The sequence below is a fragment of the Mauremys mutica genome, chromosome 8 (assembly GCF_020497125.1).
Source record: "Mauremys mutica isolate MM-2020 ecotype Southern chromosome 8, ASM2049712v1, whole genome shotgun sequence".
NCBI classification, from domain to species: Eukaryota; Metazoa; Chordata; order Testudines; family Geoemydidae; genus Mauremys; species Mauremys mutica.
The window spans coordinates 89,605,183-89,727,078 of NC_059079.1; the positions used below are offsets into that span (position 1 = coordinate 89,605,183).

Here is a 121,896-nt window from a genome sequence, read left to right on the forward strand (position 1 = left end):
CTCATTGCCTGCACTACCAGGCAGCAGGCACTGTGATGGACACGGTAAAGTGCATTGACAGCCCATTTCCAGTCAAAGTCATACTGCATCAGACTCAAAGCAGAGAAGGTTGGCAGCAGGTAAAGCCAACTCTGCCCAGCAGCCTCAAATGAGCTCACCGCTTTAGCCATCATTGTTCTAGAGCTTGGCTTCTCAGCCTGGGGTCGCGGCCTCCAAGGGGGTTGTGAACAAGTGGCAAGGGGTTGCATTAACGTTCCTCTCCTGCCCATATTGTAAATAACAGGGGACCGGGTAGGTTCTGGCTAGATGGGACAGGATCCCAGTAAGGAAAAAGATAGGAAACACCATCTGAGATAAATGGTCCCAAGTACGTCAGTAACACGGCTGAAAGCTGTTTGGGGCTCTTCCAAAGACACTCAAGTACGACGGCAATGATAGATAGATAGATAGATGATAGGGTATATGGGGATAGTAGAGGAGGTGTATGGGGATAGAGAGAGAGAGGGAGAGAGATGCCTCTAGTACTAATTCTTTATGATTTTTTACGCTCTCTACCCCCATTTTCCTAGCCCTGACTGTTGGTGAACTGCTTTGATCCATTCCTTCTACCCGTGGCTTTCTGCGTCTATCCACCACATAGAAAGCTCCTCCAGCTTGCAGGCCGTTCTCCTCCCCCTCCCTCCCCTCTGGCTCCTGTACCCACCCCCCACCCACACGCAGCCCCCCAGCCATCTTTCACTGACGGGCTGGCTCCGACTGAAACACAAATAAACTCTGCCATTAAACAAACCCTATAATTAGAAACCAGGTTTCCTAAATGAAGTGAAAAATGTAACGTTACCCTCTGTTTGTTCGCTGGATGCTCCAGTCTTGTTCCATGACCCAGAGGGGTCATGCCCCGTGGTTTCTAAGAAGCCTTAATAAGGTAATGTTTAGGAGGTTACTATCTTTACAACTCTTGTCTTATTACAACTCGGTAAGAAAAACATTTGGGGCAAAGCACGCTTCCAAGGAGAGGGTTTGTTTTTTTACTGCTTCACTGAGATGCTGTGGAAGGACCCTTCTTTGAAGAGGGTTCCGTTTCAGTATCTCCACAAAGATGATCCCTGGCTGCCCTGTCTCCACTCCATAACCTGTGTCCCCCTGGCTGCCCGTGAAGGCCTGGGTGGTCCCATTTGGCTCTGGACATCAAGGCCAGCAGTGAGCTGATTCAAAGTAGATTCTTGTACAATTTCCTCCTCCCTCATCTCCAGGACGAAGAGTCCTCTCCACTAGGAATAGGACTGAGCCCCCCTCCCCCCGCCTTTCCACAGAGGCATTGCCATTTAAACTGGGAAATGGGGCCTGGCTGACGTGGCTGATCATATGAGTTGCCAACCCTCCAGGATTGTCCTGGAGTCTCCAGGAATTAAAGATTAAACTTTAATTAAAGACAACATCATGTGACGAAACCTCCAGGAATTCAGCCAACCACAAGTTGGCAACCCAACTGATTATAGCTATACCCATGGAGGTCTATCTGAGGAGTGGATCTATGACAATCCCTCATTTCTCCTGTATTTTATACATCCATCAATTGAGAGCACAGTGTCCCAGCTCTCAGGCATGTGCCTTGCAACATCTGTGCTCTGGCCCTTGGCACATTATGCTGCTGTATAAATGGGATATGTCCTGGCTCCCTTCAAAGCAGCATGCTACATCCAATAGCACCCAACTACCTGATGGAAACATCACTCTCTTCCACATGGGGTTATGTTACAAGGGAGCTTACAACACCCCCAGCCCCACTATCCCAGGTAGGAAGGCTGCCTGCACTAACCAGCAACTGGGAATGGGCCAACATGCACAGCAAGTCCACCTACCAGACAGGGATCCCCCTGATTGGCTAAGTGGGATCTAGTAGAATGGACTGTAGCGCTCAGGGGATTGGTCAGGCATTAGGGAGGGTTTCACCTCTAGGTCACCAGCCTATCTCTCTCCCAGCCTGGGAGTGATGGGAAGTCCTTAACAATCCAGTGTCCCTATGAGAAACGGGTTGGTGGGTCTTGCTCCAGTCTCTAGTGGGAAAAGTGCTCATCTCACACAAACGGCCATCCCAGTTAGCATTCTGGCTGCAGTCAGAACAGGGAGGCCAAGGGCTGAATGGGCCGAGCCATGTGCTCACCTCTAGAGTGTGACGGCTTCCTGGCTGAGGTGTGCTGCCAAGGAAGGATGGGGAAAGCTGGCCTTGCCGCACCTCTTCTGTGGCTCAGCAGAGGACTCCAGTCTCCAGAGTTGTCAGCCCGGCACCCTGCCCCGGCACTACAGTCAATAACAATGTAAAACAAAAGAGAAGGCCCTCTGCTCCCAGCACACGCTGGTGAGTTAGCAGACACAAGTCAGATGGCAGGCCTTTGTTCAAGGCGCCCAGGCAAGCTCCTCTAGGAGAGGATAAGCAGGCGTAGGACAAGGTGCGTGTGTGCTCTGAACTTTGCTGTACTTCAGACAAAGAGCACAGACACTGATAACAAAACTCCCTCTCCAGTAACTCCAAGTTAATGTACAAACACACTGCATTTACAGCCTTTTAATCTGCGACATGACATCAGACAGAGACTGTTCAGAGATACGCCGGGGTTTCTCAACCCATATATTATTAAATGCAACAGAAGGCAGAACCTGGCTTCCTTGTTCCTCAATTGCATGTGCTGTCTAGATTAAACTTGTGGAGCCTGGAATGATTAATGTGCATGCCAGGGTCAGCACTGCTCTGAAGGGTCACGCTCAGAACATGCCTGGGGTAGGTTTTCAGCCCACTTTGCTCTCTGCAGCTCTAATCATGGGGTTTGCAAATAAATGTTCCTGTTTCTCTATGGCCCAGGGGATAGGGAGTGGGGTGTGAGGCCTTTCACCTTGAGGTCTCTTCAAATCCAGTCCACGCTGGTAAGTGACCAAAAGTTGTCACTGGAGGGTAGCTATTCAGTAGCTGCTCTATGGGGGTGTGAGAGTCTCAGGCCATTTCACAGACCACGGTTAACACCTTTGGTAGGGTGATCAGATGCCCTCATTTTATAGGACTTTTTCCCATCCCGATTTTTCACATTTGCTGTCTGGTCACCCTCACCCTTGCTGACTGTCTCAGTGGAAGGCTGGGACCTGACAGGGTGCCAGCGAGGTAACCTCTGGGGTGAGAGAGGCTTTCAATCTCCATGGCCTCATCTCTCCTTGGCCTCTCTGGTGAGAATGATATCAAAGCTGCTAGCTGTGGCGGTCACCTCCTCTCCACTGGGACTAGGACTGAGCCCCCCCACCTCTATCCACAGAGGCATCACCATCGCCATTTGAACTAGCTTTGAACCAGTGACTCTAGCTGTGACAGCTTCTTTGTGCTATTACCAAGCCCTTAGGCCATCAGCCATCACCCTGCCATGCCTGTCAGGAGGTAAAACATTTACTGCTGCCCAGGAAAGCGCTGCCCAGCTGCTTGAGTAGGTGAGCCTCACACACAGCTCTCTACAAGGAGGGAAGCCTGACCTGGGGACATCTAGCCACCAAAGAGAGTTGTAAATGCTTGGGGGTAGGGGACTGCTTAGCCGCCCACACCCCTCAAATGGGCAAGCAGAATTGTAGCCTTGATCTTTTCTGCCCTGGGAAATGATTTACTTGGGCTTCTGCCCACAAGCAAAAATCCCCCAAGAAACCCCCTCAAACCCTAAAATGATGCCTTTTATCACCAACTCTGAAGGAACTGATGGCCTGGAAGAGATTCCAGCTCCTTCTGGCCCTGTCTCTGCCAAGTGGGAGATCAGGCTGTATGGATCAGCTGGCAGCAGGTGCCGAAATGGCAGTGTGTAAATGAACGCATACGGGACTCTTAGGACACGGCTGGCAGTCAGGAGAGAACGTGCTGTGCCTGGAGGGGAGTGAGGGGGAAATATCCCCAATGCAAAATGGCTGCTGCTTGAAGTGGCTAGTGTGCTCCTGCAGAGACTGCAGGGATGGGCCCCGGAAGACCAGGAATGATCAAAGCTGGCCCAGGCACGTTCTAAGAGGGCAGCTGTGAAACAGTGCCATCTAATGCTTTGACGTGGTTGGGCACAGATTAACTCAGGACCATTAGCTGTGAAGTGCTTGCCAAGGGGTTGTGTGATTTGTTTGGCAGGAGAAGGCTTAAAGAAGAGTTTAACAATCCATCTCCAAAATCCCCATGGGACAACTTAATGGTTTGAAGTGAGAGCCAGGTACTGGCTCAGAAGTAAATGTTAGGATGTCTGCAGGCCATAAAACCCTCCAGCAGCTGGAGCCTTGGCTGGTGTTGCTCAGGGCGCTGCTCCATTCCTCTAGGCAGACACAGGACCAATTAGGGAATGGTTTGGAGTCTTAATTTAGAATGGCATCCTGGCTGGCTGCATGGACAGCGCCACTGGCGGGTAGTGGAGACACGGGCAGCAGCCAGGTCTAGATGGGAGCACAATAGAAGGGGGCTGTAGGGAGAAGTGGGCGAAAGTATCTGTCCACCCTGTACCTGTCTGTCAGGAGCAGCAGCCAGTGTGGGAGCTGCAAGGCAGAGTGACACTAAGGGAAGTGTAGGAGGGCCATGGGTGCTAGTGACCAAGAGTCACTACCATTTGGTAGCTGTTTGTGGCCACCATGTAATGAGCTGGGGGGGGTGTCTCACTTCTGCCTTGATGACAGGTGCCAGCGTCCAATAACCCTGTCGAGCTGGTGCTAACTGGCCTCCATTTGGCAATCTCAGCAAAGACCCATGATACCAAATGAGCCCTTGAAACTGAACTGCACGCTGCCAGTCTTCCTATAGCAGGAGGGTGGGAAACTTGCACTCCTGCTGCCCAGGCTGTGCCTCTTCTGGCGGTGCATCTGGTCTGGTGATCTCGAGATGGGGAGGTTTGATGTGCACACGCTGGCCAGAGACATCAAAGACTGCAGAACATAATCAAGCTTAGCTGCTGTGCATTCCCAGACAGGGCACATGTGTGTGTGTGACTGCATTGCGTAATTGCTCTGGGCACATGTATGTATGTGTGGCTGCTATGGACACGCATGTGTGTGTGTGGCTGCATTTTGTGGCTGTTCTGGACACGTGTATGTGTGTGTGGCTATGGACACACACACGTGTGTGTGTGGTTGCTACGGGCATGTGTGTGTGTGTGTGCGTGGCTGCTACAGACACACGTGTGTGGTGCAGCGCACAGGTGTACAGTACAAATGCATGCTGCACACAGCCAGAGCTGCCAAGCTGCCATGCATACGGCTGCATGGCTGTATTGCTAGGAGTCCCTGGCTGCAGAGCGACCCAGCCAATGTGCCTTGCGCTGTTTGGCTTGTTTTAATTTAGCTGACTGTGCTTCGGTCTCTCTGTGAAGCAGCGGGAAGGGCTGCACCTCAGCCATTCTCCTGGCCCCGCTCACTTTCTTTCCCAAGAACAGACAGGCACGTTGCCTCCTTCCCTTCTGTCCTCGGACACTTCTGTAAGGGGAAAATGGCTCTGCAGCCTGGACTGCACCTACCTCGTTCAGCCCCCACCCCCAGCCCTAGGCCTGACACGGTGGCAGCAGCAGTGTAGCTGGGGCCTCTGCGTGGGTCTCTCGGGAAGATCAAAAGCCAGGCAGAGCACTCAGGGCCCTGCTGCCCTCCTGCATTTCCACAGCTGCAGCTGATTATTGCTGGGAATCCTGTAACCCGTTACTCCTGGAACATCAAACTTGGGCTTTGAAAGGAAACAAAAAACAGAGGTGGAAAGGCCTGCAGCCCTCCCTGCCCCCATCCAGAGAGAGCGCGGCAGGGAATTGAAGCGCAAAGCCCCAAGCGGCCTGGGTGAAGCTGATTCAAGGGGGTCTAACAGAAACCCCAGGCACCTCAGATGGGCAGGTTCCCATGGCCCTGGCCTTTGGGAAGGAACTGGAGCTTCCTCAGGGAAAATAGTCTGATGGTGCCAGAGCTTTGATAGTCTCTTTGCCACTTTCCTCAATTCGTGCTCTCTGTGCAATCAGCCTGAGCTGGAAGGGCTGCCAGGCCAGAGATCACCCTTAAAGCACCCAGAATCACTTGCCCTGATCATGTCTCCCTCGGGGAGGCTGGATCTCAGATGGACTCAGGTCAGAGGCCCTCTCTCTCTGGGCCCAATGTCTGTCTGTGCTGGGTTCAGGGGGTCATTTCCTCAGGCTCTTTCTTCCTCCTCCAGTTAGCTGTCATGGCCCCCTCGTGGGAAGCTCTTGTAGGTCCAGGAGCAGCAGCAGCAATCCCAGCTTCGCCTTTCCCTGTGGGTCTATCTACACTGAGGCTGGGAGCGAGCCGCCCAGCCTGGGGAAGACAGACTTGCACCTGCGAGACTCCAGTTACCGTGCCAAAAATAGCAGTGTAGACGTCAGTGCAGTGATGGAGGCTTGAGCTAGCCACCTGAACTCAGACCCACCCGATCCCTGGGTCCCAGCTCGAGTGGCTAGTCAGACCCTCAGTCACCTCCACACTGCTATTTTTAGCCCGCTAGCTCGAGCCCTGCTAGTGCAAGTCAGTCTACGTGGGCTTGGACGTTTGCTCCAAGCTGCAGTGTAGACATAGACCATGTGGCCTGGGAGCTAGGCTTCTCTTCTGTAGCCATCTTGGCCACCTCCACGTTGGCTTTGAGCTTGAGGGCTTCCTCTAGGACTGTCCTTCCAATGAGCTTTCCAGGCTTCGGCCCTAGCCACATGAACTACAGACTGGTCTTGGGCCAGTAGGGCCCACCCGTGGGTGTATCAGTCCGACCATGCCTGGGTGCTGAGGCAAAGGACACATCGGTCAGGTGACATGTGGGTTGCCCCAATTGCAGGCACCCAACCCTAGCAATGGGAAGGGTATGAAACCCATGATCCTAAGCCCAGGTGGACAGCCTTTCCTTGGCAGCTGCTCACAGCCGGGGGGAGGGAGGGCTGTGAGGAGGAGGAAGGAAGCTGCTAGGGTGAGCTAGGAACAGGAGTCCAAGCAGGTTTTTTTCCACCAGGTGCTCGGTATCAAAACGCACCAAGAGGAGGAAACAAAGAGGCAGAACAACGCGAGTGCAGTGGGAAACCTGCGCATCTGGAACTCGTAACAGGCGACGTGCTGTAAACTCTGCCCTGGTGATAAATGCACTGGAGCAGTGGCGGCAGGATGTGCTGGAAGCCCTGGCGCCATTGGCCTTGCTCTGCTGACATGCTGTTTATTGACAACGGAGATCATTTTTCTTCCTTGGGTTCTGAAAGCCTCCTCCCCTGGGCCTGTGTGACTGCATTGCCGGGCGTGCGCTGGAATGGGTCAGGGTTGAGATCTGAGGGGATTGGAGGAAGCTTGAAGCAGAACAGAGATGGTGCATTTCGCCTTGCCCCATAGGATGGCTCTCAACTTGGCTGTTACCTAGTGTCTTTTGTTCAAGGATCTCAAGGCAATTTAAAAAACATTCATAAGCATGAGATCAAACCTCACATCTCTCCTGTGAAATAAGCCAAAGTTCCAGATAGGCAGAAGCAGTAACATCCCAACTGCGTAGAAGCAAATTAGACCACAGGGAGGTTTAGTAATTAGGCCAAGATCATAGAGCAAGTTAGTGGCAGAGCCAGAACGGGAACCCAGGAGTCCTGGAACCCAAGCCCCCTGTGCTAGTTGCTAGGCACGCTATCTCCTTAAAAGGGCATCACACACTCAGCGACTACAGTCTGTTTAAAGCTCTGCTACTCGAAGTTTGTGCATTAACTAAACAGCAACAACATTAAGGCCAAAGATAAAGCGATACTCAAATCCAATGGAAATCACATGGGAAAAGCCTTCCTGTTGTGGGTGGGAACCACTGGGGAATGCAGCTGTAGGCAACGGGACTTGAACCCCTACCCCGTTGCACTGACGAATGCCATGGGGAGGGCATAGAGAGGGCACTGACCTCGACCAAGTGCCAGTAACAAATTCCTGGCTCCCCCTCCAGACGGGACATGTCTCTGTGTTTATGTAACTCAAGGAGTCGGCAGAATTAAGCACTTTGCCTTTTTCCCTTTTTTGAGAACAGGGAGTTTAATTCCCACCAAACAATGTTCTTGTCCAACAAGCTTAAAATAAGCTCTTTTGGCCAGGGCTTCTCGCGGGTGCTAGCACGCCAAGCAGCAGTTTGTGCAAATATGGACTTGAGCAAAGAGCCCCAAGGCTAGGCCAGCTAGTACCTGCTGGGGGAGGATGCTCAGGCAATGACTGGGACAGCTGAACAGTCTCTGCAATGCCCCAGGTCTTCTCCCTCCCCACCCAGCCGGCTGCTCCTTTCATGGAGTGGGATTCGCTCCGGTGGATGCTGCTGTTAGATGAAACATATGTGGGTCTGAGGGATGGAAAATGTTATTCATGGAGCAGATGCGGGGGCCTCTCAGCTCCTGCCATGCAGACCCCTTGGCTTCAACTGCCTTGCACTGGTATAGGTGAGAGCAGGGCTAGGCACCTTGTCTGTTAGCCCTCTCGCATTTCTCTTCTTGTGCACTGGCAGGTTTGCTCCTTCCCCCCATTTAGTCCTTTAACCTGCAATTACAAGTTCAAAGCCCAGAGGGCACTGACTGAGCCTTCCGTTTGCCAAAACAGAGGAGACAATTGCAGTTTGCTGTCGGAGGGGCTCAAAGAACACAGGGTCCTGTCTCCTTGCTGCGGGCACGAATGATCCCGGCACACGTCTCCCAAGGGTGGGGGGAGAGGGTGCTCCCCGATTGCCTGGCTAAAGCTGGTGCACTGGCTGATCCCCTCATCCCCAAAGCATGAGTAAGAACATAAGAGCGGCCATACTGGGTCAGACCAAAGGTCCATCTAGCCCAGTATCCTGTCTTCCGACAGTGGCCAGTGCCAGGTGCCCCAGAGGGAATGAACAGAACAGGTCATCATCAAGTGACCCATCCCCTGTCGCCCATTCCCAGCTTCTGGCAAACAGAGGCTAGGGACACCACGTGTGTTTCTGCGCACTGAGTGCATAGCACTTTGGGCTCCTTTGGCGTGAATGGCCCGTTCAGATTGGGAGGTGGCTGGATTCAGCTCCTCTCTTTCCCACGACCCCCTGCCAAACGACCACCCCACAAGTCTCTCCAGCCAATCTATGTCCAGCTGCTCTCTGAATTCCTGTTCTCCTGAGACTTCACACCTGCAGCTTACATGCTTTTCTCAGGAATACCCTGGCCAGTTCCTTCCCGATCAGCCATCACAATGGTACCTTGCCTTCCTACCAGGGGTGCTGGAACAATTCGTATAGTGGGGGTGCTGGGAGCCATTGAACCAAACTGTAAACCCTGTATATGATGAAAACCACTTCAAGCCCAGGGGTGCGGCAGCACCCCCAGCACCCGTACTTCCAGCACCTATGGGTCCTATCCTACTCCCACTGACTGAGATTTAATGTTGGAGTTTTAAACTGGCACGTGTAACTATGGTCTCTGCATGCAGAGCTGCATTAACTGCCCATGGAGTCTCAGTTGGTGCATGTGTGCTACAGACACTGTGCACATAACTGCACATGCAAATTACGCCCATACAGTTCTGAAAATCTGGGCCTTCCTCACTAATACTAATCATCCTGCTGCCTGGTGGGCACTGGCCGGTCTCACCACCGCCATCTGCCTCCTCCTGGGTTGGCCATGGCTCTACGCCTTCACCCCCACTGCACCGGCTATGGCCCCATAAAGGTACCTCTGGTCTGCAGAGGTGTCAGCACTTTCGCCTTTGGGTGAACCCCCCAGCTAGAACAGAGAGTCCCCAAAGGCCAAAGCCACCATGCCACCCACTATTGGTGGAGTCATCAGAGGCAGAGTTTCCCTTTCCTAGCAGGGTCAAGGCTTCTGCTACCCTGTGAGGCTGAGCAGAGGAGGCCGGGCCCAGCTCAGGAGACAGGCCTGAGAGGAGATTTGGATCTGCATGTCCCCAGGATGTTCAGACCTAGGGGGGGGCTGATTTGGGCCCCTCCCTAGCCTTGAGGGATGGTGAGTTTTACCTTTCCATTGTCACATATCCTCTCAGGCTAGGCTGTCCTCAGAACTCCCTAGCTAGCAAGGGGCAGGGGAAAAGGCCAGGGTGTTTTGTGTATGAGCTGGAGTGGAAACCCTAGTGCCCTGGGCAAAGTCCACCTACCACATTTACATCCCACCTCCCTAAAATCCTCACCTGCAGTTTCAAGTTATTCCTCACTTCCCCTCCTCAAAATGGCCATTACTGATGGAAAATGGCTGCTGCATCCCACCCTAGGGAACGGCTGCATGGTAGAGGGGGCGAGTGATTCCTGTGGACACCATTTGTAAAGTGCTTTGGGATCCTTCAGGAGAGAAATCACAATGTGTGTGTGAAATTATTAGCTTGTTAATCACAGACCTGAAACAAACCCTTTCTACAGAACTAGAACCCAGATGTGGATCTCACCCTGGACTGTCATTAAATTAAGCGACAAATAGCACAGGCAATATGCAAATTGGGTTACAGGATGGGAGACGCACACTTGACTTTCTTTCTTCACCTCTCCTCTTTCTTCATTAAAATTCTTGAGGTTGGTTCTGTTTTCAGAAGGGTCATTTTAGCTGATTTTCATGGGGACCCCTAGTTTATATGATTTCCAAGGGAACCTCAAAGGCAGCATCAGCTTTTCCACAGGCTGGGGTAGGGCACTTGGAAAGTCAATAGGAATGGGTGGAAACTAGGAAACCACAGTAGTGGGTGATGATGGGGACAAGTTTATGTAAAACAAGAGCTTTGGCCGGGATCTTACTCCCCAGCTTTGGGGCACACACTGATCTCTAACTATTGGGCAGAAGGAAACTTTCCAGGGGGGTTTATTACCCCATAACCGCCCTCTCTAGGTTTGTTTCTCTGAGGCAGCTGGTGCTGGCTGCTCTTGGAGACAGGATACTGGGCTAGATGGACCTCAGGTCTGACCCAGTCTGGCAGTTCCTAGCACGACTGGGAGCGACGGAGTGTGCGGCAGGACGAGGGCGGCTAAGCACGGCCTGCGAGAGTAACTGCCAGGAGCCTGGTGGCACCTCCAGAACGCTGAGTGGGCAGCAGGCAATGGCAGGTCTCAGCAGAACTTTGCAAAGCTGAATTCTCCCCAGCCATGGCCTCTTTGCTCTGGTCGTAGGGCTGTGGGGCAGTGGCGCCGCATGGCAGAAGTGGGTTCCCTCCTAGAACGCAGTGGTGGAGCAGCCCTGTGAGTCCATCCAGCCCATCTCCTTGCTGGGGCTTGGCTCAGCCCTGCTGCACCCTCACCCATGCCTTTTAAACATCATCCTGGGGTTTCCACCACTTTTCCCTGCAGACTCTGGGCCAAATTTGGTCCTGGGATAAGCAATCATGACTCCACCTGAGTTTCACCTGCTTACAGCAGGCCTCCACTTGGCCCATTCCTCCACAGTGCTGTTCTCGCTCGCTCGGGTGCAGACAGCAGCAGCCAGCCCATCCCAGCAGTGCCAAAGACAAAGCCCTGGCTGGAGAGCGGTCCCTCCCGCAGAGCTAGGCTTTGGCCGTGGCCAGGCAAAATGGCCCCTTTTCTTCTTTAAGGAGAGTGGGAGAAACCACCAGCCCAGCTTATCAAATTTGGCCATGTCTGAAAAGCCCTCATTTCCTTTTCACCAAAAAAGATCAAAACCGGGTAATTGGCTCCCAGTGCAGATGCCTCTGAGCCTCTCTCATGTGTAAACAGCATTTCCAAGTGTTGATACAATCCAGACTGCTGCCGCTGCAAAAGCATCCCAAGCATTCCCAAGGCGCAGATGACTGCAGAATGGCTGCAGGCTCTGGGACTGCTGTAGGAACACGCCCTGGGCAGTGGGGCGAGGAGCCTGTGCCCCAATGTGATCCCAAGGTGCCAGCGGTGGGCCCCTCCTGGACTCTGGTGGGGACCATTCAAACACCTCCTCCTCAAGCGGTCTGGGACAGGGATGGTGGCAGGAGGTCTGGGATCATAGAGGCTAGTCTAGGGGCTAGTCCCACAAGCAGCCGAGTGTTAAGAGACAGGACGCACCTGAAGCCATATCCCTGAGCGTGCTACAGCCCCGGGGACCGTTTCCTCGATGACCTTCCTGCAGCATCCCCTATTGGTAGATACCTAGTGCTAACACCTGATTGACACGTCACCAGCTGATGACCAGGAACAGCTGCCAGCCTTTGAGCTAGATAAGGGTTTGAGCCCCGGATTTCGCAGTGCTCCAGATTGAGGGGTGTTTGGGTTCAGGCATCTGTCTCAGCCCATTAGAGGCAAAGGGACCCGCTACGAAGTCTGGCTCTGATTTGAGTTCAGACTCTAGCATTCGGGGGCATTTGATATGGGACCCAGCTCTGTATTAACAGTCCCCTCTGCTCTTGTGCCTTGCAATAAGACAGGACTATGCAGCAGTGCCCTGGCTGGCTCTAGCCCTCCTGGGTATGGCGAAAGCTTGAACACGTGACCCGAGTGCAGCTCAGGAACTGGAAGGCAAAGAAGAAGAAGGACGTGTTGTTTTGATAAAATCTCCTGACTCCTTGAATGCTTGGGGCTGGCCATGCCGGGCGAGTCCCTTGTACCCCAAAGGCTGCAGCCTGTGTTTTGGGAGCAGGCTGTCAGGGTTCCAGCCCTGCAGTTGCCACAAGGTTTGAAGCAGTCCAGGTCTGCAGCAAAGTGACGGGGGGCCCAGTTCTGCCCAGGTCCACTTGGAGCTGGGAAAGTGCTGGGGTGAAAGGTGCTTGAGGCACGTCAGCTCTTGCTTATCATTAGGGGTGTGGGTGAGAAGCAAAGGAGGGAGAAGGGAAACCCCAAGGGACAGAGAAGAAGCCCACCTCTGCGCTCCAGCATCCACGCTAGTCTGAGGGAGAGGGCTGGGGAGGATCGCCAGCGGGTGTCAAGCCATTTGGCTTTAGGACAACACCATCGTGTGGCAAAACCCAGACATGACAACTGCACTCAGCAGTAGCTCTGCTGGAAACCAGATCCAGGCTCGTAGGGGGGAAAGAGAACCTGCCCCACCCCAGGGTACAGATTCAGACCCTAATTCCTGGCCTGGTGGTAGGGACTCCTGGCCACGCTGCTCCACACGACAGAGCACAGTGCATAGACTGATACAATTGTCATGAACACACAACCAACCAAGCCAGTTCCTCCTGAAAAGGGCTCTGAAGCCTTCTCCCTGGGTCACGCAGCCAAGGGGGTGATCCAGCTCCCTGTGGTTAGCATTATACATTTATCTATCATCATCCAGCGTTAAACTCACCGAGGAAGATACAGGGCAGCTTTCCTTACTCCCTGGCCTGAGACCACCCGGGAACCTCACTTCTGCCTTGCTTGTCCCCCTGCAAACAGACCGGCACGACTCTGGAGGGCTCCAGCCCTTATGCACCATGAGTGTGTGTGTTTGTGTGCTGCCACAGCCGGGACGGTCCAGAGCACCGCATCGGTGCTGCTTACCGGCAGCTCCAAAGCCAGCCCCTCTGCCGGGTGCACAGGCAGGCTTCTGCTGTGCCCTACAAACACCTGCATTTCTTTGGGCGCATCCACTCCATTGTCTGCAAAGCCCTGGGGGAAGGGCGGAGAGGGTTTCAGAGAAGCCACTGATATGTGTGGTGGAAATGAACAATAACATCACCTAGACGCTTCTCTGCCTCAAGTGACCTGAGCTGGCAAGGCTGGAAGGCCTGGAGCCAGCTCTCTGCACTGCTCATCAGTCAGGCCAGGGGGCACCGTACCCCTAGGCAGGAACACTGAGGCTGCTCTGGGACCTCGGCTCATCAGAGGAAGAAAGCAGCTGGCCGGCCAAGCTCCCGAGCCATGTCATGCACCAGGAGCCATCTCTCCAGGCCTATCTCTTTAGGGCATATACTGTGCCATTAGCAGGGTAGCTTCCTATGCACCAGGGACTGAGCTGTGACCTCCCCAATATCTCACACAGGCCCCTGAACAGCTTCTCATCAGCTGAATCCAAACCCTTGGCCTAGAGAGGAGCCTCCACATCCTGGGAAGGGGGGGCCATGACTGCAGTGTCCAGAGCCAGGACTAGAACTCAGGGCACCTGCTCCCAGCCTTGTGTTCCTACCACTGCCCTACGCAGCCTGCACAAAGCACACCACAGCCTGTCTGCATGGCACATCTACCCTTTCCAGGGGACTTTGCCTTCAGCCTGCCCCGGTGCTGGGTAGCAGGTATTTAAGCAAGCACAGCCCGTAAGCTCACGCTGTCAGCAAAGTGCACGTGGGCCATGGGGAGCCCACGTTCTGCCTGCAGCACCAGACAACACCAGCCATTGTCCCTCTGTCAACAGCCGTGCTGGCACCTGGGGGAAGCTCATTGTGCTGCCAGACCCACCCCCCGGCACTGCAGAGATTAGGGGCTGGTGCTTTCCTTTTTAAATCGCCTGGTTCATCCTGTTCCCGTCACACTGCGGCGAGGAGTCTCCGAGTCGCCCTCTGCCATGGACTGGGCTCCATCCCTGGTAGGTGTCTGGGCTGCTTTCACTAAACTTGGTGCTTTTTATTTATGCTCTGTTTATGAAGGGCTGGTGGGGTTTGTTTGCTTTGGAAACAGGCGCTCTGCCTGGATGAGTTATTGCTCCCCACGCCTGGGATAGCTGGGACAAAACAGCCACAGAGCCTGTGGGCTGCAGAGATTCCAGTGCAAAGAGGCCAGCGTGATAGCTCCTGCCTGGAGAACGACTTGCATTCAGAGAGCTCCTTTCAGCCCCAAGGATCCCAAGCACTCTGCAAGCTAAGATACATGTAGGAACCATGGCACCCAGCAATGAAATGCAGCCACCTCTGGGGTGGGGCATGGCAGCTGTTTATCTGGGCACAATGTCACACCCCACGGGTTTAGGACAGGGAGTGAAGAAGACTCCTGTGTCCAGTTGCAACTGGGGACTATATGTAGAAATGGTGGCTTTGTTTGCTGTTGGGAAGCTTGCCCTGCCCTTTAAGGATGGAGCAGGCTCCTGCAGGGAGAAGTGTGAGAGACATTGCCAGAGAGCCCTGCACTGTGACTGGGCCGGAGACAGGAAGGGAGGGAGCAGAGGTGAATGGCCAAAGGGCAAAGCACTGGCTCACAACAGGCAGAGGAGAGACAACTCAGGTCATGTACTGTGCCAGGAGAATGGCATCTTTATAGGACACAGGGCAGGTACCTCAGTAGCCCAGTTCCTGGGGGCTCAGGTACCCTGGCACCCCCTTGACACCACGAGGAACAACCACGGAATGGAGTGCTAGGGAGACAGACACACAAGGGGTCATGGGGGAGGAAATCCAGGAGGGTTTGGCTAATGATTACACTATTCAGTATTTCTGCTCTAACACACCTTAACCATCTACAAGCCCTACACACATGCAGATTCCCTACAGCAATGCAGCCACCTCTGGGGTGGGGTGGGGGTGGGGGTGGGGGGGCTGACAAATAGTCCACCCAACAAAGCACAGCAGTAAGCTGGGGAGGGGAAGTGCATTTTAGTCAAGGGGCAGGGGGAACAGAAATATCTTTTCCTAGCATGGCTAGAACACCCATACACAACAAACTGGGGCTGGGGAGCTAGCACTGAAGACATAGGAAGCTGCGCACGGCTCACTTGAACTACCTGCGAGAGATGAGGGCTCAGGCAGCCTCCCCTGGGGGTGGGGGTGCTCTCCCTATCAGGGTTTGCACTAGTGACTCCAGAGGGTTGGCGTATCCCAGGCTAAGCCTCCACTCAGAACACCGCAGCGGCACAGCGCTTCAGCATAGACGTGTACTGCAGCAATGGGAGGGGTTCTCCCGGCACGGCAGCAAATCCACCTCCCCCGCAGGGGGTAGCTATCCGTCAATCTAGCACTGGCTACACCGGGACTTAGATTGGTTCAACTACATCGCTCGGGGTGTGGATCCTTCACGCTCTTGAGTCATCTAGCTGAGTTGATCTAATGTTCTGCTGTAGCCCCTGCAGGTACAACACCCAGAATCCCCCTCCCCACTTTTCATGACGACAAGTGGCCCGCTAGAGGTGGCATCAGGGTGGGAATTGCAGATGTGCACCACACATCCCTGTGTCACTACCAGTCTTTAGCATGGCAGGCGTTCACCACTGACTTGCCATGGGGAATTTACCCTTTTGCATTTCACCAGGGAAGCTAGACTGGCTGCTGTCTCTCCGTAATCATTTCCTCCTCCAGGTCTCTGCCATGCCAGCCCTGCAAACGGTGGCTAAGGAAACAAACAGACCAAAGCTCTGTTTGCATTGGCCTTAGGGGAAAAACAGAGAGAAACCCTTTCTATCCCATTAGTAAACCAACCCAACATGGGGGCTAGTCCCCTCCCCCCGGCCTGTTCAGCTCACTAGGGAGTTTATCCTGACTTTCTGCAAACGGCCTCTCCCCTCCATCATTTCAACACTCAGGGCACTTGCAACAAGCAGCTATTCAGCCAGCCTAGCTTTGGAACTGCCATCATGGTGCTCTCCCCACTAGCACGCTGGAAACGCTGCCAGCTGCTGGTAATCAGGAGCAAGGCTGAGCCAGTCAGCTGCCCCATGTACCCAGCCAGCACAGGGAGCACCTGAGGCTGCCACCTTACAGGATGTGCCTTCAGGAAATGCCACCCCAGGAGCTTAGATCATTGCTGGAATCCCCGCCTGCGAGCCGGTTACAAAGGAGAACCTGTCTCATTTGCCCCCTTTACTGAAGCACAGAGAGGTTAAGGTCTCACCCGGGGTCACCCAACAAGGCCGTGGCACTCAGGAACGGAACACAGGAGTCCTGCTGCCCTGGCCTGTTTTTACCACTGGACCCCATACTGCCTCCCTGCACTGATGTCCCTCTGGGACATTCCAGCCCTGGTAGGGTTGGCGATTCCTACGATAGAATATTGTTCCCTTTGAACATAACCGCTCTGGGCCCCGGCCCCAGCCCAGTATGGGCTGGGTGGAAGTATTCCCAGTGCTGGCCCGTGCCTGGAGAGTCACGCCCTGTCCTGGCTTCCTTCTCAGCTTCTCTTCTGCGCTCTCTCCGTCTCCTTCGCGTGGGCTGCTACCACCAAACCCAAGGACCAAAGCAAGGGAGCAAAAGGAAAGAGGAAAGGAGTGGCTAGGGATGAGGTGCAGCTGCCGGAGGCCCAGACACCTGGCCCCGACCCCGTGCTGAAGAGGAGCTCCATGATCTCAGCAGCAGACAGCTCCTACACCCTGCTGGAGGATTACGAACAGAGCATCCAGGAGATGGTGAGCCAGCTGCGGAACAGCTCGGAGCCAGCCAACAGCAAGTGTCAGGTCAACCTGAGGCTCTGGAGGTCCAATAAGAGGAGTCTGTCTCCGTGGGCCTACAGGTGAGACTGCAGGGCAAAGCGCCCCTGGGGACTGGCACTCCCAGGGCAGGGCTCTCACCAGCACCACAAAGGAACAGGGCAGGGCTCTGCTGTGAAGGGAACCCAATGGGCACTAACCAAGTGGGGAACCCCTATGGATGCTGTTCCATTGGGCAGCAATTGCACTGGGTCAGTGATCTGCATCCCTGAGTCCATTGCCCCCCCATTCCTCCATGTGTGGGCATTGCAACATGGGTGCCCACTGATTCATGCATGGGCATCCCCCCATGTACAGGCAGAGCCCGGTGCAGGCTCATTTCTCCATGTGTGTGTTACTGCGGCACGTATTCCCCCTTCCCTGTGTGCAGGCACTGCCCCCTCACACACATACACTCATCCAAGGCGCCTCCGTGTGCAACTGGCCTGCACTCCTGCCCCTGTCCCCACTTTCCCCTACAGGCTCTGTAAGCCTCATGCTCTCCCTCTTCTCTAGTATAAACCACGATGCAACGCGGATCCCAGCAGACATCCCAGAGGCGCAGTGCCTCTGCACCGGCTGCATCAACCCCTTCACCATGCAGGAGGACCGCACCATCGTCAGCATCCCTATCTACAGCAAGCTGCCTGTCCGCCGGCTCCTGTGCCACCCCCCTGAGGGCTCAGGAGCCAAGACCCGCAGGAAGAAGAAGAGGTGCCACAAGGAGTACAAGATGGTCATGGAGACCATTGCCGTGGGCTGCACCTGCATCTTCTGAGGACAAGAGAGTCCTCTCACCCTCACTCCATGCTGGCAGCACCAAACCCCCGGCCTCTGTGTATGGACACCAGCTCTCGTCTGACCAGCCTCCTCCTCTGGATCCATTTGGCAAGGGCCCCAGCCAGTGCCCACCAAGCCTCTCCCGCACGGAGGGGTGGTCAAGGCACAAGCACAGTGTATGGGGTGGTGGGGAATCTGAAGCAAGGAGGCAGCTGCTTAGATTAGAGATGGTTTGCTCCTTTGCACCCACATATCCCTAGCTGGCCTCCAGCATGAGCAACTGCTGCAGGGCCCTGCTCTTTGGGGTACCCCGTGTGCCGTGCCAGCTCTGCAGCTTGCAGCAGGGCCCTGGAAGGAAAGCCATTCCGCAACCCCCTCGCCCCAAGCTAGCTCCTCAAGCAGGAGAATGGGGGTGGGGGCAGGGGGAAGATAGGGATGTTTGCCATGCAGGGCTCCACTTCTGGAAGGCTTGGGAGCTGTGAATGGCAACTGCCACTCCCATGCCCCTCAAGACAGCACTTCAGCCCCATTGGCTGCCGCCTGTCACCTGCTCCCCTTGCTCAGCAGCCGCTCAGTTCTGGGCTCGCATCCGCACACTTGCATTGCTGCACAGCCATTCGGGCTAACTGGCCCACTGAGCCCAAAGGGCCGCCCCGTCTCACGACCAGGCATGACCGGAAGGGAGGCAACATCTCATGGGCAGGTCCCAAACCACCTCAGGCAGAGGCCAGGAGAGGCAGCTGCTCCTGGCCTGATTTCCCCCTATAGCTCCCAGCAGTGCCAGCACGGGAGATCCAGTCTGTGGCCAGGCTAGCCCTGCACCCGCCCCAGGTCTGTGCGGGGGGTGGGGGTGGTGTTGTATTTGATGGTGAGCACAATGCGCCCTGACCCCAGCTCGCTGCAGCTGATTCCACGACTCTGAGCTGGCCAGGTGTTGGTCAGAGCACAAGCCAGGGCTGCTGTGGGCCACTGCCAGCAGCTGATCACTGGGGAGGAGGCACATCTGCTGAACCTAAGCCCCCAGCAGCAGATACTGCCTCTGAAATTCCAGGCTCCCTGGTCCCTGCCACCCCTCTTGGGCTGCACCCAGCTGAAGAACGTGCCTTATCTCAGTGCCACCGGGACGGGGCCTGGCCCCACTGGAACACCCGATAGCAGGGTCCGGGTTGGAGCAGGAAGCCTGGCTGGGTTCCAAGGGCTTAAGGGCTTCTGCTGCCTTCCAAGGGCAGTGTGCACTAACGAGTGGGAAGCCCACCATAGAAATCACCCCTTGGGGAGGGGCAGCACCCCCTGGAGAAAGCTGCCATGTCCAGCCATGCATGGAGCATACTAGCCCCCAGGAGCAGGGCAGGAGAGGTTGAGGGTGGGGTCAGAAGACAGCTGGGAGTGGAAGGGGGGCACAGCATTGGCCTCTCACCCCAGGTAAGCCTGGTTCAGGTACAGAGCCAGGCAGCACAGGCAAGGGGCTGGTTCCTGGCTGGTCTTTGGGCACTAGATCAGGACTGCCCCTCGGCACAGTGGGGGTGTCAATCCCTCCTCCCCAGGCTTATCAGAGCCCATCTCCCCTTTGCCAGCCTCTCCAATGCCCTCTGCGGCATCGACAGAACAATGGCACCAGGCCCTGCTACTGCCCCCTCACAGAGCACAGGGTCTCCTGCAGCTACCCCTGCTGCTCAGGGAGGGATACTGAAAAACAGACAAAATCTGGCTGGCCCTGGTTCAAGTGGCAGCGTCTGCAGGATGAGCCTGAGCTGGGCTAACCTTCAGCAGCGCCACAGCCTTTCACAGAGGCTGACCAAGTCAGCCTCACAACCAGTATTGCGGTACCCATTGTACACACAGGAAAACTGAGGCAAAGAGGTGGGACGGCTTGGCCAATGCCCTGGGCCAGGCAGTCCTGGTACAGAGCACTAGCTCCGTTTCTACCAAGGAAAGTATTTCTCCCCCAAGGAAGAGGTGACGGCCACCACCTCATCCCCACCTCAGTCACTATCCCCCCCGAGCCAGCCCAGCTCCTCTGGGTACAGCAAGCAAGCCACCAACCCAAACAGCCTGGGAGCTTTAATGGGGAAGGTCAGAAGAGAGGCAGGACCCCTCATGCCTTGGCTCTGCTGGAGCTGTGGTTGGCAGGTTACCTGCTCTGCTCTGCAGTTCAGAGACAGCGCTGGAGACTGACAATAGAGCGCATCCCTCACCATAATCTGCTGGCACCGCTCCTCAGCCAAACCAACCTGGCTCCTTGCGATTTACTTCTCCTCCGGCACACCAGCCCCAGCACACAGGCCACCCTCCCACAGTGGGGCTGGCCATTCCTCAAGGAGCCAGAAGGGGGTGCTAATGCTTTTCTTCTAGTCCCAAAAAACTGAACTCTTCTCCCCGCCAAACTATTCCTCAGCCACCCTCCATTGGGGATGCTGCTGGCCAGTTTCCATCTCTGTTACCACAGGGCCTATCCAGCCAGCCAGCAGAGCAGTCTCAACTCATCGGGGCCACAGGGCCGCCGTGGGCTGGTGGGTGAGACTATGGAGGCCACATGGCTCTGGGCAAGGAGAGCTTTCACTCAGCTCACAAGCAGCTCTCAGCCAGGGGGCGCCGCACATCTAACTTTCTAGGCGGCATCGCCAGCCTTTCCCCTCACTCGGGGTCACAACGCCACGCACTGAGGTCTGACCCAGACATTCCTGTCCGACAGAGCGGCATCCCGGCCAATTCAGTGCGTGTTGTGACGGGGCATACGGGGTCTTCAATGCTGAAACTGAGAAATACTGCCCTGAACACTGGGTGGCTATTAAGGGACATGCTTTTAAAAGGTTTTCTAGCCTGTGCACAGTTGGACAGCAGATCAAAGAATTGATTTACTTCAAGCAGAATCCCCTTTATTAGAATCAATGTATTAATGGCCCCAGTTCCCTCTAGATTACGCTGTTAGGTCTTTTTTTAAGATTCAGGGGACATGATTCAAGAAAGGTTGAAAACCCGTCTTAAACTGAGCATCAATCCCTCTGCCCCAGGGAACCTGAGTGTGCGTTCAGTCTGTCCCCAACGCATGGGCTTGGAGAGGCTAGCAAGGCCCAAAGGGGTCTGGGTTAGCGCTGGGAAAGGGGTTTGTAGGTCATGCTTGTAGAGAGGAGGTGAGCGGGCCTTGTGGCTGCTGCAGCGTCAGCCCCTCTAGCTGGCAGCTCCCCCCAGCCCCTGCCCTGCCAGCATTTAGAGGGGAGCTGATGGGCTTGGTTAACAAAGCAAGAGCAGCTCTGGGTGAGAAGCTGAGAGGGACCCACTAGTCATACGGACTCACAGCACAGACCTGGTCGCAGCTGGAGAACCACATACCTGCCAAGACCTGAGCGTTGGGCCCAGCGCTGGTCTTGCAAGGACTGAGGACAACCCCAGCAGCTAGATCAAGGAGTCCGACTGCACTGCCAGCCAGGGGAGTCCTGCCCAGGAAATGCTGGGGCCAGGCAGTTGCCTAGACTCAGCACTGCTCTATAGGATAGTTGGGTCTTGCCAGGTGGGTCATACTAGAAGGTCCATAGCCACCTCTGGATCTGTGCCTATGGTACATGGCCCCATATGGGTCAGGGCCCAAGGCACGTGGCCACATATTTTAGGCCCCATATCTGCTCTTGTCATTGTCAGGTCTTACCCCTTGAAAGTCTCATGGGATTCCACGCTCGAGCCCCAGAGGGTAAGTGACCAGAGAATGGATTTGCACATCCCACCCCATTCTCAGCACTGGCCATTGTTAAGGATGCACAGCCCCAGCCCAACTTAGGATCTGAAATGGGTCCTGGCTGGCAGTTCCCTCCTCACCCCTCCCTGGCACTGGCTGGGTAGGGAGGAAGCCTGAGCGTTGATGCCTGTAGCAGGCACCTGGCATTAGCGCCACAGGGTGGTGCAGGGTCGGCGTTATTGAAGGCAACAACATACAAGGAATATATTGGTCAGACCCTCCCCTCCTCTCGGCCAGAAATCCAGTGGTCTCTCCCCCAACAATAAACCCTCAGCAGGCTAGTAAATGAAGAGGCTCCTGGCCAGCTCCCCAGCAGCCCCTGCTCGTGTCACAGTTCAGTCTTCACCTTGTGCATCAAGTCCTTCTGGTCAATCTTCTCCAGGTCCTGGTACCACCGGTTGTATGCCAGGAGCGCCACGTTCTTAGCTGCCACGGCAGCCATTTCCATGGAGCTGGCCACCCACTCCACACCGTTGAGGTAGAAGAGGTTGTCGTGCAGGATGATGGGCGGGATGCTCTTGGTGGAGTCATAGTGGGGATAAGCCTGCCATTCCGTCACCTGGACTGAATAGTAGGAGCGGAAGAGGGTCTTCAGCTGTTGCTTGTCCAGGGGCTGCTGGGAGAGGACCCGCCAGATGGCAGCCTCCTGGGGCTGCTTGCGCCGGAAGGCGCCTGAGATGTTGACGGGGCAGATGTTGTCCATAGCTTTGAAGAAGAGGTCGGGGGAGTCAGTGGTGAGGACGCTAGTGAAGGGGAAGAGCTTGGGGTCAGGGAAGCCGAAGTAGGAGGAGTTGAGGTAGCCATGGATGACGGAGGTGATGGTGGGATGGAAGGAGCCTGGGAAGTCAGTGATGGGGGGGTCAAAGTTCTCAAAGGTGATGTTGCTCCTGCCAGAATGCAGTGGCGTGGCGATAACCACCATGTCGTAAAAGGCCGAGCCTTGGCCTTCATCATCCTCGTAGCGCACCTGGTACAGGGCTTTCCCGTCTGCAAAGGGACAGCACGGAGACTCAGTACAGCCACCAGCCCAGAGCATCATTTGCCAACAGCATTGGGTTCACCGCTCACGAAGATGGGAGCACCAAGAGCACAAGCGGCATCCTGACCTGCAGCCCATCTCAGCTCTGCCAATGCACCTCAGTGCTGACCTGCAGCTCCCTGCTATTCCAGTCCAGTGCCCTCCCCCTCCCGACTCCCACTGTATCTCACTTTTGGACTGCAACACCCCCCCCCCTCCCAATGTCCCCATTCCAGTCCTGGGGAGTCACCTGGCAGAGCCATCGGGCAACACAGGGTCCCTGAGCAAAGGAGACAAACTGCGGCTGATCAATAAACATTCCTTTCCCCGTGGCAGCAGACGGGGATGGGGCAACAGTCTCCCTCCCCAGCGACTGGAGAAACACCGGCTGCCACAGAGATGCCAGAGCTTTCCACTATTTCAGCGCAGAGCTTTGGAGCCACATGCTAGCCTCACTGCACCCTCTGGTGTGAGAGGTCTGCACTGCAGCCTCCCATTTCACATCTCTCCCTCGCCACAGACCTGTCCAGCCACAGCCATTCACCTCATACAAGTACTGTAAGGCAATCTCTTTATCATGAAAGTGTAACTTACAAATGTAGATTTTTTTTTTTTGTTACATAACTGCACTCAAAAACAAAACAAAAAACTTTAGAGCCTACAAGTCCACTCAGTCCTACTTCTTGTTCAGCTAATTACTAAGACAAACAAGTTTGTTTACATTTACAGGAGATACTGCTGCCGGCTCCTTATTTACAATGTCACCTGAAAGTGAGAACAGGTGTTCGCACGGCACTTTTGTAGCTGGCATTGCAATGTATTTACATGCCAGATATGCTAAACATTCATATGCCCCCTTCATACTTCGGCCACCATTCCAGAGGACATGCTTCCATGCTGATATTGCTCATTAAAAAAAATAATGTGTTAATTAAATTTGTGACTGAACTCCTTGGAGGAGAACTGAATGTCCCCTGTTCTGTTTTACCCACATTCTGCCATATATTTCATGTTATAGCAGTCTTGGATGATGACCCAACACATGTATGTTTTAAGAACACTTTCACAGCAGATTTGACAAAACGCAAAGAAAGTTGTGAGATTTCTAAGGATAGATACAGCACTCGACCCAAGGTTTAGGAATCTGAAGTGCCTTCCCAAGTCCGACAGGAATGAGATAAAGAGATTGCACTACAATATTTGTATTAGTGTCGTGGGTGAATTTAAATATACTATTTCTTTTGTTTTTTACAGTGCAAATATTTGTAATAAAAATAAAGTGAGCACTGTACACTTTGTATTCTGTGTTGTAATTGAAATCAATATATTTGAAAATGTAGAAAAATATCCAAAAATACTTAAATAAATGGTATTCTATTATTGCTTAACAGTGCGATTAATTTTTTTAAATCGCTTGACAGCCCTAGAATAAACCACCAGTTTTAGGGAGTGTCTGCCCTTTTTCTTGCAGTCTGCCCTGTGGTGTGTGGCATTCTCAGCGTGACCCATCCCGGGCACCCTCACATCGATGCTTTATGAGACCATGACAGCACAGGGAGAAGGCATCCACCCAAACCTAACAGACGCAAATGGGCAGAGCAGGGGGATGGCAGAGGAGAAGAGAATCCGAGGCCTTTCAGCCCTCCGCCTCCTGCCAGCAGATCTGCTATTTTCTGCTCTCTGCTTCCGCCATTGCTCTGCTTGTGCCCCTAAATCCAGAGGCAAGAGGGAAATGCACTAGTCCTAGAGATACCCCTACCCCACTGAGGCCCCTAGCCCTACAGACTCAGCCCCCGCCCCATTGGGAGATATACAGTCCCCAATGTCAACTTCCCCTCCCCACCCCCGCGAAGGCAGGAGTCAGGAGGCCCAACTGGCTCACCTGAGCTGTGCAGAGAGACATCAGTCACCCTGGCCTGGATCACGTTGGCTTTAGTTAGCTTCAGCAAACCCGAACACACCAGCTTGTTGCCACCTTCCACAGCCCACGTATTGCCCTGAGCCCCTGCCAGCGACATGGCCCCTGGGAAAAGGAACAGTGGGGGTTAGACTCCATTTGTGGAAGGGAGGCATTTCCCCAGGACGCCTGCTCCCAGGGGAGATACATGCTTGTCTTTGGCTTCAGATGTCCCAATGCCAGAGCGCCCCCGGGTCCACTGAGCAGCACCAGCTGCTGGCTCCAATGAGGCTCCTGGGGCCCTCGCAGGGCACTGGCATGACCAGCCGGACCTCACCTGCGAAGGCGGGCACGAGCACTGACTGGCCGTAGCTGGAGCGCAGGACGGCTGCGATGACGTCGTCGATGAAGCGCTGCGTGACGCCCACCTCCAGCAGGGACTCGGCCACAGAGCGCTGCGTCATGTTGATGAAGGTTTCGCCACCCAGCGAGCGCAGGAGCTCCTCCAGGTTGGAAAAGGCATAGCCATGTGCCTGATACTTATAGATCCTGCAGGAGGCGAGTAGAAAGGAAGTCAGGAGCAGCACACACACCCATCCCGGCCCCTGTACCGAGCCTGGAGGGCTAACGTGTCCTCTCTCAGCTTGGCCACCTAGTGACAGAGCACCCAGCCTGGGGCCGAGGGGAAGGCCACACCCACTCTCTCCACACTCAGAAGCACTGATGCTGCTGAGCCATCCCATACCTCATGAACTTCTCCATCACCTCCTCCACCCACATCTGCAGGCGCAGGAAGCTGATTCCATAGTGCCACCAGAGCCGGAAGAGGTTCAGCAGGTACCAGTCCGTCTCCTCCAGGACAAACTGCTCCCCACTGAAGATGGCACTCTTCCCTGCCACCTCTCGTCGGTGCTTCAGGCCTGCAGAGGGCGACAGTGAGAGAAGCTAAGTCAGCCATCCAGAGCATGACAACAAGCCTTTGCTGTATACACTGATACTGCTGATGGGCCCAAGTGCTGGCGAGCCCACAGCAAAACGCCCCTGCGTGTGGGGCAGGGATGGGGCGAAGTGTCAGGATGTAGATCCAGATCTGGATTTTGTCACCGGCTCTTCACTGTACCATGAGCCGAACCAAACCCTAGGTCCTAACAGCCCCAAACTCAGAGAACTAGAAATCCAGATGGGCCCAACCTTAATGACATGCACAGTGTGACACTCTGTGGGCTCTTTAGGACCCAAGCTCCCTGGACAGACACGACCTGTTAGAGGGATGTCACAAATTAGGGGCACACACTGCTTCTGGGTTGGCTGAACAGAAAACAGATCATGACTCTTAGCCACAGTGACAGAAACTCCTGCTCCTCAGTCCTCAAGCATTACTCCCACTGACGCTGCACCCAGAGACTGGCTTCTGTCACGTCCACTGCAATGCTCCTTGATCCTGCCCACAGCCCCTGCTCCTCCAAGCCCAAGTCCCACAGGGCCCCCGTCGTGCCCCTCTGCTATCCCAGTCCTGAGCCCTGTGATGTCCCTCAGGACGAGGGAGTAATAGGGATTGAGTGTAACAAAGACAGAGGGCAGGCTGTTGGCCACTCTCCGACCCTGCAGCTCCCTGGCCCTCTAGCTCAGAATGAGGGACACAGCTCACGTCAGCGTCTATCTACGCCCTGCCTTGGGTCGAGCAGTCAGGGAGCAGGAGTGCTGATGACACCAGCCCTTTCTGAAGGGGATTCAGATCATCACGCTGGGATGTCACATCAGCCTGGTGGGTTTGGCAATGCTGAGCCTCCCATCCTCACCGCACTCATGATTGGCCCCTAATCTAGGCGGAGGCCTAGCTGTCAGGAGGGGAGGGGAATTTGTGCTGCAAACACCCCAGCCCTGCAGGCTGGAGCAGGTTTCTCCTGAGGAGCAGGGTCAGCACCGAGGACCTTCTCTTCCCAAGCTCCAAGGAAGGGGCAAGGACAGAGGGGTTCCTGCCCACTCCCCGTGTGCACCAGAGGGGAGGGGCAGCACTCACCCAGGAGCTTGACGAAGTCCTGCATGTGCAGGCTGAGTGAGTGGATAGAGGCGCCACCGCATTCGTACTGCTGCTTGTTGACGATGAGGGTGGCCAGTCGGCCCCCCTCACTGCCCTTCTCGTATACGTCCAGCTGCACCTGTGGTCCAAAGTGCTGCTGCAGGAAGTAGGCCACTGCTGAGCCACCTATCCCAGCGCCCACTACGGCTGCCAGTGGGGAAGCAAGGGAAATAGGCCTGTTAGATATGACGAACATACCCGCAGCTTTCACCACGGCCACAACAGAGCGGAGCAGCAGATCTGCAGGAGGCTGCTTTCGCAGGGAGACGCAGTGTGTACAGAGGGGACCCCAAAGCATGGACTATCCCCACACACCACATCAGATCAAGAAAGCACAGCCTCTGTAGTGTGAGACCTTGGAATGGGCTTGAGCAGTGGCTAGGACTCCCCAGGCAGCAACCCTAAGGTACTCAGCTCCTAGTGAGCCGGCAAGAAGGCTGGGATCAAAATAAAATTGGTCCCAGACCTGGGAAGGACCGAGGAACCTGAGTGAGGGGATAGATGAGGGAAACTCCATGTGAGGGGACAGCAAGGGTCAGAGGGGTCCATTACCAAACGCCAGATGCACTCAAGTGCGACAGAGCAGCATCAGTACAAGCCATCAGCAGCCCGAGGGCCTTTCCTATCTAGAGACTAATTCAGCTAAACAACTGACTGGACCCATGCTACAAGCCAGCCCTGAGATGGGGAAGGAGGGGAACAGACGTACACACGAGCAAACTGCCACCAGGTGGGCATATGTCACAGGTCATCTGCCTGGGGCACACTCAGCAGATCAGTCCCAATCTCCTGACAGCTAGAGGGCTAGTTTTGCCACAAGCACAAGGGCACTAAGCAAACCTGGCTCGCCAGGTCCGTGGCACCCTAGCCCCCTGAGAACTGGAATACTCTGAGTTATTTCTTCTTTTACCCCCAGGTGAAAGGAGTGGATTCAGGATGTGCTACCCGGAACCAAGCACAGCACAGGCGAGAGCTGGGCAGGCAACGCTGCTACCACAGCTTCACCCACGCACCCCAGTCCTGACCAGCTACATCCATGGACGTAGTTTGGGTGGGGCAGAGAGAGCATTGCCCCCACCCCAAATTGCAAGCCTCAGGCAGGCGCAGAATTCCCCCCCTCCCCCTTTGGCCTGGCTGGAGCTGCCCCTGCATATAGAAGTCAAACTAAACCAATGGCTGCACCCCCTCCCCAGACAGGCCAGCACTGAAGGCCACAGCTCTGCAATGCTTCACCACCCTGATCACAGCAGCCCTTGTTGCTCCTGCTGATGCCCCTGAATCCTGGCCCTCAGCACCCGCTGCTCTTCCAAGGCTGGGTTCTGTCCCCCGCCCCCAGCATTGCCAATGCCTCTTAGCCCCCCCCCCCGACCTGCAGATTCATAAGCTCTGCCACTCCTTGGTCTCTTCTGATCAGTGGCTGGCCGGCCTCCCCACCCCATTCATCTTTTTCTATTGTGATCTCAGTGACTCTCTTCCATTCTCCAGTGAGAAGGAGCAGCGCCTACCTATTTTGCCAGGCGGGGCATCCCCTGCTGCAGCTGAGGAGGGACCTGCCAGCAGCACCCCCATAGCGATAGCTGAAAGGAGCCGCATTGCACAGGGCAGCGGCTGCGGCTCAGCCATCATGGAGGATGGAGGGGAGCAGGAGGCTGCACCTAGCAAAAGAAAGAGAATGCAAAAATCCAGCGCGTGCAATCAAATCATCGCCAGCCACGCTGCTCCCCGGCAAAGGGGGAGCGGCCACACCCCGGCGGGCTGAGCACGGGGCCTCGGTACGTCTCGCTTCTCCTGCCAAAGGCTGCGCGGCTCCGTGTGGGAAAGGCAGCCCAGCCCCCACGCCGCTCCGTGCGGCTGATCCCATGGTGCACTGGCCCCAGAGCCTGCGGAGGGGCCTTCTTAAAGGGACCGCGCACCGAAAGCAAACGCATGGCCGTGCCTGCCTTAGGAGAGCCCGGTTCGCTCCCGCTGCAGGTCAGCCACCCCCCGCCCCACCGAGGCGCTGGGGTCCCTTGTGTCTCTCTCCGCTTGCTGCAGAATTCAACGGGGATGGAGCCGGCAGGGCCCTAACGCAATGGAACAGGCTGCGAGCTAGAGAAATGCACCTGTGGCCCTGATCCTGCACTGAGCTACCTGTGGACACGGGGCCATTGCAGTGGAGCTAATTGACAGAGGGGGGCCTATCAGAGAGCACGTTCCCCCTCCCCCCCCAAGCCAGATCCTGCAGCTAGATCCCCGTGGGTGGACCCCTGAACCCATGCAGATAGGGTGACTAGATGTCCTGGGACAGTCCCAATATTTGGGGAGTTTTCTTATCTAGGTGCCTATTCCCCCCCCCACACACACACACAGTCTGTCCCGATTTTTTCATACTTGCTATCTGGTCACCCTTCATGTAGAGCCCCAGAGAAGTCATTGGTACTCTGTGCTGCAGCTGGCACCTCTACCCACCCACATCCAGTTGAAAGATCAGGGCCTTCAGTTCTACAGAGACGTTCCCTTTCCCTTATGTGCATAGTCAGTGTCACCAATTGCACCTCTTGGTTTGCAAACATGGCAGGGGAACCTGCAAAATAAATAAATAAATATAAATACAAAGTTTCAAATCAGAATTAAGAAAAAGAAAGGAAAAGGAAATACAGCACACGTCCAATTATCCAAATTCCCTTGATCCCCAAATTCTAGTTATCAAAATCCACAGTGCGACCGCCGTGTAGCCCTCTGTTAGTTAATAGCCCTTCCATGTATCTGACTGCCTGCATACCCAACCGTTTGGGATGACCCCGAGCACATACAGATAAACAGCACTGTACTGAATGTCTTGGGTTGGAGTCTGTACTGTCTGAACATACTTAGATCCAGGGCCGGCTCCAGAGCCCAGCGGGGCAAGCACCCGCCTGGGGCGGCCCTTTCCCGGGGGGGCGGCAGGCTGGGCCGGCTGACCTGCCGCAGTCATGCCTGCGGGAGGTCCACCAGAGCCCTGGGAGCAGCGGACCTGCCGCAGGCATGACTGCGGAGGGGACACTCGGCCGGCGGCTCCAGTGGACCTCCCGCAGGCATGACTGCGGACGGTTCGCTGGTCCCGCGGCTCGGCTGGACCTCCCGCAGGCGTGACTGCGGCAGCTCAACCGGAGCCGCCGGACCTGCGAACTGCCCGCAGCTGCGGGAGGTCCAGCCGAGCCGCGCGACCAGTGGACCCTCTGCAGTCATGCCCGCGGGAGGTCCACTGCTCCCGCGGCTCCGGGGCGCCTCCCGGGCATGACTGCTTGGGGCAGCCAAAAACCTAGAGCCGCCCCTGCTTAGATCTGTCTCTTTAAAGTAAAAACGATGCAAAGAAAATGACGTGTTAAGAACACCCAAGGCGTTGTGGGGCACTCTGGGAAGTAGCGGCTGGGCACAAGCCCGCACCCTCCTCTGTGAACAGCTCATGATTCCACATGCACTCCCAGCTGCTTCCTGCCTACACTTCCATTCGTGCTGCGGCAAACGTCCCCTCTCTCTGCAGCTTCAGGTGATGGTCCTGGCAAGTCAGAAGGTACAGCCAGCATCCACCTTTCCGAAGGGACAGGTAGTCAGGAATTCAGTGTGTGCAGCAGCAGCCCCCTAGCACCAGTCAGGCACTCAGGCAGGGTAGCTGAGAGCAACATGCATCCCTATGGGGCAGGTTTCAGAGTAGCAGCCGTGTTAGTCTGTATTCGCAAAAAGAACAGGAGTACTTGTGGCACCTTAGAGACTAACACATTTATTTGAGCATAAGCTTTTGTGGGCTACAGCCCACTTCATCGGATGCATAGACTGGAACATACAGCAAGAAGATATTTATACATACAGAGAACATGAAAAGGTGGAAGTATGGGGCAGGTGTCCTATACAGCCAGGTCGATTGCCTGGGCTCTGCTGCTGCAATTCTGGACTGGTAGGCAATGCAGTAGGCTACTCCCCAACTTTTGCCTTTGGAGAGCTGCTTCTAGGCCAGCAGTGAGATGAACTGGGCAGGGTTAGTGGACATTTTATCCCCTGCCTCCACACACAATTGGGTTTTTTTAGCCCGATTATCAGTCTCTGCCCCAATGAGACTCAGAATGATAGTGACAGGGTCAGAGGAAGTATGGCAAGAGGGAATTATTCCTCCCTCTCTCTCTCTCTAAGGCAGTTAGAGGCTCCAGTCTCTATAGCGTTGTGGCAATACATTGAAGGTGTGCTACAACAGACCAGTTCAGATCCCTTTGTCTCTGGGAGCAGGGAGAATGTCTCTGCAGCAACCCCCACCCTTTTCTTACAGCTGACTGAAAGGCTCCAGCTTACTTACAAGCCTCCATGAAGGAGAGATGTCTGTTCCCAAAGCTCTGCCCAGAACAATTAGCATGTGTCTGACCAGCAATGGCAGCTGGGACTTGCTGTCAGAGCAGCAGCTAGGATCTGACATCACTGTGGGTTAGAACATTCATCTTTCTATCTGCTACCATAATACTCCATCCAAAGCACAGAACATCTAGTGCTCTGCTGCCCTCTACAACCCTTCTCTGGAAGGACAGCCTTGATTCACTCTATGTCATCAGAAGTCAGAGTAGTGGGTGACAAACTTGGACATCAACCTTTAATGTTCTTTCCATGTTGCCACATAAAAGAGCCAAGGGTGGAGAGCTCCAGCTTCCACCTGCCATACTTATAAAGCCAGGTAGGGGAAGAGAGACATACCCTTAGCAATAGGCCATGCAACTCCACACCATCCGGTCACCTTACCCATCTCTCCCATTCATGAGGCCCACTGCCAGGGCCAGAAGGAACTTAACCCAAAGCCATACAAAGGAAATGGAGATTGAAGAATGTTAGATTTCCATGTCCTTCCTTCTCGGTCAGGTATGCGGCTCTGGGGTGTGGCTGTTGGAGGAGAAAGTCACTGATGTTTATAGGGGGACTTGAAATCTTGAGAGGGTGGGAAAAGAAAGTTACCTGTAGTACAGAAAGCACTAGCCCAAACCCTCCTTTCTCACGCCCTTGTTACTGAAATCTGGTTGAGGAAAATTAAGGCGGTTCATGTGGTGGGGCCCTGGGTATTGTTTTCCCACAGTCTCCTAGGGGATGTACAATAGTTTTTATCTTCAAAAAGACATGGTGTGAATTCAGCACTTTGTGAAGATGCCAGATTGACACCCCTGGAGCCAGAACAAGTTCAACTTGAACAGGGGCAGTTTCCATCACACTGTCCCCTGCCTTCTTCCCAGCATAGGAATCAACTCCAGCTGGGCAAAAAAACCAGAGGCTGTGAGTGGAGCTCGAGACTCCTGCCTCTCCTGCCTGTCTCCATGGCCCTTTGACCCTTAGCTTCTTTGCTGAGACTGCCAACAAGAATATCAATCAGTGCACCTTGCAGTGTGTGAACTGGACCCATGTCCACTAGCTACTAGACAGACTCCCCTGCATTCCTCAGACATCACCCCAAACTCCTATTGCACAGGTCATCAATCAGCCATCAGATGGGAACAACTTGGTGGGTTGGGCCTGGCAGCCAACCCGACTTTGAACGTGATTGAAAGTGAGTGCCTCTACGTCACAGAAACATCTCTGCCTTCATCGGCATGGCCCTTACACATGGAATGGTCTTCGTTATGGCTGCTACCTCTCCCCCTTTAAAATCCTCCGTAAGATCCACTTCTACTGCTATGCTTCTAAGAAGTCAGACAGGCAATGCAGCTATCATTAACTCTGTAACCCCCAACTGTATTCTGATTCATGTCCTCCCTCCCCACTTCTCTACAGTTCAGTGCATTCACTAGAGTTATTTTTAATTAGACTACAAGCTCACAGGGGTAGGGACTGTGGGTCTGTACAGTGTCTGCCATAGTGGCAACCCTGCTCCCAATAAGGCCTTTGGCTGCTACCACAACACTAATAGTGAAGGCCTGTTTGCATGCCCATCAACCCTGCAGTTCCCAAAGCCCTATGAGATAGAGTGCAAGCTGGATTCTAGAGTGACTCATGCAACAGTGGCATTGCTGACTAAGTTTCAATTGTACACTCCACCCTAGGCAAGTCAATGATCCAGTTTCTAACCCATAGCCCAAGGGTGGGGGTGAGGTCGGCACTAGGAGTTGGAATTTCTAAACTGGAGCACACTGGATAGGGGTCAGTGCAACAACCAACCAGGACCCTGCAGCACCATGTTTATATCATCATTACAGTGCCTAGACAGAGCACTACACCACAAGGGAGGCATGGCCTGGCCACCCAGGGATAGCACTTTGCACTGAGAGGCAGGAGTCTCAAGCGCCACTCACAGCCTCTCTCTGGGTGTTGCTCTATAGCGAGATGGTTGGTCTCTGGAAGGAAAACAGCTACAGGCAAAAGGTTTTGGTTGGAGGAAACAGGCCTGAGAATTACCTCTGCTCAGCCATATCCAACACCAGAAAGGCAAACGTATCAACCCAAGAACTGCTATCCTAAGAACCACTTAGTGCAAAGCAAAATAGAGATGCACCATTACCTAAAGAACAGACACCTCTGCAGTCTGCTTCAGAGTTCTCTAAACCAGTGGATCTCAAACTTTCCAGACTAATGTCCCCCTTTCAGGAGTCTGATTTGTCTTGTATACCCGCAAGTTTCACCTCACTTAAAAACTACTTGCTTACAAAATCAGACAAAAATACATAAGTGCCATAGCACACTGTTACTGAAAAATTGGTTACTTTCTCATTTTTACAATATAATTATAAAATAAATCAATTGGAATATAAATATTGTACTTACATTTCAGTGTATAGTGTATAGAGCATATGTGTCATTGTCTGTATGAACATAAGAATAGCCATACTGGGTCAGACCAAAGGTCCATCTAGCCCAGTATCCTGTCTTCTGACAATGACCAATGCCATGTGCCCCAGAGCGAATGAACAGAACAGGTCATCATCAAGTGATCTATCCCCTGTTGCCCGTTCCCAGCTTCTAGCAAACAGAGGCTAGGGACACCATTCCTGCCCATCCTGGCTAATAGCCATTGATGGACCTATCCTCCGTGAATTGATCTAGTTCTTTTTTGAACCCTGTTATGATCTTGGCCTTCACAACATCCTCTGGCAAGGAGTTCCACAGGTTGACTGTGCATTGTGTGAAAAAATACTTCCTTTTGTTTAAAACCTGCTACCTATTAATTTCATTTGGTGACCTCTAGTTTTTGTGTTATAAGGAGTAAATAATACTTCCTTATTTACTTTCTCCACACCAGTCATGATGTTATAAACTCCTATCATATCCCCCTTTAGTCATCTCTTTTCCAAGCTGAAAAGTCCCTCTCCTCATATGTAAGCTGTTCCATGCCCCTAATAATTTTTGTTGCCCTTTTCTGAACCTTTTCCAATTCCAATATATCTTTTTTGAGATGAGGCAACCACATCTATACACAGTATTCAAGATGTGGGCATACCATGGATTTATATAGAGGCAATATCATATTTTCTGTCTTATTGTCTATCCCTTTCTTAATGATGTCTTTCTGTTCGCTTTTTGACCTGCCACTGCACACTGAGTGGATGTTTTCAGAGAACTATCCACAATGACTCCAAGATCTTTTTCTTGAGTGGTAACAGCTAATTTAGACCCCATCATTTTATATGTATAGTTGGGATTATGTTTTCCAGTGTGCATTACTTTGCATTTATCAACACTGAATTTCATCTGCCATTTTGTTGCCCAGTCACCCAGTTTTGTGAGATCCTTTTGTAGCTCTTCGCAGTCTGCCTGGGACTTAACTATCTCGAGTAGTTGTGTATCATCTGCAAATTTTGCCACCTCACTGTTTACTCCTTTCCCAGATCATTTATGAATATGTTGACTAGGACTGGTCCTAGTACAGACCCCGGGAATTTTAGTTTGTACTGACTTAGCTAATACTTTTTATGTAGCCTGTTGTAAAACTAGGCAAATATCTAGATGAGTTGATGTACCCCCTCAAAGACCTCTGTCTACCCCTGGTTGAGAACCACTGTTCTAAACCACTGTTTCACTGCCTCACTTTCACCCGGGCTATACGTGCGAGTGACAGGGAGACAGCATTAGTAAACAGTTGTGCTAATGATAAGGCTGGTAGGCGTTTGATTTGGAGAAACAGCAGCATAGTCTTACCTTCCTTCAGCTATGCCTGTAAAGACTGCCCCAGCCTCATCTGCACATTCTACAACTGGGTATGATTAGCGTACGTACGTTTCCTCATATTTACAAGATCTCTGACTGACCTGGCTACACGGATCTAGGTGAGGTGATTCTCATTTATGAGTTCTTGCTTCTCGCTCTTTGACAGAAGACTAGAAGAGCCATTAGCATGCATTACAGGACATCATACAGCACTTGCTGGGCTGGTTCTGTCCTTACGCTGGGCCATTCTAGACCTAAGCTGCCACTCCTAGTCCCATACTGTGGGACAACATAGAATTCCCTGCTGTGGCACCCACAAGGAAGTGGCCTCTGCAAACAGGTGGGGCAGGTTTTATCACCGCTGTTTGGTAGCCAGGCCCCTTTGAGCAGCAGCTGCCTTTCACATAAGAACTGGGAATTCACCCCATATTGGCCACTTGGAAATAAACGGCAGAGGCCCCCTCAGGTAAGAAGTGCATAGGTGCTGTACAGGGAGAATCAAAGCTGCCGGCAAAATAAGGAGAGTAGGACCCACCAAAAAAAGGGTGCAAGTTCCCTACATTCAGCCTAAACCAGAAGGGAGGGCAGACCTTGTACTATATGAAGGTCTGGGGCAGGGATGGGAAATAATAAACAGGCATTTAGTCTAAGGGGGGCAGGAAGCCTGTCCTCCTCAGTAAATCCCAGAGACCATAACCTACTTTGGGATGCCCATGAGTTCCAGTTAAAGAGGGTTACGCTGCACAATAAAGCTATTTGAAATGAGTCGTCAATAAGGAGTAAACTTGCTCGAGTATATTGCACCCAAAAGGGCAAAATGCAACAGACCACGTGTCACATAAGGGCAGTGATCTGCAAGGTGAAGTATTGGGAGATACTGCAAAATGAACTGATGCTACTGCAAGGCATTTCTCCATGCAAACGGGCTTCGATTGGGGGCTGTATTTATGGAAATGGCAAACAGTCCAGGCAGCATAGGATAGCGATGATGCCATCACATCACCAATGGTTTAGTCCAACACAGAGATTCTTGACAGCATACCTGTGGGAGTGTGACAGAGCCTGCTCAGAGCCTGTCAGAGACATGCACAATATTTCCGGGAATCCAGATGAAGGATCGCTAAAAGGCCCTGATGAATGCTGCTGATTCTATATAGCAAGAACGAGAATAGCTACAAATCTTTAACCCTACAGTACTGCCCACATTTCAACAGCACTTGCAATGGACACATTTCAACAGTCAAAAAATCCTGACAAAAAAACCATTTTTATTAGCGCACACTGTATCCAGACATCTAGAAGAAATCAGCAAATTCCAACATTAACTCAAATCTCTGTTATCAATCATCAGCACCACTCCCCACACTTCCATATGAATTTCCCTTTCATACCTAGAACCTTTGGGTAAATAAGAGCATAGAAACATATAAAAAAAACCATATAGGTTTCCTACCAACTACAAGGATGTAACTTTTTGGAGATCAGCAATTTTGTTCACTTGACTCAGCAAAAGTGATATCAAAATACATTGTGCTTTAAAATAAAAAAAAACACTAAAATATAAAAACTTAAATATTTTTAAAATCAGAGTGCTAATAGCAATTGATTTATCACAGCTGTTTCAGCAGAATCTGTTAATGAAGCATTGAGAATTTGAGGTCCACATAGCAAGAGTCACATTTTGCACTGCATACAGACAGGCTGCCAAACTTATATGATTGTGCCACCGGGAGCCTCATAGAAGAATTCAACCCAAATGTGCCCCACTGACAAGATCTACTGAGGTCATGAAGTAAGGTGAATACTAACATAAAAAAGGGTTGTCAGAGGCCAAGAGCAGAGAGCCATTTCTACTGACCAACACCACATAAGAACGGCCATACTGGGTCAGACAAGTGGTCTATCTAGTCCAGTATTCTGTCCTCTGACAGTGGCCAATGCCAGGTGCTTCACAGGAAGTGAACTGAACAGGGCAATTTATCGAGTGATCCATCCTCTGTCGTCCAGTCTCAGCTTAGGGCAGTCAGAGGTTTAGGGACACCCAGAGTATGGGGTTGCCTCCCTGACCATCTTGACTAATAGCCATTGATGAGGAACTTATCTAGTTCTTTTTTTAACCTAGTTATACTTTTGGTCATCACAGCATCCCCTGGCAAGGAGTTCCACAGTTTGACTTTCAATGTGTGAGGTACTTCCTTAGGTATTTTAAACCGGCTGCCTATCAATTTCATTGTGCTCCCTGGTTCGTGTGTTATGTGAAGGGGAAAATAACACTTCCCTGTTCACTTTCTCCACACCATTCACGATTTCATAGACCTCGATCATATTGCCCCTTAGTCTCTTTTCCAAGCTGAACAGTCCCCGTTTTTTTAATCTCTCCTTTTATAGAAGCTGTTCCATAGCCCTAAATCACTGTTGTTGCCGTTCTCTGTGCTTTTCCCAATTCTAATATACCTGTTTTGAAATGGAGCACCCACAACTGCACACAGTATACAAGGTGTGGGTTTACCATGGATGATAGTGTGGCATTTGGATATTTTCTTATTACCGATCCCTTTTCTAACGGTTCCTAACATTCTGTTAGCTTTTCACTGCTGCTGCACATTGAGCAGATGTTTTCAGAGAGCTATTCATGATGAGTCCATTATCTCTCTCTAGAGTGGTAATAGCTAATTTACACCCAATCATTTTGTATGTATAGTTGGGATTATGTTTTCCAATGTGCATTACTTTGCATTTATCAATTAATTTCATCTGCCATTTTGCTGCCCAGTCAACCAGTTTTGTGAGATCTCTTAGTAACGCTGCATAGTCAGCTTTGGACATAACTATCTGGACTAATTTTGTGTTGTTTGCAAATTCTGCCACGTCACTGTTTACCTTTTTCCAGATCATTTATGAGTATGTTGTACAGCACTAGTCCCAGTACAGATCCTTGGGGGACTCCATTATTTACCTCTCGACTGTGAAAACTGACCATTTATTTCTACCCTTTGCTTCCTATCTTATCCCATGGCTCCAGCTGAACACACATTTGTTATCCAGTCATCTACATTAAGTGCTCAACTTCTAATGTTCATGGGTGTATTAAAGTGGAAATGATTAGTGTTTTTGTGACATTTTCCCTCCTCCGCCAAACCTTCCCTTCTAGTACACTTCTGTGTTCAGGTCAGGCCATCATAAAGTGACTGGGAAGAAAAAGCCAAAGGGCCCAATCCCTCCATGGTGTAACACCCTGAAGTGCAAAAGAATTACACCAAAGAGAAATCTGGCCCACTGTTTAGCATGCAAGCTTTATGCAAACCATGGAAGACAGCAAGGGGACTGGAATCTCCCTAGAAGAAATTCAACCTAGCCATAGACCTCAGCCACATGAGGGATGTATGTGTGTTTGAAAGGCAACAGGACCAAAGTTAGCCTAAGATTTCTAACTCCTGCTAGGGAATTTGGGAGATTGGCCCATTGAGATTTGCTTAGGTGCACTTTCATTTTGAGATTCAAAGTGAAGCAGAAAACTAGGAAGAATAATAGTGATACTATGCCTCTTTCTAGCACCTTTAGTCAAAGGAACTCAGAGCACTTTGTACACCTTAAATTAATCCTCACAACAGCCCTGTAAGGTATGCCAGTATTATAGAAGTTACACGGGTAAAGAAATGTAAGCGGATGTTTGCTAGAAATGATCCAATATTGCCATGAAGTACTGATTTCCAGGGCTGAGATCTCAAGTACTTGCCTCAACACCCACCTCAACATCCTACATGGTCAGAGGCACATACACACGCTAAGAAGTGTTTTGTAATGAAGAATGGGAATGCTGAATCACCCCCAAGGGAACCATGGGTTCTGTTGTTATTAAGAGGCAGTTTTGTACTAATCATATGAGAAGAGACATGTCTGTCTTTGAACGAAACTCACTCAGATGAATATTCTAGGTTTATGGAATCTTCCCAGAAAGTCTTAATTTGTAGCTGCTAATTAAGGGAGGTTGTAATCTTGAGGTCCATCACAAGACTATGAGTACCTCTCCTGCCTTTTTCAGGATCTCACATCTGCAAAGGAATGGGAAAGGAATACCTCCTCTGAGACAGAACTGGTGCCCCCACTAGACAAAAGTCTTTGGAAGCAGAGCCCAAACGCCTGCCAGACCATAGGTTTGATAACAAGAGAGAGGGCAAGAATTCCTGAAAGTACAACTGTTCACCCTCCTTGCCTTTTATAATGCAGCCGATAGCTTGGGGCCTTCTCTTCCATTATTTCTCCTGCTGTTCATTAAATGAGGGCTGGATTCCCATTTAGCTCAGAGATAGACATTCGCTTCTAGTAAGTCAGTAATGCTGGGGATGAGGAGTCTACCCATCCTTTCAGTTCAGCTGAAGGCATCACACATACAAACCGTTCAGCAAGAGAGATACACATGCCCTATGATATTTCGCCAGGCTTCACCAGCCAGACTGCCTTGAGCTAGAACCCTTCAGGCCAGCTCCCAAACTCGATGGGCACTTGGATCTCTGCTTCTCTTCACTTGCTCATACTTGCTGCTGCAACTGATTCAAGGACACTTTGAGCTTTCGCTAATGAAATAAAGCCTAAATTTGATGTCTATCCACAGCCAGGCAGAAACAGGCTCTGAATTAGGGTTGGGAAAGGCAACGGTGTTAATTGTGTATCAATTAGCTGGTGGCTTGACAAAATAAGAGATCATATTTCCCTTTTCAGGGCTAGTAAAGAGTGAACCGTTTCTGATGCTTGGAAGCTGCAGCACAAATGATTTAGAGATAGATTTTCCTTCTCTTAAAAATACTTCTTGTTTGGAGAACAGGCCTAGATCTTTGCTCAGTGGCTGAAACTTGAGAACAGTTTCTGCTCCCCCGACTGGTGTCGCTCTCACTGTTTAACTTTAGTGAGAAGCAGATAGATCTGCAGGGCTGTTCCTAGGGAGGTGCAGGGACCGGAGCGGAAGTGACATCACGCTGGGAGCGGGAAGGGGAGGCTGTGCCTTCCCAAACAGCCAAGCGTGGCTCTCCCTTGGGTGGAGAGCTCTCCCTCCCCCAGCCAGCGGTTCACCCGCCGCCCATGCGGCGCTGGCCAATCACACCTGCTCACCGGGCCCCCCAAAGTGCGGGGCCGGGAGCGGTTGCCCTGATTCGCTGCCCCCTAGGGATGGCTCTGCAGGTCTGAAGTCTTAGCTGGAGAGCAAACATTAATCTGATCACGTTTCAGTTGATGATTTTTTTTTTTTTTTTAAAAACCCTCATCCATACTCAAATACAAGATGATTTAAGGCTTTGTTAATTCAGAATTGCTTTCTGAAGAGAGATGAGAAAAGTCTGGCTGAAAATGGCAGATGCTTCACAGCTCCTTCTGCCTAAGGGAAACAGGAAAAATAAAAGACCACACAAGAGTCTCATAATAATACTTAGCACTTAGCTAGAGATCTTCATCTCTAAGGTACATCTCAACTATTATTTAATCCTCACAACGCCCCTGTGAGGTGGTTAGTAAGTATTATTATATCCCTATTTTACAAATAGGGAAACTGAGGCAGAGTGGCTAAGTGACTTGCCGAAAGCCACAGAAAGAGTACGTCAGAGCTGGGATCAGAAGGCAGAAATTCCTGGCTCTCAGATTCTCTCTCCCCAACTCCCTCTTCCCCCAGTGCAAGTTTTAATAGAGACCTGAATCCAACAGAGAAGGGGGCTAGCAGTGCCACATGCTTCCGATAAATAGCAGGATTCCCAGCATTACACACACTCGGAAAAAGTAACATTAAATAATTGAGCCTCTTGGAATTAAAGCCAAGATTACTGCACATGTTGTGAAGAAGCCAATGTACAATACAAACCTAGCTTAATAAATAAAGAAAAGACATGCAGCTGCTATCGCCACTGTGTGACAGAGTCCTCAGCTCAGATCCCAATGGGTGCACCCACTACATCACTCCTGCGACTCTACTGCCACGCCAACATGTGCATGTCTGATAGTGCGGCCGTGGAGTTTATAGCCATCCTGAGTCACTAGTGCCACTGTGCCGGGCTGCATTCCCTCTGCTGGCACATGGCAGACTATTTCATGGTCGTATGGATCATATTTGCCACCGACGGGGCTCATCTTCTGAAGGCCATGCTTGGCAAATACACTTTGCAACTTGGCCTCTATGAGGGACAGGCCTTCACAGATCTTCTTGAGGGTTGGTTTTGGGTCACTAGGCTCTGCTTCTCTTGCAGCGCTCTCAGTAGTCTTCTCCAAGATATCAGCTACCTCCACCAGGTCCTTGCAGAAACTCTGGATCCCTGCAGCCACACACACAAACAGGCAGGACGTTAAGCAATGTAAGTTCAGTGGTAGATAGTGCAAGGCTACAGCATCAGCCCTAGGCATGTTGCCATGCCACACTGGAAGGGACTGATCCTAAGAGATGACTGCCTTCAGCTCCCACTTCAATGGTAACTGAGAGCATTCAGCATCTCCTGCGACTGAGACCTCAGTATTGTACAGACAGTACTTAAGAGTGCACTACAGGCTCCCAGAGACCATAGTAATGGGTGAGGTATATACCTAGGTAGATCAATAGCTATGCAATATACACAGGTTCCATAAAGCAGAGTTATTACACAGAGTCTCAATACTTTGGTTCATGAAGCTCCTGTAACCTGGGACACTACAGCAAGACTTCAGGTGAGCCCTAGTAACATAGGCATGGTCTAGAATCCAAAGCTTGTTGCCATTTAGAACACTTGGCGCAGTTTGTATACATTTTGGGCAGCTGTATATTTCTGGTTGCAGAGAATCGGATGTGAAGATTGACAGAAACCTTCCCCCTCTCAGGTGGTAGGGACATGTTCACTGAGTAACATAACAAAAAGGGATCTGAGGTAGATGGGAGAGGAAAGGGGAAGACATGAGCAACAATTAAATGCTGCATACTCCTTCATAGGGAGTGTGAGAGCTGTGTAGAGAACCAATATGGAGGAGGAGGAGGAGAAAGAAGAGAGTTACAAAGAAGCATCCATAGCAGATTAGATATTGGTCTATGTAGTCTTGCATCTGGGCTTATTCCAATTCCAACAATGTAGATGGACCCTGAATGTAATAGCTATTTTCGAGCAGACCAGGCAGGCACAAAGCAAAGGAAATATAGGCACTCTAACCCAGGATAAGCTCCAGCAGCCTTCAAATAAGCGTTAACTAATGAGAAAAAAGGAAACTCCTAGGACTGATATGGGGTACAGAGCTTTCTACCCTTCAGTTTCAGGTCTGAATCGAAGTCATACCAGTAGTATGCTAGAGTGCTACCATCTGATGATTGCTTGGCAGCCTAAGTGATATGAGATGATGGACTCAGGCCAGTTCCAAGCTGACAGGTGCCCACACCACATAAAACCACAACTAGCATTTCTGATGAGAGGTGCCCAGGACTGGATTCTCCATGGGGACTGAACTATCCTCCCACCCCTAGAGGTGGTCCCTTCACAGAAGGATTAAAATACATTGACAGGACAGAGTGTGGAATGCTTGTTCTGCTGTTTATCACAGAGTAGGTGCAACATGAGAATCAAGGATATCAGTTTCCAGGACTATCAATCCAGCCCATTTCACCAACACTAAGTTTACTACATATATTTTAAGAAGAATACATTAATTGACAAAGTGATGGCCTCTATCCCAGCATGCACTACATCCATTAATTTCATAACGGAGGTGAAGGAAAGAACAGGATCTCAGTACTAGAAAGGAGATCTCAGCTTGATGACATTGCATAGAGCATGGAATAAACTCAAAGTGACAATTCTCAGCTGGTGTAAATCTTCAACGAAGTCAAGGAAGCTACGCTGATTTACACCAGCTCAGCAGCTGAACATAAGTGTTTTACAAGCACATTCCCAAAATCCACAGGGTGGTATGATTTATTAGTATAGACCATTGTTACAAAGCAGACCTTGGAAAAAAAAGAAACAAGCCATAGGGCTGGCTATCACCAAAATAAGCCCACAGGATTTGGCTAAACATGCAGACACAACAGTTGGCAAGTCCAGCCACCAGTCACTTCAGGCCAAACACCACAACAGGCTTTAAAAAGAACAAGGGCAGAAGGACAGGGTGGGGAAGCAGCTTATCTGTACTTTCTGTTCTGGATCCCAACTGTGCTTAGCCAAGCAAGTCACGCTGCAGCAAACAGCTCCTGCACAGTGCCAGCAGCACTTCGCTTACCAAACAGCTTGGCATCTTCCACAAACTTCTGTGTTCTCCTCCGGACATTTTCCGAATCTGCCAACGCTTTCCGGTATCGCTCCTGCACACACAGCAACAGGCACAGGCATTAGACATGGGGAGTGACCCATCACAGGGCCACACCAATTGCTGTAGAACAGTGGGTCTCAAACTTTTTGTACTGGTGACCCCTTTCACACAGCAGGCCTCTGAGTGCGACCCCCCCTTAATAAATTAAACACACTTTTTAATATATTTAACACTATTATAAATGCTGGAGGCAAAGCGGGGTTTGGGGTAAAGGTTGACAGCTTGCAACCCCCCATGTAATAACCTTGTGACCCTGAGGGGTCCCGACCCCCAGTTTGAGAACCCCTGTTGTAGAACCTTGCATCTCCCTACACAGACAGTCTATTTAAAGAGATACTCCCTCTGCAAGTTACTGGCTCATGCTGGCCCCGCCACCCCAGTTAGGAAGAACACACATGCCCAAAGGCCTCTCCCATTGCTTGAGGCAGCAAAACTAGGAGCAGATTAACAGTACCCAAGTCACTGGTCAGGAGGATTTTGGGCACAGCTGAGCAGACCACTCTACACTGTCAGGTCAGTCTGCTGGTTTTGGACCATTCAAGGTGCAGCTTTTAATGGATTCTTTCCCATAGCAGCTGACTGGGAGATCTTTGCAATGAATTTGCAATCAGCTGATGCTTTGCTAGTGCAGAAGATAGCTGCTGTCAGGGTGATAATTTCTAGAAAGGTCCCGCATCTTTCTCTCTTCTTTAGCCTTTCCTACTCAAGGGAATAGCTACAAAAAAAAGAATCTCACCAGTACAGCTGAAACAGTGTTATCAGAGGTGGCACCCCTAGGGAAGATTAGCTCTTTTTAGTGCTCTGTGAAATAACCCTGTTTGGAACAAATCTAATCACGGTGCTCAAAATAGTTGTGAGGTTGGTGGCTCCTCAATAGAGGGCTGCCAACATTGCTCACACCACAGTAGCTGAACCAGTGTTAGCCAGGGTGGCACGTGTGTAAAAATTCTCTAGTGTAGACAGCCATAGAAAGCTAACAGATGCTCTCCCCAACTGGACAGTGGTGGCACTGTGACAATGTAGAATTGGTGACCCACCCCTCTCGCTCACTCTCTTTCACACACACCTGTGTGTTTGGGTGAGGAGTAACATTTCTCAGAAACTGCCTCAGCAGGAGTGGAATCTTTTGCAATATTTAAAGTTCTATTTTCACTTGCCACATTGGTACATTTGCCACTCTCATTTTCTTCTTATCCCAATGCAATTTGCATTGGGAAGATGTAGAGACAATAAAATGCATTTGTTTGTAGCACCCTTCGTAAAGTGATGATGCGCAGGCTGATCTCAAGAGAGGGCTCTCAACTCTGCTGTTTGCCTGCCCTGTTAGTCTGTCAGACCAGAGTCATCTTGGGGAAGAAGTTCATATAGTTAATACATTAGTGGTGTACTAATTTACGATTTGCTCAGGAAATTATAGCTTGGTGGTTAAACCCATTTTATAAATGTAAACAACATAAAATCATAAAGGGGGTTCAGAGCATCAGCCAGTAATGGGGGCTATGAATTTACCTTAATTGTGAGATCAGCTGTAAAGAGTGAGTGAAAGCTCATAAAATGGCACAATCTAGAATAATATAAGTTGATGGGAAAAGATGCAAAAGGGAGACAAAGGCTGAATTAATCCAAACAAAAAGACCTACTGATGTAACTCAAGGACTGGGTTTCAATCAAGCCTGATAAACAAGAGAAGTTCTGAACTGGAAATCAATTAACCAAAATCCAGGTGCTGGAAATTAAGCCTACTTGGTGAACGTAAGAGGTTGGGCTATTTTGCCCATGACTCCCTTTTGAGATCCTTAAAAGAAAAGACTTTTGGAGGAAAACAATATCAAGAAGCAGCAGCTATTTGCCAACAACTGCTTAAGCGAGCTTTATGATCATGGCTGCCAGCCCCGCAGTCTCCTGGGATCTCACAATCTACTGTAACATCACTGGGCCATCCTGATCCTGTGAGATGCCCTGACCAGACTGGGCCAGAGAGAGGGACCCAGATGACATCACCATCTCCACCTCCTCTACCTAAATCCCAACCACCACCTGGGATGTGACACTGTTGCATACCTCCAGACCCACCCCACGTGTCCTTTTCAACATTCATTTTATTTCTTCTCTTTCCCACCCCTCTCCTTTTTCCTTCTAATAAGAGTCTGGCTTAGCTGGCCAAGACTGTGTATTTTGCAACACCACTGTAAACCAGAGAGGCAGATAAAAGCAATGACCTAAGCAGCCCGATGCTGGTAAAGGTTTGCCAGATCTCAGAGTGGCTAATAAGACAGTGTACGATGTCTTAGTTTCTCCAATAGGTGGGTTGCAAGTGAAAGTCAATACCAGAAATGGAAGTTGCATTTTCTATCTTTGCTGTTCTTGTTTCTCTTTTGTGTGTATCTTATTTTGTCTTCTTGAAAATGGGACTGGACTTTAACAATAACAGCAGCAGCTCCAGCACATTTCAATTAACTTTCTCCCTTTTCCCTAAAAAAGAACAGTTATTAGGATCTTTAATACCATCTAAGAGACTGTCAGGGAATTTTCCCCACTAAAGACTCTATGGCAAAAGGGAAAGGGAACAAGGCAAGTTGTTACAATGAAAGCCTCACAGAATACTATACCTGTTTCCCTTTCTTTTCTCTATCTTTAACAAAAAAATAAAAAATTAATCCTGTGTTTGCCACAAACCGAAGCAGGCTGAGATTTGTTTAACACTGGATTACGACAGGGTGACATTAACATCTTTGACCCCATTAATTCCATTGAAATTAGTACAATGGGGGAAGGGTTACAGAACGGAAGCAACTCATTGCTTTGGGATGGAAGTATGAGGGCATTCCAATTAAGATGATGCAGCACAAATGAAACAGCCATCTCTTTCAACTGCGGAGAGTCACAGGGAGAGGACAGGGAGGAGGCCACGTCTAGAAATGCAGACGGAGTGGGTGAGCTAGGAAGTGATTACAAGTTCACAGAGATGGGATGAGTGATTCTGTTCTAAAAATGATGAGCGTGATTAACTGGTAAGATGAAGGAACTGAAAGGGATGAAAGCGAGGAGGGTAGAGGCATCGACTTTGGGATTTCCCCAGGGGTGCCGGACCCCAGCTCCGCCCCTTCCCCCAAACCTCCACCCTGGCCTGCCTCTTCCTGCCTTTCCCCTACCTCCGCTCCTCCCCCCTAGTGCCTCCTGCAAGTCGCTGAACAGCTGATCGTGAGGGGTAGGAGGCACTGGAGGGGAGCTGATCCATTGGGCTGCTGAGCACACTCTATTTTTTTCCCTGTGAGTGCTCCAGCCCCGGAGCATGCACGGAGTTGGCGCCTATGGTAGAGGGAATGAAACACTGCTCTGCTACCTAAAGCAAGAGTAACGTGGCCACAACACCTTGTACTTACAGTTTACAGAGCAGGATTTCAGAACAGATGCTGATTTCCAAATGCATAGAAAACTATCTCCTCAACTGAGGAAAGCAACTAAATACATTCCACACATCAGGCCTGCCTGAGATGGATCATTTTGCACATTTATCTGAGTTGTATAAGCCCTTCTAAGACCTAGTGATCCTTGAATGCCATGAGGCCAGGCTAATCAGGATCATCATCATTTGAATTCTCACAAGACAGAGGCAAAATTACTGCAGGTCTAAATAGGCAACACTCAAAAGATTTGAACAGGGACTCTCTACTAAACACAGTATTTGCTAGCCAGGATCACACTACTCGGTTCATCCAGTCTAGTCTCCTACTTCCAGCAGTAATCAACAGCTGATGTTTTGGAGGAGGACATAAACAGGGCATTGCCTCCTCATGTTATGCAAGGGTAGCTGGTTGCCACCCTGCAGCCCAAAGATGGCTGCCTTTCCGTGGTGAAGTTGGTGAAAAGCTTTGAGATAAATGATGTCATCTATAATGTATGCAGGCAGGTGGCTTAACAGTGAAACGAATGAGCTCTCCCACTTGGAAGGGACTGAACCCTGAGGACGTGGAGATACCTTGGCTAAGATGCGGCTAGTGGTAGACTCACAGTTAAATCACGGACTTGTTCTTCCAGTTTGCTGGCTTTGAGCTCCAGAGTTCGCTCAGAAAGGGGATGCCTCGGCTCATCGCGGGGATCCTCTGGTCCACACTCATCTCCCGTACTCCTCTGCTGGGCTGCAGTGCTGAAGACACACAAGCAATCTCTGAAATACAAGCCAAGGGCAAAGAAGAAAGAGAAACATGATCCAGAGCTCAGAAGGGAAGATGTTGCTTTTTGCCCATCATCAGTGTTAAAAAGCACATTCTCTTTGGAGACACCTAGGTAGGATATTAACTCGTGTAAAATAAGCAGATATGAAAGGCAGATACGCTTTGGTGCTTAGATAATACAGTGACCGATGCCACCCAGACATGTCTATATGACAAAACAGGGGAGGTGTCCACACTACAAAGCTACTTTTGGTAGCAAACCTCTGCTGTTTCTGCCAACAAAATAAAACCACCTCAATGACAGGCATAAAGCTTTTTGTGGAAAAGTTAAAGTGACACAGCATCAGCGTAGACACTGCTGTTTGTTTTGTCGACACAACAGGCTTGCACCAGTATCCCACAATGCCTGCCCGCTCTGCTCACTGTTTTGATCTCTGCTGCTCTGCAGGCATGTGCTTCTCCCCTCTTCTCCATGCACTTCCTATCCGTGGCCCTACGAAGTCGCGGGACCTCCTGGTCAACCTCCTCTTCGCCCTGGCAAAAATGGCCATCTACGTGACCAGGGAGAGGCGGTTGGCCAATGGAGACTCCTGCGACTGTGGGGCTTGTTTCCGATCCTTAGTCCGTTCACGTCTCCGGGCGGAGTTCCTCTGGGCGGCGTCCGCTGGCTCCCTTGACGCCTTCGAGGAGCAGTGGGCGCTGTCCGGGGTTCTCTGCTCGGTGTCCCCGTCAGGCTCCCTCCTTATGACCCTCTGACCGCACTCCTGTCCCTGTTCTTTTATTAGTTGTCCCCCGCAATTAGTGGGTTTCTGAGGCTCTGTGGCACCTCCCCTTAGGCTGGGGGGGTTCCGTTAGCATGGGGCGGGCTTCGCCCGCCCCATTTCCTGGAAACCCAATAGATACAAGGCCTTGATCCACTAAAAATCTTCAGCACATGCTTAACTTTAAGCACCGCTTAAGTGATTTGCTGAATGGAGGCCTTCAATTGTTCTTAAGCACTTTTTAAAAACTGAACTTGTGTTGATTTTTAAAGTAGCTTGTAGGCCAGCCAGGATGTAGGAAGGCCCAGAGACGCAAGTGGACTTTGCAGGAATAACTGTTTATAGTCTATATCACCATAAATCTTCTAAGATTGGGGCATTTCTCACTGGAGAAGCATTTGGATGTGTTAAATATTGTTCAAAGCTCTTGCAGTATCTGACAGCTGCCTGCTGCTCTGTTTGGAGAACAAAGAGCAAATCATTAACGTGGAATGCTCCTGTTCTGCCCTGCACTAGGAACACAGCAGCGGGGAGCGGGATGGGGGAAAAGACACTACTGTGCCGCTTTGACATTCCTCAGCACGGAGAGCTCACAGAGCTGCTCAGGATGCGGCTCCCAGCAGCTGAGGAGGCAGTGGGAGCACTTGGAGGGAATCACAGAACCATAGGCAGGCAGGCAGAGCGGGCTGGCTGGGGAGAGGATAGGTCCATCATGGAAGATAGGTCCATCAATGGCTATTAACCAGGATGGGCAGGGATGGTGTCTCTAGCCTCTGTTTGCCAGAAGCTGGGAATGGGCGACAGGGGATGGGTCACTTGATGATGACCTGTTGTGTTCATTCCCTCTAGGGCACCTGGCATTGGCCACTGTCGGAAGACAGGATACTGGGCTAGATGGACCTTTGGTCTGACCCAGCAGGGCCACTCTTATGAGAGACTTCTGTGCTGAGAAGAACCAAGGGCTGGGGGAGGAGGCGAAAGGTGTCCCCTGGGGTGTGTGAGCTCTGCCTCAAGATAAGTCAGTCAGCCTGCTGTCTCCACCATCCCAGATACACCATTCTCCTCTCCCTCCCCCCACACACTTCAATTAAGCAGCTGACAATCTATTAGGAACTGGAAGCCCCTGGAAGAATGGGATTGAAAAACCTGCATCATGGGATGCTATACCTGCCCCATCATGAGGCATTGTAAATCCTTCCCAAAGCACCCTGCAGTCAGTTGCAGAGTGGGATAGCTACCACAATGTTGCACTGCTCTCTGTGTCGATGCAAGAGCTGTTAGTGTGGATGCACTCTGCCGACAAAAGGAGCTACTGTGGACATGCAACAGCGGTTTTAATTAGGGCTGTCAATTAATTGCAGTTAACTCATACGATTCACTAAAATTAATTGCAATTTAAAAAATTAATTATGATTAATCGCACTTTTAATAGCACTATTAAACAATAGAATACTAATTAACATTTATTAAATATTTTTGGCTGTTTGTCTACATTTTCAAATATATTGATTTCAATTACAACACAGAACACAGTGTACAGTGCTCACTTTATATTATTTTTTTACAAATATTTGCACTGTAAAAATGATAAAAAGAAATAGTATTTTTCAATTCACCTCATACAAATACTGTATTGCAGTGGTTCTCAACCATGGGGGTGGGAGGGGTGCGCAAACAGGTTTCAGGGGGCCCACCAAACAGGGCCAGCATTAGACTCACTAGGGCCCTGAGTAGAAAGGTGAAGCTGCACCGCATGGAGCTGAAGCCCAGGGCCCCTGAGTCCCGCTACCCAGGTCTGAAGCCAAAGCCTGAGCAATGTAGCTTTGAGAGGGACCCTGTGGCATGGGGCCTCTGGCAATTGCCCTGCTTGCTACCTCATGACACCAGTCCTGGCTTTTATATGCAGAAAAACAGTTATTGTGGCACAGGTGGGCAGTGGAGTTTTTACAGCATGTTGGGGTGGGAGGGAGCTCAGAAAGAAAAAGGTTGAGAACCCCTGCTGTACTGCACTCTCTTTATCATGAAAGTGCCACTTACAAATATAGATTTTTTTCTGTTACATAACTGCACTCAAAAACAAAACATTGTAAAACCTTAGAGCATACAAGTCCACTCAGTCCTACTTCTTGTTCAGCCAATAGCTAAGACAAACAAATTTCTTTATGTTTACGGGAGCTAATGTTGCCCACTTCTTATTTACAAAGTCAAAATAAAGTGAGAACAGGCATTTGCATGAGGCTTTTGTAGGTGGCATTGCAAGGTATTTACATGCCAGATATGCTAAACATTCGTATGTCCCTTCATGCTTTGGCCACCATTTTTTTTTAATCGTGTGACAGCCCTAGTTTTAATTAAAGCAGCATAATTTTTGCCGACAAAACTTTGTAGTGTAGACAAGGCCTAAGTTATTTGGAATATGTAAACAGAGTTCAAGTGCAGAGAGCTGCATCTGCTCTGTGGGGAAAAAAAGCAGATATAGCCCAGGCGGACAATAAACCTTATAACCATACAACTTGGCATGTTAGTATCTAGTTCAGAATCCTTTCCCTCTGTAACAAATGTTTGAGAGGAAGGTGACATCCCCCCCTTACCAAACCTAGCTAAGGGGTCGGAGAACAGACACGCACATTCCTGCTGAAAAGATCATACACCAAGTGTGGGGATCTTGTTCGCGGGCACAGAAATTCCCCAGCGTGTGAAACCTCTACACAGGCAGTTCAGAATGGAACTAATAACAGGCATGTCAAGATGTTCTGCAGGACAGAGTTTCTTACTGGCCTATTATTAGCTAGCTTCTCCTTCAGGCCTATCAGCACTTTCTGGGGCCTGGCCAGTCTTCCTCTTAGCTAGCTGGCCCACTTTACTTCTCAATGAGTCTGACTCTTCCCCCCCACCCCCAGATTTAAAAATTGTATTAAGATATTAAAAAAAAGTGAACGGTACAGAGTTTAGGCATAGAAGTTTCTGGTTATCAGGGAATAACATACAGATTATTGAGGGTGAAAAGTTTGGTTTCAGATCAGGTGGCATTAAGGAATACATAATCTGCAATATCCCCGACTGGAGGTAAAAGCTTGATGGGTCAAAGTACAGACATTGAGATATGAGGGTATGACGTCCACAAAGTGGCTATGTTCGGGTGTGGAGTATAATGAGTGGATATGATGATGAGGATACTACAGGGCAGAGAAGCTTGTTGTACATAGCAATAAATGGTAGATGGTTCCAGTGAACATGCTGTGTGTGCATCCTGCACATTAACATAGCTTCAGCACCTTCTGCAAGGACCCTCACAGCCCACAGTTAACAGCTCTATTAGTGGAGGAGCTGAAACTTGTCTCTGCAGAAAGCTGCCCCTCTAGATTAGTCACTGTCCAAGCTGGTTTTAGCCACGGTGGCAAAAGCAGGAATCCTGAAGGCAAATACAATGCAAGAGCAGATCTTGGAGCACTTGCTTCCAGGTTGCTTCACCTGCTGAAAAGTGTGTGCACCTAAAAAGCCTGGAGACTGAACTACTGTGATTCATGCTGCAACGGCCAGGTCACTCACCCGAGACAGAGCGAGACTCTAGAACAAGCTGGCTTCTACATTGGCAGCTGAAATTACACAACCACCAGAGTCAGGGAATTGGACTAAGCTGTCTAAACACTAAATACTACCCAGGTTCATAGGAATTTGTCCCAGCACAACTTCGTGACTCTCCAAAACTAGTTAAGCAAATAGAAAAAAAATAAATCAATCAGGATGAGACGTTTCCGTCAATACTTGAAAAACAGGCAGCAGGTTGCAAAGCCTGAAAAATAATTAAAACCTTTAGCACTTACATGAAACTTCAAAGCCTTTGGCTAACACTAACCACAATGCCACCCTGAGAGATGAGTCACTATTTAACTTTCCTAGTCTACAGCTGGGACACTGAGGCAGAGAAGCAATATCTTTCCAAAGGTCACAGAAAGAGTTCCTGTCAGAACCAGGACTGACACTCAGGAATTTGCTGGCTCCAAGTCCTGTGCTCACCCAAAGCCTGCCTATTATCCTCTCAAACTTCACACCAGATCTGGATTACATTCATAGTTTGGGGAAGTGTTCCTCCAAGAAGGCTCCATTCAGAAAGCATATTGGCATCTGCTGAACAAAAGAGTTTCTAAATTCTTGGGAGTGCCTGATGAGCTCTCCCGCAAATTTAAAAAAAAAAGGCTTGTTGACATGGTAACCAAAAGCTTTACACCAACCTATGACAATCAAGACTAACTATTAGTTAACAGCTAATAGTGTTACAATTCCCCACCCAGCAGGCCACCTCCTCCTCTCTTTTGTCTTTGAAAGGAGGTAGTCTGATGCCCCACAAGACCAACAACAGATATCTAGAAACTTCCTTATCCCTTCCAAACTACATCTGCATGTAAATATCTGCTAATTAGGTGCTTAGTGCACCATCCGCATGGCAAACTGTCCCTTTTAGTGTGCGGCAAGCCAGGGTGTGAATCTACAGCACACTAGTTTGCTGCACACTAACTTGCACAGTGAACCCTGCTACCAAGACGTGGCTTTCCTTGCATTAGGCAATCCTTACATAATAACCCAAGAATTATCTAGGGCCTGTCTACACTAAGCTGTTTTAAAAAAAAATTACCCATTATTGCAGCTCTATCTGTGGGAGTACCAGCACAGACAAGGAGCTGATGGCTGCTAGCATTTTAACTGCCACAGCATGGAGACCTGTTCTGAACAGAGAGATGTGATCTGGAGCACTTTTAAGGTGCCTATAGTGATGGTATCTAAGTGCCAGCCAAATCTATGTTGGTGATGGTTTCCTCATCAAATCTATTATTATTATTATATGGAGATATACTTATCTCATAGAACTGGAAGGGACCTTGAAAGGTCATTGAGATGAGTCCAGTTCCCTGCCTTCACAGCAGGACCAAGTACTGATTTTTGCCTGAGATCCCTAAATGGCCCCCTCAAGGACTGAACTCACAACCCTGGGTTTAGCAGGCCAAACCACTGAGCTATCCCTCTCCCCACAAATCTATTATAACGGCTGAAGACTAAGCAAGCTTTTGCACTATATACACTTCATGATGCAACATTAAAGAGATAGATTGAAGTTTGGTGTCTTATTTGCTTTATTAAATTTAACCACTATTGAACAGAGTATCAACAGTGGTTTAAAACTGAACCAAAAGCTGAGAACAAGTATGGCTTCTGTTCCTTATGTAAATCCATAAACAACCCTTGACAAACAATTCCTATTTCTTTCAAATTTACTCTAGCTAAATGAATGAATGTGTGCGCGTCTCTCTCTCATCACTATTGTTTAGATACATAAAGCTGATTTAACTCAGTGGTTCTCAAAGTTTTGTACTGGTGACCCCTTTCACATAGCAAGCCTCTGAGTGTGACTCCCCTAATAAATATATTAAAAAGTGTTTTTAATTTAACACCATTATAATTGCTGGAGGCAAAGTACGGTTTGGGGTGGAGGCTGACAGCTTGTGACCCCCCCAGGTAATAACCTTGTGACCCTGAGGAGGCCTGACCCCCAATTTGAGAACCCTTGGTTTAACTGGTGAATTCAGCTGCAGGGTGTATTTTAGTCCATATCTCCTGGGGTCCTGGACAGGGCGGTTTCAATACAGATTACTGGAATCAGAAAGTACAACTCATCAGTCAGATGGTTTTCTCATGCAAGCATCGTAAACTGCAACTTCAGTAACCTGAACTGTAAAGACAGAGGGAGGAGAGGAACCTTGAGTAGGGGCAGTGAGCTTATTTTATTGCTGTATTTGGCAGTGATACAACCACTGCTGGAATATTTGTCCAATGTTGGTGTCCACAATTCAAGAAGGATGTTGATAAATTGGAAAGGGTTTAGAGAAGAGCTATAAGAATGATTAAAGGATTAGAAAACCTGCCATATTGTAATTGAGCACCTTGAATCTATCTATTTTGTTTAACAAAGGGAAAGTGAAGCAGTGATGTGATTACAGTCTATAAGTATCTACACAGGGAACAAATATTTGATAACGGGCTCTTCAGTGTAGCAGAGAAAAGTAAAACATGATTCAATGTCTGGAAGTTGAAGAAAAACAAATTCAGACTGGAAATAAGGCATCAATTTTTAACAGTTCGGGTGGTAATTAACCACTGGAAAATTTACCACGGGTGCTGGTGGCTTCTCCATCACGGGCAATTTTTAAATCAAAATGGGATGTTTTTTCCTCAAAGATATGTTCCAGGAATTATTTTAGGGGAAGTTCTATGGTCTGTGTTATACAGGAGGTCAGACTAGATCAGTGGTTTTCAAGCTGCGAGTCGCAACCCAGTGCTGGGTTGCGGAATGTAAGGCATTGGGTTTATAGATTCATAGACTCTAGGACTGGAATGGACCTTGAGAGGTCATCGAGTCCAGTCTCCTGCTCTCATGGTAGGACCAAATACTGTCTAGACCATTCCTGATAGACATTTATCTAACCTACTCTTAAATATCTCCAGAGATGGAGATTCCACAACCTCCCTAGGCAATTTATTTCAGTGTTTAACCACCCTGACAGTTAGGAACTTTTTCCTAATGTCCAACCTAAACCTCCCTCGCTGCAGTTTAAGCCCATTGCTTCTTGTTCTATCCTTAGAGGCTAAGGTGAACAAGTTTTCTCCCTCCTCCTGATGACACCCTTTTAGATACCTGAAAAAGAAAATAGAAATGATTTTTGCCCCAGATCCCTAAGTGGCCCACTCAAAGACTGAACTCACAACCCTGGGTTTAGCAGGCCAATGCTCAAACCACTGAGCTATCCCTCCCCAGACGGGTTGCGGCAGCTCTGGTCAGCACCGCTGACCGTGCTGTTAAAAGTCCCATTGGTGGTGCTGCCTGGCTAAGGCAGGCTAGTCCCTACCAGTTCTGACACTGCAATGTGCCCCGAAAGCAGCCAGGGGCAGGCCTGACTCCTAGGTCGGGGGGGGGGGGTAGAGGGGGGCAGGGGCTCCGCACGCTGCCCCCACCCTGAGCACTCCCATTGGCCGGGAGCTGGGGGGTGGTGCCGCCCACGGGCCAGAGCCTTGTGGAACTGCTTGTGCACCTAGGAGCTGGACCTGCTGCTGGCCACTTCCGGGGTGCAATGCGGTCCGTGGTGCCAGGACAGGCAGGAAGCCTGCCTTAGCACTCCTGCTGCGCGCTGACTGGGAGCTGCCCGAGGTCAGCCCACATCCCCAACCCCAGCCATGAGCCTCCTCCAAACTCAGAGCCCCTTCCTGCACCCCAAACCCCTCAGCCCTGGCCCCACCCCAGAGCCTGCACCCCCAGCCCAGAGCCCTGACCCCCCTCCTACACCTCCACACTGTCCCAGCCCAGAGCCCCGTCCCACACCCTGAACCCCTCATTCCCAGCCCCACCCCGTAGCTCTCACCCTTGAACCCCAACCCTCTGCCCCAGTCCTGAGCCCCTACAATACCCCAAACCCCTCATCTCCAACTCCTTTGGTTCGCAGGCATCAACAATTTTTTTCAACTGGGTTGCCAGAAAAAAGTTTGAAAACCACTGGACTAGATCACAATGGTCCCTTCTGGCCTTGGAATCTGTGAATGAGATTCTGTTTCTGACTATCCCACTAAGAGAGAGATAAAAAGATAGGATGCAACTGTCTAGCCAGTCATGCCACAAAAAAGCAGTTCACTATCACAAGACAGAGAGAGGCGGAGACTTAAATAACTAGGGTGTGTTATTTTAGAATTAAAAGCTGCAAACAGCAAGCAGTTGATTAAAAGTTGCTCTTTTAAAAGAAGATATTAACAGGACACAATTTCCCAAAATTAAAAGAACTGGGGGTGGGGGGGGGGGGAATAGCTTAGATTTCAAAACAGATCAGTGCAAGTTTGGAAAATTTTAAGTTTTGTAAAGGAGAAAAAGTGTGTGTGGGTTGAGTGTATGAATTGTAATTATGACTTTTGACCCATACACTTTTCACATGTAATTTATATAACTTCAGTCACTGAAGTTAAACATGCAGCAGAGGAACCATTCAGCCAAAACAGCCTTGAAATGCAACTGGCAGCCCAATCACCTAGTTTTATAATCCACAGATCAAGACAAATTTTGCTTTAAAACCCTATATAGATATTTCCAGGTATTGCTGCTCATTCACTTCCCAGGAACGGAAGTTTAGTGAGCTGTTTACATGTGACTCATAGTGGGTGGGTGTGTGTACACACGCAAGAGCCAGAGAGGAATAAATGAGCTAGTGCTTCAGCCAGAGAAACCTGCCTACGTGAAGCAGAGAGCTGCCTGCATGGACTCCCTTCCCAGCTAGTGAAACCAAATCCAAGTCCCAAAACACACCCTTATGCTAAAGAAAGTCCCAACTCCCACATGCTGTTTGGATTAGCCTGCCTCATGCGGCAGAGGAGGAACAAGAGCTCTCTCACAGAGCGATGTTTAAAAGGGGTCTGCTCAGAACTGCCGTTTGCTCAGAACTGCCATATGGAATGGAACACAGGAAAAAGCTGCATAGTTTGCTTCTTCCCAAGAGATATGAGGTGCATACTATACTAAGGAAACAAACAAGTGTTTATCTGCAGCTAGTGTAATACAGTCCCACCTTCCAGATACAGTGTTAACCCCCATTTTCCTAGGAATACAGAGACAAGGTGGGTGTGGTAATATCTTTTATTGGACCAACTGCTTTGAAGATAAGCTCTGTGTAGCTCAAAAGCTTGTCTCTTTCACCAACCGAAGTTGATCCAATACCAACATAGTCACATCAACACTGCAAACAACTATGAATAGATAGTAATTATACCAGGAAGTTAGTAAATTCTGACATGACAGTGACAGCACTGGGGAAATCCCTGAAGGAATGAGCAGATTATTGAGCTGGGTGTGAAAGACTGAAACCAGCGCCAGAGACGGGCAGATCAATGGGGGTACAAAAGGATGTAGGGGACCACACCCAAATCTATCCATATAGTTTAAGCCAGTTATCCTTAAACCTCAGACTTTAAATGATGAGAAGGGTTGGTGTGTGATAAGATACATAGCACCATCTCTCCTTCTGCCATACAGGATGTCATACAACAGTCTGAAGTTCCCTGATTCACTTTCTGAACATCCAACCTGTCTCTCATATTATCTCTTCTTCCAATTCAAGCTTCTCTCCATGTCCCCTTTTTAGATGCGAGGAAGCCTGCTTCTCTAATGATAATCAGTTACACACCCCAGGCTCACATCTCAAAGACCCAAGACAGACCATCCAATTTGAATGTCACTTTCTGCAATGCCATCATCCATCTAACAGTCACTTTTTTAGCATAACACATGTCCAATTGGAGGATACATTTAACATTGTGCATCTAAGGACTGATTTCACACCGCTGATGGCGCTTGACTGTCTGTCATGAACTATCCCCAATGATACCATCTACAGATCAGAGGCCACACCTATTTCAAGCTGACAGCACATTTACAAGGATAATTACCCAGTACACAAGAGTGTGCATGAAGGGGATGATTTCTGGACATAACATGCTTTTACTTCAAAGCCCAAACCCAGCAGTTCCCAAAGCACATACGGGAACCCACCATTTTATTGTGCTTAAATTTTCTTCCAATTTCCCTTTAGAGTGATAAATCGAGAATAAACCTATGAGCCCTTTGTCTTTCCCCTTCTTTGCTGTCTGAATTTCAACCAAGGAACCAACTAGTAGACATCAGTAGTCCTTTAACACAAGGTCTGAAGTGGGACCCAAAGAATGGACACTCCAGGTTAAGCCTCTTTCTTCTTTGACCACCCAAAATACAAGTCAATTGCCCCAATCAGATACAGAGTACAACTGTTTTCAAATCTTGCTAGAAACTAAGCCCAAGAAACACTCCAAGAATATCAAACATTAGGTTATATATGTAATGGGCAAAGCAGCAACACTACACTAATTAACAAATTTAAAAGCCTTTTGCAAGGTTTTTATAGAAGCACAGAACTGTATTCATAACCCCACTTGTCTGCTTTTCTAACACTGAGATATTAGACAAAGTCAGTGGGAGGCGAAGGCAGAACTTGACCCACTGCATTTACCATACAACCACTTCCTTTTAGAGGCAAACTCAACTGTTCTCAGAAACAACCTGCTTTTCAAAATACATCTTGCTTCCACTTTCTGCTCTGAGTTATTTCTGATTATTGTTTGCAGTGTTACTGTAGCGATGCTGATGCCAGGATATTAGAGAAACAAGGAGGGTAAGGTAATATCTTTTATTGGACCAGCTTCTTTTGGTGAAAGAGAAAGAGGAGAAGCACTAGGCACCTGCCTGAAGAAGAGCTCTGTGTAAGCTTGAAAGCTTCCTCTTTCACCTGCAGAAGTTGGCCCAATAAAAGATATTACCTCTCCACTTTGTCTCTCTTATTTCTGATTAGTCATTGGAAAATCCATTTAATAGACATTCAGGTTCCATTAAGATAGCGATATCTATACCCGGGATGTTTCGCCAAAATTTTCCAAAGGTTCATTGCACCAGTGGGATCCCCTGCATAAGCAAGTTTCCTGTGGCCAAGACACACTTTTAAAACCATTTTTGTTAAACTTTCTGTAAGCTCATGTAGTTGGAAGAGTTTTTACAACAGGTTCAGCCATAGGGAGCCTGTCCACACTAGGCCCCCCATCAGTGCAACAGAAGCAATGGGAACTTGTGTGCCATTTTCCTAGAGTAGCCAAGACTGTGGGTTTTTTTATTACAGACAATGATTTGCTTTCTATATACACACTGCAACAATTCCATGCCTAGAGCTTTTTCAGCATATATCAACTTCCCCACTCCTATATCCCATTGTTATTATTTAGTTGTGTTATTGCAGTCTCTAGGCGACCCAGTCATGAACCAGCTGCAGCTACACTTATTTCTGGCCTCAAAAAGAAACAGGGGCCACCCACATTCTCACTGAAAGCCTTACAAATGACTGCAGCGAACACGCCTCAAACAATTTCTAGGGTGGGACCTTTCCTGAAATACACCGCGGGTCCAGGCGCACAGCCCCAGGTGAGCCACGGGAATAGCCGGGTCTGAAAACCAGGCCCAAGGCCCCTCAAGGTGGCCGCCCAACACGGAGGAGCTCGGACCAGGGGCCGCGTTTTAAGATTTTAGGCTGGCTGAGCTCCGACACCTCCCCCCTCGTCTGCCTGGGCAGGGCCCCAGACCCCGGTCTCGTCCCTCTCCCCGCCCGCCCTGTCTGCCTGGATAGGGCACCAGACCCCAGCCGGGCCGGGCTCCCCCTCCCCGCCCTGTCTGCCTGGGCAGGGCACCGGAGCAGCAGCCGGGCGGTACTTAGCAGGTGGCACACAGCTCACCCGAGGGTGCAGCCGCTCGGGCTCCTTTGTTAGCCGGCGGTGGATCAGCGCCCAAGCCCCCCATGCCCACCTCGCTGCACAGCGCGGACAGCCCGGGCACCACGGTGAGGGGCACAGAGAGAGCACGGGGGGGGCGGGGAGCGATCGGGGCCCCTGGGTGACGGGGATGAGTGGCCGGCTCCCCCCGCCTTACCTGCAGGGCCGCCGAGCGCCCAACGAGAGCAGCGGGCTGAGGTGATGCCGGGCCGCCCGCAGGGACCTGCCAGCCATGCTCCCGCCTCCCTCCCTCAGTCCGCTGGCGTGTGACTGAGCGCCGCCCGCCGGGCACTACGCCCGCCCTCGGCAGAACTACAGGCCCCGTCGGCCACCGCGCCGCGACGTCATGGACTACAACTCCCATCAGCCGCCGCGTCATCGGGCACGGGACTGCGTTACACCCTGCGGGCAGCACAGGGCGGTGGGGACTACAACTCCCATTAGCCACTGCACACGCGGCGGCGCTCCCAGTCCCGGCAGGCACCGCGCGGGGCTGCCCTTTCAGCCAGTGTCTGGGCGCCTCTCGCTGGAGCGTGGCGCTGGCAGGAGGATCGTCCCTGCTCCCACCCCCGGGTCCTAGTGCCCCCACTGCTACAGTGTTACACTCTGCCGCCGGTAGCGGTGCCTGGCATCTAGACGCTAGAGGGCCCTGGAGCTGCCCTGCCCCGGCTCTGCCGCAGGGTGTGAGAGGCAGCCTGGCCCAATCTGCCGCCTCCGCGACACAGCGGTAGCCAGCCTGGCACAGTCTGCTGGCTCTGCCCTCCCCCACCCTCTGGTGCCGGGAAGGGTTGTTGCCAACTTTCTAAGTGCACAAAAACGAGCCCCCAGCCCTGCCCCTTCCCCGAGCCCCTATCTCCCCCCATCCCTACTCACTACCTTCCCCCTCCCGTGGTGGCTCACTCCCACACCCTCCCTCACTCTCAGTGGGCTGGAGCAGGGGGTTGGGGTGCAGGAGGGGATGAGGGCTCTAACTGGGAGTGCAGGCTCCAGGGTGGGACCAGAAATGAGGAGTTAAGGGGGCTCTGGGCTGGGGCAGGGATTGGGGAGGGGGAGGACTCCTGCTGGGGGTGCAGGCTCTGGGGTGAGGCCAGGGATGAGGGATTGGGGTGCAGGAGGGATCTCAGGGCTGGGGGAGGGGATTGGGGTGCAGGAGGGGTCTCAGGGCTGGGGGAGGGGATTGGGGTGCAGGCTTATCTCAGTCAGCAGCGCAGTGGGACTAAGGCAGGCTCCCTGCCTGTCCTGGCTCCACGCTGCACCCCAGAAGCAGCTAGCAGCAGGTCCAGCTCCCACACAGGGGGGCCAGGAGGCTTCCCGCACACTGCTCACACCCTCAGGCACCACCCCCCAGCTCCCGTTGGCCATGGGTCCCAGTCAATGGAAATGGGGAGCTGGTGCTCAGGGCCGGGACAGTGCCGCTGAGCCCTGTGGCCTCACCGCATAGGAGCCAGACCGGCTCACTGCTTCTGGGGTGCAGCGCGGTGCCAGGACACGTAGGGACTAGCCTGCCTTAGCTTTGCAGCACCACTGACCAGAGTTTTAATGGCCAGGGCGGCAGTGCTGGCCAGAGCTGCCAGGGTAAAAAACTGAACACTTGGCAACCCTATGGGTAGCATGCACCCATCACACCGAACTAGATGACCCATCGAGGTCCCGTCCAGTCCTACGCTTCTGATATTTAGAGTGCTCCATTACTTCACTCCTCTTTGGACTTAAAAAAATCACCTCGACCGTACCACATTTTAAAATTGTTCAAGACAAGTCAAAGGTCTGATGATTAACAGCTGTGGGGAAGGACTCCTACAATCTGTGCTTATCCTGACTGCCAGTCTCAAAACTAAGACCACTTTACTTCTGAACAAAAGTGTTCACATAGGAGTTTAAGGTGCTTTAATTTATGTGCATCAACCCTACAGCTGTGTCACATCATCTGCAGGCCCTGATAAGGGAAGTTGAGGGGGGAAACACCTCTGTTAATTCTGTTAGTTTAAAATGCTTTAATTGTTTTTCCATGATATCCACACAATGGCAGGCTGCAGATGCAAACACCTCTGGTGGCAAAGGAGCAGTGTTAGCCACAATCCATATGAGATTTGTCAGACTCTGAATAATAATTGAACATCTGATTCAGCATTATAATCTCTGTTCTCAGTGATAAGAAATATGTGTTTTTATCATGGGGTAATTTATGCATTAGCTATTCCCCTGTAAAAACATAGTGGAGACAAGGCACTATGGTTTCTCCAAAAGGCAGCCAATACAAAGGCAGGGGGGGAAATCATATATTACTGGAAATCCAAAATGGTATTGAAAGTTATACAAATGCATAACCATTTTAGGTATATGGATTCTTTGGGAAAGGTAACAGCAAAGCATGAAGCTTATGTGCCCTAAAGGCTCAGAAACAAAAAGGCAAATTAAGAGGACTCCAAGTGTATTTATTTATTGTAATGACTTTTTGGTGTATGATTTTTTAATACTTATGGTTGTCAGTCTCTCTCAGGGTTGTAAATTTATATTTACTAAACATCACAGTAGAAGTTTGCCTTTGAAAAGGATTACATACAAGATAGTATAATGCCCTTAGGGCCAGATTTTTAAAGGTATTTAGACAACTAGTTGGATTTTCAAAAGCATCTAGGTGCTTTCACCCTTTGAAAATCTGGCCTGTGGTGAATATTTGGGAACCAAGTTCCACACACAAGTGGTGATATGAAAAAGCACTAGGGTGATGGATAAAGATGCAAAATAACTGTTGACAAAGGCAATCCCCATTGGCAGCTCAAAGACATCAGAAAAGCTGGAAAATCAGTCAGCCTTGATGTCATATGATCCCGAAGAATAAACTTGGGTATAAAAAAAATGAAAAAAGAACAAAAGTTTAGAAGTAAAAACATTGCAATACCAACTAGAAGTGCTCTACTAGAAACTGTGTGAGATGTCATTGCTGAAGCTACTAGTAACTATTACTATTTTCAGTGATTGTTTGCTATTAAAATATCACTTAACTAGCACAATGACATCCATCTGCACCATGTTAACGAAGGTAAATGATGAAGTGCTAGGAGTAACTAAAATAGCATTTTAAAAAGGAAATCATTGTAAATGGATGGTTTCAGAGTAGCAGCCGTGTTATCTATATCTGCAAAAAGAACAGGAGTACTTGTGGCACCTTCGAGACTAACAAATTTATTTGAGCATAAGCTTTCGTGGGCTACAGCCCACTTCTTCGGATGCATCCGAAGCTTATGCTCAAATAAATTTGTTAGTCTCGAAGGTGCCACAAGTACTCCTGTTCTTATTGTAAATGGAGTGTCACTCCTTTAAATTGAGTACAAGAAAAAGGCAGTCCAATTCAGGCAAAGCAAACAGTAGAAAAGACAAATTTGTGAACTGCTATGGGGCTTTATACAGACGTAGAGACTGAGTTGGATTATTTTAAACACTAAAAACCTGTCTGACAATTACCATTATTGGAAGGGGGTGTACGTAAAATATTTCACTGACTCAAGGCTCCTTCGGCAGCTCAATACATTATTTCAGACAGAGAAGAGCTGCCTTGTCTAGGCATTGGGATGCATGGTGCTTTAAGAACACAGCCTTGGGAAGTGGGTGCTGAACTGTACCATCCTCTGCCTCCCGCCCCCCAACACCCAATTTTTGCAGCCACTGCAGATGGCTCACTCCATCTGGGGTAACTTGCATCTCCTCTGCCCCTTCTTATGTCAGGTTTGTCCCCTCTGCCACTGTCTAGCAGCATCTCAAGCTAGTTCTTAACCCCAGCTCCTATCTTCTACCCCTGATTTTCCCCCTCCACCCCTCTCTTTCCCCTGCCTCCAGCTGTTTGACCTTCCTGTGCATTCAGTCCCTCCTCTCCCCCCCAACTTAGCCCATCCCTCCCCTCCAATTTGCCCCCCTTTTATCCTATTGAGCGGCAGGAAGCAGATTGCCCTCCCTTGCGCTGACAGTGGCTTCAGAAGATGTTACTGAGCAGCCCCACTTGTATCAGCATGGTGTGTATCAGCAAAGCCACCAATTCTGATGGGCACCAGTTTGTAATGTTACACCTGCCCAGCCAGGGATCAGGCTGTGGGGCCTGCCCCTGCCAAGGTCCCAGCGTGCACACCGCCAGCTCTGCTCTGGTGACCCCAAGGCAGGAGCAGCAAGCCCTGCCTGTGCAGCATCACCGGGTCAGGCCGTTTTTGGGTTGTGGAACCAGGCTGCCAGTGGGAGGGGACAACTCACCCTCCCCTTACCTAAATCCAGCCCAGGCACACCCCTTGCTGAGCTCAGTAAATGCGCACAGCCTGGGTTCTGTACAGCAGTCTCTTTATTAGGGGAAAAGGGGACAGCTCCAGAAAATGCAGATGGTTCTTACAGAGGAAGCATGGGGCACAACATGCTGAGCCAGGCACCTTCCATCCCCCATATCCAAAAGCAGGTGGCACAAGTGACACAGTGCTGCCCAGGCAGCAGGGATGCCTACCAGGCATGACCATGCCCAAGCTTCTGGCTCCAGGTTCCTGCTTGTTTCCCCACCCCTCCCAGCTTCGGCTGAGGCAGCAGAGCTGAGAGCCAGAGACCGAGCCCCCGTCCTGTAATCAAAGGGCACTGGGCAGGCACCGTACGGTGAAAGCCTTAGTTTCTTTATGGGAAGTAGCAGCATAGGTCTTGGCTCATTAGTGAGGGAGCATACCTGTGCCCCTGCTGGGCTGAGTTATAGGTGAAAAACCCTAGTGCAATACAGCAGGGAGGTTTGGTTTTGTTCTTCAGGCTTGTCACCAACAGATGGTTTGCTCTCTGTACACGACTGTATTACAGATCAGAGCCTGTGGCATGACACATCTGCCTCGGGGGATTATGAAGCCATTACAGGCATGTGAGCAGAAGATCAGCACATATACACAAATCGCTGGCTCCAGCCCTGCCAGCAGGAAGGGAAGAGGGTTATGAGGAGCAGGGGCGGCTCTAGAAAATAGGCTGCCCCAAGCAGCGCGGTGTGCTGCGCCGCCCTTCCTCGGTCCCGCGGCGGGTCCCCTCTTCCCGCGGCTCCGGTTGAGCTCCCGCGGCAGGTCCACCGGAGCCCCGGGACGAGCGGACCTCCCGCGGGCACGGCTGCGGACGGTTCGCGGGTCCGGCGGCTCCGCTTGAGCTGCCGCAGTCATGCCTGCGGGAGGTCCAGCCGAGCCGCGGGACGAGCGCCCCCTCCGCAGTCATGCCTGCGGCAGGTCCGCTCGTCCGCGGCTCCGGTGGACCTCCCGCAGGCATGACTGCGGCAGGTCCACCGGCCCAGCCTGCCGCCCCCTAGATTTGGCCGCCCTAGGCAACAGCTTGGTTTGCTGGTGCCTAGAGCCGCCCCTGATGAGGAGAGAAAAGCATCATTTTGACAGGTTCAACTTTCATGCAGTTCTAGCCTGTTAAAAAATTAGAGACTAGAAACCTGGAGGAACCTATGGGCTGAGACTGCAGCCTGTCCCAGCTACAAGGTCTGAGAAAGCCCCCTCTTAAGCAAGGGCTGGAGAAGGAATTGTTCTTCCTAGAGGTGCACTAGAATGACCCTAGTGCAGCTTGAGTGCAAAGCATACAGTTACCGCAGGGATGCCTTTGGCCTAAGGTGTCTGACTGTAGGCTACCCAAAGATAACTTGCAGCACACTGGTGGGCATCTATCCCCTAAAATCAACTTGGAGCCCCTGCTTCAATTCCATGCTGACATTTCATGCCTTGTTGTCTTAGTGGAGAGCACTACAACTCGGGGGAGATGAAGATGGCTGCATATCGTGAAGTGACACCTGCCTTGAGCCAGGAAGACCACACAGCACTGAAGGAGACAGAGGGAGCAGTCTGCAGTGGCAAGGACATGGTGAGAGATGCTCTAGCATATGGTAGGAGTAGCTGTGGGTGCTGGGAGGGTGACAGCGTTTCAAGGAACAGAAGCATCCAGTTCCCCTTCTTCCTACATCTTTGGAGACAAGGCCCAGCCTTCAACCAAACTGTGGAGAGGCAACAATCAAATAGCACCAAATCACAGCATAGGCTTGGGCATGGCCAGGGCTGTGAGATCAGAAATGTTCCTTAGCAGCCTCACCCACAGGATCCCACCATGGCTTGGAGACTACCTAGGGGCCAGGTCAAGGTTGCTGTCAGGGGCAGGGGATGGAGAGTCTCTGCAAAACTGGACTTTTATGAAGGAGCACAGGCTTATCCAAGTGCATCATTCTCTTCTGTTCACTGATGCTGAATGCATCCAAGGTAGTGAAAAATCCCACTCAATACCACTGCAATACTCTGGTTTGACATTAAGACAACTGAGACTAGCAAGAGGGAGATTGAATCAATATTAACACTGCTACAGCATAATCTATGCTGAATCGTACTTGCCTGACTGTAAACCAGCTTGAGCTCTTGTGTATGTGGATGCAGGGTGCATTCAAATTGGATGAAGAACAAGTGATACATGAGGGGAAGCAGTATTTCTTTAGTGTGGACATTAGCTGGGGGTGGGGGATTTACAACTACCGAACAGCTCTGCAGGCAGGAACACACAGATGTTTTTGAGCCCAGCTCATTTTCCTGCAGTTGCTACTTTTATTAATGGTTGCTTAGCTAGTTATCATACAAATACCCTGAGGCAGTGAGTTCCACAGGTTCTGTTGTACTGAAAGCTTACTGGCACATTACCCTTTGGTGCAGTCCAGGAATAAAGAGGAGTGCCTTGTGCTTTCCCTCTATCCCCCAGGCTTCCTGGCTCTGCTTACTCTTCTCCATACTACACTGGCTGAAATCGTTTCCTCTGTTCTTGCCCCCTTCCCTGGTCCTCCTCATCTTCCAGAGGCTGTCACTGAAATGGAGGTGTCCTGCCCTGCATGCAGTGTTGAGAATGTGCCATTAGTTCAGGCAATACCCTTATCTCCCCCCTCCACAGCTCACCATCTGACAGTGCTTTAAGGTGGTGGCTCCCTATACCATCCCCCAGCCCCAAGATGCTGAGCCAGGCCCAAGTGGGGGTGCTTTCAGATGGTGGCAGCAGAACTTCCACAGCATTCGTTCTCCAAAGGCCGTCAGCCCTTGCCCTGCACTGGGTAGCGTTGCCCTGCAGCACAGCTGTTCCCGGCAGGAAGGAGACTAGAATTAGATCAAACAGTTGAGCCAGAAGCAAACTTGAGACAACCTGGCCCCCCACTGCTCAGAGGTGCTGAGCGCACAAAGCTCCATGTGCAGTCAGGAGAGACTGGGGGGAGCAGTAGCTCTGAGAATTAAGCCCAGGGTGGCTCATGTACCCCAACACTGAAGCATCCAAAATCAGTGGCCACTTTAAAGTATAGCTTCCCAGCCTTCCTCTTCCCCCGCTGTGCTGAATTTATCTGATGTATATTAAAAAAAAAAATACAAAAAAGGACAACTGCAGTGTGACAGAAGAGACTGCAACAGGGCAGAGCCCACCCACTAAGTCAGACGCTCTAAGGGTCAGAGATCTAACAAACAAACAATACACAAGAAAGCACCATGGCCACACGGTCTCCTCCTAGGGCCTCTGGGCTTGGCTGCTGCGGAGGGGAGGAGACTAGGCTAGCTCCACACAATCTCTGCTCTGGTTGGGGATAGTGGACTAACTACGCCAATGGCCTGATCCAGTAAAATCACATGTAAATAGCACCACTTCCATGTAATGCCTCTAATGAAAGCTGATCCCACCCCTCACTGGAGACTAGATCATATTGGCCCACATTTGACAGAGGGAGGAAACTGAGCAGCAGGAGGTAAAGCACAATCTAGTCACAGACCACCTGTGGTGCAATCAAGACTAGAAGCCAGGCGCTCCGACTCTGAGTTACCTGCACACTCCCCTAGCTCCCGCTCCCCCATGCTTCTGTTCGTTACCAAGAGCAAAATACATCAATGGGGATGGCCAACGTCCCAGTCCTAGTGGAGTGCTCCTCCCCAGAGCTGGGCATTCCAGCTGCACGGGAGCCTTACGCTTGAAACATTCCCGCCCATTCCCAAATATCCCTCCCCTCTCCCCAACACCCAATCTTGTCTGCTTGCCAAACGGCCCCACCATTGGAAGGTGGGTGCTTTCCCCATGCCCCCATCCCCCTGCTGGAGATCCACGCTTGCCAGAATCCTCTTCCACTCTCCCTGGGGAAAAGGGGCTTGCAGCTCTTCAGTGTGTCCCAGGGCCCGAGTCTGTTCGCAGCAGGTGAGGCCTGGCTGCCCCAGTTAGGTTTGCTTCATCTCCCACTCCTGCAATGCAAGGAAAAGGGGGGGGGGAGAGAAAGTTTCAGGGCATGTTGGCATGAAGAAAGAATCAGGCCCCACCGCTGCAGCTACTGAGCCCCATGCTGTAGACCAGGGGTCAGCAGCCTTTCAGAAGTGGTGTGCCGAGAATTCATTCACTCAGGTTTAAGGTTTCGCGTGCAGGTAATACACTAATGTTTTTAGAAGGTCTCTCTACAAGTCTAGAATATATAACTAAACTATTGTTGTATGTAAAGTAAAGAAGGTTTTTTAAAATATTTAAGCAGCTTAATTTAACATTAAATTAAAATGCAGAGCCCCCCAGACCGGTGGCCAGGACCCAGGCAGTGAGAGTGCCACTGGAAAAAAAAAATCAGCTCGCGTGCTGCCTTTGGCATACATGCCATAGGTTGCCTACCCCTGCTGCAGGAGCCAGCAAGGGTACGTCTACCCTGCAGTTGAATGCCCACAGCCGGCCCATGGCAGCTGACTCAGGCTTGTGGGACTGGGGCTGTACGATTGTTGTGTAGATGTTCAGACTCCGGCTGAAGCCTGGGCTCTGGGACTCCACGAAAGGAGAAGAGGTCCCAGAGCCCAGGCTCCAGCCCGAGCCCAGATGTCTATTCTATGTGGCAGTTTCATAGCCCTGCAGCCTGAGCCCCATGAGCCCAATTCAGCGGACATGGGCCAGCCACAGGTTGGCAGCACAGACATACCCTGGTGGGCCAGGGTTTAGCTCTGAGTAGCTTCTTTAGCTTGTGAGATACTGTGTGGAAGTTAGATATGGGGAAAGCCTGATCTAGCTCCGTCGTTCAGGGACCAAGCCAGGCCAGCTCCCTACACTACTGCCTGCTACAGGGCTTTGGTCACTCTAGATTCCACGGTCTTCAGTGACTGAGCCACCACCATTGCCCTGGAAATCAGGTCATGAGTTGCCATTGCCATGATCTCCCCCAGCCAACCTGAGGACTCTTAAATCCCCAGGCTTCCCACCCTCTCAGCAGCCAGAGGGCAGGCACTGGCAGGGGGCTCTGCAGAACCTGGCAGAGCTGCTGATGCAGGAGAGTGTGGGGTTGGGGGCAGGCAGGAATGGAAAGGGGAGGGGTGACCAGCTGATTCCCCAGCCTCAGGGTCTAGGGATGGTGCAATGTCCAAACACCTGCTGGCAAGGCTCAGGAAGATGCTGCCAGGCTGGGAGGTCAGAGCTGTACCTTGGCTTTCTGCAGCACTTTCCCCTTGTTGGCAGGGAGGATGGAGGGGCTCCTCTTCCTCATTTCCGCTGCACAGTTCACCGGGACCAAGTGCTCCATGGGGTTCCCATTTGGCTTATTTCCAGTCTCCTGGGGGTGGGGGAGAATAATCCTTTAGAGACCCAGAAAGTAGTGACAGCGGGAGACAGCCAGAGAGCCCAGATTAAAGCACACTCCACAGCTTCTGAATGTGGCAAGCAGCATTTACCATCATCCACTAATGGACTGCTGGGACCGGCTGAACACTAAGGGGCACTGGCAGAGCTGGTAGGAGCCCAGGACTGGAATGGCAGAGGGGTCACTGCACAGCTGGGGAAAATCCTAGGACTGGAATGGCCAAATAGCAAGACAGCCAGGGGCTGCAGGGCAGGGCTGCCTCGGGTGGGATGGAATGAGCAAAGCAGAGGGGAGGCTGTAGGTCTCAAGACGGAGGGTCTATGCACCTCAACTTGTATCCCTATGTCTCCCACCTGAAGCAGGCACAAGCCAACAAAAAAAACAAAAAGAGTCCCACCCCTCTGCATTAGTAGGAGCATTGCCAGCAGATCAAAGGAAGTGATTATTCCCCTCTATTCGGCACTGGTGAGGCCACATCTGGAGTATTGTGTCCAGTTTTAGGCCCCGCACTACAGAAAGGATGTGGACAAATCAGAGAGCCCAGCAGAGGACAACGAAAATAATTAGATGGCTGGGGCACATGATTTACGAGGCGAGGCTGAGGGAACAGGGCTTATTTAGTCTGCGGAAGAGAAGAGTGTGGGGGTGGGGTGGGGGGATTTGATAGCAGCCTTCAGCTACCTGAAGGGGGTTCCGAAGAGGATGGAGCTCTGCTGTTCTTAGTGGTAGCAGGTGACAGAACAAGGAGTAATGGTCTCAAGTTGCAGTGGGGGAGGTCTAGGTTGGATATTAAGAAAAACTATTTCACTAGTAGGGTGGTGAAGCACTGGAACGGGTTACCTAGGGAGGTGGTGGAATCTCCTTCCTTAGAGGTTTTTAAGGTCAGGCTTGACAAAGCCCTGGCTGGGATGATTTAGTTGGGGATTGGTCCTGCTTTGAGCAGGGGGCTGGACTAGATGACCTCCTGAGGTCTCTTCCAACCCTGAGATTCCATGATTCTGCAGGGGAACAGGAACCTGCTGGAAGACCAGGGCTGTGGAAAGGAAGGCAGTGACTCCATACCCCATTTTCAGCTTTGCTGGTCACGGTGAGCCCCAGAGCTGGCCCTCCTGCTAGCGACTGTTTCAGCCGGTCCTTCACCTCCGTCAGCTTGAGCTCTAGGTCCACGCGCTGCTCCTCCTTCCCTTTGCACTGCTCCTCCAGGGCCACCACCTGCTCCTCCAGCTCCTTCAGCTTCCTCCCTGATTGAAGGAGACAAGGAACAAGACCAATCAGGTCCCGTCGGCTTAGCACAGAGCCACGAAGAGATGTCAAACAGTTAGTTAAGGGTTAAGGTTTTTGTCTACCTGTAAAGGGTTAACAAGCAGTACCTGTGGACACCTGACCAGAGGACCAATGAGGGACAAGATATTTTCAAATCCCTGTGGAGGGAAGTTTTTTTCCCCCCTGTTCTTTGTTTTCTTGGAGAGTCTCTCTTGGGAATTAAGAGAGTCCAGACATCTTAATCAAGTCCTCCCAGGTTTCTGCAATAAATTCTTCTATTCAAGCTAGTGAGTATTAGCAAGGAACTAGTATTCTTATACTTTTATTTCTGTATTTGCAATTCTGTGTTTTGCTATAGAATTTCTTTAAGTCTGTACTGTATTGCTTTTACTGAGAAAGAAAGGAGGGGAAATTCTCTCCAGAGATTGATAAGTTTAGACCCTGTATACAGGGCCGCCCAGAGGATTCCGGGGTCTTTGGCGGCGGGGGGCCCTTCCGTTCCGGGACCCGCCGCCAAAGTGCCCCGAAGACCCGCGGCGGGAGCCCCCCGCCGCCGAATTACCGCCAAAGCGGGACCCGCCGCCGAAGCGCAGCCCGGTCTTCGGCGGTAATTCGGTGGCGGGGGGGGGGGGTCCCCGCCGCGGGCCTTCGGGGCACTTCGGCAGCGGGTCCCAGAACAGAAGGGGCCCCCCACCGCCGAAGACCGGGACCCGCCGCCGAAGACCGGGCTGCGCTTCGGTGGCGGCGGGTCCCGCTTCCCCCCCGGCCCCGGCCCCAGCCTCTTACCCGAGCGCGTCTCCGGCGGGGCCTGAGCTCCGTCCCGCTCAGAGCCGCGTGGTGAGGGGGCGGGGCTGTGAGCTCCACGCCGAGCGGAGGCAGCTGCCCCGCCCCCTCCCCACGCCGCTCTGAGCGGGGCGGGGCTCAGGCCCCGCTGGAGCTCCCAGCCCCGCCCCCTCCCCACGTGGCTCGGATCGGGGCGGGGCTCAGGGGCTCGGCCAGAGACTCGGCACTTGATGCGCTGAGGCTCCCGGAGAGGGGCGGAGGCGGGAGCCTCCGCTCTTCTCTTGGGGGCCCCTGCGGAGCCTGGGGCCCGGGGCAAATTGCCCCCTTTGCCCCCCCCTCTGGGCGGCCCTGCCTGTATATTGTTCCATCTTGGTTACAGAGACAGTGACTTTCCTTTTTTTATTCTTAATAAATCTTTTCTATTAAGGACTTGGTTGGTCTTTCCTTGGGTGGATTCTCAGGGAAAGAGGAGGAGGGAGGTATCCCTCTGTAGTTAGATCCCGGTGTCTCTCCTAGGAAAAGGGAGGGGGGAGGAAGTAGGGGGGAATGGTTTATTTCTCCTGGGTGTAAGAACTCCATGGATTTGGGGCTCTTGGGATCCCCAAGGATTTTGGGGAAGGACTGTGTCCCAATCCACGTACCTGATTGGGTGGTGGCAGCTTTTACTAGATCTAAACTAGGATTTTAGTTTAGAAGAAGGATTCATGCAGGTCCCCATATTGGAACCCAACAGCTCTAAGTGGGGGTGAGACCTATGACAGATGAGATGGGGTTTGTAGAGTGAAGGAGGCTCCCAAGCCCAAAATTTACCAGCCCCTCCAGTGAGTGTGGTTTGCAGGTGGCAGCAGTGATGTGCCAGCACCTAGGAGATCTCAGATCAGTCATTCTGGTGAGGGCCTGTTTCTAGTTTCTGATATCCATTAACCACGCCCTGCAGCAGCCTCTCTCCTTTGCTAGGATTTATCAGTACAGTAGAACCTCAGAGTTATGAACACCAGAGTTACAAACTGATCCATCAATCACACAATCAGGCAGCAGCAGAGACAGAACCCCCAAGTACAGTACAGTGTTAAATGTAAGCTACTCAAAAATAAAGGGAAAGCAGCATTTTTCTTCTGCATGGTAAAGTTTCAAAGCTGTATTAAGTCAATGTTCAGCTGTAAACTTTTGAAAGAACCGTAACGTTTTGTTCAGAGTGACGAACATTTCAGCGTTACGAGCAACCTCCAATCCCGAGGTGTTCGTAACTGAGGTGCTCCTATGTAGTACTAGTACGTTCTCTGCTCTGCCTTTTCAACCTTAGAAGCTGAAAAGGAAACAATACAAGGACCTGCTTTTTTACTGGAGGGACACACACCTATTTGGCCACTAGGTGATGCTGTTGGGCACCGTTTGAGGTGGCCGCAGCAGCAGGTGCGCCAGATCCCCGCTGACTCAGCACTAGAGCTGGGACCCAATGTTCTGCCCAGCAGAGTGGAAAGCACTAGCCAGGTTGGCAGACGGCTGAAGGCACAGCCCGGCCCTGAGAGGGGGTGCCAGGAACAAGGAATACAAAGAACAAAAGAGCACAGTATCTCCAGCAGAGGGCATTCTACTGCGTCCATGCTGGGGCTGGGCCAGCAGGGAGTCAGCAGCACCAGGGCTGGGAGAGAAGATGGTACAGTCATGTGCAACCCCCATGATGGGGCAGGGAAGGGTGGGGGTAGGAGTTTGCTGAATAGTTGACGCCTACACTCTTGGCTAACAAAGGCAGGAGGTGGGCCTGTCTGCACAGTCGGGGGAGAGAGGAAGGGGCTTTCTCGGGTTCAGGGTGTGACCAAGGAGATGGCAGGACTGTCATGCTCATGAGAAGTCTGGAGGACTGGACCAGCAGGGAGCCTTTCCAGTGCATGGCCAGAGCTGGGACCAGAACAGGTCAGCAGCAGCAGGTCAGGCTAGGGGGCATCGGCAGAGCTGGATGGAAGAAACTTGCACCATTTTGCTGGGTTTTATTCACCCTGACTCATCCCTGCTTTGCTGGGCATTAAAAATCCACCAGCCTCATTGCTGAGATGTCCTCTGGTCTGGTGACTGTTGCCATGATCCCATATTGGAGGGCTGGGTTCAGATCAGCCAGGGGGGTATTTCCTCGCCTGCCTGGGCTGCAGCAGGCTCCATACCTGTGCTGCTTTTCATGGCCTCCCGGAGTTCCCTCTTCTCCTTGCGCAGGGTCACCAGCTCATTCCGGATAGAAGCTCTCTCCTTCTCCAGCTTCTCTTTCTCCGTCAGGAACATCCTGGCATCCTCCTCGGCCCGGTTCTTCCCATACTTGTACTGGGTGGCATCTACAGAACAAGGACATAGTTGGTCAGGCAGGGAGTTTGCACATTAGCCCCTGCCTCTATAGAGGAGAGCAAAATGCAGGCTCAGCGAGATGAGTTCAGGACTCGCAGCTTGATGTCTCCGTTTCCATGATGGCAGTGTCACAGATTAGCCGGGTCAGCTCCCGAGGCTGCACTAGGCCGTGGCAGGGAGAAGGGGCTGCCTGTGGAAATGACAACATCACACCAGTCTCCCCAGGAAGAGGCATTGAAGCCCATGCAGGCTCAGTGTGAACCTGGCATCTCCTTCCCCATTGCCTGCGGAGGGGTTGCTTTTTGTTAGTGAATTCAGGGCAGATGAAAGGTGCCAGAGGAGCAGCTGAGTCCCCATTCTGTCCTTAGCAGGGGCAGTTCATGCTTTCCAGTCATCACAGCAGGCAAACATACTAGAGCCCTGGGCTGGGAAGGAGAAGCTGCAGGTCCCTCAGATCAGCCTGCCAGTTACTCCAGTTCCTAAAGGACACATGGCCACCTGCAACCATCACTAGCCCACACGGGACTAAGACCCCACCAGCTCATCTCAGCGGCTGGGAATGGCTCCTGCCATTAGTGACCTGGGGCTCGATAGGAAGAGGTGACCAGAGATGGGAGGCTCCAATCCCTGAGCCAACTGGTCCCCTGCCATGTGGCTGAGATTTGGTCCCACAGCACATCTGCCGGTGGGCAAATCTGAACCTACTTGATGCATGTCTTTTGACTTTGACTTGCGGGTCCACGCGGCGTGACGACTCACTGCAGGACGAGGCATGCCGCTTCACCTGGGCCCCCGACGGCCGCGGTGGCTCCTCTGCCTGCATGGATGGACGCAATGAAAACAGATCCCCGCAAAGACACTGTGGCATCTGTACTAGGCAGGAGCAGAAATCCACACTCAGAGCGGGGTGACTGCTGAGAAACTGTGGGCCCCAAGTGCCACTGAGGGGCAGGGGGTGCCTGTCTCCCCAGCATTCAGTTACTTGGAGGTCGCAAGAGGTTGGGTGGGAGAAGGACCATGGCCTCTCCGGGGGAGGAGCGTGATAGGAAGCAAGCCACATTCGTACCTGCACCTTCTCGTAGGGGACGTCATCATACACCACCCGGGAAGAGTCAGCCTGGCTCTCATGGGTGGCGCTGGCCCACCTGGGGAGGTAGAGAGTGTCAGCCCCTCCCACACAGCAGCAACACACCGTCCTTCTCTAGCTCCTCCCACCCAAAGATCTCAAAGCACTTTGCAAACTTTCATGAGTTAGTGCTGCCTCCCCTCCCCCATGCAGTCCCCAAACCACTGCGAGCCGAGCCCTGCTTCAGGGAAATGAAGCCAGTCAGGCATTGCCCCTCTGGCCACATCCGATGTGCTGGTTGAAGATGGGGAGGCTTTTATTTGTGTGTTCCACACCTCCCCACCCTCAGCTTGCCCTTTGCCCCCCTTCCGCCCCCCGACGCCTTCTCCCAGAGGCAGGTGCCCCACACTTTTGGAAATGTGGTAATAGATATTATCCCATTCCAGAAGCAAACGAGGCACAGAGATACGGTGACTTGATCAAGTCCACTCAGCCTAGCCAGAGCTACCAGGTCCCAGTCCTGAGCTCCAGTCCCTAGACAGCTTTTAGAAGGCACAGACAGCTCAGGGCCCCACAAATCATAAACCCCCCCCGCTGCTTTTCCCACCGCATATCCCTACCCCACAACACTACTCATGGGGCAGGTGGTTTATTCTGGCTCTGAGGACGTATGCAATGACTTGGGGCTGTGTTGCCACCTGGGTTTGGAGACACAAGATGCATCCACGGTGGAAGTGCTGCTGGCTAGGATGGCCTCACGGAGTTTTGCTCTCCCAGGCTCAGCTGGGGTGGGGGTGGGGGTGGACCAGGTGAGCCTCATGCCAGAGCGAATGGGCACACACACACCCACACCCCCCAGAACAATGGGAGGAGAGCCCCTTACAGATAGGAGTGTCTCACAGCGGTGACTATGTTGGCTATTGTCTCTACATCCACGTAGTCATAGTGCAAGGCCTCCGGGGTTTTCTGGGAGCCAGTCTCAACCAGCAGAAGGCCAAGCCAGCGGCCCAGATCTTCAGAGCAGTTTGCCTAGGGGGCAAGAAAGCCATTGTCATGAGCACCAGGCCTCTAGATATGCATCTCCCCTTCACATCTCTCCAGGTAGATGACCCATATCCTGCAGAGCATGGGCCGGAAGTTACACCAATATTTCTCCTCACCCCTCAAAACCTCCTTGCTTTGGGTCTCCCCCAACCAGCCCAACCCACCCATGTCACACAAGAAAGCACAGGCCTCTGCTCATATGAAGACATACTGCATCTCAGCATGTGTTGCAGTACGTCTTCAACTTTGCGTGGGGTTGGGTAGGGACGGGCTTCCCAGGGGAACTGGGAAGAAGTTACCCTCCCTAGAGAATGAAGTTGCTCTCGCCACATGGCACCGAGCCAGATTCCATCAGCCCAAGTACCCGCCAAGTTCTGCTCCTGTGCAGGGGAGCCGTTGGGTTGAAGCTAAGAGTCAAATGAGTTCATTCACCTGCCATGATTTGCCTGGTTCAATGAGTCCAGCAGCTTCTCTGTGCTGATACTATCAGCATCTGGGCTGCTGCTATACAGTCATTCAGACCCAAGTTAAATTACTTCATGTATTTCATTCACTTGTCTGAAGCACCTTAACAGGGTGCCCCACGCATGGCTGCTTTGATCAGTCATGGAATAAAAACTTCACATAGCCTAAGGGATCCTGCCAAGATAAAGATTAGATTGAAAAGACCCCAAATCCCTTGCCTGTGTAACGAGGTGCACCACAGATTATTGATGAAAATTTCAGAGGCTGCTCAGCATGGTTTATGTGCTCGCCTGCATTTGGCTGGCTCAGCAGCAAAACACGACTTGGCTTTTTGGTTCTAGGCAATTTCACTTGCCTGGGCCATGCACCAGCCCACCTGGCTGCATTTGGGGTCTCAAAGCACAGCCGGGGAAGGGGTTAAGTTAAGGTTAAGGTTTCCATTTAGAATCTATTTGGTCTCTGTTCAGTTCTGGGTTTGGTTAAACCGTTAAGGAAACGGACCAGGATTTGGACCCAAACTGCCCATCCACGTCTTCCAGAGCGAGGCAGGAAAAGCCTCTACAGCCCACATGCCTCACCTCGGAGCCACTGAGAATGAAACACTCACCTCCAAGGCAGAGACCTCCTGCCCACTGCGAAGGATGCGGAAAGCAAGCGGGTGTTTAGGGCCTAGGCCTGGCACCACCTCACAGCCACGCAGGACGATGGCATTCACGTGCGTTCGCAAGTCGGAGCGGTCCTTGTGGAAATAGAGCGTGTTGCCTTTCAAGCAACACCAACGCTCCTTCCAGCACTGGTTAACCAGGACATTCAGGTAACCTGCAGGGCGAGCCGGTTCCCAAAGGGAAGAGAGTCTCAGTTCATTAGGTCCAGCTGATATGCACCAACAATCATGATGCTAAAGGAAAGGTGGAAAGCGAAAGCCAAATCGGGGCTGGGTGAGAGGCTCCAAAAGGCTGTTTGTTTCGCTCTACTTCAGTCAATGGGTCTGTCTACACTAGACACTCGCGGCTGGCCTGTGCCACCTGACTCAGATTCGTAGGGCACGGGCTAAGAGGCTGTTTAATTGCAGTGTAGACATTCGGGCTCAGGCTGCAGCTGGGACCCTCTCACCTCACAGGGTCCTAGACCTGGGGCTCCAGCCCAAGCCTGGACACGTAGACCAGTTAAACAGCCCTGCAACCCAAGCCCCACGCGCCCGAGTCAGCTGGTGCAGGCCAGCCGCGGGTGTTTAACTACTGTGATCCCTGTCATACCCAGAGTCTGAAATGCTGCTCTGCGGTATCCTACCAAGATACGTCCAGGCCTGTCAGGGAATCACTGCCGATCTCCCTACCTCTGGGTAGGTCTTGCTCCCCCACATTGTTCTGGCAGTCAAAGCACTCCACAGGGGCAGGACCCTCTCTCTGGACACCAGCAGATCTGCCCCTTAGAACTGCAGAACTCCAAATCAAAGGCCCAAGTGCAGCTTGGTCTTTAGTAAGTTCATACTCTGCAAAATCTCTGCTGAAGTCAACGGGATGTTTGCCCAAGTAAGGTCATTAGGATTTGTCCACAGAAACTGTAGATGCAGAAGCCTTATGAGGTTACCATGCTCATCCCCTTGTTTTGGGGTCAGGATTCATGAGGTAAATGGTCCAGCAGTTAGGGCACTAGCCTGGGACTAAAGAGACCTGGAATCCATTTCCAGCTCCACCACAGACCGCCGGTGTGACTGATCACTCGGTCTCTGTGCCTCAGTTCCCCATCTCCCAGGGGTGTAGCAAGGAGAGCTATATCCAAGATTGTGATGCACTTGGGTGTTATAGGAATGGAGGCCAGTATGAGTCTCTCAGACAGACATATTGAGCTTCATTGATTTTCTTTAACAGCATCTTATCTCAGGGCATTTTGAGCAACTTACTAAACTCATAGAATCATAAGGCTGGAAGGGACCTTGGAAAGTCATGATGTCCAGCCCCCTGCACAGAGGCATGACCACGTAAACCTTGATCATCCCTGACAGGTGTGTGGCCCACCTGTTCTTGAAAGCTTCCAATGACAGGGATTCAACAGCCACCCCTGGAAGTCTATTCCAGAGCTTAACTACCTTTATAGTTAGAAAGTTTGTCCTAATATGTAACCTAAATAGCCCTTGCTGCAGAGAAGGCAATTACTTCTTGTCCTACCTTCAGTGGATATGAGGAGCAACTGATCACCACCCTGTTTATAACAGCCGTTAACATATTAGGTCCCTCCTTAATCCTCTTTTCTCAAGACTAAACATGCTAGTATTTTTAATCTTTCCTCATATGTCAGGTTTTCTAAATCTTTTATCATTTTTGTTATTCTCCTCTGGACTTCCTCCACTTTTAACAAACCCCAGAATAATTATAGCCTTTTTTGCAACTGCATTACATTGTCGACTCAATTTGTGGTCCACTACAACCCCCAGATCTGCAGTGCTATCATCTAGCCAGTTATTTCCCCTTTTGTAGCTGTGCGTTTGATTTTTCCTTCCTAAGTGAAGTAGGTTGCACTTGTCTTTATTCAATTTCATCTCGTTGATTTCAGACCAATTCTTTAATTTGTCAAGGTTGTTTTGAATTCTAATCCTGGCCTCTGAAGTGCTTGCAACCCCACCCAGCTTGGAGTTAGACATTTTTATAAGCATGCTCCCCACTCCATTATCCACATCATTAATGAAAATATTGACTAGTACTAACCGCAGGACTGAGCCCTGTGGAACCCCACTAGATACACCCTCCCAATTTGACAGCAGACCATTGATAATTACTCTAAGTGACTATGGTCTTTCAACCAGTTGTGCTCCCACCTTATAGAAATTTCAATTAGACCACATTTCCCTAGTTTGCTTATTAGAATGTCATGTGGACTGTGTCAAAAGCCTAACTCAATTAAATCATATCACATCTACTGCTTCTCCCCATACACTAAGCCAGTAACCCTGACAAAGGAGGAAATTAAGTTGGTTTGGCATGATTTGTCCTTGACGAATCCATGCTGGCTGTTCCTTAGAACTCTCCTCTCCTCTAGGGGTTTACAAACGGATTGTTTAATAACTTGTTCCAATTGTTTATGTAACTTGCAGGCTTTAGCTCTACCACTCTAGCTTAGAAGAGAGAAAACCAAATCACCCTGTTCACATGGCACTTAATGCAGAGAGCACCTGACAGCTGCGTGGTCCCCAGCACCTCCCCAGATGTGTACCCGGAGTGCTCTGCCCCGGGTGCAACAGTCTGGTCCTGCAATCACAAGCTGGAGACACTGAGCTAGAAGAACGAGAGAGTGCGAGAGTGTGTGCGCGCGCGTGTAAGTGTAAAAGGGATGGAGGAGGTCGATCCCAGGCTACAAGCTTGTAGCAGGAAATTCCTTTCCATATTATGGCAGAGCCCCTGATGCTGTCGCAGGGCTAGTAAGCAACGGGTGGAATTCAGAGGAAACAGTGAAATTCCCTGTGTCTTGGATGGTGTCCCCATCCCACTACCGGGTGGTCTGTCCGATGGGCAAGAGAAAGACTTTGTGGCACAACTTACACCTGGCACCAAGTCCCCTAGGAACAACATCCACCTAGACCCAGAAAAACCCCTTCTTGCTCCCATCGCCCCAGAGCGCTAGGTACGAACCACAGCAGGGGAGGTCCTCCTCGGTGGAGGATGTCTGCGTGTCCTCAGGGGATGGCTTCTTTTTGGAGAAGCTGATGATCCTGGTGATTTTCCTCCCGGCTGCCCGGCTCACTGAGCCCTTCAGTTCAGCCAAGCCACTCTTCTTGCCTTTTCCTGGGAACAGGGAGGAGAGCTCAGTTCAGGAGTAAATGGCAACCCTCTCTCCTCCAAGGCTGGCCAAAGCAAAGAGGTCACTGTAGTACCATCTCTCAGGCTGGGCTTTACAATGAGAGCAGGAAGGGGTTTCGGGTGTCAGACAGTGGCAAGGAGAGGAGGGCAGAGGGGGGAGAGATACACCGATGGGGCAAGAGCAGGACATCCTCACCCCCAGCAATTGTTGCACTTCAGAGAACTGGTGCATGGAGCCAGGGGCAGATTCAGGCAGAGGCTGCAAATATTTCTCTGTAGCACGGGCCTCAGCAACTCCACCACATGCAGCAGGGCCGCATGGCAGTGAGAGGAAGCTGTACCAGCAGGCATGGGTGCCCCCTTCCCACCTCCCGGCAGCTTATTGAGACAGCTGCAGAGAGGTGATGAGGATGCTTCCTGCAGTGGGGTGGACCCTCCCCCGCACCTCTCCCCCCAGCAGTGCCAGCTCATGGGCCCACAATGGTCAGAGCGGGGCTGGGGCTCTCACCGTGCTCCCTTCGGCGCATGGGGGTGCAGTTCTCTCCTGCTGCCACACTGTCCGAGTCAGACGTCTGTTTGTCTTGTGATAACCTCTGCGGGGAGGAGGGCAGGCATCCATTTCAGTGCAGTTCCTCTCTCCATCCCTTCCTCCCCTTGACATGGGTCCCCATGGCTTTTAACCACGTCAATGCCGCACTGAGTGACCATCCCTGACCGAAGTTCTGTGAGTCTGGCAAAAGTCAGTGTCCAGCCTAGCTCCTGATAGCCCCACCCTAGGCAGGGGGACAGGAAAGGGCATATGCCCCACCCCCCTAGAGGAACCCCCCCCATCTCCATTCCAGGGCTGGCTGGGGAGGTGGTCTTGGCTTTTTGTTGCCCATTGGAGGGGGTCCCCTTCTGCTATCATAGGGGGTACCACAGAAGGGCCATGCAAACAATGGGAGCAAGGCTGATCTTGTAGAACCCAGGAACCCAGTCTTCAGCTGCCTGATTCCTGAGAGTTTAGTCACTGTTCCCTTCTGCTGTGTATCACTAACCCCCAGCCACCCGCACTGGCAGGGGAGAGACACCTTGTCAAGGTCCATCTTGCAATGCAGCACAGGGGATGTAGGGGCTTCAGTCACACCTGTTCCTCCTCCACTGGCACTGCTCCCTTCCTTTATCACCTGTGGAGACAGACCACTCAGCACCAGCCTCTCAGGCCCCACAGGGAGCGCCTGAGCCCCCAGTCATCACCCCAGTAACAAAGGAGCTCTGACCACACTGCTTGACCCGACCACAGCAAACAGCATTTTGCCGTAGCTATTTATGAACTATCCCTTCCTGGAATGATTGATCCAGTCCCCTGTTGCCTTCCAGGGGGAACAAAGCAACATGTTGTGCCCTGAAAGCTCCCTTTGGAGCAGGGTCTTGAAACTCCCTCCACAAAGTCCTGTTTGAGATAATAAATGGTTTGGCCATTAAAAAGGTTCAGGGACATTTAACGAGGACTCGGACTACAGTCACAAAGGCCCCTTAGGTTCCAGCTAGCTGATCTGGGAAGCTTTGGCAATCTCCTACAGGGGTTCTGCCCAAGGTACCTATACGACCCCACCACCATAGATAGCATCTGAGCACCACAATCTTTTACGTACTGATCGCCAGGAAGGCTGTAGCAGAGCAGGGAATTGCGTCTGTGTCTCTTGAGTCCCAGATTAGGGCCTTGACCATCCTTCCTGTGAGGTTGTGGTGAGCCTAGGCTCTCTGGGGAGATGCCGGTCAGGATGGACACAGCATGAGGACAACCCACCCTGCACTGCTTCAGCCTTCCCGTGTCCCATCCCTGCCAGCCAGCAAAAGGAGAGGGGTGATGAAAAGCTGCTACAATCATAATGTGGGTGACCAGAACTTCTTGCTAATCTCCACACAGGTTCAGCCTGGGAGAAGTTCTCCCATCCCTCCTCCACCCGCACGGGGCCCTTAACCAAGGCACATGCAGTAGCCAGGCTGAGTAGGGCAGATCTGACAGCACCAGGAGCCCTGGAGTGCAGTGTAATGGGGCAGGGGGGCAGAAATGGGGCTGGGTTGGCGTCCCAATCTCTCAGCAGTGAAATGCCCCACATCAGCAGATTGGGGCGGGCAGGGGCTCATACTCGCCAGGGGTGAGGTAGTGCTATTTAAATGCACTCCTGTTTCAGGCCTTTACACGCTGCCAGCTCAGAGGCAGATCCGGTAACTTCACCGGACAGTTTCGAAGCTACACAGCCTCCCATGGCAGAACAAAGGCAGGAAAAAGGAGGGGGAGGGTAAACAAACAGCTCCCCTCTCCCTCTGCCCATGGGACTCCAGCCTATCACACGGGGAGCGGAAAGGGGCCGGGGCTCCCTGGGCCTGGTAGCTCGCCCCACAGCTGGTGTCCCAGTCTGGCAGGAATGATAAAAGATGGGTGGAAAAATCTCCTTCCCTTCAGAGATAAGGCAGCACTGGAAGCTGGGCCTTTCCCATGAAGCCAGCTAACCTGCCTACCCACTTATGTCAGACAGGGATCACAGGAGCTGGGCCATGTACTGAGATGGCACCAGTACAAGGAGGAGGTTCCACCAGAAGGACAAAAGCTGGTCAAATGGGGAAAGGCTGGATTTTGTGGGGGGAGGAAGCCTGTGTGGCCAGTGGTGTGGGCTAGGGAGAAAGGCATAAGCTGCAGTAAGAGGTACCTTCAGCCACTCCTCAGCCTGCTCTTTGCTCTGCACTGCCAGCACCAGAGCCTCAGCCCCTGGCAGAGAGAAGCGCAGCTCATGCTTCTTGCGGCGCCCATCCTTAGGCACATAGTTGACGCTGCAGGCGCTCAGGGGCACCTCCAGGTGTGGCTGCCGGTCCTTGGAGCTTTTGTAGCACTAAAAGAAGAGACAGTTGTTTCCCACAGAGTCGAGGCCTGCCTGCATCTCCTGCCAGGCTGCGGAGAATGAGCGTGCTAGCACAAAGGGGAGTATCCCTGCTGAAGCTCTATCTGCCCTTACAGGGGGCTTCATCTAGCGACCTCGTAGCAATTCACAGTGGTGGCACAGTATCATTAGCCTCATTTTACAGAGGAGGAAGCTACAGGGAAGTCAAAGTCACAGAAGGGGCCAGGACTAGAACCCAGGAGTCCCTGCTCGCACCACTAGACAACACTCCCTTCCCAGAACCAGGAACAGAGTCCTGAACCCTACCCTCTGGGCCACACGGTCTCCAAGGTAACTGACCTGCATGATGACTTTACCCATGATGCTTTGCATTAATTTTTCCAGTGATAAATATACAGGGTGAACCCTGATGGCTTCTGGGTAGAGACCTGGACTGTGGGCCTCACGGTGTAAGTGCTTCCGAGGTGCTGTTATTCTGCACAGCAGGTATGGATTAGATATGCAACATTGCCATGAAAGGCAGTCTCAGCCCTGCTCACAGCCCCATGGAAGACACGGCCTTTCATTTACTCAAACAATTCACTGAACATGCATGGTTAGTCCACTTGTAAGCAGGGATTAGCAAAGCTGCTGCATGTCCTTTGGTGCTCTTGGCTCACTTGCACCCTATACACAGGAGGCTCCCCGTTTCTCCAGCTCAGGATCTCTCAGACTCTAGATCTCCCCAAAGACTTCCTGTATCCTGGGTCCCCCTGCACTCCCCAGCACTCAGGAAGCTAAAGTCTCACCAGGAGTTTGTTGTCCTTGATGACTGTCAGCTGCTTGGCCCACTGCCCAAAGCGCTTCTTGCGCAACAGGAAGGCACAAATCCTGCAGTCCTTCACCAGGTTCATAGACGCTTCCTCTGACGGCCATTGGTGTGTCAGCCGCTGGCCCTTCCCATCCTCCTCCTCTTCATCATATGACTCATAGGAGCTGCTCATTGCATCAGAGTCATTGTCTGGAAGGAAGCAGAGACCCTCCCAGTCACCCCAGGATGCTCCTGACAACGGAGCTCCAATGCCCTGCACATTGAGTGGGACTTCAGCCTGGAGGATCATCTTCTCCTAGCAGTGTCTTGGGAGAGAAAGCCTTTGAGTGTGTGTGGGGCAGGGGGAGGGAAATCAAACTCTGGAACAGCAGCAGTTCAACACTAAATTTCCATTTTCCTCCAGCTCCTTTCCAATTTGCACTGGCATTTCTCTTTATGGAATACGCAAAGCATGGAGGGGTCTAAGTGACTGCTTACGTGTGACAAACCTTCTCTTTAGATGGAGAGTCACTCGTGGAGAAAGCACTGGCTAGGACATGCAAGAGGCCTGACTATTTGCTGAGCAGCCTGTGTAAGATCAGTGTACATGTCTGAATTGCTCAGGGACTACTGACCTCCAAGGGATACTCCAGGATGCAGCTCTTTGCCCAGGCAGCTGAAGCTTTTCTCGGCCTGCTGTCTTTGTTTTCATTGCACGGTTACTTTAACTAAAGTCAAGGGCTCCCAGAGCAGCAGTATAACCTCTTATACCTGGTTATAAACTGCCAGAAATTAACAGACCCCTGGCTCTCTTCTTTGCTCTCAACACCTGGAGCAATTCTTGCCTTGAAGGCCACAGAACTACCATTGATGGTTACCACAGGGCTGTGGTCCACGCAGACTCCTAGGTACCCTTTGGCTCTGTGTAGGATTCCCCATCCCACCCCCGGCCATCAGGCTGATGGCTCATCCCCTTTGGCTCTTTCCCTGTGGTTAGGCACCTGTCTTGAAAAGCCTTTGCCCTGGTACCTACAGGAGTTTTTCTGCTCCCCATTCATCCTGGTAACAGGGTAGTTGCTGTCTGCGTCCTCATAGTAGCCATCCTCGATTGAGTTGGGGGGGCTGGAGCTATCTGCAGAGAGAGCAAAGGGTGTGAGATTTGTGATGAAGGAGACCCCTGCACAGGGACTGGGATATTAGCAGGGCATGTGTGTGGCACAGACACCGGTGACAGGGCCCATCAGAAGGCTGCGCTGAAGCAAGTCATGCCACAGCTTGGAGCTCTCAGCTGCCAACACCAGCTCCAGCTCAGCAGCAAGGCCAAGTGTAACGGTTTAGACACAGGTGCAGTTATAGCTGGATGGAAGTGGTGGGAGAAGGGGAGGGATTTTGTCCACAGGCTAATCTGAAAAAGCCTCAGCAGCAGAAAACCTCCTTTCCCTCCTCTGCCAGCTCTCCAGGAGCCACCGGACAGCCCCGCCCACAGGAGGAAGGAGATCGGCTGCCAAGTGACATGGTTTGGGAAAAGCACCCTGCTCTTTTCCTGACAGTCCTCCAAGGTCACAGCCACTCCCGGGGAGGCTCAGCACACACTCCCCCTTCACATACAGGGCCTGGGAGTGCCCCACCCCCCTCCCCTCAGGCTGCCCTTCACACAGGCATTGAGATCAGCGGCTAAGAGAGGAGGGAGCATTTGAGGGGCTGAATCCTACACCTGAGAGAACACAAAGCAAAAACCTCCCACTTTGGGGAAATCTTTTCCTTCCCTTGGGGGCTGGGGGGGGGGCGGTCTTGGAGCCCCTGCCCAAGGGTGCTCAGGGCAGCCGCCTCACATCAGGCCCTGGATAGGAGCTCCTTGGGAGCCCAGTAATGTCACTCCCAAAGGGGCTGGCAGGTGTTGCTACCGGGTGAAAGATCCCCTTCACTCTCACTGCCCACAGCAGGAGCCAGGACTGGGGCTTTGTTCATTCCAAAGGCCTCAGAGAGACCAGGACTTAACACAGATAAAATCCAGCTCCCACTGAACCTGCTGCTCCTTAGTCACCCCCTCTCCCTGCCCTAAGCCATTAGGCCAGCTGTGGGAGAGATTGTCTTGCATCAGGATCTCAACATTCCTGGCCACTGAGCCCTGAGTGAGGCATTTCCGGCAAGGTGGGTGCAAACAGCCCCCAGTACTACCACTATGTGGGGATGGGAAGGCAGCAGGGACAGGAGTGCCACTGCCCCCACCCCAGGTCACTGCTTTCCCCAAGACACGCCAGTGAGGGTCAGCGCCCTGTGGGACGCTGGCAAGGACTCCTGGTTTTGATTGGCTCCCATGCCAGCCTCTGTACAGACATGCCAGGGGCCACCTGCTGGGTATTCTCCAGTCCCCTCCCCACAGGTGCTTCCTGTTTACTAGGGTCAGACTCACTGCGGGAGGTGATGTATTCAGGGGCCTTGCCTGGGCCCAGAGGCAGGGCCTCCTCGTAGTAATCTTCAGGTGGGGGGGTTGTGGGAAGTGGTGGAGGAGGGTCCCTGGGAGCCTACAAAGGAGAGAGACAGACCAGTGTGAATTACGGTGAAGGAGCAGGATGAGGCTGAGTTACAGGGTGTCCAAGGGGCCCCATTAACAAGAGCTGTTCCCATAACGGCAAGAGAAGGGTAACAAGTCTCCTCCTCAGCCTCCTGGATCTGCGCGTGCCTCTCCCCATCCAAGAGGTTATCAAACCCAGAGCCCAGACCCTCCCCTTTCGCTGTCTGCTTCCACCCCCTCAGAACAGACAGGGACTGTGGCTTGAGAAACCCCAGCCCAGCCATCATCACGTTTCAATCCAAATGCCTGCAATTCTTGTCCTTTCACTACCACATGACTGTGACAGGGCCCCAAGGACCTGTGGGCATGGAGATTGAGGTGGCTGGACTCACGTTTTTAGATGGATGGCTCCTTGTGAGCTCCAAGCCAATGCCCTCACTGGTGTCCCCATCATCCTCCTGCATATCCTGGAGATCTCGCAGGTCACAGTCTGGAGTGGGATTAGAGAAGAGATGCTAAGCCAAGCAATGATGCCAGGAACAGGGCTCCACAGACAGACCTTCAGGGAAGGCCTCTCTCTTTCTCAGTGCCACACAAACTGACCACCCCCAGCCCACACCAGAATTAGCCTGTTGTCACAAGAACGTCGTTTATAGTCCAAAATGAACAAGGAGTCCTTGTGGCACCTTAGAGACTAACACATTTATTTGGGCATAAGCTTTCATGGGCTTCACACCACATCATCTTCCCAAGCGGAAGAAGCTATGGGGTTTCTATAGGCACGCTAATATTTGAGTGCCCCAAAGTGAGCTAGATATTTTGTGTGCGTGTGTGGGGCAACTGCATAGACCAGTGTGACAGCAATGGGGTCACCCCCTGCTTCGAGCAGTGGATCTGGTTTTATTGGTGCTGGGAATGCTCCCACTACACCAAGGTTAGTGGGAACCTGTTCTTTCCATCCCTCCCCTGGGAGCAGTCACCTGGGTAGCCAACGAAGAGGGACTAGAGCCCTTGAGTAACAGGTCATCCAAAGGATAGGGCTTCACTCCCAGTGCTGAGGGCGTCGGCCCTCTGCCGGGGTTATGGGAGTTGAGCTAGATAGCTAGAGAGTCACAGCAGTTCAGCTGCATGGCCAGCAAGGTGTGACGAGCTGTACATACCAAACTCTTCAAAGAGGGACTCCACAAAGCTGGTGCTGTTCTGCAGGGCTGCTGTGTTCACGTACATGTAGTCCAGAGTCTTCCCTGGAAAGGGGAAAGGACATTACCACTGCTGGGGAGGAGCAAAGTCACCTTTTGACTGCATGGACAGGGCAGGATGGCATGGCCAGCACAGGGAACTCTTGGAATCATAGAAGATTAGGGTTGGAGAACACCTCAGGTGGTCATCTAGTCCTACCCCCCCCCGCTCAAAGCAGGACCAACACCAACTAAATCATCCCAGCCAGGGCTTTGTCAAGCCTGACCTTAAAAACCTATAAGGATGGAGATTCCACCACCTCCCTAGGTAACCCATTCCAGTGTTTTACCACCCTCCTAGTGAAAAAAAGTTTTTCCTAATATCCAACCTAGACCTCCCACACTACAATTCAAGACCATTGCTCCTTGTTCTGTCATCTGCCACCACTGAGAACAGCTGAGCTCCATCCTCTTTGGAACCCCCTCCTTCAGGTAGTTGAAGGCTGCTATCAAATCCTACCTTGCTCTTCTCTTCTGCAGACTAAATAAGCCCAGTTCCCTCAGTCTCTTCTCAAAAGTCATGTGCCCCAGCCCCCTGATGATTTTTGTTGCCCTCCGCTGGACTCTCTCCAATTTGTCCACATCCTTTCTGTAGTGCGGGGCCCAAAACTGGACACAATACTCCAGATGTGGCCTCACCAGTGCCGAATAGAGGGAAATAATCACTTCCCTCGATCTGCTGGCAATGCTCCTACTAATGCAGCCCAATATGCCATTAGCCTTCTTGGCAACAAGGGCACACTGCCAACTCCTATCCAGCTTCTCATCCACTGTAATCCCCAGATCCTTTTTTGTAGAACTGCTGCTTAACCAGTCAGTTCCCAGTCTGTAGCAGTGCATGGGATTCTTCCATCCTAAGTGCAAGACTCTGCACTTCTTGTTGAACCTCAGATTTCTTTTGGCCCAATCCTCCAATTTGTCTAGGTCACTCTGGACCCAATCCCTACCCTCCAGCGTATCTACCTCTCCCCACAGATTCTTGCAGCAAACTTGCTAAGGGCGCAATCCATTCCATCATCCACATTAAAGAAGATGTTGAAGAAAACCCATCCCCAGACGACCCATGGGGCACTCTGCTTGATACCTGCTGCCAACTAGACATCGAGCTGTTGATGCTCGACAATCTAGCCAGCTTTTTATCCACCTTATAGTCCATTCATCCAATCCATACTTCAACTTGCTGTCAAGAAGACTGTGGGATACCATATCAAAATCTTTGCTAAAGTCAAGATACACAACTCTTTGTTGGACCCCACTCAAATGGGCACACGCCCAGCTCCCCAGGAGTAGTAACCCAAGGAACCACTGCAGCCCTAAGGACAGCCAGCCCAGCTAATCAGGCCACGCATGCTCATCTGCGGGGCCCCTCATGAGGACACCTGGTTCCCAAGGGCAGCAGCCTGAGGGAGGGGAGAGCAGCAGGGAGGTGGCTGGCGGAGAAGTGGGAGTGCACAGATGACACAGAGCAAGGATAAGGAAGCCAAGGGGGAAATCTACACCTCCCCATCCCATGGAGGGTCATTTCCGAGGGTCCCATGGAGATATTTTCACTCTGCGGGGTGCCATGGGGAGGAGGTGGCCTGCCAGGTGTGAAGCCTGTTATGGAAATCCCCTCTCAGCAGAAACTGCCAGCAAGAAGGCCAGTGGGAAATGAGTGTTTCCACAGGAAATGCAGAGCAATTCCAGCCCAGTCACAACAATTCCCTTCCCTGGGCTGGGCCTGTTTGCACAGGAGCTGCCGGTGTCAGTGCGCAGCAGTGTGCCAGACGGCCTGATGTACACATGTTGTGTAACTCTGACGTCTGACAGCTGGAGAAAGGGGAAAAGGAGGTCTCATGGGGGTCCTGCTGCGGCAGGGATCTGCCAGGGTTTGCCAAGGAGCAGCGCCAAAGGACGATACGAGCAAGCGCTTCAGCGGAGGATACGGAGACACATCGCGCTGAAACCAGAGAACTTTCCATCCCAGAGCGCCTGCAGCTCCCATCGCACGGCAGGTGAAACAGTAATAAATACAGAGAATTTGTCGGTATCCAGAAGGCTTGAATAAATCAAGAGGGTAGAGCAGTGGGATCTTTCCAGCTATTGTTTAATGCCGGTATCTCTGCTACTCAAGGTCAACTGGAGGACTTTTTCTTTGCACGAAAAAACCACCAGAGGGAGTCATGCGCCTCATCAATAAAGGGGTCTGATATGCAGCCAAGCAATAAATGACTCTCTAGGGAGAGGGAGATCCAAGGGCTGGGTGCTCCACCTTCCTGGCTGAATGCGCTGCCTCATGAGCTAGAGAGCAGCCAGTGCTAGTTCGTTCATGCCTCACCTCAGTTTCCTGTATCCCCATTTGATATTCACTGCACTGGATGAAGGAAAAGGCAGTTTCTACGGCTGCCCATGACGGTTGTTACTCCAAATTCCCTGGCTGCTGCAGAAGAGTCCAGTCCTGAACTACACTCTCTCTCTGCCCACAGCCAGGAGACCACAATGTCTGTTTGCCACGGACCGTCCTTGGCTGAGGCAAGCTCTTCTCCTCAGCTCCACAGACAGAGCTGTGAATCCCCCAGGAGACAGACAGCTCCCAGGCCCTCACTCCTGCAGCCTGTGGGCAGGCTTTACCCCAGAGCACCAGGGGTAAAGAACCAGGCTTTTCCACCCAGGGCATCCTCCCAAACTTAACGCTGTAAAAGCAAGCGTGCTGCACAGACCAGGCCTGAGCGGACTGGAGGCATGACACCGCCCCCTGCCCCCAAGTGGAGGCAGAGCCTCCTTTGTAAAGCCAGTTAAGCCTCAGGGCAGTCCTAGAGAGAAGTGGGGGGAGAAGTGGAGCGAGGGGGTGTAGAGGAGGGACAAGGAGAGCTTACTGACCTGCAGGGGGCTGCAGCTTCTGCAGGATAGTGGAGACGGCCAGTTTCTTCTCCATGGTGGTAGTGCTCAGGTACTCATGATCCAGCAACTTGAGCAGCAAGCTGAGCTCCGGGAGGAGCTGGTCCAGCACTGGGGAAAGTAGCAGAGAGAACAGGAGTCAGGGAGCCAGCTAGGGGAGGAGAGAACAAAATGATCCAGGCCAAGGGGTTTGGGCTACTGCAGAGGCTGGAGGGGAACTAGGAAAAAGCAGCTTGGGGGCAGGGACTGTTTGTGTTCTGAGTTTGTACAGTGCCTAGCAGGATGGGGCTCTGGTCCATGACTGGGGCTCCTAGGTGCTCTGGCAATACAAATACTAAACACACCCCACCACCTACTGAGTGTTTGGACAGAGATACAGCAAAGCCTATGCGGGAGCTGGAGAAACAATAACTCCCTTTCCAGCCGATGCTGCAGGAGGGCATCCAATCATCACCTGCAGGCAGGCGACCCTGCTCACTGCTTTTGGACACCCTCTATAATACAGCCCCCCCATGGGGGTCAGTCATATACTGGTTTGAGCCAGGGTCCATTCTTCAGACACCCCCCCACCCCCAGGTTTGGGGTCAAAGGGGACATCAGATAAAACAGTCTCAGGTAAACTAAACGCACTTAACCCAGAAGTTAAACACATTGTGCATTTACAAGCAGAGGGGAAGAAGGGCGAGCAGAGCCACTTCAAGGATATGTCTACGCTGCCCATGTCACAGCGTGGCCGCAGCAGCACTGTGATGTGGGCAGCGTAGTCACGCTTGATCACTGGGGAAGAGAGCTCTCCCAGTGATAAAATAACCACTGCGAATGAGCAGTGGTAGCTTTATTGCCAGCAGTGTAGCTCTCAGCGATAAGGCGTTGTTTATACTGGTGCTTTTCAGCGCTAAAACTTGTCGCTCAGGGGATTGTTTTTTCACACCCCTGAAGGACTAAAGTTTTAGCGCTGAAAGTGGCAATGTAGACACAGCCCAAGCCTTGAGACTGAGCAGCTCTTAACTTGACACCCGGCTGCCAATAAGGATGGTGTCGAGGATGTTATTTCCCCCTATTCCTTGACCCGATCTTCAATTCCCATCATGGTTTTTTAAATAACCCCCCTCCCTGCAAAGCTGGGAATTACGTTCCTTATATTTTTTTCCTCCCTTCTGTCAGGCACGGACACAGCACTGTTACTGTAGGGTAGCTCTTGGGTGCTGGCAGCCATTTTCAGAGGAAGAGCATGAGAACATGGTGTTTTGGAAGGAAAACAGAGCTTCCCGAGGACTTCGCAGGCCTAGCATTCTGCACCTCCCCACTTTGGTGCAGAGAGGGGCTGCTTCAAAGAGTTACACATGAATGACTGATGTTGTTTTAAACTGGTTTAGGAGCTCCTTTTGCTTTGTGGCTTCTGCTTCAACAAGGCCGGCTGGCCAGAGACCCTTCAAGCTGCCTCTGGGCTCCTGCAGCTTTTCACACCCCTGCGTGGAATGCAGCAAAGGCCAGCTGGTATCATCAGAGGTGCTAAAAATCAAGTTGCTGCTACAGAGCAGAGAGGGAGGGAGAGAGAGAGATAAGAGGGGCTGAAGGGCGAGGTTGACATTGTACAGAGCACCCTTTGTCATCCGGAGAGTGGCTGCTCTCCTGTCCAGACACCTCTTGGACAGCGTTCACTGTGCAAACACACAAATACAGACTCTTCTGACCTTGTGTCACTGCCAGGAGACAGCTGGCCACCTGCTGAGCTCGCTGGCCTATCAGATCACTATTCAAATAGCTCAGCAGGGCATTCCTCAACTTCTGATTGCATATAATACACTGCCCTTGTTTATTATTTATCACCCATATGACCATAGAGCCTAATGGTCCCAGCCAGGGTGGGGCCCCATTGTGTCACCTACTGTACAGACAGACAACCTCTGCCCCAAAGGGCTCACAGTATTATTAAATACCTACAGGAGGCCTCCAGGAAAGCGGACAATGCAGCATAGACTCAAGTGCCAGCAGCACACAGAAGACACTCAGCTCTATAGTCTTTGTGTCAAATGGGAACTGCACCATCGCCTAGTTTTCTCCATTCCTGGCCAAAGTCAGCAGCTGGGTGAAGAACGGTTGGGCTAAAGTGGATCCTAGGCAATACTGGGTGGGGTGGGGTGGAAATACTAGCCAGATCAAAACAAACCAAAACTCTTCCACAGAACTTGCCTCCACTCTAGGTTTGTCTTGGCTAGGATTTAAAGGCGACACTGTTGACGGTGTTAGTAACATGGTCTAGTGGAGACAGATGACATATTAGAAGTCTACACTGCCCTGTTTCCATCACGTTTGGGTATGTCTGCACAGCAAATGAAGGTGCGACTAGCATGGACAGGTATACCCTTCAACTTAGCTAGCACCAATAGCAGGAAAGATGCTATCCTGTGCTGAAGCCCGTGCTGCCGCAAGTACAAGCTCACTGGGGACAGGAGGTAAATACTCAGATTGTGAGCCCATGCTGAAGCCTGTGCCACCACATCTATACTACTCCTATTGGTTGTACTAGCTAGATGTCCACGCTGGTGTCAATGCCTACCTGTACCACAATCACACCTTCACTGGTGGTGTAGATGTACCCATCGAATGTGTGGAAAAAGTGCCAGCTAACGCTGTACCTTTAAATCTTAGGCATAGCATGCCTAGAACATCCCCCTCTTTTGAGGGCCTCTGCCCTCAGACTGGTAAGTCACTACACTGCTCAGAGCTACTGGATACCCAAATTACCATGTGACGAAACAGGCCCACTTCTGTCTGCACCCAATGAGAAGATTGCAACCTCTCCTACAAGAAATGGGTCTGGCTACCTTGATCTATGCATTCATGACTTCCTAGCTATGAGTTTCAATAATTGAGTGGAACAAAGCACTAAGGCCCAAAAGGGATTCCAACTGGAACAAAACATGGCAGCCTGTCCGCTTAGCAATACAGATTGGCATGAACATGCTCCTGGCACTGGCTCCCCATGGAGCCCAGAGCCCAGTTCCAGGTCTCTGTTCTGTTATCCAAAGCTCTCCATGGAATTGGCCCAACTACCCGAGAGATTGCCTCTCTGCCCATGACCTTAGCCGCCAATGGCAGTAATGTTCCTCTGGAACAAAGAATCTGTTGGCCCTCAGATTAGTCCAGGAGACAGAGCTGGATTTGGACTATGGAACTCCTGGCCACAAAGTACAAGAATGACCACAGAACTAACCACTTCCACAACTGAATGCAAGACTCATTTCTTCAACTTCGCTTTCCTTCTCTCACACTCTCTCCGCTTTCCTTCTCTCTCCTCTACAGACTGGGAAGACACCGTTGTTATTTCTCCTTTGAGGGACTTGGGACCTGCTCAGATAATGCGCTGAGTTATGTGGAGGTGGAGGTGGGGAAAGGGGATACAAGAATCTAGACAGCGAGCAACATTCCAATAAGCAGGTGTGCATCACATAGCTGTTAACCCAATTCCTCAATCAAGTTCCATCTACTACAGCGTACACTAGAAAACACACCCTGCAGCTTTCATAGCTCTTCTCCTCCTGCTATGCTGGGCTGTGCTGCACACTCTCCGAGCATCCCAGACGCTGATCAGACTTGTTTTCCCTCCCCAGCACAGAGCTACCATCCATGGTTTTGGCCTGCATAGGGAGTGCAGGTTTAGGCTTGTCGGATTAGGGACATGAGAGCTGGGGTGGATAAGATCCAGACAGGCCTCAAACGTCACACACAGCCTGAACTGAGTTGCTGAATGTTAAAGTTTGCTCCTCTACTGTTCCATTATTTTTCATTTTCATGCTGTCCCAGGTCCTAGTGGGACCAAGCGCAGAACTGCTGCGTGACTGTGCCATCCTTGCTGTACTTCTGGCCAAAATGGAAGCAGCATCTCACTGGAAAGCTCATGTGCAAGCCTCACACAAGATCTCCAGCCCAATTTTGCAGACTCAGGGGATTCTGAGGAAGTCTGGAAATGCACCTGAACTTCTGGGGGCCAGCTTAGATCTAAACTAACCTTTAAAGTTTGCCCATCGCTAATTACGGCACAGCAGAGGCTTTGACACTTTCAAAAAAAAAAAAAAAAAAAAAAGGCAGGTCTTTGAGAGCAGAAGGCAAGTCAGATGCAGAGAACACCAGGGACAGGAAAAACCTGCCGTTAGAGAACAGCAAACGGAAGAAACATCAGAAGCCAGAGATAGAGTCTTTCCTTAGGCATGTCTGAGCAACCACCTATTGCCAGCAAATCTGGGAGGACGGGAAAGCATTGGCTAGTGGGGGAAAGGCTGAGGACCCAGTGGGAGAATTGCAGTTGAGCCAGGCAGCCACTCATTCTCTGTGTAGACAGTGTAAGTCATAGGACTTCCTTGCCCCACAGTTATCAGATGGTAAAGAACAGGCAGTGAAAAGAAAAAAACAAACAAACAAACAAAACAGGCCCAGCATGAGCCAAGATCCCCTGGGGGGGAAGCACTGAGGAGGAGAAGGTGGAGGAGAGAAAGGACTTGCACTCCCCAGTCACTGCAGCTTCCTCTGAGGTAGAGAGCAGCATTCCCAAGTCAAGAGCTCCCTGCTGATTTCATACAGCTCAGCAAGCCCCCTGACTTGGGACCCTGCCCCGCTGGCTGTGGGAACCTTCTCTCTCCAAACTACCTTCAGCTCAGCCCTTCCCCCACTTCCTCCAGGGAATCAGTGTGTCATCAGCACAGCAACAAGATACCCCTGAACTAATCTGCCACTGGTGGGATGAGTTTCTCAGCTGCTGTTACCCTCCCCGGCACACCCAGTTCTTGTCTTGCCTGTGGGAGGTCGGGAGTGGGAACAGAACAAGAACAAACTATACCCAAACCCAAGTTCTCCTTTGATTTCATCATGGGTCCTGGGGACCCAATAGCAATCCCTGCCAGCTGGTCACCACACGAGGTGAGAGTGTATTGAGTGCACCAGTGGTGAGTGCCAACCCAGAGTCAGGCTCTGAAGGGATCCAGGATGTCCCTCCCCTCATTCCAGGGCTACCAGCAAGTTTGGAAGACAGATTTGCGAATCCCAGTTCAGGGGGCCAGGGGAATGCCCAGTGAACCCCATTGCTGCAGGATTTCTTTGGCAACCCCTGCATCAGTACGAACAACAGCCAGACCCTGTTCTGAGAAGTGCACGTACTGTGAGTCAGCAAAATCCAAGCACGGCACGGTTCACAGCGGGCTCCAGGTCTCCGCAGCCAGAGTGGTGGGAGGCAAGTTCCTGGGGCTGACCACAGGGGGATTATAATGTGCTGATGAGTGGAAAGGGGTGGAGGGTTGCGATATACAGCATGTGCATGCACCAGCCCCACCAGAACAAAGCTTCAGTTCTATGGTGCGTGGGAGGCGAGCGATCCGGCACCTGAGGGGAGGGTGCGACCCCCCTAGATTGGGATGACTGCACAGCAACCCCCAAACCACACAGGCCTCTCATTGCCATTCGTAATGGAAGCCACATGGCCGGGGGGGGGGGGGATTTGGTGGGTTTTTGTTTTTTTTTAAAACAGGACTGGCAGCGTGACCTGCCACAACACCGTGCCATCTGCGTTAAGGAGGTGCTTGCTTGGAGCTGCTCGCTCTTCTCGAGGTTAGTGGGGGTGCTCCGCCTCCTACAGGGTGAGTATCAAGGCAATGCTCCTGCATGGTGCGAGGGGGTGCTGTGCTACATGAGGCATTGGAAAAGAAGGGTCCTGATTGCTAATGTTCATTAAAGACCTGTGGGTGTCTTGCAATAGTTGGGGGCAAAGCCCATGTCCTGTCCAAATGCCAATTCAGACAGCTGTCTACAGTGTCTGAATTCCCCCTGCAGCTTCCATGGAAAACTGCTTTGCTGCAGCTTCAAGACAAGAGAGAGTCTCCTTTGCTTGGTGTGGTGTTGCTTTATGGCTGATGGCTCCTGCCACCTTCCATCCCAGAGGCAGCTGCATTTCAACAGAGCTCAAAGGGATGCCTGTGCATAAGCACTTGCAGACAGAGTCTAGGCTGGCTTCTCAGGAGTTCAGCCTAGGCGAGGTAGGGCGAAGATGGCTTTAAGCCACCCTGAGCAGCTCAGGCTCCAGGCTGAACTGGGGGCCACAGCATGGCCTCCAGAGCTGGTCTCACTTACAGCAGCCTTACACAGTGGGCTCCAGGTGCTCTGGCCACTCACATGCCTGCCCCCAGCACAACCCTCTGCCATTGCTAGAGCTGGAAGGAGATGGCGCAGGATCAGGGAGAGAAGGGGAAATGGGAGGGGGGGGAAATTCCCCCAAGGGCCGTTCCAACCCCCTTTACGCCCCAGGAGATGTAGACGGGGCCTTGTGAGCTCGTCATTGTTCAGCTGCTGGGCGAGGGCGTCTCCAGCTCATGTTCCGGCAGGTTATGTCTCTCTCTGGGCGAGGCTCTGCTCCCGAGGAAGGATGGAGAATGGAGCAGTAAGCAGGGAGCAGTGGTGGCCCAGCTCAAGAGGGAAGGACCCTGTAGAGAAGCCCGTCTGGCTGCTACTCCCACACATGGCAAGAGACACTGGCTTCTTCCAGATTTATTTCCAAAGATGCTCTGGTCTTAGATGGAGTCTGTCCATGACTCATGGGTTCACCAGCCTTTAAACACGGCTGCTTTGATAAATGGACTGACAGGCAGAAGCCCTCTAGTTCCATGGTCACGCTTGTGGCCTTGACATGCTCCCGCTTCTGCAGTCTCATGAAGCAGCCCCCTGGGGTCAGTCCATGGCTGTAGGGAGCAGCAACGCTAAGCGGGCAGCCCTGGCCAAGCTGGAGAGAACACAGCTGAGGTCCAGCATTGCCAACTCTTACAACTGTCTCTCAATGTTTGGGGCGGTTTCTTAGAGCCCCAGCTCTTGGTGCCAGAGGACTAGGTGAGAATCTCAGCTTTCTTTTTAAAGTGAGCCCATGTCTAGGCCTCAGGGTTGCAGAGAACAGCTGGAAAATGTGAGCTCTAGAGGCTAGGAACCAAAGACAAGAACCCAACATTTTCAAAGTCTGTTTTTGGGGGGCCTGACGGGAGTTTTGTTCACTTGGGGGTGGTGATTCTGCAGGCCTAAAGCTGATGCGGACTCTGAATCTGGTAGAGATGGGACCAGACACACCCAGGTTCCCCCTACTCTCTCCCCACCTCTTCTCTGGCTGGACCTGAAGCCCCGACAACTCTGGTTTCTGGGGGCAGGTTTCTAGCCCAGGTCACTGCCTGTCCAGGATGCAGGCAGGATATGGCCCTCACAAGCCTCTTCCTGCCTCCTCAGCTGATGCACTTCTATCTCCACAAACCTTCTGTTTCCTTCTCCCTCACCAGAGCCAAGCTAGACATTAACCCCTTAGCACCTTGGCGGAGATGGATCTGTCAGCGCCTCTCTCACCACCAGTCTATGTGCAGGGGGGTTGCAGACACCCTGCTCTATCGCTGGGCTCTGGACCATGAGGGGCTGGGAATCAGACCTCCACCTTTCTCCGGAAAGCTTAAACAAGGCTTGGCAGCAGGCCCCACCCAGCTGGGCTGTGATGGGAGAAAGAGGTGTGTGACACTTAGCTGAGAGAGACCAGGGCTCCTGTGCACTATAACACAGCTGAGTTCCTGAGTGGGAAAGAACAGAGACATGGGACCAGCCTGCTTAGAGTGTCAAGCTACTGCAGGAAACCCCGTCCCCTGTTAACAGCTCCAGAGCCACAAGGCCCAGCGTGCCCAGGGTTAGGGTTGCCAATTTTGGTTGGACGTATTCCTGGAGGTTTCATCATATGACATTAATGAAAGGTTAAGGTGAATCTTTAATCCTGGAGGGTTGGCAACCCAGGCTCCAAAAACACCACCAACAAAATAAATTGAGTTCTTCAAGCACAGAAGTTGGGGTAGGGGTGAATGAGGTCAGACAGTATAACGGGCAGGGACAGTGCTCAGCTGCCACCCAATCAACCTTTCATTGTCCTCATTCTCCAGGAACCTGTGGATGATGTGGGGGAGGGGGTGCCTCCCAGTGGGAGGATCTCTCTTCACAACCCCTTGAGGTCTACACTGGAATATCCCATCAGGACATTGAACCAACAAACTGCAGCAAAAACAACCACCACCATCCAGAAATACAAGGATGTTCCATGGGCCAAGAAAGCGAATCACCCCTTGGCGGAGGGGGATGCCATTCCTCCATAGCTCAGGAGAGGTGACAAGCTGGTGGGGCACAAGGGTTTAATGAAGTCTCTGGGATCACCTGTCCATCGTGCCCACTTGTCTTTTGGCACATCGGCTCTAGTGGCCACCAGGGAAATTAAGTCCAGGCCAGTGTAGGGAGCAGGTCATCCACACACACACACCCACCTCCCACTCCCCCCATGGACAGGAAGTTTGCTGTCAAGAGCCCATCTACCTGGCATCCCCAGCTAGAGTCCTCTTCCCTTCCACTTCTAGCCTTCCCAATCCCTCCTCCCAGTTGCTGATCCTGTCACTTGCTCTGTGGACTAACAGCACTTCTGGGGGGAAAAAAAAAAAAAGGGACACTCAGAAACACCCAATACCTCTGCCCTCAGCCACTGTTAGTTAGCAGGTCACCCAGCTAACGTGACATTGACGAGCTAAATTAAAATCACCCAGAGACACGAAATTCACTGTTCACCTGACCGAGCTGACGCCACCCCCACATTCCACCCCCAGGTGGGGTAAAACCAGCCTTAGGGAAGGGGAACAATGCAGCACAGGAGCATCAACGTCTCTGGGGTCCCCTACTGCAGAATGATCTGTATGTCCCCCATAGCCATACTTCTAAAGCCGACCGTGGCGGTTAAGAAAAAAAGGCAATGCCCGAGGGCACTAAGAAACACCCTCCTCCCATGCAAACAGGCCACTAACAAGTAGGACTTTTGTCCTGAACCTTTGCAAGCCCAGACTAGCCACCCATAGCAGGTGCTAGACCACAGCCACAGTCTGTGGTGCAGGCTAGGCCCTGTCCTCTTGCCAGCCTGAGTCACAGCCACCAGCTCCTGCCCGAGGGTCTCAGACTGACTGAGGGCGAAGGGGCAAGTGGTGGTCTATTAATAGTCACAAAGTAGGCGTGATGTGGTAAACGGAGCAGACGGGGAAGGGTCAGAAGACCCCAGCGCTTACACAAACTACAAGCAGCGTCTGCAGAAGAAGTGAGAGCCCTGATAAGAGGCCTGTAACGCGGCATTGCAAGCTGGTGAGCTCATCCAGTGCCGCCTTGACGGATGGCTCTGGAGTTGGGGGGCATGAAGCTAGGATCCAGACCGGCACTGAGGGCTCCTTTGTTTCCCCTCGGCTGAGCTGTCCCCTCCTGTCTCCCTTGTTAAGGCACCGAAATACAAATTGAAGGGGGGAAAAAAGCCAATCAAAGAGGCCTGTGATCCCAGCGGGGGGCATGTGAGTCGCTGAGCCGAGTCTGCCCCGGGGGAGCGGAGGAGGGGAAGGAATTAATTTCCGACCTCGTTAGGCTCCCAGCCCAGATAAGGTTAATGTGGTGGCTGCAGGAAATGAGAGAGGAGATTGTCTGAGGCTTGGCTCTCAAGAGGATTCCGCCCCCCCTCCATTTTGCCAGCAGCTTTTGCTAGAGTTTGGGGTGCTAAGCAGGTAACCAACCCCCACTAATAGTATGGAGTCCCATCTTCACCTCCACCTTCCCATTTTACAATGGGGTGGTGCATGGTAGCAGGGAAATGCTGAGGCAATGCCTTTCACCAGGACCTTCCTACTCCTCAAGAGGGTACAGCCACGATATGGGGGAGAGGGGAACAGGGTAGGATATGGCTGCTAAAGGAAAGAGGCATCAAGGGATGTCCCAGTTAAGGCAGGGAAATCTGAGATATTAGGGGTGTCTTGCATCTCCCCTGCCAGCGATGCAGGATTGCTCCCTGCACTATGTTCTCCAGTCTAAAATAGCCCAAGAGATGAGGCTTCTGCCATGTCCCCTGGCCATGGTGAGCACTCAAACCCTTTCCCTCCCCTGTTTCTGGAAGGCACCAGCACTGGCCCATACAGCTCTATTAATGCTGAGGAAACCCAGGGTAGCCATTCACTTCACCCCAAACACCTGCAAACCATGTTCCCTTTTCAGGGTTCCCTTCTGCTCTCATAGTGGCTCATCAATTTGTATCTGAGCAGAGTATAAATCCTAGGTAGGCTTCCACAATATTGCTGTGCGCCACTCACACTGTACCAGTGCTCTGTTCAGCCATGGACAAGTCCTCTCCAGCCAGTTAAGACTTGGAGCACTGGAGGGAGTAGAGGGAAGAAGGAAGGATGCCAGTTTTAGCAGAAATGGACTTTGCATTAGCATAGTTCAGAGTCCCACCTCCCAGCACCAAAGCCCAAGTGACTAGATTGTCACCCAGAGGCAAATTACTCAATGGCAGGATGGAAACAGCTTCCAGAAAAATACCACCAGTTAGCAGAGATCTACTTTTGTTAAACAGATTGTAATAGTTTGCCCTTCTCTAGCACCATCCATCATAGGAGCCGAAGCTCTGTAAAGACATTAATGCATCCTTCTACAACCCTGTCAAAGTAGGCAAGTATTTTTATACCGATTTTGCAGATGTGGCAACCGAGGCACAGAACAATCAATCACATGAGTTGCTCACAGTTGCACAGCGGACCAGTGATAGACTAGGAAAGGGAATCCAATAATCTTTCTGATTGGTAGATCATGGTCAGAAGTGGTGTTAGCTGTTTTGCCAGCAGGGCAGAAAACATTTTTACCCCCTCTCCCACAAACAGCAAAGCAAACGAAAGAGCTGGACAATTGAGAGCAGAGCAAAAAAGCCAAGTGGCAAGCAGTTCAGTGCCCCCTGGAGGTTGGCAGCCCAGTCCTGATTAATCTCCACGAGGGAGTGCAAAGAAGTGACATGAGCAAATCCACTTCTTTGAGATTCCTCTTTGCCCAAGAAATTGAAGACTCAGGCCAGAGGCCCCCTGGGACCCAGAGCACAGAGGAAGGGGCTGTGCAGGGCTTTCCAAATGGCCTGGTGTTTTGGGGGTTTAATGTTCCGAGTGGCCGGGCGTCTGGTGCTCTCCCTTGAAAGCATGTGTGTCAACAAACAATTCTGGCCTTGGGGGCTCAATCAGCCACAGCCCTGAAACCACAGATCCCTGGAACAGAAACAACCGAGACATCAAAGGGCCTCCCTGCTCCCCAGAGGAGAAACTGAATTCCACATCAAAGCTGGCCAGAGGGTCTGAGCAGGTGAATGCAGCCAACAGGGGACCTCACAGCCTCACCACAGAGCAGTAGCCTAGCTGATGAGGCATCTATAGGGGGCTCTCCCCCAGCCCTTATCTGGCTTTAATGAATGGCTCTCACCTGTTTGTTTCTTCAGGGACTTCACTAACTTGCAACTGCTTGTGTTTAACCCCAGACAAAGTTACCTGGAGCCCTGCTGGGCTGAGAGGCTTCTGGAAGCAGGTGGGTGTAGGATGGAATAGTGGCAGAGGCCTTTCTAGTGCACGGACAGCCTGGTCCCTTCCGTGGCACCCTGGGCCTTTCCCAAGAGGGAACTGGTTTCCAGCCACTGCTTTTGGGGTTTGGAAAAGGGAGGGAGGGATTTTTAGTTTGCGGGAGATAGGGGTTTGTGGCAGCCGCTGGCTTGGTGCTGGCTCTGACTACAGTAGTGGGGGAGTGGAGCTGTTGTGGGAAGCCCAAGCCTGGAGTAGCAGAGGTCAGTGAGGTGGGACGGCACTGCTGTGCCCATACCATGCCTGGCTCTGGCCAGTGCTCTCAGCCCCTTGCTTTCTTGAATGCTAAAACTCCCCACTAGAAGACAGATGCACTGGCCTCTCTGCTGGCTGTGCAGTCAGCCCAAGCCCTATGGGGGCGAGGGGGGTGTTTCCATCCTCCTGTGCAGAAGGGAGATATTTGACCAATCCTGCCATTGTGGTGTACCTCCTCTTCCGCTTTGTTTCTTCAGTGTGGAGAGTTCTATCTTTAGAGCACTGCTATTTCCTCGGGGGGGAATTCCCACATTGCTGTGCCATAAAGGCATTGTTTGGTAGCAGTTAGCAGCTGCTGGCCCTCCTCTGTCCCACATGCTGGCACAGGAGCAAGGTGCTGCTGCTGCTGCTCAGTGGACTCCCATCCAACCTGCAAAAAGCAGGGCACAGCAGAGCTTTTGCAGCAGTTTCCCAACCAGCGGAGCCCCGGGGCGGTTTGTTTCACATGGAAAGGACAGTGGCTGGACTCGTGGCATTGATCCATACACATGGGCTGGTGAAACGACTACATGATAAGGCCCAGCCACTTACAAGGACAAGTCCAGGCCGATGACAAGGAGTCTCAGTGGGTTAATGCACTGGCCTTTTGTCTTGGTTCTAATCCTGCCCAGAGGTCACAAGCAGGATACAGAGGCCCTCACCTGCTCCCACATAGGACAGGTGAGCATGGTGCCCCCTCTCAAGCCTGATTGGCAAGGGAAGAGCTAATGAAAGTCGATAAGAAAGCATCTCTGGAACCCTCTGCATCTTCTCTGCGCTTGGACCCCCATCCCCAAGCCTGCAGCACCAGAATCACCGAGCTGCCGAGGCCCTGACGTCCTGTCCCTTCCTTCCTCTGGCTGGACATTACAAGCATTTCCTTCCGATCCCAGGTGAAGGCCAGGAGGGGGAGAGTGAGTGGGGGGAAAATGACCACCATTGTTTGTAGCTAAAATAAAATACACACTTCCTGTTACTGTAGGCAGGGCCCCAAGACAATGCAGCTGCCAGTGGAGGGCTGTTTAGAGCAGCAAACAGACCAGCAACAAACAGAAACATTTATAGTTCTCCTGACCCTTGGAAAGCCATAAATAGGCAGGAAGCCCAGGGACAGCCATGAAAGGGGGGGTGAAGATTGGGGAAGACCAGGGGAAAGGAAATTAGCTGGCTACATTGCACTTTTACAAAGGTGAAAACTCACCCCGTTGGAATTTCTCAGCTGCCTGGATAGAGTAATGCACAGAGAGCAGCTCTGATAATGCAAGATTTATTTGCTTATCATTTATTCAGTGAAATGTGGCCAACTTCATCAGATAAATTATTCACAATGAATAATCCCATTGGCTCTGCACCACGGCTAGTCCTGAACAGACAGCCTGAGGGCTCACAGGGCCTCACTCTAGAAGCAGGTTCTCCTAGAACCCCGCCTGTCACGCCATGCCCGGGTTTGGCTGTGCAGGCCACTTCAACTGTAGCTCACATCAAGCCCGGGAGCCTGGTTTACTCCAGCCAGGAAGGTAGGTCAGGACACCAGGGTTCTTCTGTACTGCTTTGGGAAGTGCCCTTAGATCTTCAGTGTGCCCCTGGACAGCTCCCCAGGGAAGAGTCACGTCTGTGACCAGGCAGGCAGCCTGCAACATGCTCTCAGCAGCACTTACCCAGTTCTGCTGCCTGCCTCCCTCCCTCCCAACCTGTCCACAAGACAGCATTCAAGGTCTTGTTTATTCACTGTAAAAGGCTGCGGTTGCTGGAGCAGTTTGGTCAGGGCTCCTGCTCGTTCCCCACGCCTCTTCCATTCACCAGCTGCTTTCTTTTTAGTGGGGAAGGAGGTGGAGGGGGTGGAAAGCACAGACCCCAACAGGCAAGGAAGTTCCCTGGCGTGGGGAAGCTCGGCTCTCCCACCATTGTTCCTTTGTATTGGCTGTATTATTTTGTATTTCCAGAAGAATTGCTATGAAGGTGGGAACCTGCAAAGTTTGCTCCCCCTTAGGCCTCTCCCACTGCCTCAAGGGAGGTCCATTGGCACATGCTGTAGTGGGGATGGGTGTCCTAGGAGCAGCAAGAAACATGGCAACAAAGAGGCTGAGAAACACAATGGGGAGAAGGAAGGACTTAGTGTGTGGTGGAATGGCAGGGCTCCCTGTGGTGCCTGCTCCCCATGAGATACCACTCAGGCCCTTGGCCTCCACCCCTGACGTGGCTGCGTTTGAGTGGTGATGCGCGCATGCAGGGTGATGAAGCACCTTGGGATGGACTCTTCTCTAGAGTGCATTGGTCACAGATAAGCCCACTTAGGTCTTACAGAATGTTTCCAGAACTGAAGGCCTTGGGGAATTCATGCAAGCCTAGTACCCATACTCCGGCTCACCCACATTGTCTGGCTAGCGAACACCCCCCCGCCATTATTTGAGTGCTGAATATGCTGAGGACTGGGTTACTAGAGGCAGTTTGCCCTGGAAAAGCCTCTGCTAGGCTGAGGTGCTCCGTGCGTAGCCCCTGACCCAGACACAGTTGTTGCATTCTAGTGCCCAATTGCTGAGCAGGAGCCAATGCTCAGCTCTCCTAAAAAAACCCATCTCCACTCATCCCCACCCATGTGTGGGTTGCAAGCCGCCTGACCTCAGGCTGCTCCAGAAGGGAATTTACCCATCCCACACATGCAGCAATCCTCCCTGCAGCCTCCCCAAACAGGGGGGACTCTAGGATCATAGACTTGGCTTTGCCTTTCAGAACAGGTTAAAAATCTCCACTATAAACCAACATCCTGTGAGTCAAAAGAGGGATGAGTGTCCCCCTGTCCCATTGTGGTTATTAATAGCCTTACCTGATAACCATAGAAAAACCAGCCTTGAAGGATTAACACGAGATCCACTCAAAGGTAGGGGAAAGGGGGGTGGTGTAGTCTCAGTTCACAATGTAATTACTAGCTGGCTTCTCTTTTTATACAGGATGAAGGAGCCTGCAGGTTTCAGAAAAGGTCCACTGGCTTCCTTGTCCTATCCCAGGGCAGGGGAAGACGATGCGGAAGAGCCAGAGATTAGATAGTGAGAAGACTGCACACGCCAGCACTGACATGCTGCTCCTTCTTCACCCTTGGCTCCACCGCGGACCGTGACCCGCTGCTGAGAGCAGCTGGCAGCAATGGGGTCCCCTCTGGGCCAGGTTGAAATGCTAGTGTAGATGGACCCAGACCATTTTCAGTCGTGTTACAGCTGCCAACGTTGCTGGCTCCACTGCGTTCAAGAGGGTTTGTCTCCCAACCACAAGGCACCCATGCTGTTTTCAGCACTAGTTGAGGGGACCAGGAGTCCCTCTGTTGATAAATGATTGCCTGGAATGGACCATTTTTCCTGGCATAATTAGGGCTTTTGCTAGGGAGTTTGTAACACCTTATTAGTGGCAATTCTCTCAATTACACAGGAAGATGCAGAGACCCTGGCCCTGAGTCTCAGTTATGAACTTGTGGCAGGAGCAAGGAGTGGGGGGCAGGGCAGTGCAAGGCAAAAGTGCAGGTGGACCCTGGGAAGCCCCCTAATAGCTGTCATTCAGTGTGTCCTACATGGCCTACACCCTTCTCTCCCCTGCCCCATTTTCTATGCCAAGGAACAGCTCTTCCATCAGCTCAGCCCCTCCGCCAGCCAGAGGCCCACAGCACAAACGGTATTCTCAGGGAGTTCATTCTACCCCCTTTAAGAAGCCAGAGCAGCAAAAAGGAGCCTTAGTGTAACAGGACGGGGCCTGCTACCTCCTGTTCATAAAACCAAGTGCATGTGCCAACGGTCCAAGACACAAGGAAGGGGCTGGAGGGAGAAGGAACCCACAATTCTCCATTACAGTAAGGGAGTCCAGCTCTGTTCAAGCTTCTGAGGCACTTTGCTTTTAAGGTTGCCAACTGGCCCTTAGGAAGCAAAATACACACGTCTCTACCATGTTCTCTAGCTTGGTAGGGGTCAGACCTCAAGTGGAGAGAGCTGGAGTTACAAACCTTAACTGATGTAGCACAAAACGCCCTCCTCCTTTTGGGCTCTCCAAGAGTCAGAACACACTGGATTTAGGGTAAATCTACACAGCAATCAGGAGATGGGATTGCAGCATGTGTAGACATACCTGAGTTAGTTTAGATCTAGCTACCTCTAACCAGGGGCGGCTCCAGGCACCAGCACGCCAAGCGTGGCCTGGGGCAGCAAGCCACGGGGGGTGCTCTGCTGGTCGCTGCGAGGGCAGTTGCCTTCGGAGGCTTGCCTGCAGAAGGTCCGCTGGTCCTGCGGCTTCGGTGGACCTCCTGCAGGCTGCCGCCGAATCCGTGGGACCGGGGACCTCCTGCAGGCAAGCTGCTGAAGGCAGCCTGCCTGCCGTGCTTGGGGCGACAAAATACCTAGAGCCGCCCCCGCCTCTAACAATAGCAGTAAAGCAACGTCAGCACAGGCTAGCTACTTGAGTATATAAACCAGGGTTCCAGGCAGGCTCTATCTGAGTACAAGCCTGAGTCGACACCTACATTGCTGCGGCATCACTGCTGTTTGAGTTAGCTGAGGTATGTCTACACGTGCTGCTGTCACATCTCTGACTGCAGTATAGTTATACCCTAGAGACTGGGGTAGCTCCACTGGAGTCACTCCTGATTTACCCCAGCATGCATGAATGGACAATCAGGCCCCGACAGGTGTCTGCTGACCAAGGGTTTTACCAGCTGGCTCTTTAGCTCACACACCCAGTGGGGTTCACTACCTGGTGTTTAAATACTGTTTGTGTATACAAAGAGTGAGGGAATAATTTTAAAACAAACAAAAAAACATTATGCTTCTTTCCTGTTCCCCATGGGTTAGAGAGTGACATTGGGAAAGCCCTGCAGGATGCAGGAGTGTCATGACACCGCTGCTGGGCAGTTTGGAAGCATTTGCACCCTTCTGCTCCCCACTTTAGCACCACTCAAAGCAAGGATTTGCAGATTATTGCAAGCAGCATAAAGGTGCTTGTTTTATCCTTTAGCTAATCACTTCTGTATCTTCATCATTAAATGGATGGAAGCAGCCGGTGCATGGACCTCAAATCCACATCTAGTGACAGTAGGGGAAAAACCACCACACACCACTCCATTTGACTTCAGAGTAACTTTACTCACTTAGACCAGGGCTGGATGAGGGCCCGCCAATTCTCCCCCAGACTGAATTCTGTCAACTCTTTGCACCTCCAGAGGTAAATCTTCAGCTCTCTGGCGGAGTTTCTGTTTACCATCCCTTGCCCCACACACGAGCCCCTTCAGTTCAGTAGTCAGACTGATCTCTCATTTGTGGCACAGCAGCTCCAATTAAGTCTGGAGTCATGCCAGAGATGCACTTGGCTGAAGGAGTGGCGTGTTGACTAGCTTTCAATATTCCAGCTACTAGGATCATTTTCAAACAAATGAAACTCCAGGCCTAGAGCATCTGGGGGGAGAAAAGTGCTGCTCTTCACAACAGCATAACCAAACAATGGCTCAAACCCAAGAGATTCAGAACTATAGCCTGGCATTTCTAGTGCCTTTCTCTGAACTTGCTGGAAGAGGAATGTCTTCCACTAGGTCATGTCCTTGTGGTTGTCTGCTTCTTATAGAGTCAACAGAAAGGGGGGGTGAGGGGATGGGTTACGGTCACGGCTGACCTGTGTTTGTTCAGTATACAGTTTGCACATGCAGCTAATTTGCAGTTCCACATTCTATCTTGGGAGTTGCACAGTTTGTGCATGAATTACATGGCTTAAAGAAATGCAAAGAGCCGGTATCATAGAATATCAGGGTTGGAAGGGACCTCAGGAGGTCATCTAGTCCAAGCCCCTGCTCAAAGCAGGACCAATCCCCTGTCACCTGTAGGGTTCAGAATTAACATTCTATCAAGGTGAGATGGGACACTTTGTGCTGCTCCAGACAGATGTTCTGAGCTAAGAAACCCCAGGGACTCACACTGGGAAGTTTCTTCACAAGCACGGGAAAGCTAACATTTTGCAGAATCAGAATCCACCAAGGGGGCTGGATAAATACCCAAACGGGAGCGGCCAGGAGTAGGACACCCCAGCCTAGTCCAAAAAGCACTTGTAGCTTTTACCCACACAAAGCTTCAGCCCTAGAAAAGCCAGATTGAAGGCTCCAGCATCTTACTTGGATGGGCACCATACCTTTCCTCATGCGAGTAGCTACACGGAAGTCAATGGAACAGATCACATGCCTAGAGACTAACTGCATAAGCAAGGGTCTGCTCTTGCAGACCTTGATTGCAGCTTGGTTGTGGAGTCAGTTGCTATCCTATTTAGAAGTGAATTTGGAGCACGACTAAAATTTAAAGACGTTTTAGTGACTTGAATCATTTTTCGACAAATGAAACTCCAGACTAGCAATTAGAGCAGGGGACTGGGAATCAAAATTGCTAGATTCTACACTGACTTCTGCCATTGGCTCAGTGTGAGATCTTGGGTAAGTCACCCTCCTCCCCCCACTGTGCCTCAGTTTCCCCATTGCTAAAAAAAAAAAAAGGATGATAATAATAATAGGAGATATTCTTATCTCCTAGAACTGGAAGGGACCTTGAAAGGTCATCGAGTCCAGCCCCCTGCTTTCACTAGCAGGACCAAGTACTGATTTTTGCCCCAGATCCCTAAATGGCCCTCTCAAGGATTGAACTCACAACCTGGGGTTAGCAGGCCAATGCTCAAACCAATACTTCATGTCTCACAAGGATGTTGTGAAGCTTAATACTCTTAAAATGCTTGGACGTGTGTAGATTAAAGATCCAGGAGAAGTAGGGGCAGCTCCAGGCACCAGCGCACCAAGCGCGTGCCTGGGGTGGCAAGCCACTGGGGGGTGCCTGCCAGTTGCTGTGAAGGCAGCAGTCAGGCTGCCTTCGGCGGCATGCCTGCGGGAGGTCCACTGGTCCCACGGCTTCGGCGAGAATTCGGTGGCGGGTATGCCAAAGGCACGGGGCCGGCGGGCCTCCCGCAGGCATGCCGCCAAATCCGTGTTACCAGCAGACCTCCTGCAGGCATGCCGCTGAAGGCCGCCTGACTGCCGTGCTTGGGGCAGCAAAATACATAGTGCCGCCCCTGAGGAGAAGGGCTAATTACGTATTTTCTAGGGTTCTCAAATTAGGTTGTTTTCACTGGCATGAGCATTGCACACATGGACAGTAGGGATGCGTGTGCGCGCGTGCGCACACACACACACACACACGTGTTCTTTAAAGTAAAATTTAATGGATGTTAACAAGAATAGCCAATAAAAGTGTACAGTATGCAGTGGTGGGTGGTGTAGTCATGTTGGTCCCAGGATATTAAAGGGACAAGGTGGGGGAGGTAATATCTTTTACTGGACCAACTTCTGTTGGTGAGAGACAAGCTTTCCAGTTTATACAGAGCTCTCTCTTCTTCAGGTCTAGAAAAGGTACTTGGAGTGTCACAGCTAAAATCAAGGTGGAACAGATTGTTTAGAACAAGTAGATAACGCATGTCAAGGGACCATTTAAGGTGAAGTGGCCTGTTGACACCCCTCCAGTCATAGGGGGAGGAAAAGAAGGGGGAGGCCGCTGGAGGTCATTGTTAGTGGGTTAAAGATTGTTGTAACCAGCCATAAATCCAGTGTTTCTATTCAGTCCCTGATTTTTAGTATCTAGCTAAATTAGGAATTCAAACTCATCTGTTGAAGGTGTTGTGCAGGTTTATTTTGAGGAGGACAGACAGAAAGTGATCGCTTTGTGAAAAGTGTTCAACCACAGGTGACAGGGTGTTTCTCTTTTGTCATTTTCCTGGGTGAGCTCATTCAAGAGTCTAGTGTGGGGGTCGGCAACCTTTCAGAAGTGCTGTGCCGAGTCTTCATTTATTCACTCTAATTTAAGGTTTCATGTGCCGGTCATACATTTTAACGTTTTTAGAAGAAGATCTCTTTCTACAAGTCTATAATATATAACTAAACTATTGTTGTATGTAAAGTAAATAAGGTTTTTAAAATGTTTAAGAAGCTTCATTTAAAATTAAATTAAAATGCAGAGCCCCCTGGACCAGTGGCCAGGACCTGGGCGTGAGTGCCGGGGGCGGGGGGGGGGGGAAAATATATAAAACAACTTGTGTGCCGCCTTTGGCATGCATACCACAGGTTGCCTGCACCTGGTCCAGTGATTGTCTGATTTTCTCCAGATTAAAGGGGTGAAGTAGCCTGTTAAACACCTTTAACACAATCCCTTGAAATAGATGTTAATTACTCATGCTAAACTCTTTTCCACCCTGTATTTAGTCCACCCTGTATCTGTCTACACTATGGACCTTACAGCGGCACTGCTGTACTGATGCAGCTGCACCGGTGTAAGATCTCCCGTGTAGCCGCTCTATGTCAGCGGGAAAGCATCTCCCATCGACATAGTGCTGTCCACACTGGCACTTTTGTTGGTGTAACTTATGTCGTTCAGAGGGGTGTTCTTCATACACAAATTATACTGACAAAAATGCTAGTGTAGACACAGCCTCACCCACCTTGTCTCTCTAATAGAAATACAAGAATACAGCTGCCTTCACATTGATTCAGAGAAGTGGAAAAGCCCCATTAGGTTACCGAATCCATCCCCTGCCCTTGGAGGATTGTTCTCATCGGTATATTCTCCACTGCATAAATCCAAAACATGAGCTATCCAGATAATTATTAACAGATCATTTAAACTCACACAAAACATCCCCCGTAATTGAATTGGATACAAAAAAATAAATTAAATACACACAGCTAGATACACAAGGGTTTGATGGTTGCTTTAGTGCTAGACTTTGTATTATAGACCTTGAAGTCTGAGGATGGGGAGGTGCCAGAGAAAAGAGAATATTAGCAGACTCTCTGAAAGGTTTTTGTGGTTTGTTACAGTTAACCAAAGAGAAAAAGCGCACTGAACTCTCCTGAAATGGAGAAGTTGCAGCTGTCGGTCCTCTGGTCAGAAGGGGCTATTGCTTTGGATTTTCTTTGGCTTAGTAAAACAAAGAAAATAAAGGCACCATGACTACTGCGTATATTCACAAACAAACAGTGATGCCATGCCTGACTGCCCCCTGTGCAATGTAGAACAGGTCTGCTCACCTGCTGTGGGAGACCCCTGCAGCTCAAAGCCATAGTGTCTCCATCAGTGTTGAACTGCCCAACTTTGATCAGTTCCTATACCAGCCTTTGCCCCCCTTACCCCATCTGCGCCTCACACACACCACAAAGAACCTGCCTACGACCCCATTGTTTCCCAACCTGGTTACAAACATGGTTCCAATCTGTGGTGTAGACTGGATGGTAACCATGGCCCATAGCTTTATAGGTACTTAAGACAGATTTTGGCCAGGTAAGGATTGCAGGTTTGGGTCACTTGATTAGAGACCCAATCACAATCTCATTGTCACGGAGTGACACCCCCCCACTTTCTGTGATTTACCATGACTCTTAGCCAGCCAGTAAAATAGAAGGTTTATTAGACGACAGGAACAGTCCAAAACGGAGCTTGTAGGTACAGACAACAGGACCCTCTTGGGGGGCAGGGAGCTTAGACCCCAGCTCTGGGTCACTCCCTCCATTTCCCCAGCCAGCTCCAAACTGAAACTCTCCAGCCCCTCCTCTTGCCTTTGTCTCTTTCCCAGGCCAGGAGGTTTCCTGATCTCTTTGTTCTCCAACACCTTCAGCTGGCACCTTGGCAGAGGAGCAGCCCAGGCCATCAGTTACCAGGAGACAGGGCATCGGCCATTCTCTGTGCAGACAGCAAAAAGGCCCTCTAGGGCTCTACAACAACCACACGCCCTTATCCCACCACCTAGATAAGTAAGAACTGCACAGGGGAAACTGAGGCACTCACACAGTATTCAGAAAACAACATTAAGAACATTCCCACTTTGTCACACTCATGTACAGTGTAAATCTGGAGTAGTTCCATTGAAGTCAGTGGAGTCACACCAGTGTAAGTCTGGGGCAAGAGATCAGAATCTGGGTGTATATTTACAACCACTCGCTTGAGAGCACTTCGTGATGTCTTAAACAATGAATGAAGAGAGAGGGCTGAAATGCCCTTTTAAAGGAATAGCCAGCCAGGGTGCAGACCTGCTGAGTAATGTATAAAAACAAACTTAAGACCAAAGGAGCGAGTGTTCAGATTACTCAGACCCCAGAGTAAATGCTCTTTTTCAAGCCAAATTCTGGCATCGGTCTCTTCAAAACAAACCCTATGGAGTGCAGAAAGCAGCGTTTGCCTGGCCTCAGTGCATGGCCCTCCCCTTAGACAGGAGACAAGGGCCCAGGAGACCACAGAGACTGGAGCAAGGAGCTGCTCAGTGGCACAGTTCTGGAGGGCAAGCCAATGCACAGAGCCAAACCCCCTGTGAGGAGGGAAATTTCCCCCCCCCCACTTCATAGTCCCTTTCAAGCCCCCAATTAAAGCTGCCCCAAGGGACATGCATTTCCTGCACTGGGGTTTTCTTTCCTGAATTGGTGTTGATTTTGGGAAATGAAAGGATGCAAATAGCTCATGAATAAAACCCACAGACGAGGAGGCTTCAAAGAGCCTCCAGGAAGCTGCAGCCGACCAGACAAGGACAGAGGTTTCCATCGCCTCCTCTGGGAGGCGGAGGACAAACACGCAAAAAGGAAGGGCCCCGTGGTAGGGTAACAGCTATTTTTGCCTTCAAAGCACTCAGTGACCAGCTCCCTTGTGAGCAGTCACAACTCCTGGCCCAGGAAAGATGGTTCAGTATCCTTAGCCCCATTTTGAAGATAGGGAAACTGAGGCAGACAGCTGTGAGTGATACTTATACAAAAGGTTGGGTGGGGAGTGCCATCTAACCAGCAATGCCCTCACAGATGTGACCTTAACAGAAACACTCTGGGCTCATCAGAAGATTTCACAATGGAGTTAAAACAAAGATATCCCCACTGGGCAGCTGGGTCACAGGAGCCACTGATAGGCTGCTGAGGATGAAAAGCCATCTCTACAGGCACTACAAGAACCTGGAGGCAACATCAGGAAATCCTCCCAGGCCGAAGCTTCCTCACTGCCAGAGCTATTAGCTCACGATGCTGGGAGAGGATCCAAAATACTGGGTTTGTCTTTACTTACCCACCTCTCTCTCAGAAACCCTTTGGCTCCACTGTGCCTTCCCTCCCTCTTCCCCCCACTCCAATCAAACCTCAAGCTCCAGGACAGCTAAGATCACTGCTAATTGTGTTCACTGCGGTGGAAATTCTGCACACTCAGCACTCAGTTACTCCAGCCATCATTACAGCTGGCCCCCGACATCACTTACTGCTGAACGCTGCAGAGACAAGGGACAAAGGTGGGTCTCTATAAAGTAGATCTCTAGAGATCCTGTAGGGCCTGAGTATCCTCTGGAACGGGCTGGGGACTCTCCTCTCCTATTAAGTCAATGGGATCTGAAACCACTCACAACCCTGCAGGATTCGGCTCATATAGATGTCACAAAATGTCCCAGAACGCTTAGGGTTAAATAATCCAGCTTCAGCAGAGAACAGCCGAGGAAGGGGGAAAAATGAGACACCAAGAAAAAATATGTTTAGATTTGGTAGAGTCAGTGAGGGGACATGGGGGGGGACTAGTCCAGACACAGTGAGATCCAGCCCATGAGGTCAGCAAACCCACAGAGTTTAAAAAACCCACACCCTGGCCAGTTTTGACCTAGAACTTGAGAACGCTGTGTGTGACTTGTCTGAGCACCACGGGAGAGCAGCACAGAGTCTGTCGGTGGCTCAGTCACCCTCAATAGCCCAGAGTGGGAGCTCCTTTTCTGAATTCTTTGCCAACCTCTGATTTTTCCCTGATGCGAGGAGTTCCCGGTATACAGAGTCTCAGTTTAAAATAAAAAACAGAGATGAAAAAGCTCCCCAAAGCCCCACTTTCTGTGCCTGGCAAAGGCTGGCATGCACTGCCACGGCACCCAACTAAACCATGTTAGTAAGTGACCAGGAGCCCAAGGGCTGCTCTTAGTTTGCACAACCTGGATCTAATTGCAGCACAGCCACCACAGCACCCTGCACCTTGATCCAAGCAGCTACTGAAGAGCAGGATGTTGTGGCAAATGTGTGCGGGTAGCACTTTGCCCACTATCAATGCACAGCATTGGTGTTTTGCAGGGAGAGTTGACATATTAGAGCATGGGTAGGCAATCTATAGCACTCACACTGCCCGGGTCCTGGCCACCGGTCCGGGGGGCTCTTCAGTTTATTTTAAAATGAAGCTTCTTAAATGTTTTAAAACCCTTATTTACTTTACATACAACAATAGTTTAGTTATATATTATAGACTTATAGAAAGAGACCTTCTAAAAACCTTAAAATGTATTACTGGCACGCAAAACCTTAAATTAGAGTGAATAAATGAAGACTCGACAGACCACTTCTGAAAGGTTGCCAACCCCTGTGTTAGAGGGCCACAGAGAAAGCAAAGCTGCGTGCCTGGGACAGCAGTGTGGTAGAAGGAGACTCTCCCATGAATGACTGTGCACACTGAAGGGATACCATGGCCTGTGATTTGTGCTCCCAGTAGGTTCCTTCCAGCCCAGCTGAGAGCAGGATAAGGGTATTTTCTCAGCTGAGACCAGCCCTTCCCTTTCCGCCCATTGCGGAATGCCATCAGGAGAATCAGGTGCAGCATCAAGGTCGTGGATTTCCTATCAGCTTAACCCTTCCTGTGCCGGAGAGGACAAGCCAGCTTATAACATTAACCAGGGAAAAAAGACAACCCAAAAAATCGACACCTTACAGCCTTGGACATATGGGGAGATTTCTGATTGGCTGTCAGTGATGTCGGGCAGGTTTACAGAAATTTTCAGATCCGTTGTCCAAGTCTGCATTTAATTTCAGGACACAGTAGCCTGCTCAGGGGACAAGAATTGGGGTTGATGGGATGTGTGTGTGTGGTAAATTCTATTCCTGACCACAGCAAGTCCAAGGCAGGTTTCTACCCCATGCTGTGTTTTCCCCATCTGTAAAATGATACTAGGCCTGTACAAAGTACCAGCAATGAAATTCAAGCCCCTCGAAATGAGATGTTGTCACATTTTCGTTTATTTCATTCAGTTTTACCAAAAACTTGCAAAGTTCCAGGATTTTAAAAGTTCAAAAATCCAGAACCACCCCCAACCACACACACTAGTTGAACCTTCCTTTCTAATGAATTACCAGGATGTTTCCCTGCTGTACTGACTCTTGATTAGCAAAAGATATTTGGTGTCACCCAGCAGTTGGGTTCACTGTGGTTCTGCTTTCAGGACTGAGGGTGTGAAAACAATGCTCTTGGAGGAAGACGACCCTGGCATTTGTAAGATTTCTAATTGCAAAATTCATTACAGCAAAGTTTGATTTTCACATCAGACTATATGAAACTGGTCTCACTTGTTTCCAGCAGAAGCCTTCCTTATTTGAGACAAATGTTATGAAAAGCAAAATGTTGGGGCCATACTGACTCGGAACTAAACTGCAAATACAGGGGAGTGGGAGGGTTGGTTTGGTGAACCTTCTTAAATACACTTATTTTCATACAGTCCTGGGCAATCCTTTCCTAGTGCCTAGAGGGAAGGATGAGGTTTAAATGAAAAGCACTTTGAGCTCCTTGGCTACAGAAGGGCGAAAGGATTAGAGTACTAAAGCCAATGCAGTCACTTTGGCCTCATGTTGTTATCCACCAGTCCCAGGTGGTGTGGATGAGCTCTGCTCAGACTTTTTGCAAGCTTGAGGGGGTAGTGCATGGAGCGGTTTGTTCATGCCGTGTTCCAGCATGACTGGGCTTGCGTCATCTACTGCATCTGAACAACAGAGAGTCAGAGGGCCTTGACACTAACAGCGTGCTCACTCTGGAGAGTAGCATTTCCAGGTTACAGTGAGGTCTGGAAACTGGGCACGGTTTCCACACCACAATGTGTGCAGGACAGCCCTCTGAGTGACAAGTTGCCTGCCCTGCAATAGCCTATGGAGTGTGGAACAAAACAGATATCCATTGCCAGCAGAATAGTAAAGTGCACAGGTCTGCTTGTGGCTTTTCCCCATCCCAAGTAGTCATTCTATTGATGTGAGGAGGCTGGCAGTGTGGGATGGTATCACTCCAGATACCCAGACTGAGGTGCTGGGGAGGGAACCCAGCCACTGGAGTCACAGCTGTTCCTTTTTACCTAGGATGGTCCTTTCTGAAGCTTATTTGAACTTAGTGCTCTAGCAAAAGGCATCCCACTTACATCAGAAAACTTTGTCCTAACTAGAGCTAAGCCTGAACTGGAACCCTAGATCTAAACACCTCCACACCTGCGGCTTGGTCACATCTCTAGTTACAACCTCCTCTGATCCAGCAGATGCAAAGTAAGGAGCAGATTACGGCTCAGGGATCTGGAGCCAGAGGAGCGTGAACTCAGCACTGAGCAGAAGCCAAGTGGCTGGTTGCCGCTGGCCACTGCTGGGGTGCTATGATCCAGGCTTCAGGAGTGTGAGGAAACCAGGTGGGGCACTGGAAGGTGGAGTCCCTCCATGGAGGTGCAAGTCTAGCAGGAAGCAGGGGCAGCCTCGTGGGTGAGCAATGCGGGCAACAGCTCAGAGCACTGTGGCCAAGGGCACCATGATCAAGAGCAGTGTTTCTCAATCTGGGGATCCCAACCCAACCCAAAAGGGGTCACAAGGCTATCGTAGGGGAGTGGTCGGGAGAACAGCAGCTGAAGGCAGAGCTGCCGCCGGCAGCAGCAGCGCAGAAGTAAGGGTACCATGATATTACAAAGACAGGGCACCAAAATACAAGCTCACCCAGGGCACCGTTTCCCCTAAAGCCAGGCCTGGCAGGAAATCTTGTTTACAGAATGAGCTACTGAAGTTATTGGAGATCCTGATGTCTGGGTGACTGGGGGCTCCTTGTTGCCTGCAGTTCCATTCACAGTGCCTGCCTTATTACCGTCATCTTCCCCTGGAATTGCTGCACTCCAGGCTGATGTTCTACGGATAGACTGGTGGGGGAAAGGAGCAGATGCAGCAATGGAAACCCACCCAAAAGGGCTTCCATTGCTCTTCTCTGGTTTGCACTGAGCTATAAAAAGCTGCTGCCTTTTAGTCCAGTTAGAATTGCAGTGGCTTAGTTTCCAGAGGAAGGAATGGCTGCAATGTGGGGGAGAGCTCTCCACTTGCCTCGGAAACCAACAGCTGGGCTGATACGATATTTCTCACCCCCTCACCCTCTCCACATGCCCTTCTGCTGGGCTGCATTTTAGTAGAGGCTGGGATTCCTGCAGCAGAATTTTAGGCAGCAGATCAAGTATGATCCAGGGTCCCTCCCACCAAGCCCAGTGCTTCCTCGTTCCTGTGGTGAGATGAAGTCAACTTTAGCCCTGGTGCATCTCCATTGGCGTCAGTGGATTTACACCTGGAGGAATTTGGCCTGAGAGCTGGAATTTTAGAGAAGCCAAAGAGAGTCAGGAAAGAGCAAGTAATGGCAAGAAGCAGGGTCCATGAGGGCTGTATCCATAGCTATCTAACACAGTGCTCAGATTAGTTGCTTGAGCTGGCCTGTCTCTTGTTAAACTAAATGGCCCCCTCCCCACACCACTCATGGCTTGTTGCTAAAGGCTCAAAAATCGGAACTTGTCAATAAGGGAGATCAGTGCAAACACAAGCACGCACATGCCGAGCATTATTACACAAATCACAAGAGTTTTCAAGTTCCCCTGCTCAGGAGCTTACAGGAGGGAGCAGGAAAGCTGGACCCTTCCCTGGGGACAAGAGTTTTCGCACACTCTCACTTGCGAAGCATTCGGCTCCCCTGGAGAATGAAATGCAGTAGGGCTAAGGGCCAGAGAAGCACTATGCAGGGATAAGGGGCAGAGCATGCGTGGTGTGGAAGTAGCACTGGATGTGGCTAGAGGGCAGAACATAGGCAATGCAGAGGGGACATGACTTTTCTATCCAGTGTGAAGGACCCAGCCCTGCAGTTAGGAAAGGGGAGCCCCAGGACACATCTGAAGTTTCTCTCTAGTCACTGATGCTCCTTCCAGAAACCACACAAAGCATAGAGGGCTCCCAGAGCCTGCAGATGATAAACAGAAGGGCAGCAGGACGTTTAGATTAGCACAGAGCAGCCCGGGTGCCAATGGCAATTTATTGTAAACATGAAAGGAGAAAGTGCTATTGCTGCTGAAGTTACCATAGAAGGCACCTTGGAGAGAGAAGCAGCAAAGCAGAGCTCAGCACAGGCAGATCTCAGCCCTTACTTGAAGGGTCACAGCTGGTCTACACTGAAGAGTTATATCGGCACAGCTATGTCTCTCAGTTAAACAGCCCTTAGCACAAGCCCCATGATGAGTCCGAGTCAGCTGGCACAGGCCAGCCCTGGGTGTCTAATTGCATTTCACAGACATATTCAGCCATATTTTTAAGAGGCCACTGATTTCAAGTGCCCATTCTGAGAATCAGGCCTCAGGTGTCTCAAGTTGCACACCCAGGATCAGTGGCCTCTTTTGGAGGCTTTGTGCATCAGCCCTTTAATTCCTTCAGCCCGTTAGTTTGTTAATCTGCTGATCACAGGAGTGCAAATATTAACACCCAGCACAGGGGATACACTGGACTCCACTGAAATAATCTGAAATGAGGATGGGGGAAATTAACCTATTTTTTCTTAATTCTATCTATGGCTTCACAAACCCAAATAAAATGGCCACATACAAGAGGTTACAAGCACAGTACTGTGTCAGCTGCATACACCTCAGCCCCTTCCTTTCCTGTGAGGATAGGATTAGCCCCATTGCACAGGTGGGGAAACTGAGGCACAAGCCGCAACATGACTCTTCCCCCAATTTCCAGAGGAAGTTAGGATACAGAAAGCTCTGCCACTGATTCCCAGTTCCCTTATCTGACTCCCTAGACAGACATGTGGTCCAACTGGCCAAGGAATGACCTCTGAGCACCAGTCTCAGTACTGTCCTGATCACCACACACCTGGCAAGGCTCCCTCACCTGAGAGAGCACCCTTGACCCAGCTGTGAGAAGTGGTCCCAGCCCCTTTGCTGGCTAGTGCTGATCCCTATGCCAGCTGGCTGTGTGGCAGATAGGGTGACCTGTGTTAGTTAATGAAGGAGAGGGCTATAGGCCTTCCCCTCAAGCCCCATCCTTCACGGTGGATAGGCAGTCAGCTCTGAACACTGAGCAACCTTGCAATGAAAAAATAATAAATCCCCCACACACATTTCCACTGAGGAAACACCACCCATCCTCTTACATAAAGGGAAGGGAAACACTTAACCCTCAGAAGATTTGTCTGCTGCTAATGCAGGGATGACAAGCCCGCTCAGAGCATTCCCACTTTTCACAGCAGAAGTGACCCCTTTGGGTGGCTCATTCTCCTAGTCTTTCTTCATCCCATTGACCACGTACCAACACTCTATAAAACGCTAACAGTGCTTACATTGAAGTAATCTCTCCTTTCCAGTCCAGGGATGCTCCTCCCAGATCTGAAAGTTGGGATCTTCATTACAAGTTGCTGGGTCAAGCAGGTTTATTTATAACTACAAATCAAAGCCGTGTAGCTAAGTGAGATTTGCTCCATAGACAGATGCAAGAATGTGTATACATAGAGGTGGTATGTATAGCACTTCCAGACAGGAGCAATAACACTCCTGTCTGAGAGCTACCTGCACCCCTGCTCTGTCCTGGGTTAGGAAGCACCTTCCACAGATGGCACTTCTCTCCTGGGCTGATTCATTCAATACAGGAACACAATCCTATATTACACTTGAATGTAATTATTTTCCTTATTTATTCCTTCAGGTTTTTGTTTTTTTTAAACTAGGCTACTTTCCATCATGAATTTCTCCCATGGACCCTAAAGTCTAACTTGTTTCTAGTCAAGGTTGCTCTCAGCTTCTCCAGCACTAGAATGATATTGTGATATTTGTATTGCAGACACTAAAAGGGTTTATTAGTTAAAGGTGCTGGCTCTGTAATTTACAACACATTTCAAGGAAACATCCCTATTGATCTCAGGTTTTGTTAAAGATACATACAGAGCCTGGGCCAAATCTTGAAGTCCTGCTCAGGCAAGAAATTCCCATTGACTGCAATGAAGGTTTTGGGTGAGTAACGCCTGATTTAAACCAATGTAAAGAACCTGAGGATTTGGACCTGTTAATGTGGGGCCCAAGAGCCTCCCTTTAAACGAAACCCAGTAACCTTCTCCCACCCAGAAGTGGAGCTGGTTTACAATCCACCCTGCAGGGAGAACGTAGGGCCCAGGCCTCCAACACGGTCATGTAGCTCCTGGCCCATGAGCAGCCCCACTGACCCCAGCGGGGCCACCCCCGCCCCATCAGCAGACACCGCAGCGGCTGGGCAGCACTTGGCGAGACAGAACAACGCGGAAGGATTCAGCGCTGGGCTTAGCCAGGGGGCAGCAGCACAAAGCACATGTGGAAGAGCCCAAGGCCATTCCGTGCACAGGTGCCAGGCAGCGCCGCCTGGCCGCAGGGCCGCAAGGACACTGCTAGGGGTTCCCAGCCATTCCCGGGGCCCTAGGAAGCGCCTCAGCAACGAGACACAAAGACAACGGGTCTGCTGCGGTGCCAAGCGCATCAGCCCCCCCTGGAGTGACAGCCCCCCCCCGCCAGCTCTCTGGCTGCAGCCCCTGCTGCCAGCCCAGGCGCCGCTTGCTGCTGCCCCCAACACGCACTGGGTCCCCTGGGACGGGACCCAGCCTCCCAGAGGACCTTGGCGAGTCCCCCAAGCCGGAGGCTCTTCCCAGGCTCCCGCACACAATGGGCTGCCCCCCCGCGGAGAGCAGCGGTGGGTGTGGCAAGGCCCTTTCGGACCAGGGGGTGGGAGGGGATCGGGCCCTGTTCTGGGCAGTTAAACCCTGGGCTGCCCTCGCTCAATCCCGGGGGTTCTTCCCGGGCTGGTGCAGGCGCCTCCCAGCCCCTGGGCAGCAGGAGCGGTGCCGGGCGCACGCCGCGCTCAGAGCGAGGAGCGGCGCCCAGCGCTGCGATCCCGCCGGCGGCCGGGCACTAGGGAGCGGGTCCGTCCCCGCTGCCCCCAGGAGACCCCGCCGCAGCCCCCCGGCCCGGGCTAACACACCCAGCCCGTGCGGGGAAGCGCGACCCCAGAGCCAGGGCTGCCCGGGCACAGCCCCGAACGAGCCGCGCTTACCGCTCAGCCTGTCCATGCTGCCGGCGGGTGGACGGGCGCGAGGCGGCGGTGAGGGGCGCAGGGTCCCGGCCTGCAGCGCCCGGTGTCCGGCTAGAGGATGCGCCTGGCTCGCCTGGTACAGAGACGTCAACCTTTAAACCAGCTGCCCCGCCCGCCCGCCCTGCGCTTCCCCGGCTGGGTGCGGGGTCTTAGCGCCCGCCCAGCCCAGGCGCCGCCGCACCAGCGGCACGGCCCTGCGCTAGGCTCAGCTGGGAGGACACCTCTGCCGCCTCCCGCCCCGCCTCTCCCCCCAGCCGGCCCCTGCCCCCCACATCTCCCCAGCCAGCCCCCACCCCGCCCACCTCTCCGGACCCCAGTCAGCCTCTCGCCTTGCCCACTGCTCCTGCCCCCCCATTCTCCCCAGCGAGCCCCCACTCCAGCCTCCCCGCCCACTGCTCCTGCCCCCCACATTTCCCCAGCGAGCCCCCACTCCAGCCCCCTCTCCTGCCCTCCACATCCAGCCCCCCCGCCCACTGCTCTGCCCCCACATTTCCCCAGCCAGCCACTCATCCTGCCCACCTCTCTTGCCCCCCCCCCCGCCAGCCCCACAGCCTCCCACGCTTCTGCCTCCCAAGGTCCACTCCACAGCCACACCTTACACGCACATACCTCTTTCTCCCCCACAGCTAGCGCCTCACTCCACCCACACACTCCCCTCACCCCAGCCACCCAGCTCTCCAGTTCCCCCCTTGCCTCCGAGCCAGCACCACCTCACCCAGCCCAATCTCTCAGCCTCTCACCAGAGATCCCTAGGCACTGTGCTGCAGCACCCTGTTCCTCCATTCGCCATACACACACCAGCTTTTCTCCCCGTCCCCAATACCTGTCCACCAGCAAAGCTCAAACGTGGTGGGGCACTGAGCAAGCCAAGAGGAACACGAGCAAACCGCAGCTCAGGCAGAGCTGA

At 51.5% G+C, this 121,896-nt stretch overlaps 4 protein-coding genes across 8 annotated transcripts; 1 reads left to right on the top strand and 3 right to left on the bottom strand.

The window, feature by feature from the left end:
- Nucleotides 1–14,356: 14,356 nt before the first annotated feature.
- IL17B (interleukin 17B) lies at nucleotides 14,357–18,431 on the top strand. The gene is made up of 3 exons (XM_045026841.1): nucleotides 14,357–14,414; nucleotides 16,926–17,260; nucleotides 17,733–18,431. The coding sequence occupies exons 1-3, from the start codon at nucleotides 14,394–14,396 to the stop codon at nucleotides 17,992–17,994; spliced, it is 618 nt and encodes a 205-aa protein (XP_044882776.1). The 5' UTR covers nucleotides 14,357–14,393; the 3' UTR covers nucleotides 17,995–18,431.
- Nucleotides 18,432–20,849: 2,418 nt separating this feature from the next.
- Nucleotides 20,850–28,668, bottom strand: PCYOX1L (prenylcysteine oxidase 1 like). The gene is made up of 6 exons (XM_045026836.1): nucleotides 28,227–28,668; nucleotides 26,662–26,868; nucleotides 25,387–25,561; nucleotides 24,979–25,190; nucleotides 24,627–24,767; nucleotides 20,850–22,713 (listed from the first exon to the last, which is right to left on the bottom strand). The coding sequence occupies exons 1-6, from the start codon at nucleotides 28,345–28,347 to the stop codon at nucleotides 22,055–22,057; spliced, it is 1,515 nt and encodes a 504-aa protein (XP_044882771.1). The 5' UTR covers nucleotides 28,348–28,668; the 3' UTR covers nucleotides 20,850–22,054.
- An 8,226-nt stretch (nucleotides 28,669–36,894) lies between these two features.
- GRPEL2 (GrpE like 2, mitochondrial) lies at nucleotides 36,895–59,726 on the bottom strand. Of its 3 annotated transcripts, none has more exons than XM_045026837.1 (4): nucleotides 59,613–59,726; nucleotides 47,158–47,314; nucleotides 43,057–43,138; nucleotides 36,895–41,138 (listed from the first exon to the last, which is right to left on the bottom strand). In XM_045026837.1, exons 1-4 carry the CDS (start codon nucleotides 59,687–59,689, stop codon nucleotides 40,783–40,785), a joined length of 672 nt encoding a protein of 223 aa, XP_044882772.1. In that variant the 5' UTR covers nucleotides 59,690–59,726; the 3' UTR covers nucleotides 36,895–40,782. The 3 variants fall into 3 exon arrangements, with proteins under 3 accessions (XP_044882772.1, XP_044882774.1, XP_044882775.1); XM_045026839.1 differs by having other exon boundaries at nucleotides 47,158–47,293; nucleotides 59,613–59,699; XM_045026840.1 differs by lacking the exon at nucleotides 59,613–59,726 and adding an exon at nucleotides 47,745–47,780.
- A 5,095-nt stretch (nucleotides 59,727–64,821) lies between these two features.
- On the bottom strand, nucleotides 64,822–121,086 carry AFAP1L1 (actin filament associated protein 1 like 1). Of its 3 annotated transcripts, none has more exons than XM_045027568.1 (19): nucleotides 120,951–121,086; nucleotides 90,090–90,218; nucleotides 87,153–87,236; nucleotides 86,385–86,482; nucleotides 85,891–86,002; nucleotides 84,511–84,609; nucleotides 83,476–83,687; nucleotides 82,499–82,678; nucleotides 80,876–80,971; nucleotides 80,314–80,398; nucleotides 79,638–79,790; nucleotides 76,619–76,830; nucleotides 75,386–75,531; nucleotides 74,503–74,581; nucleotides 74,142–74,304; nucleotides 73,262–73,426; nucleotides 70,119–70,297; nucleotides 68,901–69,029; nucleotides 64,822–67,695 (listed from the first exon to the last, which is right to left on the bottom strand). In XM_045027568.1, exons 1-19 carry the CDS (start codon nucleotides 120,964–120,966, stop codon nucleotides 67,672–67,674), a joined length of 2,361 nt encoding a protein of 786 aa, XP_044883503.1. In that variant the 5' UTR covers nucleotides 120,967–121,086; the 3' UTR covers nucleotides 64,822–67,671. The 3 variants fall into 3 exon arrangements, with proteins under 3 accessions (XP_044883503.1, XP_044883502.1, XP_044883505.1); XM_045027567.1 differs by lacking the exon at nucleotides 120,951–121,086 and adding an exon at nucleotides 100,149–100,264; XM_045027570.1 differs by lacking the exon at nucleotides 120,951–121,086 and adding an exon at nucleotides 100,149–100,261 and having other exon boundaries at nucleotides 74,142–74,253.
- Between the last annotated feature and the right edge of the window lie 810 nt (nucleotides 121,087–121,896).

Coding starts and splice junctions, on each gene's coding strand:
- GRPEL2 (XM_045026837.1), bottom strand. CDS start 59,689: ATGGCTGGCAGGTCCCTGCGGGCGGCCCGGCATCACCTCAGCCCGCTG. Junction 47,315..59,612: donor GGCGCTCGGCGGCCCTGCAG/GTAAGGCGGGGG, acceptor CTTGTATTTCAG/AGATTGCTTGTGTGTCTTCA. Junction 41,139..43,056: donor GGAAGATGCCAAGCTGTTTG/GTAAGCGAAGTG, acceptor GTGTGGCTGCAG/GGATCCAGAGTTTCTGCAAG.
- IL17B (XM_045026841.1), top strand. CDS start 14,394: ATGGACTGGGCTCCATCCCTG. Junction 14,415..16,925: donor TGGACTGGGCTCCATCCCTG/GTAGGTGTCTGG, acceptor CTTCCTTCTCAG/CTTCTCTTCTGCGCTCTCTC. Junction 17,261..17,732: donor CTGTCTCCGTGGGCCTACAG/GTGAGACTGCAG, acceptor CCTCTTCTCTAG/TATAAACCACGATGCAACGC.
- PCYOX1L (XM_045026836.1), bottom strand. CDS start 28,347: ATGATGGCTGAGCCGCAGCCGCTGCCCTGTGCAATGCGGCTCCTTTCA. Junction 25,191..25,386: donor GTGATGGAGAAGTTCATGAG/GTATGGGATGGC, acceptor CGCCTCCTGCAG/GATCTATAAGTATCAGGCAC. Junction 24,768..24,978: donor GCTCGTGCCCGCCTTCGCAG/GTGAGGTCCGGC, acceptor TCCTTTTCCCAG/GGGCCATGTCGCTGGCAGGG.
- AFAP1L1 (XM_045027567.1), bottom strand. CDS start 100,191: ATGAGAGCAGAAGGGAACCCTGAAAAGGGAACATGGTTTGCAG. Junction 86,483..87,152: donor GTCCCTCTTTGAAGAGTTTG/GTATGTACAGCT, acceptor ATCCCACTCCAG/ACTGTGACCTGCGAGATCTC. Junction 76,831..79,637: donor GGAGGACCTCCCCTGCTGTG/GTTCGTACCTAG, acceptor CTCGCCCTGCAG/GTTACCTGAATGTCCTGGTT.